At 39.4% G+C, this 119,666-nt stretch overlaps 4 protein-coding genes and 1 non-coding gene across 10 annotated transcripts; 1 reads left to right on the top strand and 4 right to left on the bottom strand.

Moving 5' to 3' along the window:
* Window positions 1-556: 556 nt before the first annotated feature.
* On the bottom strand, window positions 557-28,588 carry ift56 (intraflagellar transport 56). Of its 2 annotated transcripts, XM_088341742.1 has the most exons (19): window positions 28,456-28,588; window positions 28,087-28,138; window positions 27,859-28,002; window positions 25,610-25,702; window positions 25,422-25,536; window positions 23,606-23,655; window positions 22,208-22,353; window positions 17,768-17,939; window positions 16,309-16,383; window positions 16,120-16,222; window positions 14,533-14,588; window positions 11,920-11,973; window positions 11,777-11,840; window positions 11,595-11,683; window positions 9,002-9,085; window positions 7,894-7,963; window positions 4,905-5,011; window positions 2,647-2,780; window positions 557-1,074 (listed from the first exon to the last, which is right to left on the bottom strand). In XM_088341742.1, exons 2-19 carry the CDS (start codon window positions 28,087-28,089, stop codon window positions 960-962), a joined length of 1,674 nt encoding a protein of 557 aa, XP_088197868.1. In that variant the 5' UTR covers window positions 28,090-28,138; window positions 28,456-28,588; the 3' UTR covers window positions 557-959. The 2 variants fall into 2 exon arrangements, with proteins under 2 accessions (XP_088197868.1, XP_088197869.1); XM_088341743.1 differs by lacking the exons at window positions 11,595-11,683; window positions 11,777-11,840; window positions 11,920-11,973.
* Window positions 28,589-28,943: 355 nt separating this feature from the next.
* Window positions 28,944-29,016, top strand: trnar-ccu (transfer RNA arginine (anticodon CCU)). Its single transcript has one exon. It is a non-coding gene; the product is annotated as a tRNA-Arg (tRNA).
* Window positions 29,017-31,473: 2,457 nt separating this feature from the next.
* On the bottom strand, window positions 31,474-47,346 carry LOC148360828 (mitochondrial glycine transporter B-like). 3 transcript variants are annotated; one of them, XM_088341741.1, is made up of 8 exons: window positions 47,022-47,346; window positions 46,765-46,859; window positions 41,020-41,144; window positions 39,802-39,886; window positions 38,054-38,233; window positions 37,799-37,967; window positions 37,569-37,732; window positions 31,474-33,338 (listed from the first exon to the last, which is right to left on the bottom strand). In XM_088341741.1, the coding sequence occupies exons 2-8, from the start codon at window positions 46,777-46,779 to the stop codon at window positions 33,216-33,218; spliced, it is 861 nt and encodes a 286-aa protein (XP_088197867.1). In that variant the 5' UTR covers window positions 46,780-46,859; window positions 47,022-47,346; the 3' UTR covers window positions 31,474-33,215. The 3 variants fall into 3 exon arrangements, with proteins under 3 accessions (XP_088197867.1, XP_088197866.1, XP_088197865.1); XM_088341740.1 differs by lacking the exons at window positions 46,765-46,859; window positions 47,022-47,346 and adding exons at window positions 41,716-41,833; window positions 41,923-42,156; XM_088341739.1 differs by lacking the exons at window positions 46,765-46,859; window positions 47,022-47,346 and adding an exon at window positions 41,716-42,156.
* Window positions 47,347-49,597: 2,251 nt separating this feature from the next.
* On the bottom strand, window positions 49,598-82,140 carry LOC148360827 (myosin-9-like). Its single transcript, XM_088341737.1, has 43 exons — window positions 81,906-82,140; window positions 75,524-75,714; window positions 75,322-75,462; window positions 75,090-75,246; window positions 73,167-73,194; window positions 72,966-73,059; window positions 72,773-72,796; window positions 70,104-70,196; window positions 69,969-70,032; window positions 69,775-69,873; window positions 69,557-69,700; window positions 67,344-67,439; window positions 67,191-67,267; window positions 66,919-67,113; window positions 65,345-65,518; window positions 63,813-63,986; window positions 63,631-63,745; window positions 63,352-63,542; window positions 62,929-63,050; window positions 62,796-62,865; window positions 62,559-62,719; window positions 62,378-62,486; window positions 62,165-62,296; window positions 61,491-61,697; window positions 61,278-61,415; window positions 61,060-61,183; window positions 59,655-59,826; window positions 59,367-59,579; window positions 58,518-58,662; window positions 58,240-58,446; window positions 58,063-58,167; window positions 57,588-57,740; window positions 57,258-57,506; window positions 55,978-56,190; window positions 55,700-55,912; window positions 55,473-55,634; window positions 55,280-55,408; window positions 55,112-55,200; window positions 52,963-53,086; window positions 52,677-52,885; window positions 52,491-52,599; window positions 50,253-50,425; window positions 49,598-50,168 (listed from the first exon to the last, which is right to left on the bottom strand). Exons 2-43 carry the CDS (start codon window positions 75,707-75,709, stop codon window positions 50,060-50,062), a joined length of 5,889 nt encoding a protein of 1,962 aa, XP_088197863.1. The 5' UTR covers window positions 75,710-75,714; window positions 81,906-82,140; the 3' UTR covers window positions 49,598-50,059.
* An 11,576-nt stretch (window positions 82,141-93,716) lies between these two features.
* map2k7 (mitogen-activated protein kinase kinase 7) lies at window positions 93,717-116,117 on the bottom strand. Of its 3 annotated transcripts, XM_088341735.1 has the most exons (13): window positions 115,954-116,117; window positions 111,646-111,693; window positions 108,393-108,531; window positions 106,542-106,608; window positions 106,346-106,459; window positions 106,146-106,265; window positions 105,457-105,564; window positions 105,161-105,340; window positions 104,995-105,075; window positions 103,524-103,666; window positions 103,395-103,440; window positions 102,217-102,279; window positions 93,717-102,136 (listed from the first exon to the last, which is right to left on the bottom strand). In XM_088341735.1, the coding sequence occupies exons 1-13, from the start codon at window positions 116,075-116,077 to the stop codon at window positions 102,083-102,085; spliced, it is 1,287 nt and encodes a 428-aa protein (XP_088197861.1). In that variant the 5' UTR covers window positions 116,078-116,117; the 3' UTR covers window positions 93,717-102,082. The 3 variants fall into 3 exon arrangements, with proteins under 3 accessions (XP_088197861.1, XP_088197860.1, XP_088197862.1); XM_088341734.1 differs by having other exon boundaries at window positions 93,717-102,279; XM_088341736.1 differs by lacking the exon at window positions 111,646-111,693 and having other exon boundaries at window positions 93,717-102,279.
* Between the last annotated feature and the right edge of the window lie 3,549 nt (window positions 116,118-119,666).

Here is a 119,666-nt window from a genome sequence, read left to right as displayed (position 1 = left end):
AGAGAGCTATCACAGTTTTATAACAAATATTCTTCGTTTTTTTATTATTATTGCATTTCTTACTCAAATCTTAGGGCTGCAACTAATAATTTTTTATAAAAGCGATGAATCGGTCGATTGTTCTTTCAATTAATCGATGAATCGGATTTCAAGGAAACACATATTTAATCTCCTCCTTTATTTCAATATTGAAGTTTGGACGGATAGAAAAATAGTGCACAACACACCAAAATATTCTATGGTATAAAACATTTAAAAATCCGAATGTTTGTCAAATAACTATACAATAAACAATAGATCTTCCTTTCCTACCACCTTATCCAAAGATAACATTACATTAAGACTGAACAGACAATACAAAAATGAAGAAAAAGCAATAAATTGAATTTTATGTTTGGCAAAATTTGTATCCGCCAAATAATAATCAGGGCGCTCTCTGCCGGATTAAAGTGGTACTACCACCCTACGACTTAACGAAATCCAATGCACTTATTTGCATTGATTCAACGTGCTTAGTGGTTCATAAATCGAGTAACACGATGACTCGGTGAGGTAATTAGTTGCAAACGCTTTTATTACCGAGTTTATCGATTCGTTGTTGCAGACCTACATTTTTAAAGCTTTTATCGCTAATGATTATTGGCTCCAAATATCGGTTGTCAGGCTCCATCCATCATCTGCACCGCTTATCCCCTGTAGGGTCGCGGGGGTGCTGGAGCCTATCCGAGCCATCTTCGGGCAGTGGGCAGGGGACACCCTGAACTGGTTGCCAGCCAGAATTTATGAATCAAAGACTCTCAATGAATCAAATAACACAATGCAGTTAGTGCGTGTCATGAAAAAAAATTGTATTTAGTAAAAAGACAGGCGGTCGAAAAATGTCCAAGGTATACGAGAGACGATACATGAATGTCCTGTTCCATCATCTCTGCATCGACCATACGGGAGGCAGGAACGCTTCACGAGAGGAAGACTCTGTTGTCTTTGGCCCACTTCCTCATAACTTGGATGATGTATTCCACCTGCGAGACTCTGGAATTGCGTAGAAGGAGCACCACTTCCTTCAGGGTCTCTCTGGGACGACAAACATCAATTTTTCTTATATTCTTCATTTTTTTCAAAAATGTGTTAAATGGAGAGCACTCGCTATTTCCCGCTTCAGTTATCGCTGGTTCACTTCTTTTGCAGGAAAAATAATAATCATTTGAAAAAAAAAAAAACAACAACAGATGTTTCCCGCACCAACGAGGAATGTTTCGGATATGTGCCCTAAATAATGCATCTGCCAAACCCTTCCACCTCTCTCTACATCTGTCTGTACCTCTCTCTCCCTCTTTCTGTCCCTCTCCCTATCTCTGCCCCATTCCTCTGTCCGTCCCTCTCGCTCTCCTTCTTCCTCCCTCTGTCCATTTCCCTCCCTCTGTCCGTCCATCTCCCTACCTCTGCCCCTATTCCTCTGCCTCCCTTCGTCTGTCCCTCTCCCTCTTCTTTTCCCTCTCTCTGTCAGTCCCGCAGCTTCTCCCTCCCTCTGTCTGTCTCTCTCCCCCTTCTTCTCCCTTTCCCTACCCGTCTGTCCATCTCCCTACCGGCCTGTCCCTCTCCCTATTCGCCTATCGCTCCCCCTAACCTTCTCCCTACCTCTGCCCCTATTTCTCTCCCTCCTTTTGTCTCTCCCTTTCCTTCTCCTTCGCCCTCCCTCTATCTGTCTGTATTCCCTCTCCTTCTCCCTCCCTCTGTCTGTGCCTCTCCTCTCGCTCTCCCTACCTTTGTCTGTTTCTCTCCCTACCACAGTTTGTCCCTCTCCCTAGCTATCTGTCCCTCTCCCTAACTGTCTGTTCCTCTCCCTGTCTGTTCCTCTCCCTGTCTGTTCATCTCCCTAACTCTCTGTCCTCTCCCGACCTGTTCGTCCCTCTCCCTACCTGTATGTCCCTCTCCCTACCTGTCTGTCCCTCTCCCCATCCGTCTGTCCCTCCCCCTATCCTTCTGTCCCTCTCCCTATCTGTCTGTCCCTCTCCATACTTCTGTCTATCCCTCTCCCTCCCTCTGTCCGTCCCTTTCCCTCTCCCTCCCTCTGTCTGTCTTTCTCACTCTCCCTCTCACTGTCCGTCCCTCACCTTCTCCCTTTCCCTGCCTTTGTCTGTTCCTCCCGCTACCCGTTTGTCCCTCTCCCTACCCGTTTGTCCCTCTCCCTATCCCTATTCAGCTGTCCCTCTCCCTATCCCTATCCGTCTGTCCCTCTCCCTATCTCTGCCCCCTCCTATCGCTGCACCCCCTCAAATAACTGGAAAGTCAAGAGAGCCATGACGTTATGTTCTTCACAAGTGCATGTAAACTTTTGACCAAAACTGTGCCTTGTCTCACTACCCCTATCTACCATGAGGCATGAAAATTGCGAGCCTCACTCTGCAGCTGCAGACACTAAGCACAGTAATACGTTACACTCTAACTGTATTAAAAATATTCATAGTGTAATGTGAAAAAACTGATTTTAAAAAAGGAAAATACAAAAATCTTCAATTTAAATGAGCAATTACTTTAACACTGAAACTGAAACATACCCATGTAATCTATATTACCATGATGACTCCCCTGACTGCACCTCGCTCACATTATATTTTATGAAAATATCAAATAGAGGGAACATACTTTGACTCCTTGTTGGCTAAAATGAGCTGAAAGATGCCAACGCAAGCTCCTCTTTTGCCCTCCCAATAGTTGGAGCCTGGGTCAAGCTTCTCAAGGGCGTCAAAGGCTTTAGCTGCATACAGGAACTGGCCCATCTGAAACACAAAGAGAGGCGCTGACCAAATCACTTCAAATGAAACATAATAGGCGGCTAAATCTAGGTAATACATATTCCTTGAATTCGTTCTATAGATGCTAGCTCTAGCACCTACAGTGCCGTTGTTGGAGAAATTGGAGGTTCGATAATCGAGAGAAAAGTCTTCTCATATGTGGATAAGGAAAATGGACAGGAGCCAGCCTCGTCCGGAGGGAGATACAACTTTATTGATGCGTCAATGAAGATCTCGGAGAGCTGGGAACATGACAGTGTTTTTAAAGCTGGTAGCGACGATTAAGCTTCGATTACACCCCAAAAGGCGGTCCTGTATCAGGTATCAAGTACAGAGCGTCCCGTCCCTTGCACGCTATCTTCAAGGAAACTTAATGTCTGCCAAGAGTATCTTCAAGGATGTCTACCCGACCTTTTCCCACAACTGTAAGCAAGTCTTTCTAAATTTCTACATGTATGCAAATCTATTCTACAAATGCAAGTGTATTTACCACAACACCGTTTCTTGATTTCTATGTTTTTTGCATGTTTATCACTCACTATCATCCAAGTTATGAGGAAGTGGGCCAAAGACAAGGTTTCAGATAATCAAACCAATTTTATTATAACACAGAGGAGGCCACTGAGTGGTTAGCGCGTCTGCGGCACATTTCTGAGATCATGAGTTCAAATCCAGCTACTAGCCTGCCTGTGCCGAGTTTGCATGTTCTCCCTGTGCTTGCGTGAGTTTCCCCCAGGCACTCTGGTTTCCTCCCACATTCCAAAAACATGCATGTCAGGTTAACTGGTCCAAATTGTCCCTACGTGTGAATGAGAAAGTGTGTTGTCTGTCTCAGTGTGCCCTGCGACTGGGCGGCAACCAGTTCAGGGTGTCCCCTGCCCACTGCCTGAAGACAGCTGGGATGGACTCCGGCACCACCGCAACCCTACTGAGGATAAGCGGTGCAAATAATGGATGGAGTCTTTCACAACGCTGCGGAGGAATTTTGGCCCAATCTTCTTTGCAAAATTGTTTTAAATCTGCAAAATTGGAGGGTGTTCAAGCATGAACTGCCTATTTAAAGTTAAAACCGCAGCATTTCAATTTCAGACTTTGACTCAGCCACTCCAGGACCTTCATTTTGTTTTGTTTTTTTGTCATTCAGAGGTGGACTTGCTGGTGTGTTTCGGATCGTTGCGCGCTAGCCACCCAGCCGCCGTGCCGCTTAATTGCGATTATAATATAGAAAAATAACACATCTTTTTAAATGAATTACTCCTTTATTTGGTGCATAATGTTTACTATCATTGATAATATATCACAAAAAAAAATTACAAAAAACAGAGGAGCCGTTTGGAGGCCAAAAGTGAACCAAGTGAAAGAGCCTGTTCTCGAAAAATAACCAGAATTCTTATAACTCGTCTCATGCACCTGTCCTCTTGCGTGCGGGGCAGTAATGCTTCACACGACAACCATCAGCGTCATTTTTACACACACTTGTTTTATTTGTCTTCATTTAATGTGTGATCTATCAAGCCCAACTGCCAGGAAACAAGGCAGTGGCAACAATTTTAAGCATTTTCAAACACGTCACCCAAAATCTAAGCTTTTCCTGACCTTGAAAACACAATATTTAAATTCAAGCCTTTTCAAGGATTTTAAGCCCCCATTCCAAGCCTGCATACGGTTAATTTTGGCTTCTCAATCATTTCAGAAATCTCTTTAATGGATTTCTTCTTTTTTGTCTCAGGATCTTCTGCTTCTGCTTCACCTCCATTGAAAGCCACACACCTCCAATCAACTCCAGACCTTTTCACGACTTAATTAATGTCAGGTTAACAAGGCAGGAGCCTTCTGTGTCAATTACAGCCCTCTGAGTCAATTGTCCGTTTACTTTTGGTCCCATGAAAAAAGGGGGATAAAGAGTTTAAAGGGCTATAATTCCTAAACTCTTTTTCCAATTTGGATGTGGAAAGTCTAAAATTGCAGCTTATATTATGCACTTTTAGCTCATATTGGTTATATTGTTGTATTTCTGAATGTGTTTATGAGAACAGCTAAAATAAATTTAAAAAAACGCGTCACTGTCCAAATGTTTTCCGGCCCAACTGTATCTTGAATGCTTTTTACCTTATAGCAGTCGTTGGCGATGAGCTGAAGCAAGCTGAAGGAGTCGGAAGAAGTGCCCATGTTCAAGTAAAGATCCCAGGCCAGACGACCCTTTTTGTTCATGATATCTGAAAAAGAGGGTTGACACGTTCGAAAGGGTGAAGGTATATCCCTGTTAGGTGGAGGGAAATATATCTACCAATAAATTATTCTTGAATTTTCCTTCTTTTGTTTTAACATTCATAATTGCATTCACTAAGAAGAAGAAATCGTTTTTTAACATGTATTAGCTTGCTGTTTTATTGAGCCTTTTTTAAGGTGGTAGTATTTTCTTCAGCTTTTTAATAAATGTTTTCCTGTCATTTAAAGCAAACAATATAAAAACTGTAGAGTATTCAATGTTTGGTCAGAATCCTGTTTTGCAATGTCAGAAAATGATCAAACAATGTCAAAACTTGTGAGGTGAATACTGTGTTTTAAGTTAATCACATAGATATGTTATCTGATTGATACTGGTGGAATGTGAGGTTAGGGAGGGGGCGTTTGCTTGCATTTGTGCATCAAAAGTTGCCATGACAACTTCACCACAGGTGGTCCGCCCCTCCCAGGAGACCGGAACCGAGAGTTGGTACACGTCTCACCTCGTAAGGGCAGTCTGAATTTGGCCAGCTACAAGATAGGAGGGCATGTCCTGACAGAAGGAGCTGGACCAAGGCCCTGGCCAGGTCTCAGCTCAACGGGCAGACGGAGCGCCTTGCCAGGCCTACCAAGTTTCCTCATCGCTCTACAGCCAAGGACATAAGGACTGGGCCGTCATCTTCATTGAAGCAGAACTTCGCAGAACATCTCGCTGTTGCTAGGTGTTGGTATCGGTGTGACGTAAAAGGGGGAATTCTGTCTAAATACAATAACGTAATAATCAAGCCAATGTTGTTGTCTATATCCAAATGGTGCCAGATTAAGTTCTCAACTTCTAGTTTGTTTTATTTTCTTATTATTGCTTTGTTTTCTATTCAAGCCTCTTCAACAACTGATTAGTAAAAGAAAAGTACATAAATCCGAGTGTGAGAGTGTCTTGATTAAACTAAATTGAACAATCAAAACGGTAAAAAGAATTAACCTAAAGTGTGTGAAGCCATCCTTCAGAATAACTAAACAAGGTTTTTCATCCGTTTTCCTGACATAATGATCGAAACACGTAAGTGGTGCTCCAAAAAGGCGAGACGAGTTTTGAAAGGATTAAACTCGGCTCTTTAATTCAATTGGTCAATAAATTGTTTGTTAGAATAATCTATTTACCACCTATATTCACTACAAAACAAAAAGAAAATCCCCAAAACAGGGCGTGACAGGAAGAATACTCAGAAAAACATAGTGGACCCTTTTTTTTTAACTACTTCATTCGATTTGATTTTTGTTTTTTCTACTTCTCAATTCCAACTGACTGGTTTATAACTTAAAGAAACAATGTGAATTATTTGACCACTGGATGTCGCTCTAATTTGTAGTGCAACCAAAAACAAAATTACTAAGAAAAACAAGAAAAAAAAAAACCGAACATTTATAAAACAACAACATGAACAAGGAAATTACAATAAAAAAGTTACAAAAATAAAAAGCAGAAAACCAAAAAACAACCAAATATAAAATAGTTTAAATATAATTTTTCGTCAACAAAATCAACTCCCTTATCAGAATTTAAATCTACTTTCAACAACTATGGGAAAAGCTTGGGAAATAGTCAGAACAATACAAAAAATTATAAAATTCTTGAAACAATACCTAATTAAAGAAAAAGAGAAATCATCTCATCTCATCTCATTAGCTGCACCGCTTATCCTCAGTGGGGTCGCGGGGGTGCTGGAGCCCATCCCAGCAATCATCGGGCAGTGGGCAGGGGACACCCTGAACTGGTTGCCAGCCAATCGCAGGGCACACAGGGACAGACAACTCGCTCGCTCATTCACACCTAGGGACAATTTGGACCGGCCAATCCAACTGAAATGCATGTCTTTGGAATGTGGGAGGAAACCGGAGTGCCCGGAGGAAACCCACGCAAGCACAGGGAGAACATGCAAACTCCGCACAGGAAGTCCGGTAGCTGGATTTGAACCCACACAGGAGGTTCCCAAGACCTTAGAACTGTGCCGCACACGTGCTAACCACTGCGCCGCCGTGCCAAGAGAAATCATATTGACAAATTTAAAGCACAAGGGAGAAACTACAGAGACTCAGAGAGACCAAACGTTTTTTTTGTCCACCCTTTTACAATGTTTTTGACTTTTGCGGTACCCGTGGCAGCAAGATGGCGGACAATCAAGTCCTTCCTCTAGGTGAGCCTCATGTTATTTAAATAAATAGTCAAGTCATGCCATGTTTATGTGTACAGCCCTTAATCACAAGGAGTTTCAAAGGGCTTTAAAGAAACTACAGACTACACCATTATACCATCCCCTGATCTAAAACCTACATGAGGGCAAGGAAAAACTCAAAAACCTCCGCATGAAGAAAATGAAGAAACCTTGAGAAGAGTTGGATTTAAGATGAGAGAACGTTCAAGAAAAAAATCAAACTCAAAAATTAGATTTAGTATTACAGAGTATTCAAGAAAAAAAACGTTAAAAATGTTGGATTTCATATTTGAGATTCAGAAAAAATGTTCAAGAAAAAAATAATGTTCACTGAAATACTAACATTTACCCCTGCTATTTTAACATATTTATGTCAAACGAGTAGTAAATATAAAACTATGATGATTGATGAAAGGTAAAAGTAAATACATTATAAAACATAAGCCTAATACTATATTTAGCTTTCATGGGGTAAAAAACACAATTGCACTGAGTTTGTGTGGAAATTGAGATGCTAATGAATACAAACTACATATATTTAAAGAAAATACTACTGATAGTTCATGTATGTTTGCTAATCATTCGAATGTATCCTTTTTCTTTTTAATGAATGAAGTTTTATATGACCACTAGCAGGCGCTAAATACACAATTACTTACAGCAGCGGGCCAGCCAGCTGAGGTAAACATAGTCACTCTTGATCTTTTCATTCTGAATCAGAAGAAAATCCTGCAAAAAAGAAAACAACAAAACAAAAATAGCAAATAACAACTGTGCTAAAAGCAGGGTTTGTACACCTTTTTCCCGACCAAATTCAAGCACCTTTTTAAAGACTTTCAAAGGCAATTTTCAAATTTCTCCAGTACCATTAAAAGGAAAAAAATCAGTGGAAATCCTGTATTTAGTGGAGCTACAAATATACCTGCGATTTACATATGCAATTCTTAATTTATAGAGACTTACAGTATTTGATTTTGAGACAATTTTCTCCGCATATTGGTGTTTGGTAAAAATAGGTTGGGTAATATCTAGCTTACATATTCAGTTGCGTTGTAGATTAACTGTAAGTCAGCAGCCTTCGAGCTGACAACAGACATCTGGCAGGATGTTATGAGATAATGTTGATACAAGAAATCACAAGTTGTTGACTAAGCGAGCCGATTCTGAGAAAAAACACTTTAGATTCAGAGAAAAAATACTTTCGGTTCCGAGAAAAACATCACGTGATCTTGTTGAACACAGTATAAAACCCAGCGTCTCTTGGACACATTTTAAACGTGGCTTGAATGTTGCTGAATAATGGACGTTCCCTTTCCGCCATATTTCTGTCTCTGCGTATATTTTGGGGCGACGCCCAACGATGTCCTCTCCAAAATAAGTGGCGCCCAACAGTTGCAGGAAGTTCTTCCCATTACATACCACTGGGAACTGCTACCTTAATTTTTTTTGCATGGCTAAAAATAAATGTCCATTCCTTGCACTAATACCAATTTCATAGTGTTTAGGTGTAGCATTCAACTGTCCTCTTGGACGCAACTCATGCCAGCTGCCGTTAATCAAGAGTGAAAAAGAAATGCAATGACAAAGTGAAAACACCAGAGAACAGTGTCTGTGTCATTTTCAGGCAGACTGGTTGAGAAACATGGAAACGATTTTCAGGATTTACACAACAAAAAACACAACATTCAAATTCTAACATTTTCAAGGATTTCAAGCACCCGTTTAAACCCTGAAAAATATCATAAAGCCACACCGGCACTCACGTACCTCCTCAGCTTCTTTGAAGTTACCGACGGCAGCGTTAGCCTGAGCGTGGTTGAAGTTGAATGTGTCGTCGTTATGAAAATGAGCCTGGAAGAAAAATGCATGATAAAGAAATTGTGCGGAGGGGCTCCAGTCACATTTCTGTTTTGGAATTCAAATACAGTGTCTACTGAAGGTCGTGGTCACCCGAGAACTTTTTGTCATACTGACAAATTTCAGGCTTCAAATTTAAAGCTGAAAAACTGACACTCAATCGACAACATGTGAGACACAATCGTGAAGTGGAACCAAACTATTTCAACATTTCACATTATATTAGATCAAAAAAAACCGTTGCTCAACCAACTAACTCCAAAAGTTCCCTGATGACTTCTGAATGATCCAATGTTGACCTAAATGACTAACAATGACAATCAGAGTGCAACGGTGTGTCATTAACTCTCAATTCAAATGCACCAGCATTGGTTTACAAAAGATCAAAGAACAGCCCAGGAAGGTCCAAAATAAAGTTGTAGGAAAGTTGAAAGCAGAAATAGGATACAAGAAGATTTCGCAACATTTACACATCTCCCTGAGCACTGTGCGAGCAATAATAATGTACAGAGCATGCACCAGTGCATTCCGACCAAGACATGGGCGCCCCTCTAAACTTTGACCCAAACAAGGAATAAAAAAAAATCATAGAAGCAACCAAGAGGCCCATGATCCCATTGGAAGACCTGCAGACATCCACGACTGAGGTGGGACAATCTGTGCATAAGAAAACTATTAGCCTTCCTCTGCATACATCTGCCCTTTATGGAGGAGTAAAAAGAAGAAAGCCCTTCTGAAAGAATACCAAAAAAAGGCCCGTTTGGCATTTGCAAGAAGCCACATGGGCCATACAAATAACTTGTGGAACAAGGTGGTCTGGTTGGATGAGACTAAAATGTAACTTTTTGGACTGAATGCAAACCGTTACATTTGGCATAAGAATAACACTGTAGATAACCCTGAAAACACCATCCCCACTGTCATACATGGTGGTGGCAGCATCCTGCTCTAAGGTTGTTTTTCTTCAGCAGGGGCTAGTAAGACGGTTAGAGTTGATGGGAAGATCAATGGAGCCAAATACAGGGCCATTCTGGCAAAAATCTGTTGGAGTCGGCAAGAGACCTGAGAATGGGGAAGGGGTCATCTGTAACAGGATAACAGCCGTAAACATGAAGCAAAATCTACAGTGGAACGCTTTAAACCTAACAAAATAAAGGTGTTAGTCCAAAAATTCAATCCTTTAGAGCGTTTGTAGAAAGATCAGAAAAAGCTGTGCACTAACGATCACCATGAAAACCATAAAGCTTTATTGTGTAATATTTGACCACTAGATGGCCCTGTATTGAAAACCAGTGCCAAATGAGCACCGCGTAGAAGCAAGATGCCTGACAGACAGGGCGGTGACTACTAGGTATTGATTCCGCTATGTAAAAAAAAAAAAACAAATTTCTCGACCTGAGTAATTATAACAACTAAGGTGTAATAGTTCATGTATTTTAGCCTTTTATTCAAATCATTTTTTTTTTAAATAGCACTAAGAGGCACTAAACATCACACATTGTCCCATTAGGATCTTGAGCTTTTTTGTAAGGAAGAATGGGCACATTTTTCTGTTTCAAGATGTGCAAAACTCATCGAGACATATTCAAATAAGACTTGTACCTGTGATTGCAGTAAAAGGAGGTTGTAGAAACTCAAAGGGGGCCAATATTTTTTCAACACCATTTTTTCTAGTTTTTTTTAATTGAAAAGTAGGTAGTGGTAATTTTGGTTTTATTTAATTGATATGGTCCCACTTCAATATTCTATCTCACATGTTTATTCTTCGAAAATATTTTCAAATGTTTAGCTTTGAAGTTTGAAGCCTGAAATATGGCAATATGACAGAAAGTTATTGTGGAACCAAGACTTTTGCTGGGCCAGTGGTTCTTAGAATAGTGGGGCAGGACCCCCTGGGGGCTCCCAGGGCTCTGACAAGGAGCGCGCAGGCGTTTTTGACTTCGAGGACCTTTTTTTTTTTGTAACTTTCCTGGAATAAAGTGGAATTGCACCTCCACTACACTAGGGGGCAGTAGCGTTCTCAGTTGTTTGTTTACATTTAGCCTCCCCGCAGTGCATTAAGCACAGAATATACGCATTGAGTATGAAGTGTAAACATAAAGTGCACCAGGCCCTCAAGTGATCCCATGAAAAAATGATTTAACACATATGCTGGGACAGACAAAGAGAGACGGGGTAAGGAGAAGAACAAAAGTCTCCTCCCGTAGCACTTCACTGCAACCTCGGAGGGAGACGAGCAAAGACCGCTGTGCTTGCTATGTTATAAATGTTGGCAGCAGACAGCAGGAAGCCAAATTAATTAAGCTATCACTTCAAGACATTACACCCTATTCCTGCTGGTAATATGCTAAAAGATCAATCTTTGGGGTGGGGGGAGTAGTGATTGGGTGGCACGAGAGGATTTCTTCTTCTGAGGTGGGGCTTGACAGAAAATAATTGAGAAGCACTGCGCCAGGCACTGTGAAATTTGATAATTTCCTGTGGCAACGCAATGGATACGAACCTTGATGGAGTTGAGGTATGTGAGCACTTCATCAAATTCCTTCAAGAGAAAGAAGCACGAAGCCATACACAGTCTGCCGTGGACAGTGTCTAAAAATGAATAGGAGATGGAAAAAAAGCGTACAGATTTTTGTTCGCCCGCCGAAAAAGATTAACTTCTTTATTTGATTCTTTTCTGCATACCACACTCGCTAGCTGAGCCTCCGACCAGTTGAAAGAAACGCTGGGCCACTTTCAAAAAGCTTTCCTTGTAGGGAAGTAGATACGGTTAATAAAAACAAGAAAAATAACCAAGGCAAGAAAAAAATTACAAAAATAAAACTCACTGATCCAAGTTGCTGGCCGATTGCCACATTGACCGCGCCACTTAATACATATTCCTGGAAAAAACCCACAATGGATGTTTTTATTAATATAGGGCCTTTTGCGCCCTGCGGAAAAATAACAAGATTTTTTTAATGAGGAATATCAAGTACAACATTAAGTTATGTACAGTGACGAAAAGAAGTATTTGAACACCCTGCTATTTTGCTATTTCTCCCTCTTAGAAATCAGGGACGGGTCTGAATTTTTCATCGTTAGGTGCATGTCCACTGTGAGAGAGATAAACTAAAAAGAAAAAATCCAGAAACCGTCTTTCTTTGTAAATATCTCATGTTTCAATGTGGACACATCCGGCTTATAGTCAGGTGCGGCTTATGTATGTATGTACAACATAGATAAGCCTTTAAAAATGTACTGGGTGCGGCTTTAAATCAGGTCCTCCTTTTAGCCCGAATTATACTGTATATTTATTCATTAACGAGAAAAAGCTGATAGGTTTCTGTCTTTTTTCGGATTTTTGTCCTGCTGCATGATCCAGGGGCGCTTATGTTTGAGGGCATAAACTGTTGGTTGATGTTCTCCTTGAGGATCTTCTGGTAAAGTAGAATTTATTATTCCGTCAACCAAAGCAAGTTGTCGTGGTCCTGAAGCAGCAAAGCAGCCCCAGACCATCACACTGCAACCACTATGCTTTACTGTTGGCATCGTGTTCTTTTTGTTAAATGCTGCGCGTTTTTTTTCGCCTTATGTGACGGGCTTCACTCCTTCCAAAATGTTCAATTTTTGACTCATCAGACCACGAAATGTTTCTCCAAAAGTCTTGAGGATAATCAAGATGCTTTTTGGCAAATGTGAGAGGACTATTTATCTCTTTTTGTGACAGCAGTCGTGTCTGGGAACTCTCCCGTGAATGCCATTTTTGGCCAGTGTCTTTCTTATGGAGTGGAGTCATGAACACTGATTCTAACGGGGCTGCTTTGCCACCTCAGGACCAGGACAATTTGCTATGGTTGAAGGGATAATGAATTTTGGTGTTTACCAAAAGGTACTTAAGGAAAACGTTCGGTCCTTCAATATCAAGCTCTCTTTGATCATTATCAGTAGGACAAGATTCCAAAACACACCAGCAAGTCTATCTCTGAATGACTCAAAAAATCGGATTGAATGCTGTGGTGTGACATATAGCGGGCAGTTCATGCTAGGGAAAACTCCAATATGGCAGATTTGAAACACATTTGCAAAGAAGAGTGGGCCAAAATCCCTCCACAGTGTTGTGAAAGACTCATTAAATGAAGCGAAATGATCTGCATTTACAGCGGAACCTCGGTTTTCGAACGCCTCTCAGTTCGAACAAATCGGAGTCCGACCAAAAATTTTGAGAAATTTTTGCTTCGCTGTTCGGTCAAAAAATCGGAGTTCGAACGCCGGTAATGCGTGAATGTGTACGGTAGGGTGCGATGCTGAGCGGCGTACGGGTGTAGATCGCTCTTTTCGTGACCAACTGTTATCGCGTGCGGACGTGCTCTGTTTTGCTTTCGCTTTTAATATAGGTGTACCAAGTGTTTTAGCCCCTAATTATGCCTCCGAAGAAAGTCAATGCAAGCAGCAAAGTTTCTACAGGTAAAAAAAGAAAAGTAGTGCGTACAACTATTGCATTTAAGAAAGAAATAATAGCAAAATATGAAAGAGGTGTGCGAGCGCCTTCTGCTGACCACCACAAAAGTAAGAAATCCTATTCATAATTCTTTTCTTTATCCTTTTTTTTTATTTTTACACGTTCATGTTAGCGTAATCTTTCGTACGGAAGAATACGATAACGCGAACGTACGATTAGCCTGGGTTAGCTTTAAGTTTACGTTAAACATTCATGGTAAACATTCAGGGTGTTGGAACGGAGCCCAACATTGAGGGTGTTGGAACGGAGCCCCCTTTCCAATGAACCGCTCACCACTTGTTGTGGAGACTCGGGTGCTAAATGACATGTAAACGACCTGATTTTTTTAGTTTAGTTTACGTTAAACATTCAAGGTAAACGTTCAGGGTGTTGGAATGGATTAAAACGATTTACATTATTTTTAATGGGAAAAATGATTTCGGTGATCGAACAAATCGGTTTTCGAACAGAGTTCTGGAACGGATTATGGTCGAGAACCGAGGTTCCACTGTATATAGGGGTTCAGTGTCTTACCCACTTCGACATGTAACATGGAGGAGCCGGGATTCGAACCTGCGATCCCTTGATCCCAAGACGAGCGCTCTATCTCCTGAGCTAATGCTGCTCCATTACCAAATACCGTGAACGTTTGATTTCTGTTATCGCTGCCAAAGGTGGCCCAACTCCCTATAAGGTTCAGGACGCAATTACTTTTTCACATAGGTTTGGATTTTTAGTGCTTTGATAAATAGAATCAACATTTCAAAATGACATTTTGTATTTCCTTGGGTTGTCTATGAGTGTTATTAAAATTGGTTTGATGATCTGTAAACCTTTGTGAGTGATAAATATGCAAAAAGTACACCGTTCCCAGATCGGAATCATCAAAGTATGTTTTGACTTTTATGGCAACATAGTTTGGCTCGTCCACAATGTTTTCAGTGAATCAACGTGTCCTCACCTGAGGTGCCGAAGGTACTAAATCTTGGATGAGGTTGTAAGCTTCCTGGACGTCATCTGAAAGAATAACAGCAACTATATTAGATATACATGTCACGCATGGGCGTAACCACCCCGTTTTTGGGGGGGCTCAGGCACCCACCCCCACTCCCTCTCAAAATCCAAACCCAAGCACCTCCGAAGAATGATAACATTTTTAAAACTCTCTTTCCCTTGATAAAGGACAGTATAGGCTTAAATATGATGAAAAACGCTAGATGGAGAAAAAAAGGAAAACAAAACACACAATGCAGCATCGAAAATACTCCACTACCTTGAAATGGTTCAGTCCACTTGATTCCTTGCACTGCATTGTAGTATTTCTGCTTTAGTATTGTTGTAATATTTATAAAGAAGAATTTTTGTAATATATCTAAAGTAAGATAAAAAAACACTTCAAGTTTATTTGAAATTATTGCTACATTTGTTTTTATTAAATAGTCAAATCAAGTCAAGTCATGTATATTTGTATAGCCCTTGATCACAAGAAGTCTCAAAGGGCAGTACAGACTACTATTACACACTCCCCTGATCTCAAACGCGCAGATTTCTTCTTGGCTCTTGGAATCACCAGCAAAGCAACGTTTTTGGAGCGAAGGCTTCAACCAGAAATATTCCGGGAAATTAAATCAAGTAAAATTACTGTTAAATGCTAGCTCATACATAAAAAAGTAAAACAAAACAAAAATGTGAACAATGCAGGGTCAAAAATACTCCACTGCCTTGAAATGGTTTAGTCCATTTGATTACTAGCACAGCTCTCGCTCTCCTCCCCGCTTACTTTTCACTCTGCTAGTGTCCATTGCGGCAAAGCGGCGGAGTCTGTGGAAGCTTTAGTATTTTATGTGAGAATATGTTACTATGGAAACCCAAAAGTGCCACTATTCAATTAAAAAAATGAACATTCAATTAATAAAACAGCCTTAAAATAATAAAAAAACAAATATTAAATATAAACCTTGCTGTGCATTGACCATACATAACTATTTTTTTTAGAATTAGGTGCTTATAAAGCATCTGCTAGAGGGCAGCAGGTTAAAGAGGCAGTGGACGGGGTGAGAGGAGTCCTTTATAATGGTGTTGGTTTTGCTATGGTATCGCAAGCAGGCAATGTCATCCAGACCGGGCAGAGAGCAGCCAATGATTTTCTGGCTCTGCTGACACAGGTCCTTATATAAGGACTAACAGGCTCAGAGACCATTTCTTAAAGACTGTCCCTACCCTAAACAAACACCCAAGACAATATATATATACATTATATATATATATATATATATATATATATATATATATATATATATATATATATATATATATAAGTCCTCAATGCTTTACATTTTTAGTCTTATCTCATAAAAAGAAATACAGCACTAATTTCGAAGATAAAATTCAATTCTTATCAGTTGTATTTATTACAGTCGTGCGTGCTTGTTTAGGGTGGTGATGGCCCTGGGGAAAACGATATATCTTGCTTATATGTAGAACATTTCCCATTTTCTTTATGATCTATGAGAATGTACTCGACCTTGTGGGTTTCATAACAAATCACCTTGTCTCAGGTAGTAGATGACAAGGTTGAGTCTGGCCTCGGGGATAACGTCGATCAAAGGGGGCAACACCTGCAGAGCCCCCTCGCCACCGCGGAAAACAACCTAGAGGACATGTTTTTTTTGGGATAAATTAAAAGTGATGATGTGGCGTTTCAAACCCCGTTTGTGGAGAGTTGTGGAGAGCTTACCAGGTTGTGTCTGATAAGCTCCTTAGCAAACTCAAAGGAAGAGGAGGAAATATCGATAAGGCTCTTCAGTTCGGCCTGAGTCACACGGGGGACACAAACAAGCAGACCCAAATCAGATAAAGAACAAGGAGAGGGAACTGTGTTTCAATGTCATCCTCCACCGACACAGCTGAAGCTTAGTACAAGCTCTGCAGAAGTCTAATAACAAACCTGCTATTAGGGTTTGGTGCACCTCCCTCCACCAGGGCCGCCAAGTGGGTTTGGAACTGGGAGAAGTGTGTCCAATATCCAAATATCTGTCCCCAATTATCCTCACCCTTTATAAGAATATTTTGGACAGCACATGCGGTCGTGTCAATTTTATACCACTGCCACACCCGTTCTGTTTTCTCTTTTTTCCCGGTTTCTTGTTTAGACATTTTGCAGTTCTAATTTTCGTCTTCGTTTCTGGTTTCGACTTTGTTTGGATGTTTGGTTTTGTGAACCCTTGTTTGTTTGTCACTTTATACCTCCTTTTGCTATTAATTACCATCCATATTTTTGAGCACCCCTTCCTCCAGTTCCTGATTCCCCCACATAGGTCCATCATTCCCCCAAAAAACGAATGAGCCCACCACCAAAGGACCCAGGGGGAGGCTACCGCGACCATGTTCTGGTAGTGACTTTTGGTTCCTGTCTCTGCGACAAAGAAAAGGACCCTCGGCCCCACATGGTTCCAGTCTCAGTGGCCAGAAGAAAGCCCCTCGCCTGCGCCTGGTTTCCTGTCCTGGCAATAAAGAGGGAGGCCCCTCGGCCGTGTCTAAAGTTATGGTTTCCTTTTTTGGAAATAATGTTTAGTTCCTGCTTGTTAGATTGCTACTTTATTTTCTTGCATTTTCCATTTACGAATTTAGTCTTTGTTTCTGGTTTGGGCTTTGTCAGGTTTCATTTTGTTTAGAAGTTCCGTTTTGTAAACCCTTGTTTTTCACTTTGTACCTTTTTGATCAGATTGACCAGCAAATACCCCGGGGAAGGCTCCCACATCTCTTTCTGGCAGTTTTTTGGGTTCCTGTCTCGGCTGCGAGGTTAAAGCCGCTTGGAAGAGCCTGGTTCTTGTCTTGGCGATGAGGAGAAAACCCTTGGCCGCGCCTGGTTCCTGCCTCGGTGGCCAGGGGTAGGCCCCTCCGCCGCGCCTGGTTTCATGTGCTGGTGGCAAGGAGGAAGGTTCCTCAGCTTGCATTTTCCATTTTTGGTTTAAGTATTTGTTTTTGGTTTGGCCTTTGTCAGGTTTTGTTTTGTTTGGACATGTCGTCGTTTTGTGAACCCTTGTTTGTTTGACACTTTGTACTTCTTTCATTATGAAATACATCCCTCTTTTTGAGTAGTTCTGCCTCCAGTTCCCGCTTCCCCCACATGGCTCCATAACGTAATAACGTCCAAAAACGTAACATTTTCTCATCAAATTAGCTGTGCAATATACCTCGGCCGCTTTTCCATTGTACAGGTTGAAGTGGTTGCAGGCTTTGAGGTTGAGGGCTATAGTGGAGTCAGGTATGTTCTGAAGATACGGTGCCAAGACGACCTGTGACACATCGTAATGTTCCAGCTTGTAGTAACACAGAGCCACGTATACCTTCATCGCTAAGAAGTCTCTGGAGGAGCAGATAACACAGAAATGATAATATATGTGCAAATGATTTCAAATGTAATAAACAAATGCACATGTAAAGGAAAATAAATTTACTCTTGGCTTGACATGATTTAATTGGTCGATTGGAGTAACGGGTGGATGTAGGTTGGGGGGTGAGGAGACAGCAACAGCGGATTGAAGACGTAATTCCTTTTAAAACTTACACTTATAAGGGTTGTCGTGTCCTTAAAAGAATTTGATGTTGCTTTAAAGCCTCCTTGTTTTAAATAGATTTATAATCCTTCATTTACCTCGGTTAACGGGGACCAGAACACACCGCAATATGCAAAAACCGGCATAATACCCACCCCCCCAGTTTTAACATGGGCTCTGCCAGCCCCTGCACGCGGCAATAGTCAACCATAATAGATCACAGCCACAACTGTTGCTGTTTATTCTAGGCTGACAGAACAGAAAAAAGAGCTGCCGCGCATGACATGAATTTGTTCTCTTGGCCCTTACTCTTGGTAATTATTAACTGGAGATAATGGGTCGCTGCCAAAATAGTTTAGTTCATTTTAAGCGGGCCACAATGGCACGCTTCAGCAGCTCAGACTGGAAAAAAAGCGCCTTGTTAGCCTCTTCTCTAAGCAATAGTCTTCAGGGGTTAATAGATCACAGCCACAACCGTGCATTTCATTTTAAAGGGGCCAAAACGGCACGCCTCCAGACAAATGTGCTTTTTGCTAGTCTCTGATCACAGCAATAGGAGATTTTCGATAATGGATTGCGGCCACACGACAGCAATTACTTTTAGGCGTAAATAACTGCAAAAAAGAGTCGCCAGGTGAGACAAATGTGTGCTCTGCCTGGCCCTGCTCACAGGAAAAGTCAACAGGGGATAATGGATCACAGTTGCGGAAATGCTATTCATTGTACATCGAAAGAACTGAATTATATAGCCACCATTCATGACACAGCTTTAAATTCTTGGCCGTTGCACTCAAAATAGTTGACTGTGGCTAATACATTGCAGCCAAAAGAGTGCAGTTTCCCTTAGGTGAGCCGAAATGGCACTTAGAGGCCCGAAATGAAAAGAACACTCTGTTCACAGTAACTTTCGACAGGGAATAATGGATTAAGTCCGAAATAGTTCCTGTTTTTTTAGGCTCAAGTAACGGGGTGAAAAAGGAGTTGTCTTGCATGACACGAATTCGCACTCTGCCCCCGCTTTCAGCAATAGTCGACTGGTGATAACGAATTGCGGCCAAAACAGTGCAGTTCATTTTAACCGGGCCATATTGGCAGACTTCAGCGGCTTCATCTCATCTCATTAGCCGTACCGCTTATCCTCAGTAGGGTCGCGGGGGGCTGGAGCCCATCCCAGCAATCATCGGGCAGTGGGCAGGGGACACCCTGAACTGGTTGCCAGCCAATCGCAGGGCACACAGCGGCTTGAATTGAAAAAAAAAACACGGATAATGAATTGCAGCCAAATTGTTGCTGCTTATTTTAGAATCGAAAAAAGAGCTGCCACGCATGACACAAATTTGCTCTCTCGGCCCTTGCTCACAGCAATAACTAGGGATAATGAATCATGGCCAAAACAGTGCAGTTCATTTCAGGTGGACCACAACGGCAGACCTCACTGAACAAGAAAAGGGGCCACACCCTTCAGCAATAGTTGACTGGGGATAAAGGATCACTGCAACAACCGTGTATTTCATTTTAGGAGGAACTGAACGGCACACTCCTAACAAAAACTGCTGCCAGTAAGTACCCCGTTCGCAGCTATATTGAATTAGGGATAACGGATTATGGCCGCACAAGTGCAGGTCTAAAAATGACAAAAAAAGAGCAGCCAGGCCATACAAAAGTGCGCGCTGCCCATGACTGCTCACAGCAATATGCAATGGGGAATAACGGATCGCGAAATATCTCTCAACTGTAATGCACTGAGGTAGTGAGGGATCACATTATTTCTGAGCTTCGATTGGTTACAGCCATGCAACCTATTGAGGGGTAGCCATTAGCGTGCGCTCTTCCTTTTTATTGCTAATATCAAGCTTCGTTTCCATGGTTAGCATATTTCGCTTCTCCCTTTAGCGTTACTGCAAGCCTTGGACACATAGCGACTAAATAAAGAACAAAAAAATACAGTATTGAGTTGCTGACTCACAAAGTATTTACAAAGCACATAGGCTTCTGAACTGAATGAAGATACAAATTGTGGAGAAGTCTGGTGCAATAATTACAAAAGTTCCCTCCAGCCCCTTTTTATCCTCTAAAAACGTTCAATTAGAACCATACACAGGGTAGGTTATCGAGATCATACTCATATTTGATTCCTGCAGTCCAAATTATTAAAATTAGAATATTTAGTAAAATTCTACACTGCACAACTGTTATTTAAGGTCAACAAAAACATTGTGCCAGAAAACATCCATGAATTATTCTTTCGGAAAGAAGGAAATTATAACTTAAGGGGCTGTAGTAAATTCATAATCCCAAAGGTGAGAACCACCAGGAAAAGTATGTGTGCGTCTGTGTGTGGAGTCAAACTTTGGAACAATTTACAAGATCAAACAATGTCCAACTATTCACTTGTTCAAATTCAAATACAAAAAAACATTCCTGGTGGAATACAGAGATGAAGACAATGGGGTATGAGTGATATAAGAGATTGGAAATAGTGCGTCTAGAACTATGGTTAATTTTTTGTTATTGTTGCTATTGTTATATCATAACTGTTATTATTAATATTATTATTGTTGTTGTATCATCGGTGTATTTAATAGGGAAGATGAAGGGGTAGGGAATATATGCATTTGCTTCTGAGTACCCCTTTTTGACCATGTTATGTAACATTATTTTGTTGTTGAGTTATCGTTTTTGTTCTGTTTTAATTTTAATTTTCGAATAAAGTTTTCAAAAAAAAAAGAGACAGTTTGCTAATAGCCAACCACTATTTTCATGACACCGCGACACCAACCAATAGCAGACGAGCATTTTTTACAACGTCAACCAATAGCAGATAGCAAAATACCGTAAATTCCGGACTATAAGCCGCTACTTTTTTCCCTAACTTTCAACCCTGCGGCTTATTCAGTGATGCGGCCAATTTATGTAATTTTTCTAATGGCCGCCAGCGGCGCTCGAGTGTTGCTACCATTAATTGCCCTGTCAAAGCTATATTATTCTTATTAAAGCTTTGAAAACTCTCTCGGTGTACCGTCTTTCTTTGTAAATATGTGTAACCCATGTATAATATGTATTTGCAACTGTATATTTTTGTAATTTATTTCTATTTATTTTAGACACTTATTCTGATATGTTTTGCACGGGTGAATGAAAAATAAGGGGCGGAACAAACGCGGGGTGCCGAGTTTAAGTGGGGACCGCTAAAGGTGAGGGACAGACAAGGAAAGAAGAGGGGGTTAAAAGTTGGTTAAAGAAAAAGGAGTTGCGTGAGTAAATGTGTTCATCTGATATATTTTACCCACCCTTACCTTTGGAAATATACACTTTTTTCCTTGGATTACTTTCAACGGGACCCGGACTGTGCAAGTCTGCATCAAACCTTAAGTACCGGTATCATTTTCCGTTCATTTTGCCGCCTGTGATTTTTGGACTGTGGACTTTAATGAAGGACATTTAGTTTCAATCGCGGGACTCGAAGTCGGGTTTTGTCACGAGGGAGACCGGACCAGAACGGAGGCAGGAGGCAGGAAGGGAGAACTCAATTGCGTTGACGATCAAAACTTTTATTTAGCAAAATAAAAGTCGTCCAAAACTCAGGGACTACGCAGAACAAACAGGCTTTAACTAAAAACGTGCAAACACAGGTTTCTTCCGACTCAAACAAAACAGGACAGAGCAAAACAGAACGGGAGATGCAGACAGAAAATGCAATGAGCCAGCACCCGCAAAACCCACAACCCAACCTTAAGTAGCACATACGCAAATTAGCTGATCTACTGCAGCCGTGCCCAGGGTGTGGGGCCAGCCGGTCGCCATGGCGACCATTCTGGACACGACAGGTTTGGGTTGATTTTGTGTTTGTGTTACATGTTTAAATGTGGGCGCATGCGGCTTATATACAGGGGCGGCTTGTGTATGTACAAAATCGGTTTTCCTCTTAAAATGTGGTGGATGCGGCTTATAATCAGGTGCGCTCTATAGTCCGGAATTTACAGAAATTTGGATACTGGGGGGAATGCCGTAACGTAAGGAGGGGCCGAAAAAGACTTTATTCCAGATTGTAAAGTGAAAAAATGCTAAAACACTCACATATTTTGCTTCAGGAGATTTTTGTAGATTTTAATAGCTTCCTTGTAGTGCGTTCGCATGTAGTGGATGGAGGCCAAGCTCAGTTGATCTTCCGTCATGTCCTTCATATTTTTGTGGAATTCCATCAGCTTCTTATCATCCCCGAGCTTTCGAACGGGAAAAGAAAACGTGTTCATTCGGAAAATACAGTGTCTAGCGAAAGCATTGGCGCCCCCTACCCCAAGAACTTTTTGTCATATTGTCACATTTCAGGCTTCAAACTTAACCTCCTAAGACCTGAACTTCTTCTTGAGGTGCCTTTAGACGTTGGGAGGTTAAAGATACAACTTCTTGAATATTTTTTAAAAAATCAACAACAATCGTGAAGTGGAACCAAATGATTTCAACATTTTGTATCATATTTAAAACGACAGAACTAAAACTAGGAGTTGCAAAAATGTTGGCCCCTTGTTCTCTCCAGACGTTCCATGATGACTTTTGAATGATCCATTGTCGAACTAAAAGGATGACAACATCAGAGTGTACACCTGTGTGTCATTAAATCCCAGTTTAAATCCCTCATGAAGGCCAAAGAACATACCAGGCAGGTCCAGGATAAAGTTGGGAAAAAGTCAAAAGTGGGAAGGGGATAGAAGGAGATTTTCCAACATTCACACATCTCCCTGAGCACTATACGAGCAATAATATCATAATGGAGAAAGCATAAAACCATTGTTAACCAATCGAGACCCGGACTTCCCTCTAAACTTTCAACCAAAACAAGGAGAAACTAATCATAGAAGCAACCAAGAGGCCCGTGATCCCATTAGATGACCCGCAGGCACACACAGCTAAGGTCGGACAATCTCTGCATAAGAAAACCTCAGTCGTACTAGGCTTAAAAATGCCCTTTATGGGAGAATGACTGGAAGAAAGCCCTTTATGAAAGAATACCATAAAAAGGCCTGTTTGGTGAGCGCAAGAAGCCCCACGGGAGACACAAACAACATGAGGAACAAGGTGTTCTGGTCAAATGAGACCAAAATTTAAAATTTTGGGCTTAAAACAAAGTGTTACGTTTGGCATTGGAGTAACACTACACATTACAATGAAAACACGATCGCCACTGTCAAACATGGTGGTGGTAGCATCATACTCTGGGGTTGCTTTTAATCAATAGTGACTGGGACGATTTTCCGAGTTGATGGGAAGATGGCTGGAGCCAAATTTGTTAGCACAATATAAAATGTTGAATTCATTTTGTTTCTTTTCACGATTGTGTCTCACATGTTGTTGATTCTTACGAAATATTTTTCAGCTTTTTATCTATAAGTTTGAAGCCTGAAATATGGCAATATGTAAAAAAGAGAAAATACTTTTGCAAGGAACTGTAGACATAAAATCAATGTGTTTTTTTACCTTGTTGGCCAAATGAAAGAGGAGACGAGTTTGGAGGTGAGACTCCGGAGCTGCCATAACAAACACATTTATTAACGCGAATCTTCTTTTCTGGTAGTTATTTTTGTTTTCCGAGTGAAAAGAGCTTGTCCCCAGCTATTAGTAGTTCTTGTTCTTTGCCAAAAAAAACAAAAAATACGGTTTCTCTTATGCACAGGGTTCATACACCGTTTTCAAGACCAAATTCAAGTACTTTTCAAGGCGTTTCAATGCCAATTTTCCAACTTCTCCAGTACCATTCAAATAAGAAATAATACATTTTTACATGGTTAATAATAGTTAATATTGGTTAACGCATACGGGTCAGTGACAATTCACATGGCAATACTATACAAACTAATGCCAGCTGTCATTGATCACGCGGGGAAGAAATGCAACGGCAAAGCTAGCATGTCGGTGCCATTTTAAGCAGAGTTGTTTTATTTTTTTTATTTACATTGCGCTCCATCGAGTCAGACTGCTGAAAATGAGGGCAACAATTTCAAGCATTTACAAAACTTCATCCGAAATACAAGCACCTTTCAAACCTTGAAAACACAAGATTGAAAGTCAAGCCTTTTCACGGATTTCAAGCACACGTACGAACCCAGTGTGAGGTACATTCATTTAATCATTATAATGTATGAAGTATATACATATTTATTTTAAAATATATTATATCTTGTAAACATTATATTATATATTATAAAAAAATTCACAGTATGTTATTGTATTTTTTTATTCCATACCACATACCGCCAAATATTTTGTATTTTATTACCTCAATATAAGGTCATTGTGTTTGATTGATTTTTGTTTTTTTTCTTAAGGGACGGTATGCATTCTTTGACCACTAGATGTCGCTATATTGTGTTGAGCAACGTCTCCAACGTGGTGCGTTCTATGGTCAGCTAAGTTATCCGCAGACCTGTTCTGAAATAACTCACAAGTGCCGGGTCATTGTGGTTTTCTAGTAAAATGATTTTTTTGAGTAGTTGAGTCTAATAAACTCTACTTGTAATAATGAACCTGGTAATAACATAGTAACAGCAAAGTAACAACACAGTAATAACATAATATGTTGTTATTTTACAATGTTAAAAATACATATCAAATTGGGAGCCCTTGCACTCATTAGTCATAAAAAGTAGACGGTCTTGAAAAAGGTTAGAGACCCCTGTTTTTTTTCTATTGATTTGTTCCACTTTGTCTTTCTCTCACTGTGTATTTTTACCTTCTTTTGCTTTATTTTCCTTTTCTCTCTTTGACTGTCTCTTACTTTCCCCTTCTCCCTTTCTTTCATTATCTCTTTCTCTCCTTCTCTCTATTTCTTTCTATTTCTCTTTGGATTTATTTATCTCTCTCTTTCTTTCCCCCTCTCTCACTATTTCTCTTTTTATCTCTTGTTCCTCACATTTTTTCTCTCTTTCTCTCCCTTTCTTTGTCCCACCCTCTCTCTTTTTCTCTCCCACTCTTTCTTTTTCCTTTTCTTTTTTTTCTTTCTCTCTAATCTACTAGTCCGGCCCCTGAGAGAATGTTTGTTCTATCGTGTGGCCCCCTGAGTTAAAATGACTTTGACACCCCTGACGTACATCGTGATCTACTGAGAAAACTGTATTCTGTGCTTTGTATTTGTAGGGACATAGTGCCATTTAGCGCTCAAATGCAACATGTCAGCATGAAAATGTGCGAAATTTCTTTGGTTTTGAATAAAAAGACCGACTTGACACTTTTTACTATTAGACTGTTGATTGATTTTCAGTGAACACATTTAATTTATTGCTATTTGTTGAAGTACCTTTTAAGGCGGCCTCTTCGGCCTCTTTGTAGAGACCCAAAAAGAACATAGCACAGCCCAGATAGACCCACACTTCAGGAGGACAATCAGGCTTCGTGGTCATCGCTTTATACTCCTGTCGCAAAAATTTGGGACTTGATCAATCGTTTAAGTGCACCAGAGAAAAAACGTAATATTGAGAAGAATACCTCCATTGCTCTCTTGTAATCACCCAAGTGAAAGGCGCAGAAGCCGATCCAGAGATCCGTGTTCTCTTCTTGCTGTTCGATACTTCTCTTGAACTGTATAAAACAGAAATTAGGTCGGTAGGTAGGTAGGCAGGTGAAAACTAAGGAAAAAGGAAGAAAGAAAGGGAGTAAGGGAGGTATATAGGAAGGATGGAGGGAAGAAAGAAAGGAAAGTAGGACAGAAGAAGGGAGGCTGAGAAGGTGGGTAAAAAGAATGAAGGAAGGAAGGAAACTTCTCTTGAAATGTATAGAACACCAATTAGGTATTTAGGTAGGTAGGTAGGTAGCTAAGTAGCTAGGTAGCTAGGTAGGCAGGTGAAAAGGAAGAAAGAAAGAAGGGAAGGAAGGTAGGTGGGAAGGATGGAGGGAGAAAGGGAGGTAGGAAAATGACAGAAAGAAGGAAGAAGGGAGGCTGGAAAGGTGGGCAAAGAAGGAAGGAAGGAAGGAAAGAAGGAAGGAAGGAAGGAAAGAAGGAAGGAAGGAAAGAAGGAAAGAAGGAAAGAAGGAAAGAAGGAAAGAAGGCAAGAAGGAAAGAAGGAAAGAAGGAAGGAAGGAAGGAAGGAAGGAAGGAAGGAAGGAAGGAAGGAAGGAAGGAAGGAAGGAAGGAAGAAAGGAAGGAAAGTAGGACAGAAGAAGGGAGGCTGAGAAGGTGGGTAAAAAGAATGAAGGAAGGAAGGAAACTTCTCTTGAAATGTATAGAACACCAATTAGGTATTTAGGTAGGTAGGTAGGTAGGTAGCTAAGTAGCTAGGTAGGCAGGTGAAAAGGAAGAAAGAAAGAAGGGAAGGAAGGTAGGTGGGAAGGATGGGGGGAGAAAGGGAGGTAGGAAAATGACAGAAAGAAGGAAGAAGGGAGGCTGCAAAGGTGGGCAAAGAAGGAAGGAAAGAAGGAAGGAAGGAAGGAAGGAAGGAAGGAAAGAAGGCAAGAAGGAAAGAAGGAAGGAAGGAAAGAAGGAAGGAAGGAAAGAAGGAAAGAAGGCAAGAAGGAAAGAAGGCAAGAAGGAAAGAAGGAAGGAAGGAAGGAAGGAAGGAAGGAAGGAAGAAAGGAAGGAAGGAAACTTGTGAACTGTATAGAACAGAAATCCAGTAGGTAGGTAGGTAGGTAGGTAGGTAGGTGGCAAGTGAAAATGAAGGAAGGAAGGAAGGAAGTAATAGGTAAGTGAGAAGGAGAGAAGGAAGAAAGAAGGCTGGGCAGGTGGGTAAAAAAGAAGGATGGAAGGGAGGAAGCAAGTAAGGAACGTAGGGAGAAAGGAAGGGAAAAGAAAGGAAGGAAGGTAGGTAGGTGAAAAGAAAGGAAGGAAGGAGAATAGGTGGGAAAAATGGAAGGAAGAAAGAAAGGAAGGTAGGTGAGAAAGACAAAAGAAAAGAAGAAGGGATGCTGGGAAGGTGGGTAAAAAAGAAGGAATGATGGTAGGTCGGTAGGTAGGTATGTAGGTGAAAAGGAAGGAAGGAACGAAGGAAGGAAGGAAGAAATGAAGGTAGAAAGGAAGGAAGGGGGTCAGAGGGAGCGAAGGCACTTGTGTAGGTGGGAAGGATGGAAGGAAAAAAGAAAGGAAGGTAGGTGAGAAAGACAGAAGAAGGAAGATGCGAGGCTGGGAAGGTGCGTATAAAAGAAGAAAGAAAGGAAAGATGTAGGAAAGGAAGCAAGGAAGGTAGAAAGGGAGGTAAGAAGGAAGACAGGAAGGTATCTAGAAACAAAGGGAGGTAGGTAGGAAGGTAGGTAGGTAATTAGGGAGCAAGTGAGGAAAGAAGGGAGAAATCTAGGGAGAAAGTAAGAAAGAAAGAAAGGTATCCAGGGAGGAACAGAGGATGTAAATAAAGAAGTAAGGAATCTAGGAAGGTAGGAGGGTAGGTAGAAAGATGGGTAAGGAAAGGGAAGTAAGGAAAGAAGGAACATAAGTCGGTAGATAGGATATAAGGAAGGAAGAAATAAGGGAAGGAAGGGAGGGTGGCATGTAGAGGGGAAGGGAGGAACGAAAGTGGGAAGTTAGGTAGGAAGAAGGAACTTAAGGAAATGGGTAGGTAGGAAGGAAGGTAGATGGAAAGTTAGGTGGGATGGAAGGGAGGAAGGTAGAAAGCAGGAAGGTAGGATAGAGGGAAGCAAGGAAGGAAGGAAGGACAGTAGATAGTTAGGTAGAAAGCTATGAAGCAGGTTGGAACAAAGTAAGGAAAGACTAAAAGAGGAAGGAAAGATGAACATATCAAATACACCTCCAAAAGAGTGAGCGCTCCAAGGTAGTCTCTCTGCTGCAGATACTCTTCCAAATTGGGAATTTTTCTTTTGTTTTTCTTTTTCTTCTCGCTTGCACTAATCACCCTCTCTCCCCCCACAGCGGGCTTCATACGAGACAGGATCTGCATGATTTATTTTTCCAGAAAAAAAATGTTACACGCATAGAACAATAGAGACACAATACGATGTTTTGGACGTCTGTTTACCATTTTGACAGCTAGGTAGAAAGACAAGTAACCAAGAAAACACCTAGGCGCCCTGTTAAACACAGAAAACAATAATTAACTACTATATTAAGAACTCCGTCTGTAGTTTTGGGGCTTAAACAACGATAATCATGGCGAACGCGTCTTTTTATGGTTACCTAGCAACAACAACGCTAGTGTTTACCAGTAAACCCTATAAATCGATCAACGATAAATGTTCTTACTGATGTGACTTATTATGCACGTGTATTAAAAAGACAATATCTTTACAAAGTAAACGTGTTTGTAAACAAGTAAATCATGACCCCAAAACAGAAGGAAGTAAAACACGGATATTGACAATATTTGTTGTTTAAAAATATGCCTGACCTTAAGTGTAAACGCTTTCGCTATTTTAGAATCCTTTTAAAGCGAAATATTATATTTTTTCACAACTTTTCGTCGAGAGTACGACAAAACGCATCCCGGGAGCTGCCATCTTGTTTCTGTGCTTGTGACGTCATTTAACTAGATCAGAGTATACGGTGCTGTAATAATATTTTAAAAGCATTAAACAAAAAATAATCATTCATTATTATATTGTGTATTAAAACAATGTTGGTGTCCGGAATTACAACGTGGCAGACTATTAATTAGATACAAATAAGTGTTCACGCATTTGCGTCTTAGAGTTGTTGCCTAGCAACAGTGACATTGCTATATCTGTTAGTATTCTTAACAAAGTCTGTAATAATTGAGGGAAAATGTGTATCTAAAAAAAAATATTAGTTATATATGACCTGAACTATGCAGCCAGCGCGTATGAGAAGATCGGCTTGCAGGTGATATAATAGAATACCATTCCTGACCCGGCAACAGCCCCAGTGGCCTAATGGATAAGGCACTGGCCTCCTAAGCCAGGGATTGTGGGTTCGAGTCCCATCTGGGGTGGTCACCTTTTCTCGTAATGTTTTTATTAATATTTTCTCAAGTATTTTTGCACATCCGAATATTTTGCTTTTCACATATAGTTGCAAATTTGCCTTTACATGTACAAAAGCAAGCTCGGTCTTTTAGTTAGTTGAGAATTCGAACACCTTTTCAAGGCCAAATTCAAACTATTTTTAAGGACTTTCAAAAGCAATTTTCCAATTTCTCCTGTATCATTAATAGAAAAACAAATCTGGTGAGAATCTTGTATTTTGCAGAGTCAGAAATATATTTGCAATTTTTAAAGAGACATGGGCATGGGTTTTTAACAGACTTGTTGAGAAACACGGCAACAATTTCAAGGATTTACAACCACTTCGCCCAAAATTCACTTTTCAATCCTTGAAAACATTAAAATTCAAGCATTTTCAAGGATTTTAAATCCCCGTACGTACATAAGGTAACATAACGTAGTGAACATTTTCTGCAAAAATGTAAACAGAAATGGGAAGTCTGCTTTATTGACCTTTAGATCTCATAAAGACCCTTCTATATAAAGTAAAGAAATTAAATATTCAAACACCCTGCTATTTTGCCATTTCTCCCACTTAGAAATCATAGAGGGGTCTGAAATTTTCATCGTAGGTACATGTCCACTGTGAGAGATAAACTAAAAAGAAAAATCCAGAAATCACAATGCATGACTTTTTGACAATTTATCTCTGTGAAACAGCTGCAAATAAGTATTTGAACACCTGTGTATTATCTAGAATTCTGACCCTGTATCACCCTGAATCAGATGCACCTGTTTGAGGTCGCTAGCTGCATAAAGACACCTGTCCACCCCAAACAAGCAGTGAGACTTGAGCTTGTAACATGGCGAAGACCAAATAGCTGTCCAAAGACACCAGAGACAAAATTCCCAATGCTGGAAAGGGCTACGGAGCAAATACCAAGCAGCTTGGTGAAAAAAGGTCCACTGTAGGAGCAATCATTAGAAAATGGAAGAAGCTAAACATGACGGTCAATCTGAATCGGAGTGGAGCCCCATGCATGATATCACATCCGGGGGTCTCAATGATTCTATGAAAGGTGAGGAACCACAAGACAGGAGTTGGTCAATGACCTTAAAAGAGCTGGGACCACCATTTCCAAGGTTCATCTCATCTCATTAGCCGTACCGCTTATCCTCATTAAGGTCGCGGGGGGGCTGGAGCCCATCCCAGCCATCTCCGGGCAGTGGGCAGGGGACACCCTGAACTGGTTGCCAGCCAATCGCAGGGCACACAGGGACAGACAACTCATTCGCTCATTCACACCTAGGGACAATTTGGACCGGCCAATTCACCTGAAATGCATGTTTTTGGAACGTGGGAGGAAACCGGAGTGCCCGGAGGAAACCCACGCAAGCACGGGGAGAACATACAAACTCCGCACAGGAAGTCTGGAGCTGGATTTGAACCCACGACAGGTTCCCATGACATGAACTGTGCCGCACAAGCGCTAACCACTGCGCCGCCGCAGGTACGGTAATACTCTAAGACATCATGATTTGAAATCATGCATGGCAAGATAGGTTCCCCTGCTTAAACCAGGCACATATCAAGGCCCGTCTTAGGTTTGCATATGAGCAATTGGATGATACAGAGGAGTCATGGGAGAATGTTTTGTGGTCAGATGAGACCAAAATAGAACTTTTTGATCACAATTACACTAAGCATATTTGTAGGAAGAAGAATGAAGAGTACAATCCTAAGAACACCATCCCTACTGTGAATCGTTGTAGTATCATGCTTTGGGGTGTTTTTCTGCACATGGGACAGGACGAGTGCATTGCATTAAAGACAGGATGACTGGGGCCGTGTATTGTGAGATTTTGGGGAACAACTTACTTCCCTCAGTCAGAGCATTAAAGATGGGTCGTGGCTCGGTCTTCCAACGCAACGACCCGAGGCACACAGCCAGGAAAACTAAAGAGTGGCTCTGTATAAAACATATCAAGGGGCTAGCATGGCCTAGCCAGTCTCCAGACCGGAACCCGATCAAAAATCTTTGGAGGGAGCTCAAACTCCGTGTTTCTCAGCGACAGCCCAGAAACTTGACTGATCTAGAGAAGATCTGTGTGTAGGAGTGGGCCAAGATCCCTCCTGCAATGTGTGCAAACCTGGTGAAAGACTACAGGTAACATTTGACCTCTGTAATAGAAAACAAAGGCTACTCTACCAAATGTTAAAATTCATTTTCTCGGGTGTTTAGATACCTATTTGCAACTACATCACACCAATAAGTTGTTAAAAAAAAATCATGCATTGTGATTTCTGTATTTTTCTTTTTAGTTTATCTCTCTCACAGTGGACATATGATGAACATTTCAGACCCCTTTATGATTTCTAGGTGGTAGAAATAGCAAAACCACAGGGTGTTCAAATACTTATTTTCTTCACTGTATAGTAAAACACATAACACAGAGTCTGAACATTCTTATTCAAAGGTATCTTTTATTGACAAAAACTGACAGGCACAAAGTCCAATGAAACACCGCACAAATTTGTCCAATTAACAAATTGTTGAACACAAAAGGAAATTAAGACACTTTCCTCGCCTCTGTTGATCTGTATTAGCAACTATCAACACATACTTGGCAGCATTTGCATGGAAACATCAAATAAATATATTAGGTTTCTACAAAAATACATAACGCAAAGTGCCTTAAGTGGTTTCATTTTTTTCCACGTTTATTTATGTCCACGCAGAGAGGGCTTTAACCTGGTCAAGGTTAGAGGGTTTCAACAAATAATCACCAAGTATTTTTTTTGTGAAGTTTGTTAAAGTGCTCATCTCTCCACAACAAAAGACATGTCACAAACTCGCTGCAGCCCTCCGGTTAACAATTTCAAAGTTACAGGGATAGTGTGTAGTATTTGACCACTAAATGCCGCTCTTTTCTGTCGTCCAACCAAAAACAAGCACTGAATATACAAACGACCGAAAAACAAACTGACCAGAAAGCACAATTGTTGTTTTTTTAGCAAAGAAAGGAAAAAAAAGAAAGGAAAGAACAAAGCAAAAGGAATAATGAAAGAGCAAAAAAAAAAGAAGCTATGAAGGAATGAACAAAGAAACTAAAAAGAGAAAAGGAAAAAAACAAAAAAAGCCTTAAAGAACAAATTAAAGAAAGAATGAACGGGGGAAAAGGAAAAACAAAAAAGCAACATGAAAATAGGATAATTAAGACAAAAAAGTAAACAAAACAAAAAAAACAAAAAAAAAAGAATGAAAAAGCATAAAAGGTTTGCTCCGGGCTCAGTGCCTCAAATCAAGTTAATATGTTGGGCTCGGGCTGTTTTGGGCTTCAATACTCATAGGACTAAGTTGGGCCGGATTTTTTTTTAGGTCCGGTTTTGTCTCTATTACTAAGATTTTATAAAAAGAGAGGGTGCAAGAAGGGTTATTGAGACTGAAGGAATTCCTTAATGGAAGGCTTCTCTCTCCCTGTCCTTCTTGCAAGTACAAAATCCATTTATGTCTTCTCTCCTTATTTAGAGTGTCTACTACAGTTTAACAGTGAGTAATATCTAGAGCCTCCTAGTTCAGTTTAAAAACATTTATACAATAAGCAAAAATATATAACCCATCATATCAATTTTTTTTTTAATTAAAAAATAAATCATAGGTCGAGAAATTTGTACTTATTTTACATAGAAGTCCATGTTGCTGCTACACTGTGCATCTTGCTGCTACACTGTGCTCTTGGCACTGGTTTTCTTTCGCATTAGACAATTCAATGGCATCTACGGCTCAAATATTACACAATATAACACGATTTCCGAGCACAAAAACCCTCATTAGGCAGTAACCCTACTGTTACAAACTTTACAAAGCTCCATGCCTTGAAAAGCATATACAATTTGAATTTTAGTGGGCTTTTAAAGCAAACAATTGAGTAGTAGTCCAGGCCTTTATCACGTGGGTACTTGTGATTGTCTGAGCCTAAAACGAAATCATTTTATGACTTAATCGGTGGAGGTGTACTGACAAATGCAGAAGAAACCCTGTTAAACCAGCATACGCTCCAAAAACATGGTGGAATTCAGTGCAGCTCGGCCTGTCAGTGTTTTTCCGCATCGATACAAAGTCTCACGCTCACACGTATCCAACACGTTTTCACAAATATTCACCGATTCACTCCCGCTTCAACTCTCGAGGACTCGTTGCCGTCTTCAGGACTTGAGGCCCATCCGGGCCATCAACTGCTCATAGACGGTCCAGGCCATGGCGGCCATCAGGGTGCGCCGCAGGGAGCGAGGAACTGCCCCGCGGAAAAAGCCGCCCGGGCCGCGTTTCTGAGGAAGTCAACGGAAATAAAATCAGTGTTTCCCAGATCATAATGAATGAATGAATGAATGAAAACTTTATTCGAACATTAAAATAAAAAAAGAACAAAAACAATAACGTTACATAATATGTTCGAAAAGGGGTAGTCATAAGTAAAATGCTTATATTACCCACCCCTTCACCTTCCCCACTAAATATACCAATGATATCACAACAATTGTAATATTAATGATAGCAGTTTTGATATAAGAATAGCTACAATAACACAAAGTTAACTAGAGGCACTATTCCCAATCACCCGCACCACTCATACCCTATCCTCCTCGTCTCTGTATTCCGCCAGGAATGTTCCTTTGTATCTAAACCTGAACAAGTGAATAGTTGGACATTGTTTGATCTTGTAAATTGTTCCAAAGTTTGACTCCACACACAGACACTCACATACTTTTCCTGGTTGTTCTCACCTTTGGGATTACAGCCCATTAAGTTATAATTTCCCTCTTTCCGAATGAATAATTTATGGATGTTCTCTGGCACTATGTTTTTGTTGACCTTAAATAACAGTTGTGCAGTGAAAAACTTTACTAAATCATCTAATTTTAATAATTTGGACAGCAGGAATAAAATATTCAGTCGTAAACAAATCTAATTACTCCCGCCAGGGTCTCAAAATCTTGAACAGTCGCTCCCCAACTTACAAAATTTTGAGTTACGAACAATAGAACATACGGACATGTGGAAAAATATCTGGACGTTGCTGTAACTTTGATTTTGTATTGTGTGCACCTTTTTCCGAGTATTGGACATTACTGTAGTGCTTCTTTCCGCCGCTACTGGCGTGTGGCGCTGTGAGAGGTCACCCAGCATCCACCCCGAATAAGAAATCCGCTTCCTCTTCCTAGTTTTTGTGTAAACATTCTATACTGCATCTCCAGCGCAGAGAGAACTTTGACATTTTTATTGTTCAATATCTCGTGCATCCATTCAATATGGTAGGTGTAAAGTGTAAAGAAGAGGCAAACAGTTTATTTTTAAATGAAAGTGGAATAAGAAACTTGAGAAAATGGTCAAAACGTTTTTTTTTCCCCCCCAGACACTTTTTTACCACAGAGGACCTGTTGAAGCTCATCTTCCAAAAGTAAGTTAAACTCAATTTTATTTATCTTTAAAGCGCATATTATTTTATGAAATGTTTATTATTTAGTACAAAACAATATGGGTTACCTATACAAGTCTTAAACGTACGAACTATAGCACTGAAGCAACTTACGAACAAATTCAACTTACGTATAAAGAAGAGGCAAGCCTTTTATTTTAAAATCAAAGTGGAATAAGAAAGCTTGATTCAGCCGTAACGCTTTTTTGCAGCCACTTTTTACCACGGAGGAGGAAGTTGCCTAACTGTTGAAGCTCATCTTCCAAGAGTAAGTTAAACTCAACTTTGTTTATCTTTATAGAGCATATTATATAATAAAATCTTTATTTTTTATGCAAAACAATACAGGTTACTCATACAAGCCTTAAACATACTTATATAAACCTTAAACATACCAAATATAGCACTGAAGCGACTTAGGAACAAATACAATTTACAAACAATCGTCCGGAATCTAGTTTATCAAAATAACTACTATATGTAGTTAGCACACCATCTTTCTCAAACTCTGAAGGTTTATGCCTTGTTTGTGACTGTCAGGCACACTTTTAGCTTTTCTGCCCGAGCTGCATCCTCCCTGGTAGGCAGGAGACGGGGCCAAATCTATGTTGCTACCCCAACTACCTTATTTTCCAGACTATAAGTCACGTTTTCTTTTTTCATAGTTTGGCCTATGGTGACACTTGTATGCGAAATTACGGCTGTACGAATTTGGATTTCTGTGCTCGTTTTGTTTTTGGGGAGAACTCAAACAAAGTGACGTGCAAATTTACCTCGAGATGACGTCCTTACATACTGAGAGTATATGACTAACAAAATAACAACTATACATCTACAATTAAAAACAGAATTGCAGTTGAATAGATGGTCTATTGTGTCATTATACAAAAGTAACAAGAAATTAGAGGGCTACTAAATTCAATGTAAAAAAAGCGATTCAGAGACCAGATGGCTAGCTACACGCTAGCATCAGGTCCCCGGGACTTCTGCAATGTCTTTGTGATGATTAAAATACAAGAGTCACAAATGTAGCAGTTTTCCAGGAGTGGGAGCTCCGAGTCATCAGTTTCATTGGTAATGGATTAGGTGATGACTAGCCACGTTCAACAGTGCTGGCTTAGGAGTTTAGCCTAGAAGTTAGCTTTCCCACCTGACGCCGCTTTGGTCAAATTCTGGATGGGCTAAAAATCCAGGGAGCATACCCCTGGACCTTTCTAGACTGCCCACCCACCGGGGTCTCAAAAAATTCGATGGGAATCACTTATACGGTCCTGAAATGACCACGCTGTAACCTCTGACAACTGTTTAGTATTTGAACGTTTCTATTTTGATCATCCTAACAGGCAATGTATTCCACACCTTTTAGGGTGAATTAGCTTTTGCAACCTAAGAGATTTGAGAAAAAGAAAGGTCTCGGGGGAAGGCCTTTAGAACAGGTTGGAATTTATTATCCCTAGTTCGGGCTCACACACATTGTCCTTACAAGTTCAAAATCCATTGATTCATTCTTCTCTTTATTTTGGGTGTTTTTGTTTGTTTGTTTGTATCCCTTGACCACAAGGGTCGGAGCATCATTTCCTGTGATGTGTCATGGGCAAGTACAGTTTACGCAACTTTAAACCTGGGCCATAATCGAAAGACCATTATATAAAATGGAAAGCAGTAATAGCGAAATTACAATCAAAATTTTAAAACAATTTTTCAATTAATAATATGTGACTGTTGGGATATTCCTGACCAGTTTCCTTTTTTGTTTTGCTAAATTTTAGACAATCTATACTTTCTGAACAGGGTTCAATTTAAATAGAAACAAAATCATATAAATATTAAACATAAGGCTTAAATACCAAGGCACAAACATTAGCCGTTATCGGACACAACCATAATTCTAACATTAATAGTTCGCTTTTTTGATGCTAACATTAGCCTCTTAATAATCTCATCTCATCAGCTGCACCGCTTATCCTCAGTAGGGTAGCGGGGATGCTGGAGCCCATCCCAGCAATCATCGGGCAGTGGGCAGGGGACACCCTGAACTGGTTGCCAGCCAATCGCAGGGCACACGGGGACAGACAACTCACTCGCTCAGTCACACCTAGGGACAATTTGGACCGGCCAATTCACCTGAAATGCATGTCTTTGGAATGTAGGAGGAAACCGGATTGCCCGGAGGAAACCCACGCAAGCACGGGGAGAACATACAAACTCCGCACAGTAAGGCCGGGAGCTGGATTTGAACCCACGCAGGAGGTTCCCACGACCTCAGAACTGTGCCACACACGCGCTAACCACTCATTAAATATTAAAGTGAAGCGAGCTAATGCTGTAATATTGAAATGTGTCACTGCATAAAATATAAAATCATGGTTGTATGTGTTCTTCATTTATAAACCTTTTTTTATTTCTGTCATTTAATGATCTTCTTGGTTATTTATTTAGGTGTTGTTTTAAGTGGGGTTTTTAGTTGGCAGTTAGGAAAAGGCTCCACGGTTTTATCAGTAGTTTCCAGACCCGGGATTTTTACACTACCCCCAAAGTTTTCTTATGTCAAGGCCCATTTCCCTAGTATAAAAGTGACTGTCAGCCATTGACTGCACACTTGTGAAATATGTGCCCGGAATATTCTGTAATAAATACCTCAACAGAAGTGCTCCAGCGCTTGTTTTACCCATCTCACAACACAGCTGTTAAACTAACAAAGGGCAGAAAAAGGCCATTCCTCTTTACAACCAAAGCAAAGCTAGCTACCAAAGCGATAGCATTTGTGAATATGGCTAGCAGTTGCCAGGGACTCCCATTGGATAGAACCTATGTCTTAGTCTTTAAGATTACATATCATCACAAAGCCTACCTCTACATGACAGTGATATTTTTGCTCCTGGTATTTGTTGGTCTGGAGTGAGATGGGCAGCAAAAGGCTGTACTTGCCCAAAACACACCACAGGAAATGGTGCCCCTACGACCCGAGTGGTTGAGGGGATACAGCCACAGCTATTATAATGCCAGTATGTCCTACTGACTTAAAGCTATTCACCTACAGTATTTTCAATTCATTTTGTATGTATCTCATCTTAACATGCACCTCGTAGATGTAGCGGATAGCCTCCGTTGTGCTCCAGTGTGATGGGCTGACTTGAATGTGTGTTTTCACCACATCCGCCGGTTGCGTGACCAGGGATGCCATGACACCCGCCACGACACCGCAGCTGAAGTTGACCAGAGGCATGTAGACTGACAATGTCACCTCTAAAGAGAAACCCAAAATAAATGATACGGTGTTGTCCTTTCTCAAATTCGTATTGCGGCTCAAACCTGGAGGCAGCGTCTTCTTGGTCTGGCTGTAGAACATGACGTAGATCCCAGAGAAAGGTGCGTCGCGCAGCAGGGTGGCGGTGAGCCCCGAGAACAGCGCTCTCCATCCCTCGGTCTCGTACATGCTTTTCAGAGCGCCGGCTACGCTCACGTAGTTGTAAAAACCGCTCTGGGGAAGATACGCGACATTTCCTTGGTGCTTCGTAGCAAAAAAATGGACACGGATGCACAATTCGGTCAGTGTGTCCGTTGTACCTCGAAGCGCGTTTTGATGACAGTGAAAGGCAGCATGCAGACGCCGGCCACTGCTCTTGCACCGGCTCCGAGCAGCACGGCCTCACCGGCGTTTGGCGCCCGGTCCAGGAAAAAGTGCTGTTTTAGCGAGTAAAAGGTGCTGAAGTAGATGCCGACGCCAGGGATGCAACGGACAAAAGACTGCCGGGGAAAAGTAGAAAACACAAACACTCAAAATCAGAAGTGAAGAACTTATCAACAACTACTCTTAATTCAGGACTACACAGTGCACCTGATTAAAAGCCGCATGTGCCTTTAAGAGCAAAACTCAAGTTTGTCTTTGTACAAGCCTCACGGGAACTTAATCTCAGGCTTGTTCATTGTGCGAGATTCCTTCAAAAGTTAAAATATTTTCTCTATTAAGTATGTGTTAACAATGCTCAGGTGAGTTCAACGAGCCATTACGCTTTTTTTCCAACCATGGCTATATGCTTATATCGTACCTTAAGGAGAACCAGTCGGTGCAAACTCATTAGTTAGGAAGGAGAGGTGAACGAGGGAATGTTGGAGAGTGACGCATTCAGCACCGCCATTTTCCTCTCCTCTTAATTTGCATGTTTTTGGATCATGTGACCATTCAAGATGGTGATTACAAAGAAGAGCACGTATTAACTATTGTGCAAAAGGAAAACAAGAATGAGGGTGACATCATAACAAATGCATTTGTTTATTTTTTCTGTCATTGATGGTTGTTCTGGTAATGGACCAAATTGCATTTGCTTGTCATTACTTCTCAATTCTTCTGGATTAAAGGAAACTCCAGCGGCGTTAAGAGAGGAGTCTTGCGTTTTTGAGAGATACCTTCCACTTGTATTCAATTCTGAAGTATCAATTGATGACTACATTGAGGAGCAAAAGTCGGATTGATCCCATTTTGTTCCTGTTATGGATTAAATGATTAATTTTGGCCAAAACAAACACATTTTTAGCAAATAACTGTTTGCAGACGCCTGTTTTGTATGCGTACTTGTATGCTCGCTGTTTTCTGAAATATGGCTCGACTATTTACACAGAAAGATATTACAGATCAGGGTTTCATTAAAAAAAAGTCACACTGTATAAAATATTGGAAAAAATAGCGGCTTGGAGACCAGAATTTATGGTAGTTATGGATTTTATTTAGCAATATTATCGCTGGGTTAGGCTCCAGCACCCCCGTGACCCTGGCTGTGCATATAATGGATGTACGATTGTGACAGGAGTCACTATCACAATCTTTCTATCTATCTAATGTCATTTTTTTGTTTTCAAATTTAGCTTTTAAGGGTTAAGATTCTGTTTTCTTGTTGTGAATAGGTCTTCCCTGCAAGGAATAAAATGGAATAGGGGTCGGCAATTAAATACTTCGGCTTCAGCCTTCTCTCTTTGGGTAAGTGTTCATGTACTGCCGTTTCTTACGCAAATATTTTGTTGTTGTTTTGTGCTGTGGCTAAATAAAAATTCCCAAAAAAAACCTATTTAGTGGCACCAGCCACTAATGCTAGTGGCAGGATTTTAGCATCAGCATTCAGTACTAAGCAGCAACACAGAGGATTAGCACTAATGATAGCTAAAAAACGACCTCCTTTAGGGAGCAGTTTTTCTACTTCATTTGTGGGCCAAATTTTAGATTTGGAGAGTATTCTTTTAGGTGGCAATTTGCAAAGATAACGTCATACTAAACTGAACGATGCTAACTGATGCAAAAAAAACAATTCTGTTTAACTCACAGGGGAAACTCCTTTCCACAGGCTGAAGATATTTTCTGTCCTTATCACGTGGATGAAAACACTGAACATCCCCACTTTTGGTGAACTGCAACATAAAACATTAAAACAAAGATCTGTTACACGTCAGCAACAATGACTCAGTGTTTACTTGACTGCTTGTCCTCAGCAGTATTACTGTAAAAAGTAATTAGTTATAGTTACTCACTACTTCTTCTCATGAGTAACTGAGTTTGTAACTGAATGACTCTATAGTAAAAGTAACTTCTTACCCCGAGGAAAGTAACTATATTCGTGACTTTAAAAAGTTGTTGTATGTCAAAGAATTTAAAAATTTCTGAGCAGTATTCGAGTGAGTTGAAAAGAGAAGGACAGGTACTTGTGTTATAGAACCTTGTAGAACATAAAGAGTAGACGATAAAATAAAATACAGCAGCAAATAATCTAAAGTATGTTTAATGAAATAAATGTAACTCACAACCTGAGACAACTGGTAATGTAGACATATGCAATTGTACTTTAAGCATTTTGCTGACAACAACTGTAAAACAATATAAAGTGAGTTTCACTCTATAGAATAAATCATAATGTTTAGTCAGACAACTGCTCAAGATATGCTACTGTACTTCAACTTTTTTCACACAACAAAAGTAAACAGTTCAACAATATAAAGTGTGTTTAACACTGCTGCGTAAAATAAATAAATCAAACTCACAACCTGAAACACTGGTCGAGTATAAATAGGCAACTGCACTTCAAATATTTGGTTCACAATAAAGGTCAACAGTTAAACAATATAATGTGACTATCCAATCATTCTCTTTATTTGATATGTGCTTAATGACATAGGAACTACATTACCCATAATGCCACATTGTTACTGAGCATGCACGGTGTGTTCCCTGTTTGTAGTTGTAACTTATGGTTTACACGAAAACCAAACATCCATGCTAGCATGTCTGGGATGAATGTTGTCAGCGTAACGTACCACTTTTTATGGTCAATAATAGAAACGGCGGAAAAATGATTTGTTAGATTACCCAGTTACTGAAAAAATAACGTAACGGCGTTATATAATTCCCAACACAGGTCCTCAGCGGCCACCATCGAGGCTAAATACCCTTCGATGCTGATGTGACAGCCAGCAGGCATGTGCACCCTAGTCAAAATGCAGTAAGGGCATGCAACAAAAAATGCTTATCCACACAAGCAAACACAAACCCTGGCTTGGCGTTGTTTTGCAAAGTCTGCAGCCGCGTCTTGACCAAATCCAAAGGCTGGAAGAGCAGCGTGGAGCATGTGCCGCTGAGAGAGCCGCACATGAAGGCTTTGAGAGCAGGATGAGCCTGAGGACACAAAAGGATGGAGCGATGGAGAGGGGACAAATGAGGGGGTGGAGAAAGGAAACATTACATTAGCAAGGGTATCAAAATGATATGACATTTAAGTGACCTAATTTAATCAGTGCGAATAACTAAATCACGCACAGCCCCGGTTTGTTTACACCAGGAAGACGGCCGAGACTCAGGAGGCCTTCGCGCATGTCCATGTTCACGGCAAAAAAGCTAAGAGTACCAGGCAAGTGCGCTCATTCCCACATACCTAAGGGCTGGATGTCAAAGATTGTATTGCACAAAGATATTTTGATGGGTGGTGACACATAAAAACTCAATCAAGAGGTGGATTTTGTGCAGAACAAACACGTGCATGAAAGAAACCGAATATGAACACAGTTGTTTCAAAAACGACAATAAAAAAACACGGCAAAAACAATTAAGCTGTATACAGAATTGACTGACGAGACAGAAACACCGAGACAAACAGGCCGGTTGTGCTCAAGACAAAGAAATTCGACAATTGACGACAAGATATCCCCCCGCCATCTAAAAAAGTTCACACGCAAGGTTACACTCCTACCTTGCCCCCAAAGCTGCTCGGCCCCGGGCTGGACGATTGGTGTTTTTCCGTCATGGTGGCCCACTTCACCTCACGCTACAAAGTGAAGGCGAAGTGGCAAAGTGCAAGGCATCGATGGCTGCCGCGGACAAGGGGAAGCCATCCCCGAAAAGACAATTAAAAAAAAGGCTTCTGAGGCAGACTCGTCGTCGCCCTCCCCCAGCTTACCCGCCAAAAACGGAGGCTTATAATCCGGGCGTCGCTTTCCACGGGCTTCTATCTTTATCTCGAAAAGACACGCTTGCACATCTGCCCACCCCCTCGCTGTTGCACCGCATCTTTGTCAAACGGCGTGAGTCATGGATGGCATGCTGCTTGCCGTGTTGTGCAGTCTTAAAATGTACGTTTGGAGCCGCGATCCTGAGCCACTGTGCTGTGGCCAGTTGCGATGCTGTGAGATGTCATCGGGATTGCACGGGAAAAAGAATCCAATTTCACTTTCATTCTGACAGTCAGTGACTATTCCAGCTACAAATAATTGACTAACATTGTGTGGTACAAGGTACAATAAACCTGAATATTATAAATAAAAAAGTTAATAATTAGCCTCACCTAAAGTCATGTTTTTTTTGTATAGCCCTTAATCACAAGAAGTCTCAAAGGGCTGCACAGACCACATAATTTTGCAAATTAGAGACTATTATTACACCATCCCCTGATCTAAAACCTACATGAGGGCAAGGAAAAACTCAAAAACCTCAACATGAGGAAAATGAAGAAACCTTGAGAAGGGACCGCACATGGGGTAGTCCCCCTTCCAGGATGACCAGGCTGCAATGGATGTTGCAATAACAAATAATACACAGATATTCTCATCTCATCTCATCAGCTGCACCGCTTATCCTCAGTAGGGTCGCGGGGATGCTGGAGCCCGTCCCAGCAATCATCGGGCAGTGGGCAGGGGACACCCTGGACTGGTTGCCAGCCAATCGCAGGGCACACGGGGACAGACAACTCATTCGCTCAGTCACACCTAGGGACAATTTGGACCGGCCAATTCACCTGAAATGCATGTTTTTGGAATGTGGGAGGAAACCGGAGTGCCCGGAGGAAACCCACGCAAGCACAGATATTGTCAACATAAAATATAAGTTATTCATATGCTATAGAATAGAAGTGTGTTTGAAGCCTAGTTTTAAATAGTTCCACTGAGGTTGCAAATCGAATCTCTCTATTCTGATTTTTGCTGCTAAAAGTCATTGCACTGTTCTGCCACAATGTCCATCTATTAATCCAGACTCAAAACCCACTTTTCAGACTTGCTTACTCATCACAAACTGCCTCACATGGCCCCCCTTTTTTTGACTGAACTTTGTTTTTTGGGGTTTTACGGTTTTTATTCTGTGTACAGGGAACCTTGGGTGTCCAGAAAGGGGCTTTGATTTGAAATTTATTATTTTCATTGTTATTTGATGATAATATTGTGTGTCACTGCCTATATATAATCATTATTGTACGATTTCAGTCATTTATAAACTCTTCATTTATCTCCAGTTTATCAGTTGTTTTATTTTGCAGCCATAAGTGACCTTGAACATTATATCAGGCTTTTCTTATCTGTCAGCAGCCATTTTCTGTGACTAATTTGGGCGAAGAATGTTCTGCACATAAAACCTTCGGACCAAATTACTTATTGTCCCAGCTTTTATTTTGATGAACTACCTTTTTGCTACCCAGAAACAAACGTACATGCGGAAACAAAAATCACAATAGTCTGGTTTGCAATAATCTGTGGTCTGTGCAGCCCTTTGAGACTCTTTGTGATGAAGGCCTATACAAATAAACATGACTTGACTTAACGCTTAAAACCAGTCTACAAGCACTTTCTTGTAAATAATGCCCATCTATCCTAATATACTAATTTATATATTTTTTGATTTAACGTCTTTGATTACATGTTTTTCCTAGAAGGCAACTTTGAATGTCATAAACGAGGTACATTACATTGTTCAATCCAGTGTATTTCAAACAGTGTAACAGGGCACACTAGCGTGCCGAGAGACTGTCTAGTGTGCCACAGGATTTTTCTTTGTCTTTGCATAAAAGCATTCCACTGTTCAGTATTTTTACTTTCTTCCAGTGATCAGCCACATAACTAACAATTATTCACATCAGTAGGTGGCAGCAGAGTCCATTTTTTTGTTTTCACATATGTATTATCTGCTCATGAGGTAGTACAAGAACATTTTAAAAAACAGATACAGGATAGGACAAAGTAAAAGCAATAATTTCTTATTCTAAATATGTTTGTTATCTGTTTCTAGAAAATCAAGACAAACAAAACAAAACTTGAAAAGTGGGTTAAAAATATCATAAAATCAAAATTACAGCAAAAATCTTAACCAAAATGACTAATGAGTATTATGGTGATCGCATTCATTTTCAAAGGGTCAATGTGTAATATTTAGTGCCTCCTAGTGGTACAAAAAAAACGTTCATTCAATAAAAAAACATAGATTTGAATAATAGGTAAAACTGCAGAAAATATACCAATTGTAATGTTTATTTAAAAAAAAATCATAGGTCGAGAAATGTGTATTTCTTTTACAAAGTGGAACCGCTACCTCGAGGTTGCTGCAAAGTTTGTATGGCATCTCGCTGCTACGCTGTTCTCTGTGGCACGGGATTTAATTCGCATAAGACACTACAGTGCTGTCTAGTGGTCAAGTATTACACACATGATCGACTGACTGTGTGTCTTGAAGTCATTTTAGAAGGATAAAAAGTGTGCCTTTTCTCAAAAAGGTTGAGAAAGACGGGTTTAGATAATTATTAATAATAATAATAATAATTAATTAATAATAATTAATAATTAATTTGCCACTCATTGCACATTGCTCTCTGCACTATGGTAATTACAGCGTTATTGTTACAGTGTTAATGTTACTGTGTACCTGACTTGTTAACCTGACTGCCCATTTTGCACATCTGGTTAGCTACTCTTCTTGCACTATCGGCACTATGGTAAAATACTATACGTAGCCAATTACAATACAACTTTATTTATATCTGTACATTCAAGGAAACTGTGGGGGTCAGATGCATCGACATTTCGTTCTGTATACACGTGTACTAGAATGACAATAAAGTAGATCTGAATCTGAATTATATTCTAAAATAGCAAAAAGATTTGCTTGCCGATGACAGTATGGACATCTTGGGGCAGTGTTGGGAAAGGATCGGAGGATCGCATTCCAAATGATTAACTGTTGCTCAATTGACTTTTGAAGAATTTACAATAAATAAGATTCTTGCTTCAAAATTATATGGTTTTAATACATCATAAATCAAAAGTACTAATGGCAGCAATACTTAAAGGAGCTTTGCAGAATTCTGAACTGTATTACTGGCAGCCGCCATCTCCTGGTTTGAGTCATTATGGAAGCCTCAGTCAGCTCATTCACAATGTGTGCAAATATGTGCATTTTTTTTTTTAGATGCACTCGAATGAACTCTTTTTTTTCCATCTTTATTGGGGTTTGGGTTGGCATTAAGACTACTTGAAGCAGGCCTTCTCTTACTTCCACCATTTTCATGCTAGACAACAAATAGAAACAATAAATGTGGGGATGAGCATAATGTCACTCTCCATCACTCTTCTCATCCCCCAATTTATCCTACCTAATGTGTTGCACCCCGAAAAGCTTTACTAAAAGAGCAAATAAAAGCAAAAGAGCATGGTGGAAGAATAAAGCATAAGGGGTGTTTAGAACTCAGATGACATTGGTATCACACACTCAAGAGAGAATATTTAACTTTCAACTTTGGAGGGACATCTGAAACGAGCCAGGCACCTTGAAAATGAGTGTCTGGCTGGTTCATTTTAATTATAATATTTATTATAATATTTTTTCATTTAACTTAAAAGTGATTTAGGCTCAATTAACACTGTTCGGGACACACTTCCCATTTTTGTAAATCACATTACACTTCAAACTGATCCAGTGGGTAGCTCCGACTACCATTTACAAATAAATTGGGAGGTTTTGTGTTTTTCTTCATAGTTACAGGAAGTAATAGACTCTCACATGAATATGCTTTTTTTAACAGAAAACAAAACCTGCAAATGTCTGTGCCAGGAGGATGACACACACACAAAAATTAAGCTAGGATGAGCTTTGTTACATTTGAGTCAATGGAGCTAAAACGGGGACTTATTTTTTTATTATAAAGTTTGAGTATAATCGGTGGTAAAATGTACAAGACACTGGGCAGCACGGCGGCGCAGTGGTTAGCGTGTGTGCGGCACAGTTCTGAGGTCATGAGATCGAGTTAGCATGTTCTACCCGTGCTTGCGTGGGTTTCCTTGGAGCACTCCGGTTTCCTCCCACATTCCAAAAACATGCATGTCAGGTTAATTGGCCGGTCTAAATTGTCCTTAGGTGTGGATGAGCGAGTGAGTTGTCTGTCCCTGTGTGCCCTGCGACTGACTGGTAACCAGTTCAGGGTGTCCCCTGCCCACTGCTCGAAGATAGCTCGGATGGGCTCCAGCACCCCCGCGACCCTACTGAGGATAAGCGGTCAGATAATGGTTGGATGGATGTATAAAATACTCTTACCATAATACACCAAATCCTCCACAAGATTCTCCGCTATGCCGCAAGTGATACTGGTCAAGCGCAGGAGGAGAGGGGATAGGAATCAAATCGATTGAACCATTGTAAGGCAGTGGAGTATCTGACACTGTATTCTTCATTTTGTTTTGTTTTACTGTTTTTGGTTTTATATCCAGCATTTTACATCACATTTAAACCCATCATGTTAAAGAAAAGTTTTAAAAATTCTATCTTTAGTGGGGTTGCTTGGGTTGGATTTGGGGGTGCTTGAGCACTTGCCAAAACGGGCTGGTAACGCCCATGCCTCACACGTTGATTTATAAAACATTGGGTTATTAAATATTCGTGAAAGATTAAGCAACTATATACAAGATGACTTTTAATGCGAATTTCTAATATTCGCGGGGGAGAATGATGTTCAATTCCTGCAAGTGGTGAAACTTATTTTACTCACCCCAGTAAACTCCATCCTCACGCCGCCCGAGGTGGAGGCTGAGCCGGGGGGATCCTTCTCGCCGAAAGTCCCCGTTTTGATGGCTCTTATTGACGCTGGGAAATGAGGGGAAATTAACGCATGCGTTAACGAAGTGGCATACCGAGGTCGACCATGGCGAGTTAGCATTAGCTAACGCTAGTAGCCGGTAGAGAAGGTGAAGCGGGCTAGCGTTGTTGTCATCTTAATTCGATTTTGAATCGAGTATGAGCACTCACCTTAGGACGATTAGGGAGTCACGAAAACAGCGTTTACTCCAAACATTTTTAAAAACGCCATGTTATTCGAGCACGTAAACTAAGATTTGACGTTCGAGCCTTGAGACAAAATCCAAGACTCGTATGTTGAGTGACGTCAGTTCTATAAATGTCAACTTTTGTTGAGCCTCAAACAAAGTTCAACAATAACACGAAGCTAACACTACAACACAAACAAAATTGCAACTTTGTGTGATATATTAAAAAGTTGCTACTAAACACCCGGCAGCCTACACCATTGCGGGTAAACACTTCGCATGCACTTCCGCTTTAGCGTGAAGGTGGATCCAGCCTTGTGACTTTTCAAAATAAGATTGTACGAATGAAGATTTCAAAATAAAAGTTAAACTTGACAAGCTATTTGACAATGAATGCCCAGGTCGTAATTTAGACGCAAACTTGAAAAAAATACTGGGGTGAATTACAAGCAATATAAGCCAAAGTGTGTTTAGTGGACTTTTGACCGTTTCTCAGACTTTTAAAACATTAAGGAAATCTCCAACTTTTTATTCGTAAGCCTTTTAAATTGCTCAATGTTCTACCTGTCATAAATTTCGAAAAATACCTTACGCATATTGCATCGTAGACGTGTATTACATTTTAAAACAAAATATTTTAGGCACGGATATAATAAACTAATTGGCTGATGACACAAGTTAAAAAAAAAATAATAAATATCTTTAGCTTCCGGTGTAACCTTGAACTTGAAACAATTTGAACGTTTAGCGATCGATAAGACTAATTTAAAATTTATAACATACCTCAATAAAAGATAACAAAATATCTCGGGGTTTTCCCAAAAATACACGAAGCAAAATCTAACTCTGAATTGGGAAACTAAAATAAAACAATGTAAGTGTCAAATGATGTTAAGTCAAGTCATGTTTATTTGTGACACCCTTAATCACAAGGGCTGCACAGACTATTGTAGACTACAGACTACGTATTATTACACCATCCCTTGATCTAAAACCAACAGGAGGGCAAGGAAAAGCTCAAACACCCCAGCATGAGGAAAATGAAGAAACCATGACTTATTACCATCATTATACTCCTTCCACGATGACCAGGCTACAACGTTAAGCAAAATCAAACTCTGAATTGGGAAACTAAAATAACACAATGCAAGTCCTGGGGGATTACCTCATGTGTGGTCTCAAACTTGATTCATGTCCAACATTTTTGGAATACAAATAAAAAAGCGGCACAGAAAATGGATGAATGGATAAGAAGTCGTAGCCATAGATACGTCATTTCAGCTCCTGTTGTGGAATATGGAACTTCCGGCAACAATATTAATACCACTAGTTTTAACATAATCGAGTGAAGTCATGTTTATTTGTGACGCCCTTAATCACAAAGAGTCTCAAAGGGCTGCACAGACCACAGATCATTGCAAACTATAGACTATGATTACACCATACCCTGATCTAAAACCTACATGAGGGCAAGGAAAAAACTCAAACAGCTCAACATAAGAAAAATGAAGAAACCTTGAGAACGACCACACATGAGGTAATCCCCCAGGATAACCATCCAAGTTAAAAAAAAAAAAACCGCTAATAAAATGTAAACAATGATTAAACTCCATGAATTTGATAAACGTTCTTATAGCTTTCTGAATGTATGTAGAATGCAGTGGTGGGCCGTAAGGGCCTGCAAGGCCTTCTCAACTGACTTAATGCATATCTGAATGATGTGATACAATATCTTGTCCATGAATGATTCCAAATTGTTATCTTCCTCTCGTTGCGCTTCCTCTGGTTGTGCTGCTTCCAGATTTTGGCATTTAACAAATCCCATTTCAGCCACAACTTATTGCCCGTAGGTCTTCACAAAGACTCCTTGAAGGCCGTGATACATAACATTAGTGTTTGAAAAGAAAAAAAAAGCTGGTTTAGTGAATAAGATTCAGAGTTAGCGTCCGAGCGCAAGCTCGCAGGCCTTTGGAAACGTCACTGGTTTCACGAAATATGATCGGCTAAAGGGCAGACACAGAAGTTACACAATGAAAACGTAAAGAAAAAAAATCCTGTTTCCTTTGCTTCTGTCGAACTGATTTTTTCAGTCCTAAATCGATTAAAAACCTGACAATATGACAGGAAGGGATCAACTTTTAGCATTAGCTCTGATGGCAATAGAAAATAACGTTTTGATGGAATGAACAAACCGATAATCTGTAAATGAAATCTTCCTGGGAAGGATTTTGTGCACAAATAAGGATTTTCGGAGAGTAAAATGTGGCTATAATCCTAGATATTACAATTGTATGTTTTTTCATATGTGTCACAGCCGGTAACTGCTGTTTTATATGTCACAAAATAGCAATTTAGGGTTGGACTGATTCAGTCTCCTGAAGGCCAAGGTGTGAAATGCACGGCCCACCGCTGGTAGAATGGAAGCTTCTGCAGGAGATGTGTTGACATTTCTGTGGTAATTTTAGAACAGATGTGTTTTTAACTCATTTAATATCACGTCTTGCCTTAATTACAAATGAGTCCGTTTAAGTCCCACCCGCCAATGATCACAAAAATCAATTGATAGATATCCATTTATTTATTTATTGAAGGCATAACAAGCTAGAAACAGTCATCACTTTGGCAACAACACAATGTGCTTTTTTTTCAGGTGGCGAATGTGCTGATAGCTACAAACAGTAAACCCACCACCGGGAGAGATAAGTTCACATCTTAGAGGGACAGTACATTAACTCTAGTGTCCAATATGAACCCCCCTGCACCTAACTTACGTTTGTATGCAAAAAGTAGCATAGAAAAGTGAGAATTCAACCATGAAGTCATTCTTTTAAGACTCATAATCAAGCTCTTGGTATAAAAAGATTCACGCCGAAATCCATAAAGACGTGAAAGTTCAATAATGCTGTATGAAGCAATAGAAAGGCTATGACATTCTGTGCCAAAATGTTGTATATTTCGAGAATGGCGTGATTTGGTTTCCGGTAAACGATGCAGAATATTTCGATCCCATCGTCCCCGTCCTCACTCAGCTGCCGGCTCGGTCGTCTCTGCGGACATGTCCAAGTCTTCATCACTCTCCAGTCCCGTGCGATTATAAGTGCGGCGGGGGTTCAAATGCACGTCGGCGCGCCTTAGTAAAATAAGAAAAATGACTCTCACCAAATCATTCTTTAAATTGTGCATTGAGAGTTTAAGACACTTAGCCTGGTCCAACCTGAACCTTCCCCTCAGATTGCTGATATCTCGGTTCATGACCTCTGCCGACTCGAGGGCTTCATCCAGCTCCCTCCGCAGCATCCTACATTTGGCGTTGGCTCGTGTCACCTCCTCCTCGGCCTCCTCCAATTGCCGCTTGAGCTGACGCATGCGGTTGTTGGTTTTGTCGGCCTGAAAAGGTGTTGCGTGATTTTAAATGTTAAAATGTTGTTAGGGATTCAGAGTTTTCAGTCACAAAATCAGCCAAAGAAAATAATTTCCCATTTTGCCCGAAAGAAAAAAAATACACCGAAAGAAGGCTTTCTAAAGTACGATGTTGTGATGACATGTTAGGTGAGGGGAGCAGTGAGAAGCTGGCTTTCATTCAGCGGCGAGCATACATAACATGGGTTTTAAATTTTCATTTTATACACAAGGAAGGAGATGACCGAACACCCATTTTGACAGGGTGTTTTACCAACTAGACATTTTCTCTAATGATTGTGTCTCTCATCAACACTTCGCCTCAGTACAAGAAAATAAAATACTTTAATTGGAGGAGTTTCCACATTAAGATAAAATGACTTTAGCATCAAGGCCATTCAAGCATTTTTTTCAGCAGTCGACAGAATACACAAAAATCTTTCATCAGTTAAAATCAGCCAAACAATTTTGCTTTTTATCTGGGGGTAATGGTCTGGGATTTTATTCATTTCAATCCATTTTTCCAGTTAATAATATAAAACGGCAACATTTTCTGATACAGAAGATAATTCCACAAATCACCATAATTTCTGGACTATAAATTTACACAAATGAAACTTAGAATTACCAGAAATTCTAAAGTCCGCATTATAATCCGGTGCACTTAATAGACCGGAAGTTCAGTGAATAAAATCTGAAATCCATAATTACGTTGAAATGCTCCTACGTATGTTCATTCATAAATGGTTACCAAAGTTAATTTGTTTGAAAGGCAGATTTCAGAATAATTTTGTTCTATGAAACACAATTATTATTTTCTATATTTATCTCCCCTTTGCCTGGTTCAAGGAGCTGATGTAAATAGGTTTATTCATGAGGTGGTTTGTCATATGTAAATACTCCAAAGATCTAGCCGTGGGACACTTAAGAAAGTTGAAGGGGTAACATTTTCGGAGATGTTACGGAGGGTTTCTTTAAAAGTGTAATCGGATCCAGTTACTAATTACCTGTTGAAAAATGTAATCAGTAATGCAATCCAATGATTATAATGTAAAAGGAATGTAACTTGTATTTTATTTCATCTTTTATTAGAATATTTGGTAGTGGAGTAATTTGGATGCATTTTGTTTAAGATACATGAACAATGTAACTTTGAAAAAAAGATAAAGATTGGGTAGTAATCACATTTTACCGAAAAGTAGCAAATATAAAACGTTCTCTTTCACATGGCAGATAAGCAGCGTTGGGAATAACGCCGCTACGTTAGTAACAGGGTCATTTGATAACTTTTATTTTTTTAATTCCTTTTCCCACCGTTACTGTTACTGACGGTCAAAAGTGGTGCGTACTTTGGCTGCAGACCGCCAAAATAGCGGTACTTACTACTGCGCGGAAAGAAATGGCGAACGAGTTCCGGGTTCAGGCTCAAGAACTTACCCTATCCTTAAGTGTGCAACATAATACCATTAAAGACAATTGAAATCCTGCCAAGTAATCCTTATTCTTACAGAAACATACATGTAATTTGATGACGTCTTTTTTTTCTGTAACTAACGGAATTACATTTATTTTGTATCCTGATTACTTAACTCCGTTACATGTAACCTGTTACTTCCCAAAGCCGTGACTGACTAATAAAAATGCCAAGTAAAGTGAAGTCATGTTTATTTGTATAGTCCTTAATCACAAAGTCTCAAAGGGCTGCACAGACCACAGATTATTGCAAACCACAGACTATTATGACACCATCCCCTGATCTAAAACCTACATATGGGCAAGGAAAAACTCAAAAACCTCTACATGAGGAAAATGAAGAAAACATGAAAGTGAAGTCAAATTTATTCGTTAACGTTTAAGGCCAGTTTAAGAAGAAAAAAAAAGGTCAAACAGATTTAGGCATTCTTTATAGAAAACAGAAGGAAAAAAATGGAGTAATATTCATTGTTTTATCTTCATCAAGTCCTCAAAAAAATAAAAATACTTTACAACGAGAAACATTACAAGGACACAACAGTTCTATCTGGTGGCAAGTAAATAAATGTAAGCAGCTTACTTGGTCCTTGTATTGTTCGGCCATACGCCGCTCATCATCAACCTGCAACATGATCTCCTTCAGCTTCTTCTCAGTCCTCCTGACCAGTCGGGATGCTTGTTGACGCTCCCTACGTTTCACAAGGGGGGAAGTGAATTGAGGACACCAATAACAGGTTTATTTAGCGCCCTAAAAGCAATGACTGACTTGGACTCAATGTCGAGCTGCTCCTCCATTTGAGCATTCTTGGCTTCCAGGGAGGCAATTGTGGATTTGTACTTTGACTTGATGGTGATCTCGAGCTCCTGCAGCTTCAGCTTCATCTCCTTGTTCTGGCGGTCCAGCTGAGAACGAGCACCCTCCAGACGCTGGACGCTGCTGTGTTCGGCGCTCAGCTCCGTCGTCAGTTGCTCCATCTGGAGAAATATTGCAATCCAGTCACACCGCATCTTATTGTGTTCCTTTTCTTTATCAAGATGAAATGGTTTTTGACCTGCAGCGTTGTTCTCTTTAGACGCTCATTGACCATCTCCGTGTTGAGGAGCTCTTCCTCCAAATCTTCCTCCAACTGGGCTATGCGAGACTCAAGCCTCCTCTTCTCTTCTGTCAGCAACGAACTGAACCAACAATAATCCGGAATTTTAGTTTCCTTCTAGGAGCTGTATGTCAAATTTTAATGAGATTTTTAAAAGGGACAGTGTGTATTATGAGACTACTAGATGTCGCTGTATGGCAGGGGTCGGGAACCATAATTAGACAACATTTTTTGGAGAGAGCCATATCATATATTTTAAAACAAAATTCACCAAACCCGCTCCCCATACAAAATCTTTTGGTTAAGCGCATTTTATTTCACCAGAACTTAAAAAAATAATAAATTTTGGTTTATCTAACATATGACTTTGCCTCTTGTCAAATGGGTGCCCTTTGTGGCAGCTTTGACGTCCCTGCTTGCTGCAAAGATGCGCAGAGAGATTAAAACTCTCAGGCTGTGCGAGCAAAGAAAAGCGAAGGGGAGGGGCAGCGCGGGGTAGTCTCGAGCATAATGTAATTTAGTGTAGTGTAATTGGTTAATGACCTTCCATAAAAATGATTAATTAGTGATGTGCAGCCAAAACAGGGTCTGTTGGTGTGACACCCTGACGGTAAACTGTAGTTGGGACTGTGCCCTTTATATACTGGACTGAACCACTCAAATGGCGAGCGATATGTCGGCTATGCACTTGGCTCTGAGCTAATCAGAATTGGAACGCTATAGAAGAAATTTGGATGTTTAGTTCTTTTTATGTCCGAGCCATACGTATTCATAAAAAGAACCATACCTGGCTCGCGAGCTGTATGGTCTTGTGCAACCGAAAACGAGTATCAACAAGCACAAGGATGCAAGACTCTGTGACAAAAATCAATTTCTTTGTCCCATCTTTTTTTTTTAAGGTTTTTGGGTGTTGTAGTCGCAAGATGGCAACCAGTTATGTCAGCTCCCTTTATGTGAGGCTCATGCAATGTAATATAAATGCAAATTCATTTGCTCAACCTATGAGCATTACAAAAAAAGCATGTTTTATAACAGTTCATGTTCTTTGTTAAAAAAAACAAAAACAATATTGATTCGATTAACGAATTAAAATTTTTATATCACCAGTAGGAGGTACTAAAAAATACACAATGTCCCTATAAAAAAGAAGCTTATTATATTTTATTGTGTAATAAATATAGCACATCATGCAGGCTAAATGTAAAAGAATATAAACAACCTCTTTGTTTGGTAGTTTTCCAAAATTAAATTGAATTCAATTTATGCAAGATTTTAAAATTTCTTCAGTATTTGCCACTATGAATGCAAAACTCCTTAGAGCTAAATACAGTCAGATTAAAAGTCAAGTCATGTTTATTTGTATAGCCCCTAATCACAAGGAGCCTCAAAGGGCTGCACAGACCATTGCAGACTACAGACTATTATTTCACCATCCCCTGATCTAAAACCAACAGGAGGGGCAAGGAAAAGTTCAAAAACCTTAGCATGAGAAATATGAAGAAACTATGAAGTTATACCCCTTCCACCATGACCAGGCTATGATGGATGTTGTTTTAACAAACAATACAATTTTAGATCAAATTTAAGATGAAGTATTAAAAATATAATAATAAATATAATATAAAATCATTAATAATAAATTTCAGGTTGTTGGTTTTTATCTGCATAAACACTTTAACCTTATATTTTCCATAGAATGGTTGTCTTCCTCCAGTGATTAATATGTCTAAATTTATGTCCAACATGCACCTGACAGGCCATTGCAGCTTTTGTGCCGCTAACAAGACAACCAGAATAAAAATGTTCTTGCCGTTTCCACATACCCCAAAGTATAGCCAGAGAAATGTAGCGTTTTTTTAAAAATACTTCATTGGGTTCTGTTCTGTAACAGTGTGCTTTGCTCTTATCCAGTGTTCCATTTGAGATTGTCATGTTTTCCAATTGAAGTGATACACACACACAAAAAGAAACATTTTTTTCTAGCCATAGAATTAGAAAGGTGTCATTGACAGCAATTTACTGCTACAGTTCCTAACTGTAAAAAATTGGCCTAATTTCAATTGTATCTTCAGAGAAATTTGTCACAGAATAAAAACGTATGACATACTTCTTAGAGTTGCCGTTGGTAATCTCTTCCTGTAGATCATCTCTCTCTGCCTGTATTTGCCTGTTGAGTCTCTCAGCCGTAGAGAGATCCTGCAAGGAACAGAAGACCAGACTCAATTTGCTCTGAAAAACGTAGAAAGAGTGAAGGAAAAACGTTTGACTTTGCTACCTCTTGAAAATGTAAAGCATCAGTTTCCAAAGATTTGAGCTTCCTCTCAGTCTCCTTGGCACCATTGACTGCTTCATCTCGGGACATACGCAAGTCCTCCAGCTCTCGGGCTTGTTCTTTCATCTGGGCCTGTGTGTCACCCGTGCACATAAATCAATAAAGCCCAATAGGCTTTCACTTTAAACAGTTTTACCTGCAGCTTCTTATACTGCCTCATGGCCTCATCTCGACCTTTGTTGGCAGCATCAATCTGGGCTTCGAGCTCTCCCAAGTCTAGCTCCAGCTTCTTCTTGGCAGACAGCGCCTGAGAGCGCTGCCTGCGTTCTTCCTCCAGTTCCATTTCCATCTCGTGTACCTATGGGAGAAAATTATGAGTAATCAACTAGTTGCATCAGAATATTTTCTTTTGATGTTCCTAACCTGCTTGTTGAGCGTCTTCCTCCTCTCTTCGCCCTGCTCGTCTCTGCCCTGCAGGTCCCGTTCAAACTGGGCCTTCATAGCCTGCATGTTAACCTCGAGGCGGAGTTTTGCGTCCTCAGTGGCCTGCAGCTCATCTTCCAGCTCCTCCAGTTGGACCTTCATCTCCTCCAGCTGTTGGTCCATCGCGCGCTTAGACCGCTCTAGTTCGTGAACCTGCAGAAGAGAGCTGGAATAAAACGCGCCGAAAAGTTCGAGTTTTTCAGTTGAGATTCGCTTACGCTCTTGCCCACGTCATCCTTGGAGGAGACCAAATCATCCATCTCAGCTTTGAGCAGCTTATTGGCCCGCTCCAGCTCGTTCTTTATTTCAGTCATGGTCTCTAGCTCGCGGGCCAGCGTCAGCGCCCGTGTGTCCTTTTCTCTGGCATCCGCTTCTGCACGATCACGCTCCTCGGCGTACTGACTTGAGATGGTCTTCTCCTCAGCCAGCATCTAAGTAGTGAGTGAGTAATGTGTTTGTTCATACCAGACACAACACAGACTCCATGTTACAATGGAGAAATATTTTTCCTAATACAGTGGCTCCCCTACATACATGCTACACTAGTATTAGAAATTTGAGAGACGAGATGCCTTTCGAGCCAAAATATTTCCCGACATCCAAGTGTAAATCCAAGTTACGAGACCTCCCATAAACCATTACTAGAGGGCCGAGTGCTCAAAAACGCATTAAGCCTGGGTGTTGTCCTTTAGAGTAATCTCTTGTGGTATTGCGGTTTCATGAATTTGCATTGTGCATTACTGTATACTCTGCATTTTGATTAGCCAACATTCAGTTACTCTTGCCGTTTACCCTTGCTTTATCGAGTTTCTTCACTTTGAAGATCAGAGGACAGCGCATCAGTGCTTTGTTTTGATTAGTCCGATTCCTCTGGTCCGATCCAGATCGAGAGCAGATGCTAGGCCCCAGCCGAGGCGACCTACCAGGGGCGCACGGCGCTGTGGTACGGTATTAAAAATTCGAGATGTCTTTCAAGCAAAAATCTTAAATGACAAAGAATGCAACTTCTGCGAATCTAATGTCCAGATGCTGGTACTTGAGGGCTGAGATCGCTCACTGACAGCATCAGCTCGTCCCAGTTAGCACATGCATTTCCTGCCATACAGGCCTGATTCTGCCTTCTTGTGTTGTGTGTGTTTTTTACTTTTGCCCATCAACATTCTCTTGTGTTCCCTCACCACTCATACCATTGTTAAAAACCACCAACTTCTTCCATAGTATGCTCAAAATAAACTCACATTCTCTTTTGTTAATATCTTATTACTTTATTATTATGTTCGATAACTATTTGAATGCATTTTTAAGAGTCAAATTGGATGATTTTGGAGGGCCGCAAACAAATTCATTGGTTTTCAATTATTTCTTATGGGGAAAAGTCATTCGAAACTAATTTCATATCTAGAGGGGCCACTGTACTTGCCATTTTTGAAGCAACAACATAAAACATTTTTTTTTGCAAAATAGGCCCGTCAAAGTTCAATCGGAAGGTTGGTTGTACCTGGTCAAACTTCTTCTGTTTCCGGTCCAGATTGGAGACCACCTGCCTCAGATTGTCCTGGTCAACCATGAGGTCATCCAGCTCCCGCTGCAAACGCGTTTTGGTCTTCTCCAATTTGTCGTAGGCGGCTGTCTTTTCTTCCAACTGTTGCTGCAACATGTCAGTGTCACGGTGGAGGCGCCTGCGGGCTTCCTCCGTGCTCTCCAGGTTGGCAGTTTCCTGCTCCAACTTCTTTTTCATGTCTGCCAGCTGAGGGGGGGCACAAAGGTCAAAATTAATTCTTGGGTGCAGGGTGAGGCAGCAGAAGGCGAAAAGGTCTGTTTGACAAACCTGGGACTGAAGCGAGGAGACTTGCTTCTCCACGTTCCTTTTGCCCTCCTCCTCTTCATCCAGTATCTCACGCAGGTTGTTCTGCTCGTCCTCTTGCTGTCGTAAGCGAGTGGAAAGGTTCAGCTTCTGGCGAGTCTCCTCTTGGAGCAGTTCCTGCAAATTAAAATTAAAACCACAGCAGAAAACATTTTCAAAAGGTTTTCAATAGTTAAACTAGGTTTTTCATAAACCTCTGGTAGTACATACAAAATTACCATGTAAACATTAATGTTACCGCGTTTGTCTAAGCATCTGTTCACTAATATGTTAACATTTGAAGCTGACATTTTAGATCTGAACCCAGATTACAGTATGTGGGTGAGGACAGAGGTGGGACAAAGCATTCTGACTCATAGTAAGCACTTTGAAGTAATGACATGACATCATTGCTTTATCATTGCTTTGTTTACTCTCCCTTTTACTTTTGAGTCAGTACCTGTGCATCCTGTAGTTGGGACTCCACTGAAGAAAGGTCTTTGCTGAGTTTGATGTTTTTGCCATCAGCTTCCGTCAGAAGGCTGTTGACGTTGTCCAGTTCAGACTGAACACATGGAACGTGTCAACATGTGATAAAGTTGAGGAAATTTTTCTGTCTCTTACTTCATGTCCCCACCTGCATTTTGGCCATCTTGTCCGCCATCTCCTGTCTCTGCCGTTCACTTTCTCCAAATTTGATCTGGAGCTCCTGAACCTGAGATTCTGCCTGCTTGCGTCGGTGTTCAGAATCTGATTTGCCTTGGGTCAGGGTCTTGAGCTCGATCTGTACTTCGTTCCATTCACTCTCTAGGGCCTGCTTTGATTTCTCCACGGACATTTTGTTCTGCATGCACAAGGCAAGAGTTTAGTGTATTTTCCGCTTGCTGCCAAGCAAGAGAAGGTTACGCTGGTTACCCGTTTGGCCTGCTCCAACTGCTCATTAAGCTCGTCAAAGGCTTGGTTGTGTTTCTGTCTCATATCTGCCATTAGCTGCTCATGAGCCTTGGCCTCATCCTCCAGGGTCTTCCTAAGCTGGGCAACCTCAGTCTCACGTTTGGATCTTGAGGGATGAACAACAATCATGAAAATAGCTTTAATGTTAATTTAATGCATTTAGAGGACATATGGAATTGTCTTTTGTATTGGTGGGTTACAGATATAAGCAAACCCATACCCTAAAAAGCGTTTATTAATTCAGGTTTGACAGAAAATTGAAAGTGCACTTTATAAGCCGGTGCACCTTACGGATTGGAAATATGGTAAATTAAATCGCAGAAGCATAATTACAATGAGATGCTTCTACATGAAATAACATTTTTTAAAGTTGTTTAGTTGTGAAACTAGATTTCCTAATATTTATGTTCAATGAAATATTTTATTGTCTATCGTGTTATCTTTTTAACGCAATTCTAACCTCACATCAATAGTTTATTTCAAGCACCTTATGTATGACAAAATGTCTCAAAGAAATATTTTAAGGGTGTGCCTTATGATCTGGAAAATACAGTAAAAATATTCCCTAATAGAGATCATATACTTTTCATCTCAGACCACACAGTTAAGTGCCGAAATGTATAGGACGAAGTTTTACAATAAGTGGTGTGTTTTTATTGCAGCATTACAATTTAAGCCAGTCCCTAAGCACTTGTTTTTTCTTCTTCTTTGAAGTCTTTATCATGCGTTTATCCTGGATTGCAGGTTCTGATCTCGTTGCAAACAACATTCACTACATTGTAATCATTGACACCAAAGACAATTCAATACCTCAGCTCCTGTTGTGCAGCAGTGGAGTCCAAAGTGTCCTCCAATTCAGTCTTCAGAGCTTCCAGTTCCTCTCCCAAATCCCTGCGCTGCCTTTCAGCTTTATTACGCCCTTGTCTCTCCAGCTCCAGATCTTCTTGCAACTCCGAGATCTGAGCTTCCAGCTCGCGGATCTTCTTCTGGGCTGTGTTCTTTGCCGCGGCCTCCTCCTCAATCCTGTGGTGAATAGAAGGTGAGCATGGGGGGGGGGGGGGGGGCAAACTAAAAATGAAGCGAGCGAAAGAGACGGACTTTGCCAGTGCGGCCAGCAGCTCCTCCTCTTTTTTGGCGAGTTGAGCTTCTAGTTCGGCAATGCGGGCCTGAAGTTCAGCAATCTGGTCATGGAGGTCTGTAGAGTCACCCTCGAGTTTGCGACGGTTTTTCTCCAGCTCCTGGCGAAATTTCTCCTCTTTTCTGAGACGCTCTGTGAGTGAGGACAGACATGAGCTTTGAAATTGCACTTGTAAAGTATAATTTCTGCATGACAATAATGACAAAAATATCTGCCATTGACACAACCAAACATATTGCTCTGCCCCCGAATGCTTATTTTTGAAAGGAACTGTAGAAAATTACTCGCTGCCACAATCTCCTGGCTGGTGTCCTCAATGCAGCTTAATAATTTTTTCATCTTTATTGAGTTTTGGGGTAGGGTTTAGACTCTACTTGAAGCAGGCCTCCTCTTACTTTCATCATTTCCATACTACACTAACAAATGGAGAGAAAAAAAAAAACCCGCACGGACGAGCAGGACGTTACTCTCCGGCACTCCCTCACCTCCATTCCTCCTACCTAATGTTTTCCACCCTAATCACCTTTGAGAAAGTCAGATGAATATAATGATTGAATGGATGAATGAACGAATTTAAAATAAAGCATAAAGGCTCTTTAAAATAAGTTTGGAATCATTAATACATACTTACTGTATGTTAAAAATATTTAATTAAAAAAAAAAAATACACATGAAAAAATGTAAATGATCTGGCACTTTTCAAGTCAATGAAGACCCCCCAAAGCCCTTTACAATGTGCTTCACACACACTCACATGCCGATAGCGGCGTCAACCATGCGAGACAACTACCTGCTTATCGGGGGCATTAGGAACACCTGAAATGACGCACTCACCCTTTAGGTTTTGCCCAAAAATAATACCCGCCAAAAATAATAAAGAAAAAAAAAACCCATAATACACGGTAAAAGATGTTCAAAACCACCATTGCTAGAGGGAAGGAAAAAAATGCACTGAAAATAGTTTTTCAATTAGCATATGGAACTCGTGTTAAGAGTTTTAAGTTTACTATATTCTGAAATGGTAAATGGTCTGCATTTATATAGTGCTTTTCAAGTCAATGAAGACCTCCCAAAGCGCTTTACAATTTGCTTCACACTTACCCATTCACACACACACACCAATAGGGAGTCAGCCATGCAAGGCGCCTACCTGCTTATTGGTGGCATTAGGGATTCATTGTCTTGCCCAAGGACACTTCGACATTCAGAAAACAACTTATGCTATATTTTAAATTTTTTAAAAATTCTACAAGTGGACAAAGAATTTTACTTGGATGATTATTTTACTACATCTTTCCAAACTTTGTAGTGTGACACTGCTTTATAAAGCATTATATTCTAATTTAGACCTTAAAAAATGCTTGCCTTCCAAATCTGTGATCATGGCTTCGTGTTTATTTTTGAGTTTTTGCAAGCTTTTAGACTTCTCCTCCTCCTCTGTCAAGTTGGTTGTGATCTCAGAGATTCTCTCCTCCAGAAGTTTCTTCTCCTGAGGTTAAAAAAAATAAAATAAAATAGTATTGATATATGAGAAATGCCAAACGTGCTTAGTGGACAGAATTATAATGCATAGTGCTTATGACCTTATTGAGCTTGTTATTCTGATCATCCAGCATCATCAAGTCCTCCTCAATTTTTTTCATTTTGGCATCTGTGGTGACCTTCTCCATCTGCAGCTTCTGCCTGGCGGCTTCTTCTTGATCAAGCTGCTGCTGTAGCTCCTACAACACACACACAAAAAAACTATAAATGGCATCTTACTCTTACTTTGCATGTACGCCAGGTTCTTGACTGACGTTAATGTTCTGCCGCAGGTTCTTTCTCTCATTGTCCAACTGTCCCACACGGTCCTCCTCCTCTTCCAGGCGAGCCTCCAGATCGTGAAGGATTTCCTCCAGCTCTTGCTTTTTGTTGGCCAGCCGGGCTCGCATTTCCTCGGACTCCGCGCACAGCTCTGTTTCGGCCTGGAGTTGCTCCTGGAGAGCCAGCTTCTCTGCATTCAACTGGTAGGAGAAAAAAAAAAAAAAGAATGGTCAAGTCAAATTTATTTGTAAAGCCCTTTGTCACAAAAAGTCTCAAAGGGCTGTACAGAATACAACATCAACAAAAAACAAGAAGTAAAATATAACATCTATAACAAAATATTTTTGAAGGAACGGGAATAGTTTAAGCAAAGTATGGAAAAAGTAAATATGTAACTTGGTTTGCATTGAGATATCCTGTTATTTTCTTAGCTTCAGCTAAAAGCCAATGGTAGCCATGTAAATAATATTGCTTGCTGCTCTAGTAGAAATGTTAACAGATTTGTCACCTAAGCATTACACTGCGTAACTCGCACTTGATCTGAAAATTTGGTTAGACTATAAATAGCTCTTTCTAAATGTAATGTCACAGTTCCAGTGCCCCAGTTTGAATACATCATTCAATGTCTAATATTTTGTTGCTTTTATTCCATAAGTGACATTCGTACCTGCTGTTGCTTGGTCTCGAATTGTTGCAGCTGCTCCTGAGCCTGGAGCTGCCTTTCTTTGACTCTCTGCAGCTCCTCCTCTTTGGCCACCATCTCCTCCTCCTGTCGGGTCACTTGAAGCAGTGGCTTCACCTTCACAAGGATAAAAAAATAAAAAATAAAAGCATTTATGCTTGCAATGCGGCTAAATGTAAGGTGCCCATATTATCATACTTTGGTAAAAAGTCTCCACCAATGCCAGTTCCTGAGTTTTAGGTAAGCAGCAAGGTTCCTCTGGATGACTTTCATAGCCGTCAGCTGCTGTTGTCTCTTAGCAAAGGCTCTATAAATAACATTTGAAAATGACGATTTTGTAATTGAATGGTTTATGTTATAATGCTTACGAATTCCTTACTTGCGTGCCACATATCCTCTGCACCAGGCCTGAAAACTGATGATGACGTCAGTGATTTTCATATCCCTCTCCTCTTCCAGGTGAGCGAGTACACCGGCTCTAAAGAAAACTTTGCTTTGACCAATGCGGTACAGGTTGGGGTCCAACTCCAGCGCTTTGATCTGAAAATGGAGGAATGTTTACAGAGATTGTGTTAAATCACTAATTTTTATTTCTTAACTGATTTGAGCTCCATACCATGAGCACACAGGCTTGTTTACCATCCATAAAGCCCTTGGGGATAGCATTTGGAGTGAGGATTTCATATCTGAGAACACGATTCAAAGGGAGTTACGTGGTTGACACAAATGTATGAGCATGCCTGCTGTACCTCTGTCTAAACTCCTGGAAGACAATGCGGTTGGGAAAGCCCTGTCTGCAGATACGGATCCCCTCTAGTACACCGTTGCACCTCAATTGATCCAGAACCAGGTGAGGTTCCAGTTTACCGGCCTAGAAAGGATAATTTCATTCATTCATTGAAATCAGAAATATTTACATTTAATTAATTTATTTGTAATGATAAAAAAAGCTATATATATTGAATAATAAACAAATACATCCACATCCTGGTTAAATGATTTCCAAATTTCAAATAATTGCATGTTTTGCAAAGCATCAAATGAAAAAAAAAAGAATTTTTGTCTCGTCTATGATCACCACCAATATCATCTGATTTCTTTGCATATTGGGAAAATCTAGGTCATGCAGATTTGTTTAGTACAAAATATGAGTAAAGTTAAAAAAACTCCACCTTTTTCTCATGATTGGGGATAATGCAGCGGACAAAGTTGGGGTTGGTGTTTCTGAGTGTAGCCATCAGGTTCCCCAGTTGCTCCTTGTAGAGTTGACCCACTGTGCGGAACATTCCCTTGCGGCTCTTAAAAGCCCCATACGCAGAGTCTGACATTCCTGCCACTTTATCCAGGCCCACAATACGATCAACTGCAAGAAAACAAATGACTTATTGATATTGTGCAATACTTTTGATGGATAAAGTCGCAGAAGTTGTTTTTCTGCTAGTTCCGCTCACCATCTCTCCAAAGGTCACCCGTAAATTTGTCAGTGGATTGGTTCAGCAATGTAGCCACACATTCATTCAAAGGATCCATGTTTTTCATCAGCCATGCATCTGCTTTGTAGTCCACCTGTGACAAAGAAATATGTTACATCAAACACAATAGTGTTTACTGCATCCACAGACGGATCGGTTACCTTTCCAGCATAGTGAATAATACAGAAGTCTACATCATCCTTGAGTTTTTTGGGTTTCTGGAACTTGGGGTGTGTTCCCTGCTCTTGAACCACCTTCTCCACAAAGCTTTTGTCTGTGGCTTTGGGGAACCAGCACTCTTCATCCAGCAAGGATAAAATGCCAGGAGGTCCAGACTGCAAAAAATGAAAAGAATCATATAAAGCTTACAAGGAATGCAACACATACTAAATATGAATACTGTATATGTCTATATTCATTGGAAAACGTTTCTTTGTGTCATGTTTGTACTCCAACAGAAAATATTGTTTCCATTATCAAACATTTCTGAAAAATCGCCTGGGAGCAACAGTTCCAGAGTAGCTTCTTGGTGACCCACGGTCTAAGCTTTGTAGAATAGTGCTACTAAACAGGAAGATGCTGGAGCTCCATATGAAGTTTGAAACATTAGTCAAAAAACAAGAAAAACTTCTACCTTAAAATAGTTCCTGTAATGTATTTGTCAAAGTGCCATGACAGATAACACAAACAACTTAACTTGTCTGCAAGGAGCCGACTCAAAGATAATAAAAAAACTAGTACATTCCAATAATTCACTTTTTTCAACCTTTGAGTCAAGGCACTTTTTTCATGAAAAAAATCTCGAGGCACACAGTCTGTTGGAAATATTAAAATATGTTAAAGTTAATTAGCAGTTCGTTTCATATTTTGTTTTTAATGTAGAAAGTATTGCCTAAATTGGCAGTATTAGGTTTAATCATATATGGTCACTGTTGGTAAGGAGCTAATACAGTTTGATCTTTTTTACATTTTTTCTTTACTATGTTGCAACTTTTTCTTTTTTAATTAAAAAAAAATAATCAGCAAAAATTATTTGCAAAATCTATGTTATTTAATGTATTGTTATTTTTACAGTGGACATTGGAGCTCAGAAATTAATAGAAGTTATTCATGTTTTTACTATAGTTTTAATCTGTTACACTGTTACCTTAAAATGAGCAAAATTATCCGTCAGTTGAACAAAAAATATTTACTTCATTCTAAAACTTTTTTTTCTTAATAAAATAAAAATCAGCAAAATTGTTTTTTTTTGCATTGCAAAACAGCTTAAAAACAAAATAATATTAATGAATATGTTTCCTTCTACTAAATCAAGAGCAAGTAAGTAGTTTACGAAAGGAAAAAAAAACAATATTCTGCAGCCCACTGATATGGATGAAGGTCATTACTGAGCTGATCACTTGAAGAAAAAAAATACTCAACAATGGCAGATAAAACTGTGCATTCACCCACACCACACAAGACAATCTGTCATGGCACACTAGTGTGCCCCTGCACATTCATTTAAAAACACGGTATAAATGAACTTAAAACTAACGTGTAGATTACATTCTTCAAGTAACAGCATTGGGGTATGTGAAAAATGAAAGCTACACAAATGAGAGACTTGCGAGTGCCTGAAGGGCAATAAGTCACTCGTCAGTATGTTGTCAATACAGCCTGACAGCCGACAAGCAGGCAACGGCTCACGTACATGTTTTTCAATGAGGTCTATGCAGGGCTGAAGATCCAGGCCAAAGTCGATGAAGCTCCAGTCGATACCTTCCCTCTGGTACTCTTCCTGCTCCAGGACGAACATGGTGTGGTTGAAAAGTTGCTGCAGCTTCTCGTTGGTGTAGTTGATGCAAAGTTGCTCAAAAGAGTTCAGCTGCGAGGGAGACAAAGTGCATATAAGATGAGATGGATGTCACTCAACTTCTTGAGCCTTAACTCTGAAAAGACCAAAATGTTAGTTATTGGTCCATCTAAATGCCGTGACTTGTTCTCAAAAACTGTTCTGAACATTGACAAATGTAATCTCGACCTGAGTGACTTAGTCAAAAATGTAGGTGTCGTATTTGACCCCGTTCTGTCCTTTCAGACACACGTTAAGAATATTACTAGAATATCTTTTTTTTCATTCTTGCAACACTGCTCAAATTTGCCCTATGCTGTCTCATTCGGATGCGAAGAGTATAATTCATCCGTTTGTTACCTCCCGTCTCGATTACTGTAATGCACTACACACCGGTCTCCCGAAGTCCAAAATCAAGAGCCTTCAGCTGGTACAAAATGCTGCAGCGAGGCTTTTAACCAAGCCAAGAAAGTTTGATCACATTACCCCGATTTTAGTTTACCTGCATTGGCTCCCTGTTAGCATATGATGTGATTTTAAGGTTCTGTAGGTAGTATACAAAATCATGCAAGGACCTGCTCCCTTATATCTTTCAGATTTAATTTCCCACTCATGTTCCGGTCCGGAGGTTTCGCTCTGAAAACGCTGGTCTACTAGTGATCCCAAGAGCCAAGAAGAGATCCGCAGGTTCGAGAACGTTCTCCATTAGGGCCCTGGGGCTGTGGAATGCTCTTCCCCCTGAGATTCGGTCTGCAACCTCAGATCTAACCTAAAATACACTACTATTCTATAGCATATGAATAACCTATATTTTATGTTGACAATATCTGTGTATTATTTGCCCTCGTGTAGGTTTTAGATCAGGGGATGGTGTCATAATAGTCTGGTTTGCAATAATCTGTGGTCTGTGCAGCTCTTTAAGACTCTTTGTGATTAAGAGCTATACAAATAAACATGACTTGACATGAGAAAATGGTTTAAATGTACCTTCCTAACAACACTAAGACTGTCTTCTTGGAGACAGAACAGTAATGCCCCACTTGGGACTCATCTTCATTGACTACTAAAGACTGGACTCATGACCTGCGGTTCGATCATTTTGAGACACTGGGAACTCCTGTATAGACCAGCCATAAATATTTGGAAAAACCTAATGATGGACGCAGTTTCAAAAAATTGCTGGGACTAATGAGCGATGGGACAACTTTGGGAACTTTTTATCCCAACCACAATCTGTAACACCTCTTAGTGCACAAATCCACACTCCTCGTGAAGTGTACCGATCTTTTGCCTGTTTTTTAGAGGGTTGAAATGAGTTTTTTGTATGGAATACTGTTGAAAAAATGTGAATTATGAAGAAAAGAAGTGCATACAACAATGAGCATCTCGGTTCATTTAAGACAACACTTATCAAAAGCAAGGAGGCACCTCACCTCAAAGATCTCAAAGCCAGCAATGTCCAGGATACCAATGAAGGAGGCTCCTTGCCTCTTGGTTTTGTCCAGAGCTTTGTTGATCCTCATGACCAACCAGCGGAACATCCTTTCATATGACGCTTTGGCTAAGGCTTCGACGGCAAATTCAGCCTGCTCCTGAGTCTGAGCCTTTTGCACATAGTCGCGGCCCACCTACAGAAATCGGACATTTAAATCGACATGCATGTTTGCATATTCATAAACAGGGATCTGCGTGTAAGATTGGCAACCTTAATACGTGGCGACAAGATGGCTCGAGTAAAATCTGTTACGTTGATGCCCAGCAGGTGAGATACTTTCTGTGCAGCTATGGGGTCAACAAAACCAGAATGTGAATCATTTACATTGGGGAGTAAGCAAGAGTTTGATTTTCTGCAGTGTACCGGTGTCATCCGGCATGGATGCCTGGTCAGAGTGGCGCTCTTTCTTGAAAGTCATATTCCCCAACTGCAGTACAGCGGAAACCACTTTCAACAGGCCTGATGAGAATAAGAAAGGTTTACAATGTTTAGCTTTTCTAGTGTAGAGTAGTATGAGTCAAAGTCCAGGCCAATGGGCCACATCCGGCCCCCGAGATGATCTTGATTCATCATTGTTTCATACACCAGGAATTGTGTATTTGTTTTCACCATACATCAATTCTTGCACTTTATGTCATCATATTTTACTGAATGATAGACACAGTAGGTGCTATTTTTCACTGTTGCCAAAATATAGGATACAGATGGTGCCTGAATAATACTGGCTTCTTTTTATATTTTTGTGATAGGGATTTTTAAATCAAGGACATTTGTCTCGTTTTTGTTGAAGATTCAAGATTAGTTACAGAAGCTTGAGAAAATATTGCTTTATCTGATCAAATAGGAATAGATTTGTTAGCTTCAGAAGGTCCACTACACGAAATACACATCATTTTAAACATTCAATCAGTCAGGTCATTGGCATGTAGCCATTTCATTGGACACTTCTGGTATAAGCAGGGCCGATTGGGCCTTTTTTCAGACCGAGAGTTTTATACCCAAACCCGGCCTTACTTAGCTTTGGAGGTTGAATTTGAACGGCAGCGAGCTCTTTTGAGTCGTTTTTATTGGGAAAAATTTCAAGTTCATAAGTTAACACTACTATTTTAATTCAAATGAAAATGATCTAAAGATTCTGATATAGATGAAAACAGATTTATCTATGTACAGTATCAGTGATTTAAAAATCAAAATGGCATTCGCCTTCCCATCAAAATGTTAGGCTTTACACTACACTCTTATCGAACCCTTAAAAAGCTTCACTGCACACATTTTAAGTAGGCTACATATAACATCCAAATTCTCCTAAGCAAAGCAGTGGTCGATGCAATTTTGTTGATGACAATGCTATTGTCTGTAGACATGCGAATTTCCTTTTCAGTGTACATCAGCATTAAGGCCTTCAAACATTCTAAAACAGTGAGCTTCTTAGCCTAGTTTTGACACATTTTAAAGCAGAGAAGCTCTGCTCACATGCCACCAGAGTACAGGAAAGGCTCTTGAGAAACCTATATACCAGCCCAACGACAAGGTCGGCATCTGTGAGGTTATATTGTGGGAGGACCTGCTTTTTCTTCTTCCTATTTTTTTTTCTTTTTCTAGCATTTATCCCTTTTATTTTTTCCCCCACTTTCCTTCATTTTTCTAATTTTCCTTGTACTGTATGTATACTTTTTATTGATCTCTAGAATTTTACGTCCTTTTTTTTTCCTTTATTATAGTTGCTTCTTTTTTTTATCTAGACTTCACTAGAGAATAAATGCAAGAGTAAGGTTAGATAGTGACAAGTGATAGATACATCATATTATTTCTCTCATCCAGCCAGTCCAAACTCCACATTGAAAGTCACTCCGGCATTGGGTATAAGTATTATCTATCAAAATCACAGATATGTAAAATGGACAAATATGTATCGCAACATGACCTCAAACGTGTTGAATCAAAATATTGGTGGTAGGTTGTTGTTCTAAAAAAAACAACTAAATATATAACCTGACAACTCAGTAGAAACAATTGTATCGTTAAAAAAATGAATATATATTGACATATAGGCTTGTTCATTTGATGTCATACAATAGAGTTTAGCTGGAGCTAGAGAGGTTATTTTAAATTGATAAGATTTATGGTAGACTGACCCACTACTGTGGCCAAAGAGTCTAACACTAAATTGAATTCAATTAAGAACTAACCAGAAGAGGGTGCTGGATTTAACCACCTTTCGAAGGGATGCGCTGCTTTTATTATATTTAAATGATAATACATAGAGGCAATTTTAATATTGTGATACCACAAATATTACCTGAACTAACATCTTGGGGAAGTGGATTTGGGGGTGGTTGAAATCCACATGTACACATCCATTGTGTACCTACTCTTGTAACCTACTCTTCTCGTGGGCTGAAAAATAGTCTGTGTAATATAGTGTAATAATCTGTGAAGCCCTTTGAGACTCTTCGTGATTTAGGGCTATACAAATAAAAATGACTTGACTTAACATTACAAAAAAAATCAATATTGTTCTAAAGAAGATCTGACTGCTGCGTCCTCATTGTATTGCCACTCCATTCCAAACATACCGATTCTTTCCTCTTCCGGGATGCTCATGATCTGGAAGGCCTCGACTGTCTCCGAGAACATGTCCTTATCCTGCTGGCCCGGGATCGTCACGTTGCCATTGGACAGGAAGCGGTATTTGCTGTAGTCTTCCAGACACAACTCAGCTACACATAAAGTAGATCATTTTGATCGTATCCAATTAAAGCGAACATTCATGGGTTGTGGTTAGCGTACTCACAACGCAACTTGTCGCCTGCTCCAGTCAACATGTAATAGAAGATGTGGAAACTTCTCTCTTCTTTAGCTTGTCTGATGGCCCGAGATTTCTCCAGCAAGTCTGGTTACATGTCAGTCAAGGATGGATGGATATATCAGTCAAATTCGACCAAACAATTCTTAAAAGGACAGTGTGCATAATTTGACCAAGGATACAAGTTTCAATGTTGGCTCCAACAATGTATCCATTCACATCAAAATTAATTCTGATGAATTTTCCCTAAGAGAGAAATCAAATAAATCAGCTGAGGAAATAAAGTTTCAGGTAATATGAAAGTGTGCCATGCTTACAAATCTAGAAGAATTGTCATTCTTGACCGTCTTTGCATTACCGAAGGCCTCCAGAATAGGGTTGGCCTGCAGGAGCTGCTTTTCCAGCTCCCCCTGACACACACCAACGTAAATACAGTAAAGTGAAACTAGGTATACATACTCCGATGATTACAGACTAGAGGTAAGATCTTGGGCCTGGGCCGGTCTGGCTTCTCTCTCGCCATTTTTTCTCCCTCCTTCGTGGAGGATCTAAACAACATGCACTTACTATTATTCAAGTAATTATTTAGATTCAAGTCAAGTCACATTTATTTATATAGCTCTTAATCACAAAAATGTCTCAAAGAAAATGCCATCAGTTTAACTCAAAAATCACTATATCCAAATAAATGTTCCTCCTCTGTGTTGGGGTAAAAGATGCGTGGATTTCTCCTTACACCTCCCTCACGTCAATCATCATCTCGGTTTCTTGGCAATAGCTTACAAGCTTTACAAACTTTCCATGTTTTTGGCCAAATTATTCACCATTTTCAGCTTGCAATCTGCAGAATTTGATTTACTTTTCGGTTCCATTTTGTTCAGTTTCACTTTCGTTCGCTGCGGTGCGCACTTTGGTCAAAACCGTTCATTTAGGCAATGCACTTGCAGTGCACACTTGATTTGAGGGACTCGGCCCCAATTAAACCCCAAGCTGCGTAGTTTAACCAAAACGCACGGGTCGGCGCTGTATTACACACGACCGGAGTAAAGCTTTTTGTTTACTTTGGTGGTAAATTAAAGCTTTGGGTTTTTTTCGGCCTCGTTTATATAATCTAGTTAATCAGTCAGGTTTGGGTTTCTATACGGGCGACTCTGGTCGGACGGAATTTCTTATGCCCGATCTTACCTCTATTACAGACGCAAACCAGGAAAAAAACAATAAAACACCGTGTCATTTCAACCATGCAGGCGTACAGGTTAGATAAGAAGCGCTGTGTAAAAAAAAAAAACACCCCCGAGGGATGAAATGCAACATAACATTGTGACACACACACACACACACACACACACACACGCTGCAACAAGAAATACGGCCGCTGGCAGGGGCGTGGCAGGCTCACCCCTCATATGGGTCTCAACTAGTCAGAATATTCTCTTTACAGTTAAAAAATGACTGCTATGATCAAAAACCTTTGTTTCTCCGTACCTGATGTGCATTCATGTAGAGCTGGGGTTTCCAACCTTTTAGAAGCTGAGAGCTGCTTTTTGTCACATGACTTGACTCAATTTGATCAGTGCTAAGGGCTACCATATTAATTACCAATTCTAAAATAACAATTTTGCATGTTATTACCAGGTTGTACTTATTCGAAGTAGGGTTAAAATAAGCACCCAAACACGATGCTAGTTAGTAATCCAATTTCCCAGAAAATGACAATGACCCATCACTGGTAAGCTATGTCAAGAACCAACCGGGTGCTCTACCTGGTGCCCGAGAGCACAACATTGGAGACCCTGGATGTAAAGCAAACTGATGCATTTCACAAAACATCCACCAGTTCAGAACCATTGGATTCATTTCATTGTGAATTCCAACATTTTTTTTGTGGAATTTTAGAACTTTTATAAAAGCACATATTTCAATGGCAAGTACCGTGCGCCTGGTAGGTTTTCTACGTCACCTGATCTTTATTCACTAAGAATTGTTGTCGTTTTTTTAACTGTATGTTACTTCTCCCCTGAAGAAAGTGCAGTTTTTGGTAATAATCATAATAGATTTTTGCACTTCACTGTATTTCAATACAATTATTCAAAATAGTATTTCAGTTGAAAGAATAATACTGAATTGTATACCTTTAATTTTACCCTGAAACGCATGGGGAGCCAATGCAGTGATTTTAAAACTGGTATGATACGATCCCTCCACTGCGTGCTTAACAGGAAGCACACGTGCTGCTGAATCTGCGAGCCGCCAATGTTTTTGGGAAGACCAGAGAGCAGGGCATTACAATACTCTAAACAAAAGGATATAAACGCATGCTCCATGTTTGCCGGAAAGAGAAATGGGTGGTTTCTTGCTATATTCTTCAGATGATAAACCAAATTTTAGTGGTATTTTTGACATGTGGAATACAATTTAGCTCACAGAGAAAAATATGCCCACATTGCCAACACAATTTAGTCTACTTATGCCAAAATAGAAACTTAAGGCTACTGGTGACGACTGAATAATACCAACTTCTTTCATTTAATTCTCGTGTTATGGGGATTTTTATACATCTTTGAGGTGAGGTGCCTCCTATACATCTTTTTTTGCCTGTTGAAAATTAAAGATTACCGACATTATATTGGAATACATTACATTTTAAGTAGGTTTGATTAGGTTAATTGGACTGGGAATCATTTTGAAATGTAACATTTGATCAGTCCAGCCCTCAGCTTGCAGCCAGTTTACTTTTACAACCCTGTTTTCTAGCCTTGGGTGAGGTTGGATTTGGAGCATGTAAAAGGTTCCTCTGCATCTTCTCCCAACCATCGTCCTAAATATTACCAGGCCAGTTATCATTTTATTGCAATTTGTTCATGCAAAAAAGTGACCATCTGGATACCACACAAACTGTGAATTTCAAAGCCAAAGAAAATAGAAAGCTCTGAGTTTAAAAGCTGGCACACACAAATAGTATGTGTGCGGAGACCGATGAACTCACGTGTGACAGTGCTGCCGTGCTGCCCTGTAGAGACAAGGATAACAAGATACCGTCTTTAAAACAAACAAACGAAAATCTCGGCACAACAATGCCAAGACCTGAAAGAGGAATGCGCTCTGATTTAATGATTAAAAACAATAGATGATTACAACGAGAAAGTCAAACAGAGCAAAAGAGACAAATTAATGCAGACCTGATCTTTTTTGGACTTGAAAGATGAGGCAACGTATGCCAGATACTGAATAACCTTCTTGGTGTTCTCAGTTTTTCCTGCTCCAGACTCGCCTCTGGAGAAAAACAGCACGCCAGCAAGCATTTAACAAACAAACAAACTAAATGAAACCATGACATGAAAATTGAGTGCCTTCAGTGCAGGAGGAGATAAGTGACTTACGTGCAAAGGATGGACTGATCTTCTCGATCTGAAGACCGGACAAACACAATTAGCAAAACCTCAGAGGAACCCATCAATGATATTACACCACAAACTGTCTCTCATCCACACAATCTGAACCAATTTCTAGGAGACTACATTTGCTGAAAGCAAAGTGAGAGATTGAATTTGGGACTATTTTCGACAAAATTGTGGACCTAACAATTTTAACCAGAGAAAGGGTACCATCTCACAATCTATAAGCTCTTTCCCGTTGTCCAATTGAAATGAGTCTACTACTGTAAAAAGCCATCAAAAGTAAAGCCCGGGGGCCATTTGTGGTCTGAAGCAGGTTTTTAGTGGGCATCACCTACATACTAAATTTGCTGTTCAGTGCAGGGGTATTTCTAGTCTTGTATGACACCGTGCCATGGCCGCCCCCAAATCCTACAAACTAGTTCCCTTATTTTCTCCAACAGTAAGCTGTTAAAAAAGTAACTATAAACATTAAAGAACCGCTTGCTTGATTGTGTTCAACAGGAAGAATTTCAAACCAGCACTTGCATCCATCCGTTTTCTATTTCAATTAAGAAACACTACAATGTAGGGCTGGGCTTATTTGGCTAACAACAAAATCGATATTTTTAATCTGGATGATTAAAGTATTAGGTAAACATCACAGGATCCACATTCAAATTAAGTATCCAGTGCAATGATCATCAATTTTAAACCGGTTTTAATGCAAAGTTTACAATTATAACTTGCATCAGGAAAACAATCATGGCTGGTAACTAGCATAATTCTAATGTTAGTAGACATTACTTGATAATCAACACCAACAATTCTTATTTATTCAATTCCCATTTTTTATTTTTTTATTTAGATGATTTTTTTTTTCTTAAAAAAAACAAATCATTCAATTAAAATCTATTGCTGTAGCCTTGCTGATAAACAAACACTCTGTATTGTCTTATCAGGCATCCTTTTAATTTAGTTTCTAACTCTGGTTCATCACCACCCTAATACAGTGTATATCCTGCCTATGTAGAGAAAAATGCGTATTCATATCTCATTTATCAACATATTTTAGAATTATGTTGCTGCTAAAGGTCATTCCACCATTTTCTCATTCACTTACAACTTGAGACAACACATTTTGCAACTTATTTGTCTTTTGTTGCTACTACATATTATTACACTATTATTAGAACTTGTGTGTCAAACAGGCGGCCCGTGGGCCGGATCAGGCCCGCTAAGGGATTGAATCCGGTCCGCAAGGCAACGCTGAGGGAAGCGCAAGAGAAAAACGAGCTGCAGGTTGAAATACGTCCACTTGATGTTGCCAAAGCCAGGTACCTCTCGCAAACGCTGTACTTGTATTTTATTTTCTCTCTTTTTCATTCTCCCTTTCACTCTCTCCCCTTTTTCTCTCACTCTGTCTGTCTCTTTCTCTTATCTTTTTTTGTCCTCTCTCTTCTCTCTCTCTCCCCTTCTCTTTGCTCTCTTTCCATTTCTCTTTGGATTTCATTCTTTCTCCCTCTCTCACTATTTCTCTTTTTATCTCTTGTTTCTCATATTCTCCCTTTCTTTGTCCCACCCTCTCTTTCTCTCTCTCTCATTGCTTCCTTCTCTTTTTCTTTCTCTCTAATCTATTAGTCCGGTCCCAGAGAGAATGTTTGTCCTATTTGGAGTGTAATATCTAATCTCGTTGCATACAATGTTAATTATGTTGTTATCAATAACAAAGAAAATTAAATTAAACTTATGTCAGGCTCCAAGCATTACCTTGCAAATACTTTGCCTCTTTATCCTCACATTCTTTTAATATCATTTTTCTCTTTGAACACTTACGTGTTTATCATGGAGTACAACGTCTAATCTCGTTGCAAACAATGTTCACTATGTAGTTAATGAGACAACTGTAACCGTTTCACACAAACATACCCTGCATCATGCTTCTGTAGGCCGTGTCAGTGATGGCATAGATGTGAGGTGGCATCTCATGCCTCTTCTTGCCCTTGTACATGTTGATGATTTCCTCAGAGTAGATGGGTAAGAATTTGTACGGGTTGACGACCACGCAGAAAAGGCCGGAGTAGGTCTAATAGTAAAAGCGACAATAGAAACCATCAGTGTTGAACAGTACAGTATACCATGGAAAAGTTGCAAAACATACATAAATGAGTCCAGAGTAGTAGCGTTCTTTGAGGTTGTGTAGCACAGATGCCTCATTGAGGCAAGTGAGCTCCGCCATGTCCTCGACTTTGTTGAACTTGGGCGGGTTCATCTTCTGGATGTCATCTTTGTTGATTTTCACCTAAAAGTTCGAAGTGTGTTGAGAGAAGTTTCCCTGCAGGTAACGTCATATCCAAGTTTACCTTTTTGCCCGAGTCGCTGAGCTCCACAACGCACTCCTCACCCAGCTCCTCCTTGATCGAGCCAGCTTCAAAGCCCAGTTTTTCTGAGGGCACCCAGACCTGCTTTTTGGTGGCCCAGTCGGCCTGGACCAGCGGGTCGCCGATCCCGCTGCGATCTCCATAGAGGTACTTGTCTGCGTCACTCATGGCAGCTGTCAATAAAAACATTGCAAAATTAAAAAATAAAGCAGACGTCCGAGTACCTTTTAAGACATTATCAGGGATCCCTTAAGGGTTGTCGGGGCATCCCTTCCTGTGGTGTGTCTTGGGAAAGTACAACCTGGTGGCGCCCATCCATCTCCAGGCAGTTTTTGGGGTAAGGGTTTGCTCCCCTAATAAAATAAATTTTACTGTCTCCATGGTTACCAATAGGAGTAGAAGCCTCCTGATATGACTCAGATACAGCACTTTCATCATTTGAACACCTTTTTTGGTGTAAAGCGTCATCCCGCTCTTCAGAGACGTTTCGGACCTCAAAGGCTCTTTGTTCAGTAAAAAGACTTTGTGTTCCGTACATTTATTCAAATTATTTGTGTATTTAAATGAATAAATAACTATATGGATGTAAAATTAAATGGTTCCTTCAAAAATAAAAGTAAACGTACACTGCAAAAAGACCTGTTAAAAAAAAAAAAAAAGGGAAAATATTTCCAATTTGAAGGTTATGGTTCCAAAACATTTTTATATACCTGTACACTAAATTTTATAATTACATTTGTGTTTTAAGGGACATTGAGTATTATTCATCACCTTCTAGTGAAAAAAAGGTTATAAAAGATATGTATTTGAGTAAAAAGGAAAAATACAAAAACTATCATAAACGTGCATTTAAAAAAAAATAAAAAAATTGTATTTGCATTTGCATAACACTAGAGGTTTACATAGCTGATATTGTTGTCTTGCTGCTAAGGATAAGCCCCAAAACCCTAAACCTGGTGGGGTGGTGTTTTGTTCCTTGAGCTTTTTAATACTTGTTTTCAGTTGCCCTACATAATACAGTGACGTTTGGTGGTAAAATATTACACAGTGCCCCTTAAAATGTATATATTTTTCATTTTAAAAATAAATGTTCCTCCTTCCAAGCATAAACAGTCAGATCAATAATCATGCTCATTTCAAGGTTTAATAATCCTAATTTATCAGACGGATATTGAAAATTTATAGTAAAATTTTAATTCAGTAAAGTAGTATTTTGCCTCAATTCACTAGAAAAACATAAGTAAAATAAAATATTCCTTAAACTAAAAAAAGATATAAAGAAAAACAGCTAAAACGTACATCAAGATAAATAATACTAAATTTGACTACTAGATGTCGCTGTATTGTGCAGCAAAAAAACAATTGCTACTAAGCACAAGCAAGATAACAAAACTACGGAAACATGGCGTGACCAAACAGCACCATTATTTCTTTTCAATTTTTTTGCCTCAATGTTTAGGGTCTTTGTGTAACCGTAGCAGCAGGATGGCAGACAATCCTGGCAGCTCTCTCAAGGTGAGCCTCATGGTGTGTAAAATAAATTCTGTACACATTTCTCAACCTACAAGTTTTGAAGGAAGAAGAAAAAAAGCACTTTTATGTGATCATTTAAATATGTTTGCTTATTCAAAATTTAAATCAAAAGAAGGTGCTAAATAATACATAATTTCTATAATAAATAAATGAACAATAAATAAATACTAAGCATTAATGATTCTTAATCCATTAGTAAAACTAAAAAAAAGTAAAAGTAAATTTTAATTCAGTAATGTGTTATTGTTCTTATTTTACTGGAAAAACAAGTAGGAAAGAAAACAAAGAAAAAAAACGTAGTAAAAAGGATGAATAGTAGTTAATAAAAGCCAACTAATCTGCAGTGGATTTTTGAAATGTTATTATTATTTCGCTTCAATATGATGTGCTAAGAAAACAAAAAAACATTTTAATAATCAACTTCGGCATCACCTCTCCACCGATTTTAAAAGGAACAGCCCGAATGAACTTTTTGCATAGTGGCGCCAACAAAGAGAATAACGGGAAGCAACAAGCGGGCCGTAATCAGATGACTGTCATCGACTTTGAGGGCTTGCCAAATTTGTGGTGAAGATGTCATCACCGGTCTGCAGCTTTGTGTTTTTCCACATGTTTATCCGATAGGGCAGCAGCAGCTCAAATATTCCGATTTGTTTTCAAACTGTTGAAGATTTCGTATTTGTGGTTTAAGTGAAAAAAAGATTGAAAACCACAGTGATGGATTGTAGCAATGCAGCAGTTTTTTTTCCTACATTTCTTTGTCTTTGGCATAAAGCTAGAACATACACGCTAAGACAGCGGGCCAAGTTAGTCAACACCCAGAAATGCACATCATCCTTTGATGAACTAAACAATTTGGTTTCATTACATAAATTGCAGAGCGTAATGAAGCCGCGATGTGTTTGAACAATGGCTAAGTCTTTTAGCTTGCAAGTTGAAACATGGAAAGTCTTGCAACAACCTCGTGGAAAAGGGTTCAGCCAGCAATGGGTTGAAATTAATATAATTCTGAATAGACAAAGTAGCATTCCTTAAAACAGGGACTAACAGGCTTGGAGACCGTCTCATCCCCAGAGCAATCACCACCCTAAACAGGCACACAAAAACTAGAAAAAAAAATATTTCGCCAGTGAATAGAAAAAATAATTTGTATTCAATTTTGCACAATGTTGCTTTTAAATGTCATTGCAGTATTGTATGATGCACTTACAATCCAAGCCAGTCTACAAGCCCTATATTTTGAATAATGCCCATCTCACTGTTTTTCAACCAGTGTACCGTGAGACCTTGTCTGGTGTGCAACAGAAAATTATCCACTTTTATCATAGCAAATCTTTTTATTAAAAGAAAAGAAAATGTTGGAATGTAGTCAAATACTTTCTGTTCCACTTGCAGATAATGTTTGCTAATTTTAAGTATTACTAATGGATAACCTGTATTACTTTCTGAGCCATGGTGACTACAAATGATAAAAAAACGTCATACTGTCAAATTGGGTAACATAATAAATCAAGCTAAAAAAATAGATAAAACAGGTGCCAGGAATTCATTTTAAGCATTTCACATATTTTAAGTATAAAAGGTGCGCCCTGGCTTAAAAAACGGTTGGGAAACACTTCCCTGTCAATCGCAATATTCCTTTTTATCTTCTAGTTTTTTCTTAGTCTTTTACTGTGTTCATCCTGAAGTGCCACGTCTAATCTTGTTGTGAACAAGGTACCCAGCATTGTAATTAATGACAAAGATAATGCTATCTAATTTAGAGGTGTGAATGTTGGTATTTAGAATATGAAATGAAATGAAATGATCTGCATTTCTATAGCGCTTTTCAAGTCAATGACTTCCCAAAGCGCTTTACATTGTGCTTCACATTTCCCAATAGCGGCCGTGATCTGTGCAGCCATGTAAGGCGCTAACCTGCTTATTGGGGGTATTGGGGGTTAAGTGTCTTACCCAAGGACACTTCGGCATGTAACACGGACAAGCCGGGATTCGAACTGGGATCCCTTAATCCTAAAACGATCGCTCTACCTCCTGAGCTACTGCCGCCCCCGAATAGAATATTCGTTATCATCGATCACTTGTGATTTCAGAGTATTCAGTAAAGTACAAAAGTCTATATAAGGGGTTATAATGCAATTTAAGTTTCCACAATGTTTAGTGACAATTTTAAAAGCAATCATTTCAAATGACTTCTGGAATGACACCATTACCAGATTATAGATCGTGCAAATTTTACTGTAAACATTGAGACATGATTATGCCGATACTGGATCATCCAAAGATTGTACCGTAAACATGATTCATTGAGCATAGCGACAACATCTTTTCCCAACAGAGTTGGATGGAGAGAAACGCAGAAGTCAGGAATGTCGGGAAGGAACAGGCCCGGGCAGGGAGAAAATTGCCATTATCGTTTCTTGGGCCACACCCAGCCTTTATCAAGCAAGCAGACATCTTTGGACATTTTCAAAGTGAGCAACACCGACCTCGCTGCCATTTTTTTCTACCTCAATCGCTTTTCATTTTACGAGGGTCAAGGGCAAGCCGCAGACAATTCTATCCAACCGAACAAAAGTGGTTGCGATCCAACTGCAGAGATAAACAACAGATTAAGCTTCGAAAATTGACAATTTGGAGTCTCCAGGGAACTAGTGTGGAAAGCACTATTCATACAAAATCAGCACCTTTGTCAATCATGTTTTCGGTTATGTTGAGGGCAACAACAACAGAAAGCAGTAGTTTTGTCGTCATATTTATGTTTTTTACGACTCTGTATTGGTATTATGGAATTGTATCAATATTGTGTAATTATCACAGTAAACTTGTATTCACAGATGGTAATAACTTTATTTCCTCTACCAGTCCAACTACGTAAGATAAAAGTCTGCGGTCATTTGTCTCTCACTCATTAAGTGCTCAGACTTGAACAATCAGAAGAAAGAGGTGGTGGCTCAGTTGTCAGTACATCATGGCTCAAAGTCCGACAATCCCTCAGAAACGGAGGTCATCATCCCGTTGATTGAACAATACCGCGGTCAGGAGCTAAATTTCCGAAGACAAATAAGCATTTGATTGCTTGCATTGAAGCCTTGACAAAACTCAATCATGCTTTGGTAGAGAATAAAACCTTGACCTGCCTACTCCTTTAGCTGTGATGACTTAAAATCCCTCATTAGCTCCCATCGCGACTTTAATCGGCATGTAAAACGTAACTGAAGATTTTTGCACACAAAAAAAAAAATCGGTCGGTTGTCTCTGCTGCTGTGAGTCTGGTTAGTAACATCAACGATCGGTTTCGATTTTTTTATTGCATCACAAAGTCCTTTCAACTGTGGTCATTTCACAAAAATATTTTCATATGGGAGACCGCTCATTTGACAACTGCATGACTCAAACTTTTGGATCTTTGCAGAATTATCGTTTTGTTCCCCAAGTGTTCAGAAAGCGCTTATCTACAACCCTTGGACTGCCGAAATGTCATCAAAACCTTTGATTAAAATCCATCAGCATTGTGTAAGGTTCACTGTGATTGTTGACGTTGTAACCTCTATTGAGGTGTTTCAAGTCCTGTTTGACTTCTGTCTGGTTCCTTTCCTACAATCAATTGAATTTCTGACCCAATTTGACTATGGTAGTCCAGTGAATTTAACTCAACTTTTAATAAATAAGATATCAATAGCTAAAGCTTACAAAAAGTCCAGAACAAAGAATAATACATCCCCCCCAAAAAATCTTATTAGGAACACATTTTCTTAAATGAGCTGTATGGAATGCAGCATTTGGAACTTTGTTATCTCTGCCGTCGTCTCCTGGCTTTAAGTCATAATTGCAGCCTTAGCTCATTCATTTTGAGCCTGCAAGTACGTTAATTTCTTAAACTCAAACTATCTTTGGGTTGGCATTTGAACTACTAGAAAAAGGCATCTTATTACTACATTCACAATCTTCATGCTACACTAAAAAATGAAAACAAAAAAACTGTGGGGACGAGCATGACATCTCTCTCCAGCACTTCCCCCAGTCCCCATTCTTCAAAACCTAATGTGTTCCTCACAAACAGCTCTGATAATAGTAAGGTAAACGCAGATAGGTGAAGTGGAAAATAAGCATAAGGGCTCCTTGAACCCCACAATGACCTCTGCAGCACAATTACATGCACTCAATTGGTCGTCAAAATTAATAGTAATAAACCAACAGGTAAGAGGGTAATCAAAAACAAAGTTCCCCAATCCCTAACCTCAAAAAGAGTGAAGTAAATCTTCCTTTTGATCCGAGTAAAGTTTTCCAGTAACAACTTGTCTCTTCGTCCTCATCACGCAACCGAGGGTGTGTGCTGCTCATTTACAACTCGTTATTAAGTCAATAATGGACGAAAATTCAATGCTGGAAAAAACATCCCTGCAGGGAACACGAAAATGCCATCATGGTCAACAAAACTTTTCATGTAGAAGTTACCTGAGAATTTTGCAACAGAAAATCGGTCAGTTCTCTCTGCTGCTGCGAATCTGGTTAGTAACACCAACGTTCTTGCTTCGATTTTTTCCCTTTAAATGCGACACAAAATCCTTTCAAAAGTGATCATTTCACAAACATTTTTTATATGGGCGTAACAGTGTGATGCTAATTTCAGCACCGTAGCACTAAATTTTGTAGGGAACCAAATGCGCATGCGCAAATATCGAACAGTCTCATTGATGAGGAACACCTGATCCGCAAATTTTGATTTATACCTCTATTTTACGTAAAGTTTCGCTAAAATATAATTCAAAACTTTATAAAATCATATATCAATAAGTATTTATATGACAAAAATAACAGAAAGTAATACCTGGTTTTCTAGCCACAGGAGGTGAGAACTTCTCGGAGTATTTCCCGTGTCCGAAGCAACCGTAGTAAAAAAAGACGAAACTTGGCTGGAAATGGTAGCTTTCTTTTTTACTTTTTCTTCCTTCGGCTCGACTGCGTGCTCCTGTCGGGCACAAGACAGGCGCTCTGCCGCTTCGAAAAAATGTTTTTTTTTTCCTAACAGGTGAGTTTTTAAATCGACGCCTTGTTTCTCAACGCCCCCTCTTCGGACTTCGTGTGACGTTTGGGTGCCTCCTCATAAAATCGGGATAACCCAAACGCTTGAAAATAACTTGAACAGTTTCTCTTTTTACATTCAGCAATCTTTTTGTTTTGTGCCTCCAAAAATTCTAAGGATGACTTAGTCAAGTCCTACTGTTTTGCAAGTGACTTGGAAGTATTGTGCAGAATCTGATAGTCGTTGTATGTCAAACTCATTAAAGCTAGGGACCAGATGCTATAGAAAAATCTCACAGGGGGCAGACTAGTAAACAGAAAGAGAATGAGGAAAAAAGGACGGGAGATATAAAAAGAGCGAGAGAACAAGGGACACGGAGTAAAAGAGAGAGAAAATGGAGAAAAACAGAAATAGAAAGAGTACAATAAAGAGCATAATAGAGAACAGGGGAGAAAAAAGGAGAGTGGAAAGAAAGTAAAAAAGAGAGAGAGAATGAGAAAATGAATGAAAGAAAAAGAGTCAGTGTGGCAAAGAGAGAGAAAAAGCATGCAAGAAGAGAAAGAGAGAAAGAGTGAGCGTGACAATGAGAGAGAAGAAAGACAGTAGTAGAACACAACAATAAACAGAGTAAAACAAGCAAGTAATAAATAGCCTAAAAAAACACATTATGGTTAAAATGAGAGTGATAAAAAAGGAGAGAAATATAAAAAACATAATGAAAGAGAGAAATGGAAAATAAGGTGAGAAAAAGAGAGGCTGGGAAAGAGAAAAAGAACAGAAAAAAAAGAGAATGAAAGAGAGAGGGTAAGAGAGAAAGTGAGGAAAAAGAAAGCGAGAGAGGGAAAAAAGTAGAAAGCGAAAGTGAAAGCGAAGGAGAGAAAAATAAAGAAAGAAGAGAGTGCAAAGAAAAGAAAAAAAGAAAGAAAGAAAAAATGATCCCATTTTCACGTTCTGTGTCTGTAGTTTGTAGTCTTCCTCGTATCATTCATTTTCAATTGGACTACACTACACAACGACATCTAATGGTCAAATAATACACATTGTCCCTTTAATTATATTTTGGATATGGTTCGAGTCCAGAAATGAAGTCAGTATAAAAACATTCAATATAAAAAAAGAAAATGCTATAAGCACACAAATAGTTAAAATAATTAATAAATAGACACAATTATATCAAGGCACAGGCAAACCATGTGAGGAAAGGGATAGAGTGAGGCAGCTGATGGCCATGGGAAAGATGTTTTTAAAGGGACAGTGTATTATTTGACCACACAATGTTGCCATATCATGTCGTGCAACTCAAAACAAGTGCTAAAAAGAAGAAGAGATAATACAAACTACGGAAATTCTTGTTCTTATTTCAAACCTTTCACAAGTTTTGGGGGATTTGGAGGTACCTGTTGCAACAAGATGGCCGTCCATCATGTCAGCTCCCTCGAAGTGAGGCTCCTATTATTTAAGATAAATACAAATTTCTTAACTGGTGAGTATTTATAAAAAATGCACGTTTTTGTAATAGTTCATTTATTTTTGCTTGTTTTTTTATTAAACTCAATATTGTTGTCTTCTACCACTAGGAGGCGCTAATGAGTACACACTGTCCCTTACAAACAGAAGATGTTTCATCTTCTCGCATCATAATCGAGCAGCTTAGTTTCCCAAATTGTGACTACTTGTGCTAAACCAGGGATGTCAAACTAAGTAAAAGGATTTAACTGAGTTTTATTTTAACAATTGAGTGACTGGAGTTTTACATCTGAACCAACTCTCCACGCTAGACAGACTCAAAACTGTAATTTTGGTCTTAATAGTTGTACTGGTTTGAGATTATGTAAATAAGATATACTTCATAGAAGTTTTAGCAGCACATGGGCAATACGATTAGAGTACATTACATCAAATTACTGGGCTGGACCTACCAAAGCTGAGAGTATTTCCTATACTGTTCTCTAGCAGCCAGAGGGAGCTTTTGGTTAGCATTTATTTTAAAATCCATAACTTTTGATAGAAACAAGCAAAAGATTTGATTCAAGGGTTTTAATCTGGACCACGAGACAACAATCTCTCCCTCTTTCCCTTCGAAGCAACTTTTGTTCCCCTTCTTCTTTCCTACTTTCTTTGTTACTTTCTTCCCTTGTTTTCTTTTTTTGTGGTACCTTCTCAATGTTTCTTCATTTTCCTCATGTTGAGGTTTTTGGGTTTTCCCATGCCCTCATGTAGGTTTTAGATCAGGGGATGGTGTAATGGTAGTCTGTAATAGTCCTTGGTCAATGCAGTCCTTTGAGAGTCCTTGTGATTAAGGGCGTCACAAATAAATATGACTTGACAAACATGACTCGTTTTTTTCCATCTGTCTGTCTGTGTCTTTCTTTCTCTTTTCTTTCCTTTCCTTTCTTTCTTTCTCTATTTCTCTATATATTTATCTCTTTCTTTCGTTGTCTTTCTTTCTTTGTCGTTGTCCTTTCTTCATTATCTCTTTCTCCCTTTGTCTTTCTTTCATTCTCTCCCTCTGTATATATTTCTTTTGTTCGCTCTTATTTCTTTCTTTCTTTTTCCCCCCATCTCTTTATCTCTTCATCTATTTATTTTTCTTACCTACACTTTCGCTCTCTTACCCCCTCTCTCACTATCTTTCTTTCTCTTTTTGCTCTGTTCTTTTTTTCTCTTTCTCAACCTTGCTAAGAATCAAATTAACTGAACCATTTCAAGGCAGTGGGGTATTTCCGTTCACATTTTGTTTTGTTTTACCTTTCTTATATTTTAGCTAGTTTGAGCCAGGCTTAGTTTACCGTTATATTTAATTCCATCCTGTCCTCTATTGAGGAAAGAGAGTTTTAAAATGCTATCATTTTGAGATTGCTTGAGCAGTATTGCTTGTTTTCTTTCCTTTGTTTTTTTGGGTTTCTGGTAATCGCACAGCAGCCGTCGAACGGCACGTGGGCCTTAGATTTCCAACCTGTTGATCCCGAAAGAGAAAGGCCTGCTTTTGTGTCTGTCGGAATGCAGAGACTCGTCCATACCTGCAAGGAAAGCTTAGTAAGTGCAACTATGTACACAATTAGGGTTGGGGTGGGGGACGCACACACATTTGAAAGGATGATACATTAAAAATAATCAAAACAGATTAAAGAAAAAAAGCATTTCTGAGGGGAAGACTGTGGAAAACATTCTAATTTGTAGGGTTTTCATTCACAAATCCAAAACACAAACCCAGAAAACATGGTGATAATGAAGCCGTCAAGGGAGACCTCCGCTCCTCCAATCAGATTTGTCCTTAAATTTCTTAACCGTATATGGACATACCTGTTTGATAGAAAGGAAGGGGCTGTGAGGTAAAAGAAGGCGGTGTCTTTTGTTGAGCCCCCGTTTTTGCCCCTGTTCAGGTGTAACATTTCCCTTCGAAACCTGTCATTAGGTGAGCGGCCGCTAAAGAAGGCAGAAGGCGAGCTCATCTGTGGCGTGGCGCAACCCCGCAGGAAGACATGAAACACGCGATTTTAAGCCATTGCTTCAAGTGGTGTCTTTCAACTAGTGGGCCGCCATTGCGTGTCTAGTATGCCACAGGAAATTGCATTCTATCAGTGTTTCTCAAATAGTGAAGCTCTTTTGACCTCAGGGATTTTTTTTTAACTTTCTCAGAATAAAGTAAAATTGCACCTCCACTAACCGAGGGGCGTTTTCATTGGTAGAGTGTTTTAATAAAAATAACACCATACCTGACAAGCTCCAGGGCTCCATGCCCTTACAAACTGTCGTATTTTCCCCTACAAAATACAAAAAAAAATCTTACACCATATTATTTATTTATTTATTTCTCATCTCATCTGATTAGCTGTACCGCTTATCCTTATTAGGGTTGCGGGGGGGCTGGAGCCCATCCCAGCAATCTCGGGGCAGTGGGCAGGGGACACCCTGAACTGGTTGCCAGCCAATCGCAGGGGACAGACAACTCACTCGCTCAGTCACACCTAGGGACAATTTGGACCGGCCAATTCACCTGAAATTTATGTCTTTGGAATGTGGGAGGAAACCGGAGTGCCCGGAGGAAACCCACGCAAGCACGGGGAGAACATACAAACTCCGCTCAGTAGGGCCGGTAGCTGGATTTGAACCCACACAGGAGGTTCCCACGACCTCAGAACTGTGCCGCACACGCGCTAACCACTGCGCCACCGTGCTGCCCCTTATCTATTTATTTATTTATGTATGTAGTTTAACATGTTAAATTGTACATATGTTTCGTTATATCATATATATTGTTAATTAACATTTTGTTGTGAGATACTGAGTTGCTCGACATGAATGAGGTTTTTTATAAAAAAAGGTAAAAAATGAAGTAGCTTGGACGTTTAATGTAGAAGGAAAAAATACAAGCAAATATAATTAAGTAGAATGATACATTTTCTTATTCAAATTATTAATTCATTATCTGCATTAAATTATTGTTGGTGATATACTGATTCGTGGGATAACCACAAACCTGTCTTTTTTCATTTTCTCCTTTTATGCTTCCTTTTTTCTTAACTTCTTTATACAACATAATAATTCGTAATACAATGCATCAAAGCAAGTTTGAGAGCCGGCTCTCTTTAATGAGTTTAGCCGAAAAAGCCAGTTCTCTAAAAAAAGAAACGGACTTCCTTTCACTACACAACTACCACATGAAATCCGAGGCGGCAGACGCATGCGCACAGTAGCATCAAACCGCTTGCTTCGTTTGCAATGAAAAAAAAAAAGATACAGAGATAAAGGCTACTGCGGCGAACTGGTTTGACTTGATTAATTTGCAATTTCGTGATAGTCGGTGTAGACCAGATGGTACCCATAATTGACAAATTTGCGTTTTTCCGTACAGATTTTCTTGTACGTCGTAGACGTCTTAAAATGCATAATAAATGTACTTTGTACGGCAAAAACGTACAGGTTGACAGGTATGTAACAACAATAATAATAATAATAATAATGCATTGTATTTCGAAGCGCCTTTCAGGACACCCAAGGTCGCTGTACATATGAATAGGACACAACAATAAACGAAGAATAAAACAAGGAAGTAATAAATAGCCAATAAAACACATTATAGTTAAAAGGTGCAGTGTGTGAGGCAGATGTTCAAGAATAGGCAAGTCTGAAGAGGTGAATTTTGAGTCCGGATTTGAGGTGGACAGGGTCGCAGGCAGCAATGAGTTCCAGACCTCAAGAGCAGAGTGGCTGAAAGCTCTGCTCCTCATGGAGCTGAGGCGGGCATGGGGTATAGTGAGATAGAGGGAGTAAGATGATCTGAGGGCGTTTTTGTTTACATTTAGCTTCCACGTGGCACATTAAGCACAGAGAATAACGATTGAGTATAATGAAAGGCCTCCGGTTTAAGACCGGCTGGAAATATTTGTTCGTCTGGAGAGGGATAGGTGCCACCAGGCTGTACTTGCCCAAGACACACCATAGGAAACGGTGCCACTACGACCCTAGTGGGTACAGGAAGTGTAGACAGGAAGTGTAGCAGGTCCTCAAGTGAGCCCATAAAAAACACATTTTAACACAGATGCGGAGCCAGGAAACTTTAGACGGGGTAAAGAATCAAACAAAGTCCCCCCTTGAAAGATAAGACGAGGAAGTTTGACGAAGCGCACATTGCACTTCACTGTGACCACGGAAGGCGACGATCGAAGGCCGGCTTGCTTGCTTGCTTCGTTAAAAAAGTTGGCAGCGGACAGCACGAAGCTGTAAAATAAATATACATTTCTCGACTTTGAATAAAACATGCACGTATATATGATGTGAAGTGCATGTATTTTTGTCCGATAAAATAAACTTCTTCAGGGTGGTTTCAAAATCTCAGTATAGGTGTCAAGTTGTGTATATTTGTATGCAGGGTTGGGTAGAGTTACTTTAACTGGATTACTTCCAATTACTTTTGGATTACTCCAATACCAAATATGCTAATAAAAGACAAAAGAAACTAAATATGAATAAAATGATGACTCACAACACGTGGTAAGCTTTCTCTCCTGGCTTTGATCTCTTTGATCTCCGGCAAAAGTAACATAAAATGAGACAGAAACAAAATGAAAATAAATCCAAACAGCTTGCCAACATCATTTTTGCTGTTCCATGTATTCCGTTACTCCCCAAGCCTGCACAAAATTGAGTAATTTTATTCATATTTAGTTTCTTTTGTCTTTTATTAGCATATTTGGTTTTGGAGTAATCCAAAAGTAATTGAAAGTAATCAAGTTAAAGTAACCCTACCTGACCCTGTTTGTATGTGTATATTTGTCCTTGTTTTGTGTTTTTCTTGCTGGTCTGTGATAACCAATTTCCCCTTCTTATGACCAAAAATGTCTCTGGCTGTCTCCCTTAATCACAAGAAGTCTCAATGGGATCTACAGACAACCCTTCACCATATTTATCCCCTGATCTCAAAGCTACACGAGGGCAAATAAAACTCAAAAACTGCTAGTTAGTTTTAAAAGGATGCCTTTCGTCTCTCGGCAGCAATCCTGTTTGTGGATTCGAGGCAGCCGCAGGGCAACAGTTTTCCGGTTGCGCCACTTCCTGCAGGGTGCATTCTTATTATCAAATAGAAGAGGGGTGGGCAACAATTTGGAGTTAGGGGCCGTATTGGCGAGCCAATATTCTCACTTAGGAATAAATATATGTGCGGACATTTACATGCTTTTTAAATTTGTTTGTTTTTAATTAGCTTAGTTTTATCAAATTGGTTTTGAAACACTCACATTGAAGCGAAATCATATATTAGGTCCCGTTTTAAGCACCAAATGTCATATTTTCTTTGTAGTATTACTGTAGTTGTATTTTCTAGTATTTTCGTAGTTTTTCTGTTTGTGGATTTTTGTAGTATTTCTGTGGTATTTTAGTAGTATTAATGTAGTTTTATTTTTGTAGTAATTCTACAATAGTATATTATTGTATTTCCGTAGTAGTATTCTGTAGTATTGTAGTATTTCCATCTTAAACTTTTGGTAACATATTTGTTGTATTTTTGTAGTATTGCTGTAGAAGTTTTTTTTATAGTATTTCTGCATTAGTATTTTATAGCATTTCGACCATTCCTATTTTGTTTTCATCTTAGAATTTTTGTAGTATATCACTGGTATTTTGTAGTATTACATAGGTTGTATTTTTTAAAGTATTTGTACCATGATATTTTTGGAGTAATATTTTTGTGTTGTGGTTTTACTGTAGTGGTATTTTTGAAGTGTTTTTTCTTATCAGAATAAAAGCAAAAATATCATATTGAGTCCCACTTTTAAAGGGACAGGGTGTAATATTTATTGCCTCCCAGTGGTATAACAAGACTTTGATTCAGTAAAAAAATAAATTTATTAGTATATTAGGAGAAAATACATGAACTATCAAACCAAAGTTAATTTCTATGAAAAATACATAGGTCGAAAAATTTGTATTTCTTTTACACAGTGGAATCCCCACTTAGGTCGCCGCCATGTTTGTCCAGCATCCTGTCGCCACGCTGTGCTCTGTGGCACCCTCACTCAAACCAGACAACACGGTGCTAGCTAGTGGTCAAATATTACACACTGGGGATTTAATCACTAAATTCAATATCTAATTTTGTAGCATTTTTGTAGTATTTCTGTAGTAGTATTTTGTTGTAAACGCACAAAAGTACAATAAGGAGAGTTGGGGAAAAAAGCCCCACAATTTTGTATTAGTAGTGCTAGTAAATCTATTACATAAAGCAACAATTTGACCTATTTCGTTTGGCAGGCCGGATGCAGAAGCCTGACGGACCGCGGGCCGTAGTTTTCTCACCCCTGAGATAGAAACAAGTATGCAGGAAATGTGAGTGTTATATGCAATCCGCCGCACACACCAAAAAAGTAATTCAATCAGTGTTATGCAAGCTTCCATGATTGAACAGCAAGTGCAGTCATGTCCTATTGTAAGGAACGGGGTAGAAGGGGAAAGTGTAGCACTTGAGGATGTCATTCGTTGGAACTTTCATTTTGTTTTGAATCATAGTTGCAGCCGAAAGAAAGAGAGAGAACGAGGGTAATAGAACAAAAAAGAGATACAAAGAGAGAGAGAGAAAAAGAAACAGAGAAAGGACAATAGAAAGAGAAACCAAGAATGAGACAAGGAAAGAGAGAAAAACATTGAGAGAGACTAAGAAAGAGAAAGAGAAAGATAAAAAAAGACAGAAAGAGCAAGAAAGAGATATATAAATGGAGATAGAAAGGGAGTGGGAGAAAAAGAGAGACTGAGAGGAAGAGAAAGAGAAAGCGAGGAAGAAAAAATAAAAAGACAGAGAGAAAAGGAAGAGAGAGAGCAAGAGAAATAGAGAGACAGAAGAGAAAATAAAAGAGAGGCTGAGAGAGAAAGAGACAGAGAAAGAGGAAAAGGAGAACGAGGGTGAGAAAGAGAAAAAGATAGAGAGGAAGAAATAAATACAGCTCTGGTTGCTTTGTGAGTGGCGCAAAGCTTTGGTGACATCCAGTGGACATATCATTTATTTTTCTCTTGTGCTTCTCTCAGCGTTGTCTCCGGGCCAAATTAATCCCCTTGGAGGGCTTGATCTGCCCTGTGGGCCGCATGCCTGATAGACACCCATGCTCTAGCCACATGTTTATGTATTATCATCATATTGTACAGCTGTTTTTGTGCAAATCACTTTTCTTTTGTTAATTAGTGCTTTGCTTAAATTAAAAAGCAACAAAAAAAAGAAAGAAAAATACATGTCTGACACAAAGATTGCCCAAAAATTCTGTCCATTTTTTTCATGAAAAAAAAGTTGAAAAATACAACAGATTAAAACAAAAAAGAAAAAGGGTTTTTTTTTTTTGGGTGCCGCTCTTGTCTCCAGTTTCCCTTTACGCCCATTTATTGTTGAGGTATTTGATTGAGACTCTGTATCTAAATCCAATCAATCAATCATTTTTTCCTTCTTGCCCTGGCCACTCTGCCATTTTTGGTCAATGCAACCCCAGACCCCAAACGTTTCTAGAAGCATTTTAGAAAACGAAATCAGCTTGATTTTTAAATGTGTAGATTCTCCCCTTGCGGAAATTACGCCCACTTATGGACATATTAGATATTACAAAAGTCGCACTTGAATTGTATTGGGATTTTAAACGGATAGTGTGTATTTAGCGTCTCCTGGTGGTAAAAGGACGCCATTAAAAAAACAAAAAACTACCGATTTAAATAAGCAAAAAATGCAGTTTTTGAAGGAAGGTCAATATATCTGCCTTTTATTGACATAACAAGAGCCACATCTACAGGGAGCGGACATATTTGTCCACCATCTTGCTGCTACAAGTACCCAAAAGCCTCAAATTGCGGCGAAGCAAAAAAAAATGGTGCTTTTTGGTCACATTCGGTCTTCAAAGTTTGTGGCACATTTTCAGCTGGACTACACAATTAGGCGAGAATTAGTGGTGAATCATATACACTGCCCCTTTAATGGCTCGGTGGTATCTCAAGATACAGTATGAATACTGTAATATGGACTACGAGATGTGTACAAGAGGTGAATGATGCATTTAGAATTACAGTGGAACCTCGGTTCTCGACCATAATCCGTTCCAGAACCCTGTTCGAAAACCGATTAGTTCGATCACCAAAATCGTTTTTCCCATTAAAAGTAATGTAAAATCGTTTTAATCCGTTCCAACCCCCTGAATGTTTAACATGAACGTAAACATGAAGCTAACCCAGGCTAATCATACGTTCGCGTTAGCGTAATCTTCCGTACGAAAGATTACGTTAACATGAAAGTGTAAAAATAACAAAATCAGGTCGTTTACACGTCATTTAGCACCCGGGTCTCCACAAAAAGTGGTGAGCGGTTAAAGGATAAAGAAAAGAATTATGAATAGGATTTCTTACCTTTGTGGTGGTCTGCAGAAGCCATGCTCTATTCCCTCAAAAGAAGGGAAACTCGCACACCTTCTTCATTTTGCTATTATTTCTTTCTTAAATGCAATAGTTGTACGCACTACTCTTCTTTTTTCACCTGTAGCAACTTTGCTGCTTGCACCGACCTTCTTCGGAGGCATAATTAGGGGCTAAAACACTCCGTTCACCGATATTAAAAGCGAAAGCGAAAAGAAGTGCGCGCGCACGTCATAACAGTTCTTCACGAGGGGTGGGGGAAAATCTACACCATCTACACCCGTACGCCGCTCAGCATCGCACCCTAGCGTACCGGCGTTCGAACTCCGATTTTTTGAACCAAAAGCGAAGCAAGAATTTCTCAAAATTTTTGGTGGAGAACCGATTTGTTCGAACTGAGCGGCGTTCGAAAACCGAGGTTACACTGTATTACATTTATTCCAATTATCACAAGCTAAACGTTTTCTGCTCATGTAGATACGTAAATAACATACCACCTGTCAAAGTCTTATGGCAGTACCAGTAAACATACTGTAACTTCTTTGAGTATTGTAAAGCCCCCCTCCAATGTTTCACTTGTACCTCTCTGGTCGCACTTGATTCATTCAACTCAAGTCCTTCTCCTCTGACTCCTCTCCAGTCTCCTCAGGTGTGCCCCAGGGCTTTGTCCTGTTTTACTCTTAACTCTTGCGTTATTGTTGTGTGCTACTATATGTACAGCGCCCATGGGTGTCCTGAAAGGAGCTTGGAAGTACAATGTATTATTATTATAAGGTCAACTATTTTGTTTTGGTTGTTGTGTGTTCGTTTTTTTTTCCTTCCCATCAAAAGATTCATTAAAATGAAAAGCTAAGATTTTACAGTTTTTAGGCGTGACCATTCAGTGTAGTTATAAATGTACCCCGTGAAGGTTGAAATTCTGAATCTTTTGGTCTAGAGCAATGGTTCTCAACTGGTCTGACTTGAGGACCCACCATTCCACCTTAATGACAAAATGAAACCGAAATCAAGAAAATGTGTGGAATGAAAAGATTGCGCAGTGTAACACAGAGTAGAATATATTATTTTTTTTCCCAAAAACAAAATGACCAGCAAAGCCAAAACTACTTCAAGTACCGTATGTACTTGAACATAATCATCTACAGCGCATATGAGCGACCTGCTAAAACTGATTTAAAATGCCAACATACTAAAAAAAAAGTTTGTACCTAAAATATTTTTAAAAAATATGTACCTAAACAACAATAATCATGATAAAGATCAATTTACTTGTAAAAAAGAAAGCTAGAAATAAAAACATTTAAGCCGTTTACTGTAGGTAGCTTCAAGCAGTGCTTCAATGACAGACACTCATTTCCCTCCTCAAATCGATCGCTGTTCTAACAGTTTTCCACTTTTCCTCACCACAAACTTTCTTAGGACCTATTATTGGGAACAGAAAAAGGAAATGAAACAAACAAAATCATAATAAAATGAGATGGGGTCCCTCTTAAACACAATTGGGACGGCGGCGATTGACTTAACAGGGAGAAATTGATCGAACAGTGCATTATCGCCATCTATTGTGTAACTGACCCTCTCTGTATGTTTCTTCTTCTTGAGCATCATTTTGCCAGGACACAGGCCTGCGACCCACTTTTGGGTCTCGATCCGCCTGTTGAGAAACACTGGTTCGCCTGGTTTTCAGTAAACAAAAACAATCCCATAATGCATATTTGGAAGAACATGACCATAACAGGATAGCTTTTTATGTTTTTATTTGTTTGATTTTTTTTGGTGTTTTATTGTTTTTACTCATCAAAAGAATCCTGAGGTATTCACAATAGAATGGCATTTATTCTTCTTTTGAAATGGATGCGGGGCTGGCAAAAAAAAACCAGAAAACAGCGAGAAAATAATCAAACGGGGCGATAAAGCTGTGACGATTGATAAATACATCTTTGTGTTGGAAAAAAAACCGAACGGTATCTTGATTACAGCGAAAAAAATAATCCAATGAAATTACAAAGAAAAATAGATTCCAAATCTCGAAACTCGGTTGCCGGGATACAAAGTAAATAAAACAAAATCAAAAGAAGGCATTTAAGCCAGTAAAGCTAAATGTGCTGCATTTCGGTACATTTATGTCACTTATTATTATAGTAATTCTATACTTTCCGCTGCTCGCTCCTCAAGTACAAATAAAAACATGACCAAGATAAAAAGACACACATCCGTAATAAATAGATATCATCAGTAAGGAAAATACACCTTGAATGATGATCGTGTTGCGTCGCGGATAAATAAACACACCAGAAAACGAACGGGACTCAAAATAGGGGACGGGGGGGTCTGCAACACAAACAAAAATCATCACCGTCAGAATAGAAAATAAAACATCACAAGTGCAACATCAGTCATGACAGCTCTCAGAAAACAAAAGCTTTCGAAAAACCACGACAGCATCAAATCAACAAAATGGCTAAAATCAACAAAATTTTCCGATCGAAAGCGGGGCGAGGGGATTTCCGAGAGGAAATCCAAACAATACGATAAAGCAACAGCGAGACGTTTGGATCTCATACAGCCAAAGTTGCGTTTCTAACGGTGGAACCTCTCAGGTTTATTCGCCTATGTGAAGCTGTTTTAACTCCGAGTTCTACATTCCTTTCTTCCCCCTCAAAAACGATACATTTTCATCTCATCCCATCTCATTAGCTACACCGCTTATCCTCAGTAGGGTCGCGGGGGTGCTGGAGCCCATTTCAGCAATCATCGGGCAGTGGGCAGGGGACACCCTGAACTGGTTGCCAGTCAATCGCAGGGGACACGGGGACAGACAACTCACTCGCTCATTCACACCTAGGGACAATTTGGACCGGCCAATTCACCTGAAATGCATGTTTTCCCAAACATTTTCATCTAATAAGCATCAATAATCGATTGATATTGAATAATTATTTCTTAACAAACGGCCGAAATGACAACTTCAGAGGTCCCATACGGTTATTCCTCATCTATTTTGTTCGATTTGGTGTCGTCTTTGCCCTGAATAATATCAATGATAGTATTTTATAAGAATCATTTCAGAAAAAGACACGTGCACACAAATGATAATAATCGTCATCAATAAGGACATTTGGTAGACACGCTTACAGCTAAATGATAGAAAAAAATAACAGGAGTATAAAGCTTTCTAACAAACACTGTAAATAAAGTGGGATTGTGAATTTGACATTATTGGCAAAAAGAAAAAATCCTGTTTATTTCCAATTTTTTTAACAATATGGAACAGGGGCCACCAAAATTTCTGAAGAAGGGGTGAATTTCTGTTAAGGGCAACACGTTTTGATATGCTTAACTAGGTGGTAATGATTAGAAATAAAGTTAGACTAGGCTCAGTCAATCATTAAAAGATCCGCCTTATATAAGGGCACTAAGTAATTTACATGTATAAATTATAGAGCAATTTTAAACAGAATTTTGAAAGAATTACAGTTACAAATCTAATTTCTTAGAAAATCACAATGACCTATCACGGTTGAGCTCTTTTCAGAAACAGTGCACGCTTTACTTAGGTGTTCATGGGGTGCTACCATGTTGCGGACTCCTTCTCTGAACCAGATTGACAAAAAAAAAACAAAATATATTTCAGAATACCTAATTGTAATCATTAAAATTGTATTTTTAATGGTAGTTCAATTTAGTTTATTGATATTTATTTGATTCATTATCTGCTACTCAGATTTGATTTCTTTATTTTCTGTTATTTTTAAAACATCTAATTTTTAGTAAACCCTAAATCAAATACATATTCTATAGGTCCCCACAAGTCTATTGTAAATGAAAAACTCAAGGAATGACCAATCATAGGTGGCCTTTTTGTGAAGGTGAGAAGTAATTGTTTCTTACTTAAGGTCTGAGTAAACTGTCATAATATTGTAATGTAATGGAAACCTGCAAAGGAGATTGCCTAGTTTGTAAATTGGACGATGATATTTCACAGTTCTCAGTTTCGATTATGCAGTGTTTACATCATTGTCACTATTGGCCAATAATGTTACTGTTCTTTGATACCCACACCCATTAGAGTGGATCTGCTTTTGTAACCTCAAAGATTTAATAAAAAGAAAGGGCTTTTACAACTGGTTGGAATTTCTTTCTCTGACGTTTGGGCTCTCACCTGTTCTCCTTGCAAGTTCAAAATTCATTGACGTCTTCTCTCCTTATTTTAATCATTTATCAAACTTTAAACGTATCACTATGTTTCCATTATGGTATCACCAGGTTGATATTATCAGACAGTTGAATAGTCTGAGTTTTGCAAGAAATGTTCCTGCATGTAAAAACACTGAACATGTCAATGATTTCTCATTCCAGTTGGTTCTTAGAAAATCACAATGACTGGTGAGCTCTTTTCAGAACCACGTTGGTGACCCCTGGTATAGAAAATACAAAACTGCCGTTACAGCTGCAATAATGACGTGTACTCGGTAGATTTTACAGCAAGGGGGGGACCTTTCAAATAATCCAAACATGTCAAACAAACAACCATTATTTTACATAATTGTGTTTTTACAATTTTGAAAATCAAATCCTCATTCCTCTGACAGTCTTTACCTTCTCTTGTTTTACAGCATTCATCTAAAAAAACTACAAGCAAATAAGATACCTCCCACTCTAATACAATCCTTAAATATGTAGCCAGCTCATGTAAAAAGTGGCTGTGTGTTGCACATGGCAGAGTGGGAGCCTCTCCCGAACGTACCGCTCGTAGCAAGCCCACATCTTTTTTTTTGCATGACTGCATAGTGACAATGATATTTGGTTTTACTTACAGATGGGATTTAAACGCACATAAATACATTGACAAAAAAAAAAAAAGAGAAAAAGTCAGCTGCTGGACGCCAAGGCACAGCTTAGGTAGGCGCTAGCAGCTAGCTTCGTTGTTTATATACACAGCCGGCGAGCTAATATACACATCAAGCCAGGGTGGGGTCGCTTTAAATATTTGGTGTGCCTACAATAGGGCAAGGAGGGGGAGCTTTATCCTAGAGCTTACAAAATTCTCCAAGAGGGGTCCGTCCTGGGCCCACTCTTGTTCTACAATCCAAGTAGCGCGTACATGTGTCGGTGCACATCAGCTTATGGAACAAAAACAAGGTTAGACAGCAGGAGACTTAGAATTGGGGGACACACAACTACTCATTCCTGACTGAATTCTGAGGACCAGGATTTAAATAAGCTTAAATGATGTAAATTGTGGCTTTCAAGTTTAGGCAATATTTCACAGAATAAAATGTGGACAAAAGGCTGAACTAAACAGTGATTGGATTGACAATTCAACAATTACTAATTAAAAGGGCTAATTTTATGATAGATTACTCTTCTACAAACCTTTCAAATTACAAACACTCAAAATCCTCTGAAATTTAATTTCTCAAAATGAAAATATTCACTAATATCCAGTATTGGGAACGAAATCCTAGCGCGGGGATCAGCAACCTGTGGCTTTAGACTCACATGTGGCTCTTTAGCACAGCCCCAGTGGCTCATTGCAGCTCTTTCAAAAATGCCTGGATACGGGAATGAGGAGGGAACGAAATACTGTAAATTCTGAACAACAGAGGTTATCTGATTAAAAGCCACATGCGCAAATTTAAGACTGAAACTGAATTCTGTTTTTTTACAAGTCTAATTGGATTTTAAACCACAAGCCTAAAAGGTAGGGCATCATTTGAAGTGTCCCTTGTTACTGTTCCTTGTCGATTAAAGGAAACTCCAACTGACATTTATGCCAATTGAGAAAAGATAAGCATTTTAAAAAAAGATAACTTCCTCTGATGTTCAATTCAGATATAAAAATAAAGGACTTGATTTGTGGGTCCAAACTTTAAAATATTATTATCGGCACAGAAATCTGGCAATTTCACGGATATTGGTGTCAGCATTTTTTTTCCTTCGACAAGCCGATTATTTAGGCTAAGATGGAGCAGAGCTTCTCTCTCCCTCGCTTCCCCTCCCGTCTTGGACGGTACACACCCCGCGCCTTCTGACTGGATAAGCGGGGGCGCAGCCACTGAAGCAGGAAAAATAAAGTTAGAGCGGAGTAAACTCGTTAGTGCCAATTCATGAGTCTCGTCATGCCTGTAAATCAAGACGGCTAAAAATATTGAGATTTTTGAGTATATTGAGTCTGGGGTAGAAAATCATGTTGGTTGTATTGACATATTTATTTATTTATTGTAAAAAAAAATCAGGGAGCTATTTAAGTTTTATGTACCTTTTTATTTGAGTTGCTGCTAAGGACAACTTTGTTAAAAATGAGGGTAAATTTTGTGTATGAATCCCTTTATTTTGATTATTTTAAAGGCTGGCTTCAGACATTTTTTTGTTATTTTAGTCTGTTATGGCTTTTTCAACATTTGCGGTTGCTGACCACTGCCCGATTGGAACATGTTTTCATTTGATCTGATTTAACGAATGATATTGTTGTGTTTTTTTTTTAGCACTAGCTGAATCACATGACTATATCAAGTACACCGATTGTACTTCATCTTACTGCTCGTCTCTGATTTTTGCGACGCGATGCGCCAGTCTCCTGCTGTACAGTATAAAAATGCACACAAAAGGAAGGGGATCGGTGGGGTCACTGCTACGCTGCAATGCCCCAATATAGCCACTCACACACAAACACACAAATATAGATATTTACAGTGTATATATAGCTGAAAGCAAGTCATAAGCCGTCGCCACAATGTAATTTTCGGGTTGTGGCCACCTTTGGTGAGCAGTTGTCAAGCTTGGAGAGAACGGACGTGACCTAGAACGTCTGGACAGGCAGACAACCTATAACGCACCCAACTTGTGATGAGCGTGATAACCTAGTACTTTTTCCTCATTTGCTTTTCCACAAAACATGCTATTCAGTATTTGGTAAAAAGAATAGAAAAAGAAAACTCGCACTCTGCATTGGAATTCACATATTTGGCAAAAAAATATTTGTCCTTTGGGGGAAAAAAGCGACGGCGACGTCTAAAGCAATGAACACAATTTAGATACAAAATAGTAGCAGCAGTAAATAAATACTTTAAATGGAAAATTACAAATCATAAACTTGCTTACTAGCTAAAAAAGTAAAAATTGGTGTAACACCATAAAATCTTTGTACAATGATGAATATTTGCCCCTCACTTCCCTCCCTTTTAGCACATACTTGACCTCTTTTGACTTTACTTGCACTTTCTCTACAACGTCCCTTCCCTTTCTATTTTACTTCCATCCACCTTTCCCACACACCTCCGAACACTTTCCCGTTTCCTGTTTAGCGCAGTACCACTCCTCACCCTTCTTTCTATTCGCTTTGGTGCCTAGTCAGTCAAGCCTTCACTATTTCATTCCTCTGCACAAAAACAACATTCAAGTAAACAAAGTGGATTTTACAAAAACTACACTGTCACATGAGTCCTGCAATTAAAATGAGCAAATATGAGTACATCATTTGGGAATTACATGACATTGCTTTTGAAACGATTAATACAACTACCAAGAGAGCTGGTATTAGTTACTAGGCACAAGAAATGTACAGTTGAAAATAATAGTGTATTCATTTGATGGATTTCAATGCACAATCTCTAGGGTAGCTGTTATCATTTTATAAATCTACAAAATTTGATTTTTAATACAATAAGTTTACACATTAGCCCCAAAATATACATATTAAAAAAATCCCAACCCAATTGGTAGAAAAATAATGTCATTGTTTTGATCTTGAAATGGAAAACATACCATATTTTAGAGACTATAAAGCGCACCTTTAATAATATTTGCGTGGTAATTAAGGCGCACCTGACTATTGGGTACGTGAAATTAATTGACAGTGAAAGCGAGGTTTGCATAAAAAACATTCGTAGAACATAAGTAATAACATTCACACACATGGTTTCACAACTAAAATTAATAGATTTATTTACAAATGGTTACTGCATGTTGAGGCATTTAGTTATAATTATGCATTCACGATTTTATTTACCTTATTTCTGGTTTATAAGGTGCACTGGACTATAAGGCGCGCTTTTGGATTAGTTTTTTAGAGTGCGCCTTAAAGTCTCGTGTGGAAAATAATTCTACTCTTTCCAACTATTTCTTTTATCTAATCTTGGTGAAAAATAATCCAGATAATTAGGAATTCGCTACATTTTTATATATCAAATACTTTTGTTCATTTTAAGGACTTCACTTTTTTAGGATTAAAACAAATCAAAAATATAAAGTAAACAAACCCCAGCCAATAGGACACAAGTTTAATTTTGGGGAGTGCAAAATAATTGAAGAGTGGATAAAAAGTTTTATAACATGCTTCAGCCATTAATCTAGAAAGTAAACATTTAATAAATGATCAACTTCTAGTATTACTTACTAGAGTGTAGTGAGAAAAAAAGCACAAATCGTGATAATGTAGTTATCATATTGAACGAAAATATCCCTCATATCATCAAAAACTAAAAATAATTTCGGGTAGTTGCATAATACGTCTGGTTCGAGCACAAAGTAAGGTTTGAACGCTAGTTATTTACGTATTTCACCGTAACTAGTCTGTTGGCCTTTGGTCTGGAAAACACAGAAGAGGCTGACAGAGAGGACAAGGTAGACAACCAAGTTGGGTGGGGGGCAGGTAGTAACCCTCGTTTCTATTTTTTTGTACGAGTTGAACATTTGCAACTCCCCACAGAAAAAGGAAAGCAGCAAGTTTACAGCCCCCACTAGTGGCCTTGAGTATACTTTACCATTGTAACCTACTCGATTCCCTATCAGATAACTCATCATCGACTAACTACAAAAAAGGTTGAGGTCAATTTACATATAATACACTATAAGTTGTTCAATTGAAAGTTGATTAATCAGTATTACAAATGAGGCTGAAATAATCTGCAATACACTAAAATAAATGGTGGATGTCCAAAAATGAGTGAATTCTAAAAAAAGGGAATTAAGTTCATTACCCCATTAATAAAGGTAAACAATAGATTATCTCCATAGAAGCAGTATATTAAATTGTTATATTTTTCACCAATCGATTGCTTTAATATTTGGTAATTGTGCATATAGTCCACTCATTAAGACCTCCTCGTTTATCAAATTAATCATCGTTTTGGTCATCATTGAATAAGCTTTTGGTTGTGGAAATTCTTCACATTTGAGCTTCTTGTTAGTAAGTAATTACCGTCTTTAGGAAAAGATTTTGAGAAGAAAACAATTTTGAGAGGTTGGAATGAAAGCTCAGGACACAATTTGGTAAATTTCGTATTTCAAGAAATCTATTACCTTGGCCAGACTTTGTGTTGTTATTTTTTGTTAACAATATAAAAATGTGTGTTTGGGAAAAAGGGTAATAGTTTTGGGGTTGGATTAAAAGTGAATATTTTAGAGGTTACATTTTTTAGCATGACATTAGTGATTAATTTTGCTTCGGATAATAATAATGAACGTTTTTGGCCATTATGTTGGGTTAAAACTAGTTACTAAATCACATATATTTGTCTTTACAATATCAATTTTAAACTAATGCGGTTGGAGAAGATTGTGATGAATAAGTCTAAGGTTGTACGATTGGTTAATAAAAAAATCAATATGTAATTTAAATGTAAAAAAAAATAAAAATAAAATGTGTTTGTTGCAGCTTTTATATTCAGACTACGATCATCAAGATATTAAAAAAAAAAATATAAAGAGATTACACTGTTTGTACAAGCCTGGCTTTGAACTGGAATAGTGAAAACAATTAAACGTACTCCAGTGCCAAATTAATTCAAGCCAACTCGTGACTGTGTTCACACCCGGACACACTCAACGCATGCGGCACATGTGACAGTGGCTCGGATGACGCTCGATGCTAAGTGACAACTAAAAAGTGACAACACAATAATTTAAGTGTGACTGCTCACTAATGAAGCTAGCAAACTATGGTGCACACCTCCCTCCCATGTCTGCCTGTCCAGATTGCACATGCTAACCCGTCTAAGCAGTTCCTCCCTGCGTCAAATCCGCCGCCTGGAAAATCCGTCGCCGTTCAGCTCTAAGAGGGCTTCTCGGAGTCCAAAAGCTAGCGTCTTTCGGCTGAGGCTCGACTACATTTGAGAGGACAGCTGAGAACGGCGGGCGAGGGAATCTCCGCTCGCTACCTGCTGAACAGAGAAGAGTGGAGCTGGTGGTGATGGCTGTAACACTGGCTGCTGCGGGGCGATTCGGTGCGATCCATCACCGTTTGGAACCAACCGGCCACGTCCACCTCAAGCACCTCGTAACGTCTGATGAAGCTGTGCTCCTAAGACAGGCGAAAAACAGACAGTTGAAGCTGGACTTTAGGTGGCCTTACTAATGTGAGGCAGAATTCGGTCACACTTGATGTCAGTCCAATTTCCAAACGTTGGCTAATTGACCTGTAGCTCAGCCCCTTCTGCTCACTCAGACAGACAAACATTCAACATTCTGTTCGGAGCGCTAGATCTAGTGTCACAGTAGAAGACATTTTGCAGGAGGCAATTAATGCGTTTTGCGCCCATAAGACCTCATATCATCTTAAAGTCAGGTTTTTTTTGTTGAGAAGGTCGATAAAAAAGCATCAGCTTCAAGTAAAAATGTACAGGTCACAATGTAAATGTGAAAAAGCTTTCCACCATCTTAACAAGATAGAGGGTCAGCATTGCTTATGCACTGAAGGGTAAATGATTTACCTTCAACTGATGAACCTATCTTGACGTGACCTGTTTTAATAGTCTAGTCATAGCTTAATGCTTAGTCTTAGTCGAGCAGAGCAGAGTTTAATGATATATTAGGCATTGGTAAATATCTATTAATGTACACTAAAAATTTCGATGTCATTGATCTGGCACATGATTGGGATTAGAACCATAGTACAAGTCAGGTCCAGCTTTTTGGACAAAAGCCAACAATCGCGTATGATTATCAAAGTACAAAAATTATCACATAACAGGCCACTGAAATACCAGTAAACAAAAGTGATGTGATGTACGGCACAGGCAAGCGCTAACATTAGCAAACGTCAGCCTAACATTAAAGATGTTAACGTTATAAACAAACAGCAGAGTTAAAATATGTTGCCTCAAATACTATATTGAACAGATGTAGACATCCTTATTAACTTTATTTACGTTGAGTTGGTGCTGTAGTCAACTGCACAACTTTATCCAGAGCAGACACTCGATCTAGAAGTGGCTTGGGAGAGGGTAAAAAATACACTACATCGCCCAGCCTCTCAGGATACCTAGTATCGGATTTGCATGTACCCCATTCACATCGTTTAACGATTATTAAGTGTAAAAGAAAAAACAAACAAAAACTGGACGTACAAGCAGAGAATAAATATGGATATGCGTACTGTGATTAGCTAATCGCGTTTGAGGTCAATTCTAGTCTTACCAGCAACTGGTGGTATTTTGGCCTTTTTCTGTGATCCTTAGTGAGGCTGTGGATATAAACAGATTTTTCTGAAAATTCTGCATTAACCAGAGTGTTTTTTTTAAAAAATTATGTATATGGGTAGCTCACCAATCTTTGACGAAGGACTGGAAATCAAGGGAAAAGCCCATGCTGAGAGGCAGCAGCGGGGGGTCTTCCTGCAGGACTTTGGTCAGAACCTCAAAATCCGTCTTGCAGTTCTTGTAAGGAAACTGTCCTGTGGCCAACTCCACCTAGAGAGCATAACGAACGGCAAATTGTGCTAGGTTCAGTTTGACTCGGGGACGACATTGTACAATTCTTTTTTACAGGAATTAAGAACCAGGGTGGGCACAGTTTTGAGTTGCATTTGAATTGGGCAGAAGGGCCAGGCCAGGAGAAAAGAGAGCAAAATATATTTGATTGTTTTCATATTTAACGACACACTCTGCAATCTGATACCTTAGCAAAACATAAGGAAACAAAGATAATGCACTCATTTTGAAAAGACGTATCTTATTTTGGGCATTTTTTGACAACATTGCATTCATGCAAAAATATTTTTTATAAAAACATAAGTCTTTTTAGAGTAGCAACACTCAGAACACAAAAAAATAAAGCAGAGTCATTAAGTATGTCCAATTTTAAGGACTGAATTTGATCATATTTATTGAAAAACTCTAAACGAAATTTGGCTAGATCAGAAGTGTTTTTTCATCAAATAAAAATCAAATAAATACCTTGTAAAAACAATATAGCAGGTAAAGAAAACTGTAGCTAGCTATTTGAATGTTGGGTACACTAGGGACAACAATGGCACCAAATAAACACATTTTTATTAGAATTACATTTTTTAACCATTCTATTTATAATATTATCAATATATTTTGACAAAGCCTGCCTGGATGCATTGTAGCCCGCGGAATGTAGTCTGCCTACCCCTGATTTAGAAGCACCGATTTTCTACTCCTTTGTCATTAGTCTAAATATCACCAAGTGAAAAATGTGTTTTTGTTTGTTTGATATCCGAATTTTCCCAAAATGATTTATAAAAAAATATTGAAATATTGTTTACCAAATCTGTCAGTATAATTTCATGTCTCAAAATATAATATGATACGTAAAAATGTTTTAATTCATTGTTGGGGGGAGGAATGAGATAACACAGTAAAATGTTTGTATTTTTTAATTTAAAAAAAAAACTAATATTTCTTTTTTACTTCAAATGTATTTGTTGTTTTCTAAACTAAGTTGTGGATTTTGTTTTACCTATTTTCCTTTTGACTTTAGTCATCCACAATTTTAAAGCTACTTTGCAGAAATCATGCATTCACTTTAAATTTATATTTCTGTCTACATTGTTTTACTGTGTGCAACCACACTTGATAAATGTAAAACATTAAATCATTGTGAAATATATATTTTTTCTAGTGTTTGTGTCATGCGATTGGCTGGAACCAGTCCAGTCCGAGACCCATGCCCAAAATCTGCTGGGTAGGCCACAGCTCACTTTTGCATGAAAACAAAGCGTAACCCACTGAAGAATGACAAAATATGACATGCAAGATTGAAAATGTCTCACCAGAGAAATACCAAGGCTCCACACATCCGCTCGGATGTCATAGTCGGGTTTCGTGGGATCGGGAGGGTCTATTCTCTCGGGCTGCACCGATAAAATTATAAAAACAAGCATTTTGGTATTGATGAGTCTGATGGTTGTGGTCGTTTAAACAAAGATTTTATCGTACCGCCATGTAAGCAGCACAGCCAGCGCTTCGAGTCTTTGCCTTTGAGTCGACGAGGCGTCCGCTGATGCCAAAGTCGCACAGTTTGATCTGACCTTTCGCATCTAGGAGAATGTTGGAGGGTTTCACGTCACGGTGGATGACGCCATGTTTCTCTTTCAGATACAGCAAGGCTTTTACTATCTGTTGTGAAAAAAACAACAACATATTTGAGACAGCTCGTTTTGATTTGTTTTTGTTAATAAATTACTCAAATGACTGCAATAATCTTTGCAGAGAGACTTCAATGCGACACTTACTGCAACTGTCATCTTTCCTAAAATTTGTTCTGGAATTGGGCCTTGGATTCTCTTCTTGAGCTTTTCAGCACACGTTCCCATCAGTTCCATGGCAATAAATACATCTGTCTGTAAAGCAAAATTGTCAAATGTAGTCAGGTGGATGGAGTTGACAATAAAGATCAAGTTAGGGGTCACCAACCTTATTGAAGCGGAAGCTACTTTTTTTGTTAATGTTGAGTGCAAAGGGCTACCATTTGTATAGGTTACAACTATGTTATTAACAGGTTGTGATTAGAAGTACAGGTAAAATAGGCTCAGCCTACTACTAAAACATATGCCTTGTATAAGACAACTGAGCGCATTATGGGCCATATTCAATTTGGTAAGAATTGATGATGTATTTAAAGATACAGATATCTTATTCGAGTTAAAAATCAAATTTCCAATGAAGTCACTAATACCCATTACTCGCGAGCCATTTTAAGAACCAGTCTGCAAGCTTCTCAGATGTTTCTCCTGCTGTTATGTTGGTGACCCCACACAGTAAAACAATGTAGACACGAGGTGATTTTACCTCAATAACAAAATTAAAAGTACCTGAAAAATCCAATACAGCGCATAATTATGCAGTTGTTCTCAAAGTGTGTTTTTAAGAATGTGGTTCTACTTTAAAAGCTTCATTGGAACATGTTAAAAATGACACCTACGTTAGTAACTATGGCACCGTAGCATTGAATGATATAAGGGCAGTCGTGACTTTTCAGCACCACGTCCAGGTCCATGAGGATCCTTTTGTTCTCGTCTTTGTTTCCTGTTCGCCGCATTTGCTAAGGACACACGCATACACATTTGATTGAACATTTCAATAGAACACAATTGACCCAAGATAGAAAGTACAATGTCTTACTTTGACTGCGATGACGTGACCAGTTTTCTTGAAGCGCACTTTGAAGACCTGCCCACAGGTCCCACTGCCGATCTCCCCCTCGTTAATCAAATCCGACACCTCGGCCGGATACCTCTGTGAAATGACAACGCACATGTAACGAGTGCATTGGATTTACTTGGGTATACACATGCAGAATTCTCTTTAGGTCACTCACCTGGCCGTCGATTTTAAGATAACCCGTTTGTTTCATGATCTCTTGCAATTTCTGGTCAATCTCTGCACTATGAAGAGAAACACACAAATTAAAATATTCCACATAAATGTTATACAGAATTTAGAAGTGTCAACATGGGGCCTGACCATCAGTCAATGTTTTTTGTTGCTGCTCCACATAGTTTTTGGCCGTGTTACACATTACTAAATAGGAAGTCATATTGACATTTAGAAATATACTTGTACGTCAAAGAATCAAATGTCCTGGGGGGTATTGCACAAAGCCAAAAAACAGTTGCATGAAAGTAGGTTGAATTCAGCTCAACTAAGTGTGTATAGTGATTTATTCTCTACAGTTAAACTAGAGACAGGGCCAACAACCAGGCTAAGATGATCCCCAGAGATACAGCTAGCACTACTACAGTCAACAATGTAAAAAATTAATAGGTTTTTTAGCACTACTTGATTTTGATTTCATTAGTCTGTTGACGGTATAATTGCAACGATCATTTGATCATCATTCATTTGATATATTTATTTCTGACTGGTCATGTGTTATACACTATGCCAATTAAGAATGCTTATCAAGTTATTATAAGAACTTTGATAAATATATGTGTTAATGCCGTTTTTGAGATCTTAAAAAGTGAAAACAATTTGCTAAAGTTGTATCAATAAAGTCTTTGGCAATGGTAACAAAATATCTATAGGTCCAACTCTGATTCATCAGTTCCCTCATTAAAACGGCTAGCCATTTTTGTTCTGGACAAGGAAGTCCTAATAACTCGAAGAGCATTTATGCTAGATTCACACTGCCAGAGCTTAATGCTCAACTCCGATTTTTGGGGTAAAATACAACGATTTTGTGAGATCCTTCACATTTCAAACTAAATGCGACTCGTATGTTAGCTCCTGTGTGAACACCAAAAGTGTCCCGCATTTGCAGAAGAGGACACGTAACGTGACAAGTAGTGCGCTCACTTTTTGCGGAAGTACTCATGGATGTTAACAGGACAGCGTTGTCCCTCCAAATATTAATTACATCCAAAACCTTGCTTTCCCTCCACTGTACGCTTTCAGTGTTTTCGTCCGCCATAGTTGTTGATTTCTCTGCTTCCTCCCACCTTGTTGAATGCAGGTCGCATTAATGCGTCTAAACCGTTCACACAGCAGTTGCATTCCAAAAGATCAGATATGTATTGGATTTAGAAACCGCATATGAAAGTGGCCTGGGTCTGGTGTGAAGAAAATCAGATACATACCGTTAGGATGGAATTTTACAGGGTGATGTTTGTGCAAAAATCAAATTTTACTGAAACATGAACCTAGCCTTAGAAATGACCATCTCAATGAGAGGTATAAATTCTCATGGCCTGTGATTTTTATGTAGGTTGCTGGGGGCCAAAAACACAGCACCAGAATAGACTTTGCCCTCTCTTTTTATTTAGGTTCAATTGTGACATTTAAAAGAACATTTTTCAAGTTTTGATTATTGGGCATTAGAAGGAACACTTTAAGTTCTTCAATAATCATTCTGGCAGTTCTAGTAAAGCATTGTGTAAATTTCACATTTTTGTCCGACTTATCCATTGAGCTGGTCTGCAGTTGTCTGCTGGGGTTTCTCACTTTCCTTAAATAAATAAATAAATTGTTTTTCTTTCTTTTGCAATTTATTTTATATCTTCATAAAACTCCACAAGGAGCTGTTGCTCAACCGACAAAGCCAAGGTGTGCCAGCCAGACAAGATCAAGCTGCGTTTATGACACTTTCGTGCAAGATCAGAATTTTATTTTGTGGCAAAAAGTTTGGGTTAGGCCCTAGAAAGGAGCGTATGTTCGCAAGCTGACATACTTCTCTAGACTCTTCTGTAAGCCGTACTGTGGGGTGGGGAGAGTAAGCATGTGTCTGGGGCGGCAAGGGTGGTGCTGAGGAGAGCTCTCTGAAGATGATGAGCGACTTCCCGCGTCATTGGCCAGGGGCAGCTGAAGGGCTGGTGCAAGAGGGAGGACATGATCAGTATTTGTGTCTAACAGCATCGAAAAACTCCCTTTTAGTGATTTCAAGTAAACTGAGAAAAATGTTTGTAAACGTGGGTTAAATGTTAGTATTATTTGTACTAATAATAAATGTTTAGAATTTGTTCATTCTGTGTGTAATTCAACAAACAACCACTAAATGGAGGCCCACTTTATACAAGATTGAAAATAATACATTTATTTTAAAAAATATCAAGAACTAAATGGATTTTAAATACCACCTATTTTTTGGTAAAGAATGTGTTGAAATTATCTGCAGTACTGTATTCCTCTTTTTGACACTCCTAGTGTATTTTGACTTTTGCCCTAAGGGAATCAAATATTGTGAAAATGTTGGACATTAATCAGTTGTTATCAACCTAGACTGTTTTGTGAGCTTTTTTTTTTATAAAGATCTCACCCTGTAAATCTGCCCTTTGTTGCTAGTGTATTGGTTGCAATTTCTAACCCTGTCAGTTGACGGTTTCAATACTGAATGTTATGGGATAACTCTGTACCTATCCCTTTGAAAAGTGTTAAGTAGCTGTACTGCTACACTGGGTTATGGTAGGGCTAGCTTCATGCAAGCCCAAGATGCAGCAGATGTTCATATCCTGGAGCCTGTAGAGGGAAAAATGCTTGGTGAGGGGTTAGTAAGAGTGCATCTCCACAGTTTGGCCAGCTCAGGAGAACAGAGCCGGAAGGAGGAGAAGAAGACGCAAACAAAGCCACAAGGTTGCAGACGCCGCCCCCTGCAAGTGAGGAGGAACATCGGCCATAGTGCAGCTGGAAGTTAGAGGACATTTCAGTAACAGGCGAACAAACGCGGGGAAGGAAAATGAGTGTTCACCCCACTCCGGGGATGCTGTATTAGAGACTGCGTTGAAACACAAAAGCCCGCAATCCAACCCCCACCCCAAAAAGAAAACAAAACAATGCGGCGTGCAGAAAAGCTGCATGCACTAGTTGGCCTCTGCGTCCAGCCAAACTTGAGGTTAATGGTCGAACATTGGCATTGCGCGCACACAATCACACGCCATTGCTGCCCTGCCACTCACTGACACACAGATAGGTGAAGAGGAATGGAAAGATTAAAGGTGGGTGTGATTTTAGGGGGTGTTGACGATAAAAAATAAACAGCAACCAAGTCTATGCCTCATTGTTGTGGGACATGGGTGTCAAATTATTTTGCACACAGGGCCACATCAGAGTAATGGCTGTCCTCATAGTGCATAATGTAACTCATAAATGTAACTATATGTAATTGGTATGCAAAATAAATGTAACTACTCCTTAATGTAAAGTAACTATGAATTTATTAATTATTTAAGTCACAAACATTACATTTGCATTGAATGAATGTCCTACACATGTATGTAATAAACTATGTATAACAACAAAAAAATCTTGGATATTTTCAAGAGATTTTATTTTTCAATTCCACTTATTGGCAAAAATATGAAAATATTGGTTTGTAGTAAAGCCGAGCCATTATTTCACGGGTATCGTAGTTGACAAACATTGTGGGAAGTGTAGTTTTTGTTCAAACCAATCTTTCGAACCGCTTATTTTTGGACACTCAGAATTTTTAAGCTCTCGCAGGCCACATAAAATGTGGCGGGCCACGGGTTTGACACATGTGTTGCAAGAGATTCTTGATTAGTCAAACATTAGCAGTAAAAAATGAATTCAAAACATTAGGAATAGAAAGGGCTATACAAATAAAAATGACTTGACTTGGTACAAAGGAATCATTTCCTTAAATGCCATGCGACCAGCTGGCTACAAGTTTACAGAATAATCTGCATTGCAACATATCTGTTTTATTTTATATATGTGACATATTTTATATTTGGCATTTCTTGAAATATAGCAATATAGAATTTGAACTATCAAAATCAAAAGCTTGACTCAACCACAACATTAGAATTAAAATTGTGCTCTAACATTTTAATGGTGGATAAATTAGTGCCACATAAATACTGTTATATTGACAATGTGTTGTAGCATTGATTTCAAATTATACACACAGTAATCATAGTTGCATTTTAGAACTAACTGAGCTGACTTGGACCCCCCCTTTTTAAATTAAATACGCATTTATTTACCTTTATTTCATTCAGAGTTTTACATTACCCTTCAAAATTTCTTTGAGTATGTACTTAAAAAAGCAAAAACTCAGAGGTCATGCTACTATGGTCTTGGCCAGGGGTCTCCAACCCTTTTCAAGCGGAGAGATACTTTTTGTTACCTCTTAGCGCAAAGTGCACCAAGTTTGATAAGTATTTGTAAAATAACTTATCATGTTATTACTATGTTAAAACCAGGTACATTGTTTGAAGCAGGGTTAAATAGTCACTAAAAAAAGAATTTCTCCAGAAAAACACAATGACTGGTTAATTCTTTTTAGAACAGGTCTGCGGGCACCTCAGCTGTCCTTCGGTGGCATCGTGGTGCCCGAGGAACCACGTTGGAGACCCCTGATATAGCGTTATGTAGTAAACTAGCAAGCCAAATATGTACTGTAGTTTATATTGTAAGCTAGTTTGCCATTCACATCAGGTTGACTGGTAAGTAGACCTGTTTTGATCGATTGAAATGTAAATGTAGATACTAGCCCATCTAAATGTAACTTCAAGCTATAACCCTCTACTATGAGCTAGTTACTAGCTAGCAGAATTGAGTTACATCGCTTTATATAATAAACTAGCTGACCAAATGTGTAGTTTACCTTCTATGCCAGCTAGCTACTTAGAGTGGGCAGAAGTGTAGGTAAATCTGTTTCTATTGTTAGAGATGAAAACGTAGCCACTAGCTAGCCATATTTAGCTTCTAGCTATATCGCTCTATTACTAACAACTAATTATCAAAACTGAGCTATATAGCATCGTAGGCTTTTTGAACAGCAAGTAGACTGGTAACATTTAGCACCAACGTGTCAGAAGAAGCAGGACCACATTAAAATGAGGCAATGTGAAAAAGAATTAAGAAAAACGGTGGTGGCGTGGGTAACCTTGAGAGGGTGTATAAATGAGGGTGGGTAGAAGTGCGTTGTGCAATGGCAGCGAGAGCGATGGATTGAATGATACCTGCACGTTGGGAAGGAGCTGGAGCAGGACTGAGCTGGATCACGATGACTAGACGGAGGGAAGAAAATACAACACACGCGCTCACATTACTGTACTGCAGCTACAACCACAATCACTCTCGCTCACACACACTGCAATCGAAGAACACTGAAACACAGTATCGGCACAAACAAATTGATCAATCATGAGTGTCAAGTTGAATAATGAATAAATGAATGAAAACTCTATTCGAACATCAAAATAACGTTACATAATGTGTTCGAAAGGGGTAGTAAGAACCAAATGCTTATATTACCTACCCCTTCATCTTCCCCACCAAATGTACCAATGATATAACAACAAATGTAGTGATATTAATAATAACAGTTTTGATATAAGAATAGCAACAATAACCAAAAAGTTAACTAGACGCACTATTCCAAATCTCTCGCACCACTCATACCCCATCCTCCTCGTCTCTGTATTCCTCCAGGAATGTTCCTTTGTATCTAAACCTGAACAAGTGAATAGTTGGACACCGTTTGATCTCGTCTTGCAATCCGTTCCAAAGCTTGACTCCACACACAGACACACACATACCTTTCCTATTGGTTCTCACCTTTGGGATTATGTTTTTGTTGACTTTAAATAACAGTTGTGCAGTGAAAAACTTTACTAAATCATCTAATTTTAATCATTTGGACAGCAGGAATAAAATATTCAGTCGTAAACAAATCTAATTACTCCCGCCAGGGTCTCAAAATCTTGAACAGACGCTCCCCTACTTACAAACATTTGAGTTACGAACAACAGAACATACTGACATGTGGAAAAATATCTGGACGTTGCTCAAACTTTGATTTTGGATTGTGTGCACCCTTTTTAGAGTACAGGACATTACTGTAGTGCCTCTTTCCGCTGCTACCGGCATGTGGCGCTGTGAATTCACTACAGCCCCCTTAAGTTATAATTTCCCTCTTTCCGAATGAATAATTTACTGATGTTTTCTGGCACTATGTTTTTGCTGACCTTAAATAGCAGCTGTGCAGTGAAAAAATTTACTAAATCATCTCATTTTAATAAGTTCCGTCAACTTCGTACTGTACAGAATAGAATTTACATTTGTACTACAATCCAGCAGGGATAGAAGGAATATGTTGTGAAGTCCATAAATATAAAGTCACAAAAAATCCCAGTTGGAAGATGATTAAACTAGAGGATTTATTTAAACCTAAAAGCATACCATATAAATATCAACATCAATATCAACATAAATTTTGTCAACATTGAGCACCAGCAAGAAATCACAGTTGGAATGCAAATAAACCAGTTTGGAGGACTGAAGTAAACCCAGCTCAAGATTTCTTTTGGATGTTGGAATTTAGGCTTCATCTTTTACAGTCCTTTATAGACATAGTCGTAACTAGAATTGTCATGAATAACAGCTAGTGGATATGGTTTAAAACAAGATTAGACATGGCATTCGAGGATGAACACGTAAAAAAAAGACTTAAAACAAAAAAATAAGACGAAAAGAATGTCAAGATAAGGAGGCAAAAATAGTGCTTGGAGACTGGCCCAAGTTATAAATGCATCGTAAAAATAGTGGAATGGAAAATAGTGCAATAACATTTAGCAGAAACTGAATTCCAAAAATAAGTTCATGAATAAGATGTAAATACCCATGTTTATATAGATAGGCACTTTTTTCAAAGTGTGGTGACAGCCGTGGGCAAGAAACGGACTCTGAGCCTCTTAGTCCTTGTTTTAATGAACCCGTAGCAGCAACCGATAGCATGTCAAAGAGGTGGTGGCCGGGGTGAGAGGAGACCTTTATAATGGTGTTGGCTCTGCTGCAGTATTGCAAACCAGCAAGAACCTCTAGAACAGGCAGAAAGCGGCCTATTATTTTCAAAGCTGCGTTGATAACTGTTTTTTTGTCTCCCATAAATCAGTTCTGGTCCGTTTAGGACGTAATTTAGTCATAGTATAAGTCTTAAATTTGGTTGCATTGAGAAAACAAATTTGTGGTCATTATAACATGCACAACGAAATGAAAAAGTGCCACCTTGATGGTGCAAGAACATTTACAAGATAAATATCACAGTTTAAAAGAATCAGTTAAGGATAATAGTATTAAAACTAAGTATTAATATAGGTGGTAACTTCAAAATGTTCTACTTGCTGACACCATCTTCCTGGTAAAATCAGCAATGCAGCTCCTTTTGTTACGCGTGCAAGTATGCGAAATTCTTAGATGCCCACAGATAAACTCTCCCTTTTTCATGTTTTTGGGGGGTTTGATTTGGCATCTGGACTGTATTTGAAATAGCCCATTTCTTACTTTTGTCATTTTCATCTTGGAATAAAAGAAAGCACGCGTGAAATCACTTTGTTATAATATGTGTTTAATGGGGAAACCGTACTGCTAATGAATGTGCTAATTTGGTGCCTCTACTTCTCAAGGTTTCTTTATTCTCCCCATGCAGAGGTTTTCGAATTTTTACTTGACCCCATGAAGGTTTTAGATCAGGGGATGGTGTTATCGTAATATTAGTCTGTACAGCCCTTTGAGACTTCTTGTGATTAAGGGCTATACATATAAACTTGACTTGTGCCCCTAAATGCCTCCATCCCTTCAGCGTAACACGCTTTGTGGCCAAAATACCAATGATAAAAGTAAGATAAAAGCAAGATAAAGGCAGATAGGCACGGTGGAAAAAAATAAAAATATATATATATCTAAGAGAAATTATTTGATTCCAAACTTTTTAAGGACACCGCAAACTATGCACCTCACCTGTGAAAATAGTAACAAAGTACCAGCGTGGACCAAATTTAGTCTGAAATAGTGTTAGTTATGTTAACGTTGTTCAATTATGTAGAAATAATTTCTAACACATGGAAAAGGACATCTTTTCAACCTCTTATGTTGTTTGGATGGAACTTATCCATCCATCCATCCATCCATTATCTGCACCGCTTTTCCTCAGTAGGGTCGTGGGGGTGCTGGAGCCCATCCCTGCTGTCCACGGGCAGTGGGCAGGGGACACCCTGAACTGCTTGCCAGCCAATCGCAGGGCACACAGGGACGGACAACTCGCTCGCTCATTCACACCCAAGGACAATTTTGACCGGCCAATTAACCTGACTTGCATGTTTTTGGAATGTGGGAGGAAACCGGAGTGCCCGAAAGAAACCCACGCAAGCACTGGGAGAACATCCAAACTCCACACAGGAAGGTTGGTAGCTGGATTTGAACCCATGACCTCAGAACTGTGACGCACATGCGCTAACCACCGCGCCGCCGTTGTCTTTTTAATATATTTTCTACCAGCTTTTACTGAGTGGGACAGGACTAAAATAAAAAATTTAGGCAGTGAAAAGATTACAAAAAAATACAATTATTATCTTTACCTTCCATGTATATTTTAACCATATTCACGTAATGCAAGAAATAATAAAATACAGATTTTAATGTGGGCAGCACGGCGGCACAGTGGTTAGCGGTCTCGGGAACCTCCTGTGTGGGTTAATATCCAGCTACCGGACTTCCTGTGCGGAGTTTGTATGTTCTCCCCATGCTCGCGTGGGTTTCCTCCGGGCACTCCAGTTTCCTCCCACATTCCAAAGACGTGCATTTCAGGTGGATTGGCCGGTCCAAATTGTCCCTAGGTGTGAATGAGCGAGTGAGTTGTCTGTCCCTGTGTTCGCTGCGATTGGCTGGCAACTAGTTCAGGGTGTCCCCTGCACACTGCACGATGATTGCTGGGATGGGCTCCAGCACCCCCGCGACCCTACTGAGGATAAGCGGTGCAGCTAATGAGATGAGATCAGATTTTAATGTTAGGTTGCCAATTTATCATGGTGTAATACTCGTTGGGCTAAATTATGTAAGCGAGCCTTATTACGGTTATTTTTAGTCACTAATAAAATAAAATAAAAAGAAATGCGTAAAATAAAACGTTACATTAGACGGGTTGCGTGGGGCCTGCCGCCGAATCGGGTCTGTTAGCATGTTAGCTTAGCATGTTTGACAGCGCAGAACCCAACACATTATGTAGGCGACTGTTGGCTTAAGACTTTATGACAGTCGTCCATTCTTTTAAAACTCCGTTTAGACGCCCACCAGGACTAGTTTCCAACGCGAGACAAGCTCCCTCGCGAACCATGACGCCGTCTAACACGAACGTCAGTGTTTGTTTATGTAGCTGTCTGGTTAGCACACAGCGGCTAAGTGGGAGCATAACAGCCACTCTCCTTCACCCCCCCCCCGACAGTTATTCTGGCCTTTTGCGGGAAGCCCAGGCAACACCGGCGGACACTCACTGGGTCTGGCGTGGGATCTATGGGGACTCATGTCGATTTTAAGGTCCATACTCCGCCGAGCTTCTTCGTTTTCCTGCTTTAGTTTCTCTTCGATCCGCGACAACCTCTGTTCCAGCGAGGACATCTTGAAAAAAAAAATGAGCTCCCCGTGGAGCAGGGTTCGATACTGCCACCTTTGGGTTCAGTGACGTAAACGCAGACAGAAAGACGCGTATTGATGTCCAGTGAGCCCTCGCTATAACGCGGTTTACTTTTCTCTGTCTCGCGATTTCACTGATTTGAATCGTGTGTTGTGTTATGCAAGGTTGGGTAGGGTTACTTTAACTGGATTACTTTCAATTAATTTTCGATTACTCCAATAACAAATATGCTAATAAAAGACAAAAGAAACTAAATATAAATACAATTTTGACTCACAACACGTGGTAAGCTTTCTCTCCTGGCTTTGATCCCCGGCAAAACTAACATAAAATGCGACAGAAACAAAATGAAAATAAATCCAAACAGCTTGCCAACATCATTTTTGCCGTTCCATGTATTCCGTTACTCCCCAAGCGTGCACAAAATTTAGTCATTTTATTCATATTTAATTTCTTTTGTCTTTTATTAGCAATTTTGGTATTGGAGTAATCCAAAAGTAATTGAAAGTAATCCAGTTAAAGTAACCCTACCCAACCCTGGTGTTATGCGTTCTTAACAGGTTTCCTGCTTCCACTTAACGTTGATAATAAACATTTGACCGTACAGAAAAAGTACATTGCTTTTATTTGGCTCCCTGTTAGTTTAAAATGTGATTTTAGGGTTTTGTACAAAATGATGCATACCTGTCAACCTGTACGTCTTTGCCGTACAAAGTACGTTTATTATGCATTTTAAGACGTGTACGACGTACAAGAAAATCTGTACGGAAAAACGCAAATTTGTCAATTATGGGTACTATACGGTATACACCGACTATCACAAAATGGCAAATCAATCTAGTCAAACGAGTTTGCCGCTATCTCGGTATCGTTTTTTATTTCATTGCAAACGAAGCGAGCGTTTTGATGCTACTGTGCGCATGCAGCCTCGGATTTCATGTGGTGGTTATGTAGTGAAAGGAAGTCCGTCTCTTTTTGGAGAAGCGTCTTTTTCGGCTCAACTCATTAAGGAGAGCCGGCTCTCAAACGGCTCACTTGCTTTGATGCATTATATTACGAATTATTATATTGTATAAAGAAGTTAGAGCAAAAGGAAGTATAAAATGAGAAAATGAAAAAAGACAGGTTTGTGGTTATCCCTTTAATCAGTATATTACCAACAATAATTTAATGCAGAAAATGAATTCATAATTTGAATAAGAAAATGTATTATTCTACTTAATTATATTTGCATGTATTTTTTCCTTCAACAGTGAACGTCCAAGCGACTTCATTTTTGAACTTTTTTATAATAAACCTCATTCATGTCGAGCAACTCAGTATCTCACAACAAAATGTTAATTAATAATATATATGATATAACGAAACACATGTACAATATAACATGTTAAACTACATAAATAACCACATTCGAAAAAAATAAATAAGGTGTAAGATTATTTTGTATTTTGGAAGGGAAAATACGACAGTTTGTAAGGGCATGGAGCCGTGGAGGTTGACAGGTATGCTTTTCTCTCTCTCGCTATTTCACTGATTTGCATCGTATGTTGAATCATGCGTTCTAATTGGCTTAACAGGTTTCCTGCTCCCACTTCACGTTGATAATAAACATTATTTGACCATAAAGAAAAAAGTACATTTCTTTTATTTGGCTCCCTGTTAGTTTAAATTGTGATTTTAGGGTTTTGTACAAAATGATGCATGGACTTGGCCCTCATATCTTTCCGATTTAATTCCCCCATATGTTTCTGCTCGGAGCCTTCGCTCGGAAAAAGCGGGTATACTAGTGATCCCAAGAGTCAAGAAGAACTCCGCAGGTTCCATAGCGTTCTCCACTTGGGCCTAAGTGCTGTGGAATGCTCTGCCCGCTGAGATTTGATCTGCGACCTCAGTGGAAGTGTTTGAATATAGGCTTAAAACTCACTTGTATTCAATAGCTTATGAATGATGTTGACCGTTAGGAAGCTGTCCACCGGAGATTCTGTTATTATCCATATTTCATGGTAATAGTGACAGTGGTAATGGACAACATCGCTAGTAATTATGCTACCAAAGAAAGGAAACCTTTAACGTTGCTTAATCTTTGCATCCTTTGTGAGAACTTTCAAAAACAGCAGAGAAACCTCTATCAGGTTTTGGTTGATTTCAAGAAAGTGTTTGACAGAGTATGGCAAGCAGCTTTATGGGCCACTGTGCGGAAGTACAACATGGGCCAGAAACTAGTTCAGACCATTGCACAACTGTGGTAAATATCAATGGTACCATTGAAGCCAGTTTGTGTGAGACAAGGCTGCATTCTCTCTCACACTTTATTCAACATCTTCCTGGAGAAGGTCGTGTCCAAAGCTCTGGAGCAACATGAAAGTAGTCAGTTTTGGGGGACACAACATCACTAACCTCCGTTTTGCTGATAATGTTGCCGTTTCGGCAGGAGACAAACCAGGATCTGGTCAAACACCTTGACAAAGCATCAACTCGGTTTGGGATGGAAATCAGCACAAAAAAGCAAAAACAAAAGTCATGACCAACAATCCCAAAGGTATCACCACAAACATCACTATCAACCACAGAGAGCTAGAACCAGTCATCAAATTTAGACATCTTGGAGCTGTCATATCAGAAGAGGAGTCAGAATTGGAAACCAGGGCCAGAATAGCTCAAACCACAGCCGCACTTACCAGACTGAAACTCATCTTGAGGGACAAGAACATAGCAGTGAAATCAAATATAAGACTCATGCAAGCGCTGGTTACTTCCATCTTCATAGACTCTTGCATCAAAACTGGAAAGAAAATCCAGGCCCTGGAGATGCGATGCTACAGGAAACTTCTAGGCATCAGCTACTTAGCCCATGTCACAAACTAATTGGTGCGCAACACCATCAGAGGGCTCGCTTGGAGCCATTTACTCACGCAGATTTAGTCTCGCTTGATAATAAGGCAGCTACAGACTAAAATATTGAACCAAGATTTATTTTTCTTGTTTAAATTTGAATAAACAGTAGATTTCTTTCTATCCGTAGGTGTTTTTAAGGCGAGAAAAGTGGTAGTCTAACGCTTAAAGCAATAGTGACGGTGGTAGGGCTGCACGGTTTTGTCAAAAAACCCAATTGCGATTTTTCAAACCACTATTCCAATTTCGATGCCACTTGGGATTTTGAAAGAATAGTGCCTTTTTGTGCTAGTTTTATTTGTTGGTATTACATAACGCTCCAGTTGTCCTCGGGTCAAAATGACCCACCAGAGTTGTTAAAAAAACGAGTCAAGTCGGGACTATAAGCCACGACTTTTTTCCTCAAGCTGTTTAAGCAACGATGCGGGCAATTTATGCATTTTTTCCGAACAAACGCCAGGGGCAACATTGCAGTAAAGGTAAGAGTGAGACAGGTGGAATATACAGTGGATTCCATTTATCATCTTTAGTCATTCAGATCAACATTGAATCATTTAGAGATCCTTACTGAACTTCTGGACTGAGTCTGGTGCACTGAAAGTAAATGGGCTGAATAATTTTGCACAGCCACTTTTCCCGTTTTTTTATTTGTTAAAAAAGTTTAAAATATCCAATAAAGTG

Source organism: Urocampus carinirostris, chromosome 8 (genome assembly GCF_059441175.1).
Source record: "Urocampus carinirostris isolate Australia breed hairy pipefish chromosome 8, RoL_Ucar_1.0, whole genome shotgun sequence".
Lineage (NCBI taxonomy): Eukaryota > Metazoa > Chordata > Actinopteri > Syngnathiformes > Syngnathidae > Urocampus > Urocampus carinirostris.
Note: the sequence above shows the minus strand (reverse complement) of the source record. Positions and strands in the feature narration are given on the sequence as shown.

What these genes read in the sequence shown, in the direction of transcription:
- ift56 (XM_088341742.1), bottom strand. An exon ending in ATTACAAGAGAGCAATGGAG is followed by an intron (nt 25,537 to 25,609) that starts GTATTCTTCTCA and finishes TTTTTGCGACAG; the next exon opens with GAGTATAAAGCGATGACCAC. An exon ending in TAGTACCTTCGGCACCTCAG is followed by an intron (nt 11,974 to 14,532) that starts GTGAGGACACGT and finishes GGTTTTTTCCAG; the next exon opens with GAATATGTATTAAGTGGCGC.
- LOC148360828 (XM_088341739.1), bottom strand. Translation starts at nt 41,769, where the DNA reads ATGACGGAAAAACACCAATCGTCCAGCCCGGGGCCGAGCAGCTTTGGG. An exon ending in TCATCAAAACGCGCTTCGAG is followed by an intron (nt 37,968 to 38,053) that starts GTACAACGGACA and finishes TATCTTCCCCAG; the next exon opens with AGCGGTTTTTACAACTACGT. An exon ending in CTATCCGCTACATCTACGAG is followed by an intron (nt 33,339 to 37,568) that starts GTGCATGTTAAG and finishes TGACTTCCTCAG; the next exon opens with AAACGCGGCCCGGGCGGCTT.
- LOC148360827 (XM_088341737.1), bottom strand. Translation starts at nt 75,709, where the DNA reads ATGAGTGACGCAGACAAGTACCTCTATGGAGATCGCAGCGGGATCGGC. An exon ending in GATCAGTCCATCCTTTGCAC is followed by an intron (nt 73,060 to 73,166) that starts GTAAGTCACTTA and finishes GTTTTTCTCCAG; the next exon opens with AGGCGAGTCTGGAGCAGGAA. An exon ending in GGTGGAGACTTTTTACCAAA is followed by an intron (nt 62,297 to 62,377) that starts GTATGATAATAT and finishes ATCCTTGTGAAG; the next exon opens with GTGAAGCCACTGCTTCAAGT.
- map2k7 (XM_088341734.1), bottom strand. Translation starts at nt 116,077, where the DNA reads ATGTCCTCGCTGGAACAGAGGTTGTCGCGGATCGAAGAGAAACTAAAG. An exon ending in TTACAGAAGAGTCTAGAGAA is followed by an intron (nt 106,609 to 108,392) that starts GTATGTCAGCTT and finishes TTCTCTTCATAG; the next exon opens with TGCAGAGATTGACCAGAAAT. An exon ending in TAGGAAAGATGACAGTTGCA is followed by an intron (nt 105,341 to 105,456) that starts GTAAGTGTCGCA and finishes TTTTCACAACAG; the next exon opens with ATAGTAAAAGCCTTGCTGTA.